Source organism: Sphaeramia orbicularis, chromosome 6 (assembly GCF_902148855.1).
Source record: "Sphaeramia orbicularis chromosome 6, fSphaOr1.1, whole genome shotgun sequence".
Classification (NCBI taxonomy): domain Eukaryota; kingdom Metazoa; phylum Chordata; class Actinopteri; order Kurtiformes; family Apogonidae; genus Sphaeramia; species Sphaeramia orbicularis.
In genome coordinates this window covers 33406128-33509287 of record NC_043962.1, presented here as the reverse complement: position 1 = coordinate 33509287, position 103160 = coordinate 33406128, and the positions used below count along the sequence as shown (strand labels likewise).

Genomic DNA, 103160 nt, shown 5'->3' with positions numbered 1-103160 from the left:
CTTTGCATCAGGAAGAGCCCAGATGGGATGAGAAGTACTAAGAACCAATTTTTTTCATCAAAGAAAGTGACAAATGATGAAAACACGATGATAAATGGTTAGTAGGTAGGCTAATATGACGGGAGCAGGTACTGTTTCTGAAAATGTGGGGTTTGTCTCCATAATCAATGGCAGATTACATAAACTATGTATGTATGATAATGATATGTTTTAATAACTAACCCGTATTAAACAGAATAATGATTTTTTTTGCAAACATGATCTAAACAGATTCCAATAATAGTAAAAAAAAAAAAAAAACATGAGGAGGGATAACATGTAGATTATCGTATAAACTCTTTATTTCATATTAACCCATAAAGACCCAGTGCTACTTTTATGGTAGTTCCCAAATGATTTTTTTCTCTATATTTAACATTTCTCAAGTAATTTCTCACCATTTATTATGAAATACTCCTCTGTATTTCTCAGTTTTTCAGTAAAAATCAGGTATTTTCCTATATTTAATTCACTGATTATGTAGATGTTCATAAAAACTCAGATTAAACTTGAGGGTTATTATACCAAGAAACAAAGGCTGACTTTTTCAGTAAAATATATCATTAACTGAACATAAAACAAGTGTCTACGACTGCTGTTACTGATCCAACTCCATGGGATTTACTGATGAATCAATGTTATAAAACAGGGGTGTCAAACTCATTTTAGTTCAGGGGCTACATTCAACTGAATTTGATCTGAAGTGGGCCAAACCAGTAAAATAATAACATAATAATATATAAATAATGTCAACTCCAAACTATTCTCCATGTTTTATAGCGGAAAAAAAGTAAATTTATATTATGAATAGGTTTACATCTACAAACTATCCTTTCAAACGATGTGAATAACATGAACTGAAAAAAATAAGTGTCATTATTCAACAATATTATACCTCAGTTTATCATTTACACATGTTCATTAGAATGTACAGATCACAGTGGATCTACAAATACACAAAATATTTAGTAACAGGCAGAATCTTGTTAAAATTGTACTTACTTCTCTTAAGACATTTCAGGTTGTTCATATTTGTTCAGGTTATTCACATTTTTTTGGCGAAATTATATTTTGTTTTAATGTAAATACATGAAAATATTCACATTTACAAACAGAAAAATTTGGAGTTGTCATTATTTATGTGTTATTATGATAGTATTTTACTGAATCCTGCCCATTTGAGAGTGAATTGGTCTGAACGTGGAACCTGAACTAAAATGATTGTTAATATCAGTGTAATTTTTGCATTTCACAAATTCATCCCAAGGGCCGGATTGGACCCTTTGGCGGGCCGGATGTTTGACACCTGTGCTGTAAAAGATGATGGTATTTCCATAGTAACTATGGAGCCTCTGAAGATCCAAATGGGTCATATCTGATGACCATGAAAAGATGACAAACTGCATTTTACACCAATTAGTTACATGTATTAATAGAATTAGTGGATCCACAGGTATTAAACAGTTTAGATCAGTAGATGGTTTTGGTCACTGGTGGATGTTTGGGTCTTTGTGGGTTAAATTTACAAATATACAAATACATCAGTCATAAAATGGCAAATGCAGCTAAAACATATTTTCAAATTATTAATCAACATAAAAAACAGAATTGAACTGATTTACATGAATGAAAATGTTGCATTTAATGTGGTTCACAAACTTACAATATCATTGCCTGTTCTCTATAAATTCAACAAAAAGCTGTGGTCATCTCATTGAACTCCCAAAACCTTTTATATCAAGACAGAGGATAGCAGTACAAACAATAAATAAGTCAATGAAGTCTTTTATCACTTTTAAGCCCCTGTACTTGTGATACACTAATCCACACACTTCCCTCCCTTTGGCCTTTTGAGTTGCAGTGAGTAATGCAGGTGGCATGTGCACACAAAAACACACTACACACAATCAAAAGGCAGATTATGGTAAACAGACACAGACAGGGGAGAATTAAATGAACACACACATATACATAATGATATCTGTGTTTTACGTTGCATAATAGTGTTTTCGCACTGAACTCATATGATCTTTGAACTGCAGCCTCTATGTGGTGTAGGTACTGAATGGTTGGCAGAGGCATAGGCCATGACTCTGCCAACCATTCAGAACAAATCTGAATGTCTCATATATGTATTAACACTGCCATTATAACAGACTGCCTAGGTGTCTTCATGTCTTCTTTGCAATAAAGTGTCTGAAAATATCTTTTTTGCCAAGTCTTTTGTACCTTTGTTTTTAGAAAGAACTTAACTTTCAATATCTGGCCATTAATTATTATTATAATTATATGAAACAAATGCTTAAAACAGTGTGTTTCAGTAAAAAAGGAAAAAAAAAAAAAAGGCCTGAAGTTTTTAGCATATTTATTATCAGAAACAGCTGTAAATGTCCATAACAAAACTTTTTGAGATTGTAGAAATAAATGTTCAACTATTTTACTTCTGCTCAAACATGCTTTTTGGTCTTGAACATTTCGTATCCATATTATGGCTTCATAGTTTTTATTTCCAGGCGTTTTTTTTAGCCTATGTGGAAGTCTCTGAAACAGTTCCTTTCTACTTGTAAAAAAGTCCCACATTGCTGCCTTAAAGTGTTATATAGTGTTGGAAAGCTCAGGATCTCAGCTTTCTGATCCCATTTGAATTTTGTGCATAACACAAACGGTTCATGAGTTACAGAAATTTAAATGCTGTGAAGTGCAAAGTGCAGCACCAGTGAGATTGTTGTTGTTAAAGGGTTAAATCTACAACATACTGTTTACTAAGTGTCAGCAAACCCAAAGGTAAAATGAATAAAATATATTTCATACAGAAATTCTTACGTTAGATCAATTCCCCACTCAGGGTGGTGCACGTTCGTCCTTTCTGTATCTTTTAGGTGCATGTGTGCAGAGTTTAGGAGTCTGCCTGCAGGAATTTTCAATTATAATATTGAAATTCACATAATTTTGGAACATTATTGTTCTTACAATAAAAATTATCACCATAATTATGGACCAAGATTTGAAAAACTTAAAGCAGATATTAAATAAACGACAGTGAAAATCTTTAAAACAACATGTGGGAAATGACTAATGTGGGGAATTTATTTGAGTTGTTTTAGATATTCAGCACATTGATTTTACATTCAGTTGACTTAACCCACAGGTGTCAAACATGTGGCCTGGGGGCCAAAACCAGCCCGCCAAAGGTTCCAATCCGACCCATGGGATGAATCTGCAAAATGCAAGTTAGGGCATTAAATTCAAAAATAATATTATAATACCCTGTAAATAATGACAACACCAATTTTTTCTCTTTGATTTAGTGCAAAAACCATTAAACTATGAAAATATTTACATTAACAAACTATCCTTTAACAATAAAATGTGAATAACCTGAACTAATATGAACAACCTGAAATGTCTAAAGAAAATTAAGTGCAATTTTAACAAGATTCTGCCTGTTACTGAATGTTTTTTTTCCTTTGTAGATCTGATCTGTAATGCATATGTATGAATGAAAAGTCGAGGCAAAATATTGGTAAGACTGTACTTATATTTCTTAACAAATTTCATTTTTTTCAGGTTCTTCACATCCTTTTTGTATGGATAGTTTGTAAACGTAAATACTGGCATATTTGAATGTCATTTTTTGCGCTAAAATAATTTGGAGTTGTCATTATTTATTGGCTATCATGCTATTATTTTACTGGTCCGGCTCACTTCAGATTAAATTGGGCTGAATGTGCCCCCTGGAGGAAAATGAGTTTGACATCCCTGACTTAACCCTTCAACAGTACGGGCATCCTGTGGGTGTGTGTCTGTGTGAGAACTAGTTAACAACAGTAATGTGATGACTGGACCTATAAGACCAAGACATTTTGGGCAGTCCTCACTTTTCAATGGGCCTTCTGGCTGTTGTTAGGGTTAGATGTGTGCACATACTGCCACACTGTGGTACCACACACACACACACACGGGTTTATGTGGTTTAGCCAGACAATTTCTCCAAACAGGCCCAGTGGTGGTTTAGGTGGACTACCCTTTCCCAGGGTCCTAGAGCTATAGGAGTTGCATTGAAACACATTAAAAATTCTGAAAAAAGGTGCGACCAAGGTGCCACGGCACCTCGGGGCCAACGCTAGGTGCCGTGGCACTGCAGTACTACGGCTCAGTGCCAGGTGCCGTGGCACTGCATTACCAGGGCTCGGTGCCGGGTGCCGTTGCACTGCAGTGCCACTGCTCGGTGTCAGGTGCCATGGCACCGCGGTGCCACAACTGGGTGCCACCGGTGCCACGGCACCACCAGCACCTCGAGCCGAGGCACCACCGCGGTGCCACGGCACCTGGCACCGAGCCATGGTACGGCGGTGCGCCGCGGCACCAAGCCGTGGTACCGGTAAAATCGCTGTATAAGCCGCGTCAGAGTATAAGCCGCAGTGTTTAAAGTGAGGGAAAAAAGTAGCGGCTTATAGTCCGGAATTTATGGTATATATAAGCTAACATCTTCATTTCAGATGTCAAAAAGTGTTTGCGGCTCCCAGTGTTGTCTTTTCCGTGGAAACCGGGTCGAAATGGCTCTTTGAGTGTTAAAGGTTGCCGACCCCTGTCCTAGAAGATATGCAAAATAGAAAAATAAATAACACACAAACCAAAAAAAACTGTGTTAGTTAGTTTGAGTCAATAAAGTTCAGTTAAACTATTGCTAAGGCTGACAAGAAATTGTCTCCTTGAGGAAACAATAATTCAGTTAAGGTTTCCAACTGATTGCTCACTTGATGTGATTCCAACAACTAGACAGGTTTGTTTTTTTTTTGCATTACATCAAAAATCTCCAATAACACAGTAGTAGTAGTGCTAAATTACTGATATGCATCACATTAATTATCGTTGCTTATTCATAGACAAGGAAATTTAAGCTTGAGAGTTTTGTGCATCACTGCTCTTATCTGTCCTGGGTTCACCAACACTGGTCTGAACCTGGGATACTGATAAGTAACTGCAACACCCAGGCTTGAAAGTTACAACACCAGCAAGATAAACAAGATGAACTCAGAATGCCTGATTCGTATAAAAAGAAAAAAAGTTAGTGTATAGTGATGTGTGTCAAACCTGTGGTCGTGATCTATCTGTAGTAGTGAACCAAACTGAAGCAAAGTGAAGACAACGTACAAATACCAAAAACTGAAATTCCTTGAATGACACTTCAGCTTGTCTCCAAAAGAGAACAAACCCCCATAATAGCCAATGCTAAAATGCCCCACTTTACAACAGAAATAAAAATGTTCACAGCCTGGAAAAAAAAAATTTGTTTTGACCTCTATAGCTAATTTCCCTGCCCATGACAACAATACGGCGTTTAATTTTCACAAAAAATTTCACATTTCCCTTTTTGCTTTATAGTCAACTTGGCTTACCTTCAGAGGGAGGAGCAGTCTCAGTTACTGTAGATGACACTGACAATACAGACCCTGCTGAACAGATAATTTGACAAGAGTATTTTTTTTGCACGGAAAATAACAAATTTTATTGACAGAAACAAATATAATGTGAGGTAGCTTACCAAAATCTTCCATGTCATGAACTTGCTCTTTGATTGTAGCGTCAGTATCCATAGGCTCCACAGTTCCACATTCTGTTGCTGTGACTGCCGTGCTGCAGTCATCAGATTCGCTTGCACTGGCTTCAGCGTCACTGAACACAATCTCATCTGGCAAGAGGCGTAAGTGAAACTCATATGAATAGATGGACATAAAAACAACTGAAAATGTGCAAAATAAATGAATTAACACAGCCACAGTAAAGTAAAAATGTTAAACTAGCCTGCTCTGAGATGCAGCAGTGATGTTTATATCAGGGGTGTAACGATACACATATTTGTATTGAACTGTTTGGTACATCGCTTTCAGTTTGGTACACATTACAAACCAAATGTTACATTAAACAAATCTTATAATATATGGAAAACAAAATATATAGCTCAAAGTCTATTTAAAATGAAGTTCTCACTGCACTCAACCTGCCAAACCACAACCAAAACACTATACCATGTTACTCCAGTAAGACACACTGGGATGCAGCTTTGCTAAGCTACTGCCAGCTAGCCGCAAGATAGTTAGTAACACTATTACCAGGCCAGAACAAGATCCTCTGATAACCTACAGATCTGGTGTTTGGTGCCACATCAGTGTCAGTTTTGTTGTAAATTAAGAGGCCGATGGTGAGAGACTGGTGGATAAAAACATTCCGAACTGAAGAACGAACCACTGCAAGGCTACAGACTTTCCTTAGTGGCTAACCTAGTATGAGCTGCTGCATGGTGAACGACTCATGTCAGGAGTCGGACCTAGAGCACACACGCATCCTGAACCAGGAAATGAAACCCACTTTGGGTGACAGCTTCTCGTTCAGCAGCTGACAGCAGTGAACATTATCCCAAAGCAGCAGTGTGTAGTAAATGCCAGCGCACCAATTTGGCCAGAACGACAGAGAGGTACGTTAGTGATAGCTGTTCAGCTTGTGTTTATATGATTGTAGCATTAAACACAGATGTTAATTCATGTATTTATCAGACTAAAAAAGCTCAGAGAGCTCAGGGGACATGACAAATTCACTGCTGACACACGGTGGGCAATAGAAACGACAAAAAGAAAAAAGGAGGCCAAATTACATTTTTTAAATGTAAATAATAAAGTCAAAGACATTTCTGTTTGGCTGTACCGAAAACATACCAAACGGTGACACCACTGAATCATACTGAACCAGCCCGTGAACTGTGTGTACCGTTATACCCTAGATCAGGGCTCTCAAACTCATTTACTGTCAGGTGCCACGTTCAGCCCAATTTCATCTCAAGTGGGTCAGACCAGTAAAATAACTGCATAATAACTTATAAATAATGACACCTCAAAATTTTTGTCTTTGTTTTAGTGCAAAAAAACCCAATTCAATTGTGAAAATACTTTTATAAACTATCCAAACAAAAAAGAAGTAAAGAACCTGAAAAAACTGAAATTTCTTGAGAAAAGTAAGTGCAATTTTAACAATATTCTGCCTCAACTTATCATTTACACATGTGCATTGTGGATCGGATCTACAAAGACACTGTTGTTCATCCATCAGTCTTAATGATGACCTTGACTTCAGTTTTGTGGGTCCTGGAGTGGCTTGTCAGCCCTGTTTTTGCCCTGAAGTATCTGCCACAAAGACCTGTCGACTTTGAGATGAGGGAAACTGAAGTGTAAAAATGCAAACTAATTTCCTGGTTTTGGGATTTATTTCTGTGGCACTATCCTTCACAGACATGTTACACTCTCTGGTTTGATCTTTGTGGAGCAGGACTGATACTGCAGCACGATCACTTTGCCCTAAAATGAAACAATATCAATTATAAAACAATATAAAAGCAGTTGCTCTCTTTCTCACCACCCAGTGCAAATATGAATCACCTCAAAATAATACTCATAACAGAGACTTCAAAAGGACAGAAACGTTTAAATTGCCTTAACCACATGTAATAGGCTAAATGCCACTAAAGCGCAAAAGCAAACAAATTTACCCCTGTAACTTGCTGACAAAACCATTGCGTTACAGTAGACTTGTCCAGTTAATTGACATCGTTTATCATGGAAGTAGTGGCTAAACGTAATCGGGAGGAGTCAAATCACCTGCTCCTTTGAGTTGGCACAAGACTGCCTGGGATTAAGAGCCTCTTTATGGGTGAAAACATGACACCATTGTGTTGAATTTCATGGGTATATAGTCTTTATTGTAGAGCTCGGGCTGTTGATGTGGGAATATGCATAAACAGCTATAGATTAAAGATTTTTTGTCTTACCTCAATCATGCAGATAATTTGGAGATAAGTGTTTGATTATTAACTGTAATGTGATTATTGAATTTAAGAGCACTTAAGGCATTACACTACAGCATTACAGACAAATGTAATGTGATTACTTTAGTAAGTTTGTTTTTTAACCCCAACACTGTTTATCATTAGAGCATAACACATGCTATACATCCACTTACTGTCCTTTTACACACTGTATGAATTCACTAAATATCTCACCTCTGCATACATAGCCAAGCCACTTGTAGGAAGATATAAGTCCCAGACACTCAACACACTTGTCCACGGAGGATACTGTTGCGGATACCAAGCGATAGTTTTGACACTGCCCGACAAACATTGCAAAACCTTGAATGTAACACTTACATGTACCACAGATTTACAAGTTAATATCTACCAGTGAAGAAAAAAAAATTCAAGTTAAATGTGACATTTAATTTACCTTTGTGCTGACAGCTGAATCCATTTGACCTGGACAGGAGAGCTGATTGTAGTGATCAGTGGCCGCCTGAAAAAAAGAAAGAATGAGAGCAAATGGGTGCTCTTTGTGCATGAGTTGGTATTGTTACAAAATTTTAAACCATGAAAAAAGAACAAAAATTGAGTGGCAAATCAGCAGTCTGAAAAACAAGAATTGACATTAAAAATATTATGCTGTGTTTATGCATGCTTAATGATTACTGTATCGCACTGTACACTTTGAAGAGCATGTTTTGAGAATAGCTTAACACACCATTGTCAATATAAACCAGGGATTAAAGCAAAAATTTTTCATCTGACTGAAAATTTTCTTCTGGTCAAAATCATTGGCCACTATTAAAAATGAAGCAATATAATACTACTATAGCGTACAAGTTTATATAGTCAAATTTGGCAATACTGTAAAACACACTGAATGGGAGAGTGTACAGGTGTAGAAGATTAGTAACATGGATAGAAAAAATGTCATGAGTGGTATTGGTGGGGGGTCTGGGGGTCCTCCCCCAGAAAATTTTTAGAGCTTCAGGTCAATTTTGGTGCTCTTTGGTTAATTTTAAAGGGTATGAAAACCTTTGAAGCAAGTGAAAATAATAACTAGAAGAAAACCTTACTGCAAAAAATGAGTGAAAAACTTTTTATTTAACAATTTAGGAACTCCTAAAACATAACTCCAACTCCAACAGCACATGAATTTTGGGGAAAATGTCTGTGTAAATGTAACCCTAACCAACTCATACAGAATTTTCTTGTGGCAAACTCCGCACATGCACACACCAGGCTGCTTCATTTTTTTGCACCATGATCCAATTGGAGTTCCATCGTCTCCCTTCTCATCAAGCCACGCCCACCTCCATCTATTTTTCACGCATCTCTCAATAGTTACCACCTCAGCACCTTCCTCTACAAACGTGTCCATGATGTCGTATATGCTGGCCAAAATAATCTGTACGTCGTCAAACCTGTGTCCACAACCCCCTCCCGCCAATATCATGTTCTCTTCTGATTGGAAGAAATTACGTCAACTGAAACAGAAATTATACTGTATTCCATTCCAGGTACTCTCTGAGGGTATTTAAAATACAGTGGCTTTGCAAATACCAAGGGTGTTACTCATTCATTCAATTTTATCTTCGTACTGTACCACACAGATAGAAATAAGATGCTAAACAGGTCAAAATAAAGCACTTATGCAGTCGGGTGCATAACCACGTAAGGCCGCAGCACGCACAGCCGCACGCACGGGAAGGGCACATACACACAAACACAAACACTAGTCATATACCGGCAAGAGGAGATGAGCTATTAACCCAAACATGAAGGTCCATGCAGATCAGTTCTGTCTTCTTCCCTTTTCGCTGTGGTTCTTTCATAATGAAAGCTACTGTTAGCACTAAACTAAAGTTAGTGTCTGGAGGCTGAACTTCGGTAAAGCTGAACTTGTCCATGTGTTTCTGAGGCACAGAATGAGCAGCGTTTCCTTCCAAAAAGAAATAGTCATCAATCTCTCCTCCCGACATAAAAATAAAGAAGTCATCTTATTATCATCACTGTTAAACCTATCAGCCCCCTGTGCGTGGCGTGCCTGTGTTAAACACCTGCAGACCCAGGACAGGATTGCGGTGCCAACTGGACTCCGCGAACACGTGTGGAAGTTACTTCAATATGACTTTTTTTCCCCCCTCAATTTTCCATTTGACGGAAATCCGTCGTGGTGACGGAGAACTTTAATCCCTGTCTTAGACAGAAACCATCGATGGTATTCAACTGTGTATTCACTCATTTTTCCTAGAAGGGAAATTGGAGACAGTGGTCCCCTGAAGGTCAGCCTGAAAAGCTGTTGGTGAAATTGACCCATGGGTGTGACCAAGTGTCAAAGAGGGGATGGTTAAAGCACTAAAACCACACTGGTGCTCTGTAGGGTATGTGCATGTGAACCTGTGACAGACATAGCCTCAGCCCCTTTGACATTCGGTTTGCCACATCTCCTCGTTTGAGATTCTGCTCTGAATCTCCAAACCCTTTCCTACTTCTCATTTCAAACATGATATGCTCTCTTGTTGTGCTGCTTTCTCTCCCATCCTCAAACACATTTGTCAACAGGTAGCTGTGGACCTGTCCATTCCAGCCTCAGGTCCACTTCACAGCCTTCAACCAGGTGACTTCATGCTGGTCACAGACTTCAGAAGCCCCAACAAGCCACCAGGGTACACGTCAGTCACTGCAAAAAGGTCATCTCTGCATCAGCCACCTAAAAGGTGCATGACCCAAGTCAACACCCAACGAGGTAGACCAGGACGAGAAGTGGCTGACATCAGTGGTAAAGCCAAAACCACCAACGAACAGATGGTGAATTCAAACGCTCTGTTCCACCTATGAAGCTGATGACATTCCTACGTGGGAGCGACCCCCTGAACGAGATCAAGAACATAAACTTTTCTCTCACTTTCTGCTTTCACACATACAGCTAAAACAACCCTGAGTGCAAGCCTAGTGCTGCTCATGGGTCACATGGTTGACATCACACAACCACTGCACAGTACATGTTTAGGCCTGTGTCTGACTAGGTCAAACAGAGGTGAGAACACAAACCTCTGGTTCATGGAAACCCTACAGTGTCAACTAAAGCCAACCCTAGTAAGACATAGGGGTGGTTCACAAACGGACTGTGTTCATGAACTCTGACGGACACTTCAGAGACATCACTCCTTCTACGTCCTCGCCTGAAGAAAGGGCCTGGACTCAGCTGATGGTCATCATACACCAACCAACCATCTCAACCAGCGTCCCTGACTGTACTGATAATTTTCTTGTCTCTCCTTGTTGTTGTTGTAAAAGTTATCCTTGTATTCTGTAAGGCTCAACGCAAATATTAAGTGTTAATTATGATATAGACCTAGACCACGGCACCCGTTCAGGGGGCCTGGATTTAGTGACCTCAGAGCATCCTGTGGTGCCTTGTTCTCCTGTCTATTTTCATAGTCATTCCATCATTATTGTGCCCTTACTCCTACTTCTGAAAATGCCACTACAGTAGTGAAGACAACACATAGGAAGCCACAGTCAAAGAATTGGGTCAATATTCCTCAACGCAGGTCATCTGTCACTAACTCCTGTTGTAAAAAGGGTTTCCTCTACTAAAGTTCATCTTCTCAGATTTATTTAACAAAATACAAAAAATAGAGAATAAAATACAAATGAACTTAAGCACACAGTCCAAACACAGCCAGAAAAACTGTGAGCTCCTCTGGGCTCTAATGTCACATACCCCCTAGGCTCGTAGCACCCCCCAGCTCACCTGAGGATCTTAAAGCTACAAGGTCTTATATTTATCCTTAGCAACTTGTCTATACATTGACATGAAGTAACTAAAATGCCATGAGCATGCAAATTATAAAGCAAATATTATATTACAATCATTTAACACCTTTTAAAATGCAATTAAATGATGAACTTTCTAATCACTAATTAATAACAGAACTGAACTGAAAAATGAAAATCTGTGAAAATCTTTATATTACAGCACTGTAACTCTTAAACCTTTGCTCTGAACACACCATAAGGTCTAAGAAGGAAATAAAAAACAAAGATATTACTTTAACTTTCCATCCCGTTTAGACTTAAAATATTCCAATAACATTTGATCACGAAGGAATACATTTTACTGTTGAGGCTGAAGTCTGAAAATGAATTAACTTTACTATTCAAATAAAGTTATGAAATGAGCCTTTTTAACCGTTTTTAACAGTGACAATCTCCAGTAGAGTGCTATAATATGAGGCCTACAACATAACTCCCACAAAAATGTGCAAATTGTACATAAACTACAGGTTTGAAAGTTTTCGCTCACATTCAAATTTACTGCAGTTATTGCAAAAGAAATCTTACAGCTTAAACATGAATTTCCTCTATCTTACTTGCACCTCAGTTGGTCTGACAATGTGGCTAACCTACACATACAGGCCTACTTAAGACAAACTCTGCAGACTTCTAAAAGTAAATTCTAATGTGACTCAGTGTTGCACACAAATAACATAAACACTGAATATCCTTGTGCTTTTTCAACTAGGTGCAATGGGTAAAAGCAGAACTGGCTCTGACTTATATTTATTGCAGTGATTAAATATATTTTCTTTCCTTTAATGGGAACACTTATTGCACAACAATTTGAATTCTTACAGTTTGTTGAACAAAATATTCAATTCATTTTTCAAAATTCAAAACATATTGCAGCAGCAATGACATTTTTTCCCCCTTTCCTCATACAGCCCCAGACAACCAGTGACCAGAACCATCTACTGATCTAACCTGTTTAACACCTGCTGATCCACTAATCCTATCAGTAATAAAATACAGTTCTTCATCTTTACATGGTCATCAGATATCAGACCATATCTGGATGTTCGGATACTCCGTAGTTACTGTGGAAACATTTTCATCTTCTACACCATTAAGTTACCAGTAAAACCCATTGAGTTGGATCAACGACAGTAGATGGGAACACTGGGTTTATGTTCAGTTATTTATATCTTTTTCTTCTGTTTTCTGTTTAGATTCAATAACCTTTGAATCTACTGTGAATATTCATAAAGATTTATATTAAAAATGGGGAATTAAATATAGGAAAATACATGATTTATGGTGAAATTGCAAAATATAGAGGATAATATGACAGTTAAAGCTGCTACATCACTTGAGGAAGGTTAAATGGAGAGAAACATTTATTTGGGAGCTTGGGCAATAATACTACCGGGTCTTTATGGGTTAAACAAAAGTGCATTTTGTGATTAACAATTACAGAGTCTGACAAAGTTTAAACACACAACTAAATACTCAAGAGTTACATAACTTTCCTTTATACGAAAGTGTATAACATCACTAGAGACCTGTCGATAGACATATTAATTTTGATTATTTATGTTATTTGTCAGTTAGTCCTTTCAGCCCTAATTATTTTTCTTGATATACAGAACTTCAAGCCACTCCTTTGAACTAGATCAGACTACACTTGTCAAGATCTGTTTGTTTTTTTATTGGCGGTCACAAAGGTTTAGTTGAAAAACCATCCTGAGTCTGAAATGCCACCTAATGATTTTCTTTTAACTCTTACAGAATGGACTTTGAACAATAATATATTCATTTTTATGGATAAGGTTTTCAGACAGAAAAAAGGATGTGCAATGGGTGCTTGCTATTCCCCATCTTATGCAGGACTCTACCTAGGTAAATGGGAAGAAGATTTTGTGTTTAATCAGGAAAAGAACAGCTTTTTAAAGCACATTGTCTGGTGGGGACGTTACATTGATGATGTATGCTTGTTTTGGTCAGGGTCAGAGGCAGAACTTAAAGCTTTCCATGGCTTCCTTAATAACATTAACCCAAACATTAAGTTGTCATTGGACTACAGTAAAGATAGCATTCATTTTCTGGACCTCACTATTTATGAAGACAATTTAGTGATGTTACACACATCCATTTTCAGAAAACCCACTGACAGAAACACTGTTCTACATGCCAATAGCTTTCATCCCAAATGGTTTAAAGAAAACATCCCTTATGGCCAGTTTCAGAGGGTGCGACCAAGATGCAGATTTTGTGAGTAAATCAGGGGAGATGTTTGCACGGTTTCAGGCAAGGGGCTACAAGAATGCCACATTACAAGAAGCTTACACAAGAGCTAAACATCTGGACAGACACACCTTACTAGAAAGGAATCCCCCTAAACAAACACAAAACAGAAAAGTATTTGTCACTACGTATAGTACAGAAGTGGACCAAGTCAAAAGAATAATTAATAAAAACTGGGACATCATTCAGAGTGACAAACAACTCAGACGAATTTTTCCACAGCCTCCACTCATCACCTTTAGGAGATGTCCTACACTGCAGGACAAACTGGTCCACAGCCATCTCCAACCTAGCACTCCATCATGGCTGGGTCAGAAACCTAAAGGGAGCTACAAATGTGGCCACTGTAATCACTGTACAAATGTCATACAGAACAAAACTTTCATGGACTCTACATCACATAAACAATACACAATCAATCATTTTATTAACTGTAAAACAACATTCATCATTTGCAGACTGGAATGTCCGACCTGCAAAGTGTTCTACATCGGCTGGACAAAAAGACGTTTACAGGACAGACACAAATATGCAATAAGAACTGGAAACACAAACTACCCGATGGCAAAACTCTACCTGGAACTCCACAACAGCAACCCATCTACACTACAAGCTATTGGCATCGACCACATTCCATCCTCCTTAAGAAAGGGGGACAGGCAAAAGACATTAAACCAATGGGAAGCTTTCTGGATTTTTAAACTCCAAGCCACTGTACCCCCTGGACTGAATGAAGAGTTGAACTTTTCTGTTTTCTTATAATGTATTATCTGTTTCTTGTTTTAACGACTTTACACTGGTTTCATCTTAATATGTAAATTTTGCACTGTTTTTTATTCACATATACTTGTAAATATTTCTATTTGACCTGCAGTGGCACCATCTGCTGGCCTTTTCCATGTGGACACCCTCTGCAGGCCATTCCCTACATAACAAATAAACAAAATGACATACTCATTTCTGTCCATATGTGCAAATATAATATAAGAGAATCACACCTCCAACATGTAATATGAATCAGAAAATATCTGAAAGCTTAAGGTAAAAATACAAAACTAAGATTATACAAATAAAATATAAATAGATAAAAAAAAAAAAAAAAAAAAAAAAAGTACAAGGGGTTCAGCACAGTTGAAGATTTTCTATTAGTGTATATAATTTTTTAGCTTGGGCATTATCAATTATTTTCAAACACTTTTTAAACAAAAGGAGTTCGTTTTTAAGTGCAGACCATGAGGGGGAAGTTTTAGCACATCTGCATTTATGTATGTAATATTTTGTTACTATAATTATATTATTCATCAAAAACTCATCTTTTTTATTTTTGAGGATTACACCCGTCTGAATGTCATTATAAGAGAAGAAGTCCATTTCTATAGAACTAGAAGACAGCAAATCATGAACACATCTCCATATATTTTGGACAATTTCACAAGCATAAAATAGATGTTCTGTCGTTTCCACATTATTATCACACATTTGACAATTTTCTACTTCAAATTTGAATCTTTTTTTAATGAATTCATTTGATGGATATATGTTATTAATAGTTTTGAAATGTATCTCCTTATATTTTGGAGGAAGTGGAAATTTTAAATATTTTGTTCTTATCATCGATCTATCATATTTGCGGTTATTTTGGAGGAAGAAAGTGCTCCTAGTTTTTCCCGGGTAAATAGAGTCAACAAGGTGTTTTCTAATAAATTTATTATTACATTTGTTATTCAAAAAATCTACACACCCGATTTTAATTTTGGGCAATCTGGGGGTTGTTATGGTCGACAAGCTATTTTTCACTAGCTGAATAAGGGCACTTGGGATGTTTTGAATTACCTTTTTATAATCTGCCATGGAGCATTCAACATTATATTTATTAATAAATTCTTTCAGTTCAAAAAATTGACCATGATTGTCCATTAAATGTACAATAGACCATATATCTTTCTCCATCCAGTTTTCCATAAAAACAGACTTCCTCCTATTCAGTATGACTCTGTTATTCCATAAAGGAACATTATGAGGACTGAAATTGTGTTTGAAGACCATTTTCCATTGTAACAATATCTGCTGATGGAAAGTGGATAGTTTAATGGGCAATTTTGTAATTTCAAAATCACATGTTAGTAAAAATTGAATACCCCCCACTTTACTGAATATAAATGACGGGAGTGAAAACCATATGTCCTTTCCATTCTTTAAAAAAGACTGGAGCCATTTAACTTTTAACACTCCATTCATAATTTCAAAATCAATTGCCTTAAGTCCACCATCTTTATAGTCTTTCAACAAATCCTTCTTTTTGATGTAGTGATGTTTATTTTTCCAAATAAAATTGAAGTTTATTCTATTAATCTCCTTAATTTGTCTTTGAGAAATGGCTAAAGAATACGCAGGATAAATTAATCTAGAGAGTGATTCAAATTTAGTTAACATTGTTCTACCAAATAATGTTAAATCTCTTTGTAGCCAATTGTTTAATGTTCTTCTGCATTTATCAATATTGTTCTGAATATTATTTTTAATACTAGTGTCTGAGTCTTTAGAAATCCAAATACCTAGATATTTTACATCTGTCTTTACTGGTATACTACATATTGAGGAGTCAGGGCAGTTATGAATACTCATAAGTTCGCATTTACTCAGATTCAATCTTAGACCAGATGCTTGGGAAAATGTCTCTGTTATTTCTGAAGCTAATGGTATTTGTTCTTCATTTTTTAGGAATATGGTCGTATCATCAGCTAGCTGACTTATAATCAATTTGTTACTATTAATATCCTTCAATATTTGAATTTGTAACAGCTATAGTTAATAATTCTGTGACTGTAATGAATAGAAGAGGTGAGATGCTGCATCCTTGTCTAATTCCCCGTTCCACATTAAATCTAGGACATGTGCCTTCTGGAAGAGAAACACAACTGTTGATACCTGTATATAGCATTGTTATTATATCAATAAATTTATCTCCAAAACCAAACTGTTTTAAAGTATTAATAATAAATGTATGTTCCACTGAATCAAAAGCTTTATGGAAGTCTAAAAATAATATAAGAGCATCCTCCTCAATTAAGTGATTATATTCAATAAGATCCAGAACCAGGCGGATGTTGTTATGTATAGATCTACTTTTGAGAAAGCCAGATTGTGTTGGGCTAATGAACTTAGATAAACCTGTTTTTAATCTTGTTGCCAAAACTGTTGTCAGAATCTTGTAATCGGTGTTTAATAGTGTAATAGGTCTTAAATTACTTAAAATCTTCTTGTCTTTTCCAGGTTTTGGTATTAGTTTAATTACACCTTGTTTCATTGTTTCCATTAGTTCTTTTTTGTTAATACATTCATTAATAGCTTGGAGCAGCATTAGTTTTAAATCTTCCCAAAAGTGTTTAAAAAAAATTAGTAGTTAAACCATCTGGTCCTGGGGAGCGATCGGATGCCATTCTTTTAATTGCACAATCAAGTTCTGTAATTCTTAATTCCTCATCACATGTTTCTTTAAATTCTTTATCAATCATAGGAATCAGATTTTTTATTTTATTTAGGAAGGATGAAGCATTTTGTTCTGAATATGAGGACTTATACAGATTGCTATAAAAGTTGAAAACTTCTTTCGCTATTCTTTTAGAATCCGTGCACTCTGCACCTTCAATCATTAGACTATCAATTGAATTATATTCCTGTCTGCGTTTTTCCAAATTACAAAATAGGCCGTGTTCTTTTCTCCCTCTTCAATCCAACGGGCTCTGGATCTTATATATGCTCCTTTAGCCTTAGTAATATACATCTCATCTAGTTTAGTCTGCAGTTTGTTTATATTTTCTTTATCTTCTTCATTCCAATTAAGTTTACTATAGAGTAACATAAGTTCCTTGACCACAGATGTTTCCTTTTCTCTCTTTTCCATGTTTAATTTTTTACTAAATGTAATTGAATATTTTCTTATGCTGAATTTAATGTATTCCCATTTTTGGATCGGTGTGTCAATAGTATGATCATTTTTTATATCCAGAATCAATTTTTTTATTCCATCACAAAATTCTGTGTTCTTTAACAACTGGGAGTTAAATTTCCAGTAGTCTTTTGGTTTTTTATTATATTTTCTTTTTTCTAATTTAAGATTAATAATACAATGATCACTTAAAGGGCAATTAGCAATTGATGTTTCTGTTACATGTTCTGAGATTGAATCCGAGACAAGCCAGTAATCAATACGTGATCTACTTTGGCCGTTTGGTTTAAACCAGGTAAATTGTTTGACATCATTGTGTAGAAGTCTCCAGATATCAACTAATTTGTTATTGCTTCTAAATTCTTCTAAAATTGGATTTTTATATTCACTCGATAATTTCGAAGGCCATCTGTCTTTCCACTCGTCAGGAGTTATATTGAAGTCACCCCCAACCACTAAGTGATTAGTGTGATATTTTGCAATAAATTCTGCTATGACAGTTGATATCTGATGTAATAACATTCTATTTTTTTTTATCATTGTTATATCCGTAAATGTTGAACATTATTATAAGGTTATTATCAATTTCCAATACACAGGCTACCCAATGACCATCTTTATCCACTTTTTCACACAGAATCTTACCAGGACATCTATTGAAACATATTGCAGTTCCAGCCGAATGATTTGTTCCATGGCTAAAGAGGATTTTATCCCCCCATTGTTGTGACCAGAATTTACTCCTTTGACCCCCTAAGGCCATTTGAGCTGTAATGTAAATGTACAGAAGGATGTTTACCCACAACCATCATGTTAGCTCTGCTCTGCCCCACTAAACTAAGCCCAGTTGTCAACAGCCCTCTTGAAAGCACACACTTTAGACTTAAGTCGACACAAAACATAAGCTGTGTGTACATTTCAATAAATATGACCACATATAAAACACTACTCGCCAACAGTCGTGTAGCTAACGTAAATGGTAGCTTAAGCTAACCTTAGCATTGACACTGACAGGTTCATGTAGCTCGGTGCTAATAGCATAGAACAGCTCGGCTCTGTGAAAACAGTGCATAAAGTCATTCTGAATAACGTTGTATAAAATTGAATTCATCCTTACCTTGTACAGAGTGGTCCAAAGCAGCATTATTCTGAGTCCCAGCGAAAAACTGTCCGAGTGCAGCTGAGCTTTTCCTCCTAAAGCAGGAGTGTTTCAGAAGTCAACCTGACCGACATATGTTAGGAGGAAGAACACAATTAAACTGTTGTATATGTTATGAATTAAACTGTGCTGTATATGCCAAGTACATATTTGAAAAGTGAAGCACCCTCCCTTTGCCCTTTTTTCAGTGTGTTTCCATTTGTTTCCTTCCTCCTGGAGGTTCAACTGACGGAAAACCCGTCCGTTAACAGAAGACCAAATCACTCTATTCTAAAACTAATTCACTGGAACTGAATACTCAGTCCTGTTCCTAACAGAAGTTCAAAAACTCACAGTTGGAGTGAAAAAAGCAGAGTTGGGTCAGGCCGTCTTCAGCAGCTTTTCCATGGGTACACACAGTAAACACACGGGCTGTTCTCCACAAGAGCCCACAAGCTTCTACACCCTTTTCCGTCCTTCTAGAAGGTTCGGCCTGTTTTTCCACCGGCAGAAATTATCTACTTATTTCTATCCCCTTCAGAAGCTCTTGTTTTCTTATTAAATGCTCTGTGGTCAGGCACATCTGTGTTGTTGACCTACTTCCACACACACTGGCTCATTTGGGGTCTTCTTCTCCCTTCTTCTGTTTCTTCTCAGTTCGGTAGTTCTCAGCTGTGCGGACACCTGCCCAGACTGTGTGTGCCAACGGTCACATAAGCAGGGCCCGCTCCAGGAAGAAAACAAACAGAGGATCCCTCTACAAAACATGTACAAATGACTGAATATGGGAATCCCTGTGGCGGTGCATCCAGGAAGGCTAAAACTAGAGCTGCACAATTAATCAAAACTTAAACTTACAAGAAATACTGCTTTGATATTTACCCTTAAAAATTATTGACAACTTGGCATTTATGTCAGTCACAATATGTCAAATAACAAAATGTCAAGTTCTACAAGCTGTAGATGTGTCCTGATATTTTTATATGTCTATTTAAAAAAAAGGAAAAAGATAGAAAAGAATTATTTAATATAATTATAAATTTAATATAATATAATTATAAATTTAATATAATATAATTATAAATTTAATATAATTTTAAATTTGATATAACATAATTACAAATTTAATATAATCTTAAATTTAATAATATAATTATGAATGTAATATAATTATAAATTTAATATAATATAATTACAAATTTAATATAATTTATTTGGTTTAAACACACAAAACATACCTCCCATGCATTTATCCATTCACCCCTATTAAGTATACATTATGTACTATTATGTATAAAAAAAAAAGCATTAAAACAAGAAAAAGAAAAAAAAAAAAGCATTCTCTATTTCTATTCTAGAATGTGGATGACGTAATTTTGACGCACACCCAAAAGGACAGCACGCCAGCGCAGCGACCCTCACCCACGCTCACCCACACACGCACGCAGGCACGCACGCACGCACAACCCCTACTTGGAGTCGACACGCCTCCAGGGGCGGGTGAGTTTTGTTTTCCTACCAACCAAGCCTCAACAGAACCCATTGGCCCCGCCCCCTTCGGCGTATGCCCCTGGGGACGTACTGACACGCAACCGCCCGTGGCCCCCCCTACGCCTTGCCAGCCCAGCCCGCACAGCACTGGACCAGGGATGATTACGTTCTTCCAGACGTGGGCGGAGCCTATCACCCAACCACCCCCTCGATAGGACCGTTGGCCCCACGCCCTTCCGCTCGCACCCTGAGCACCATGCCGACCAGGTAACGCAGCGTAGTGCCACATTGCTAATGCCAGTACGCCTGACCATAGGGGTTCCCACCTGGACTCGTACCCACAACATTTGCTTCGCGAGACATGAGCTTAGACCACTGAACCAACGCGCTGCCCCACCCATTGGAAGCTCGGTACTGTATTTAACCCTTATACAAATTACGTCACGCCTCACCCCTCCCACCCCCAAAATGCGTTCTAAAAGAACGTTCTAAAAAAAAAAAAAAAAAAAAAAAAAAAAAAAAAAAATATTGACAGCCCGCCTTGGAAATGAGTAAACGCCTCAAATCAAGTCAAATAAAGATAATAATAAATAAAAATAAATAAAATAAATAAAGATTGACGTAGCCAATCGCGGAAGAGCCTTTCTAGCCAGAGGCAAGGGTACGTGCAAATTCATGTCTTTGCAAACGGGAGGAAATACCGGATTTAGACCAAAGAAACTTTCTCATTTTCATCAACACTTACTATTATGTTGGTCCTCCATAACTTTTCCCCTCACAAATCTTATACAGGGTGTCCCATAAGTCTCCATACATAGGAAAAATAAACGTTTCTTGACATAAACCATTTTGATTTCTAGAATATGCTCTATATGACTGCCATTTTGTCGGGAACACATTTCAATGTGTGTCCTCCACTGCTGAAGAAATAAAAAGAAATACATGTTAGAACTATGGAATGGATTACGTCTCCTATGTATGGAGACTTATGGGACACCGTGTGTAAGGAAAAACCGGAACATATGTTTCAAACGTAAGTCGTTGTTTTTAAAGAATTGGGTTGATTACTGAACACTGCTTGTCTGTCGGTTGTTTAACAGGGAAGGTCACTTATTTACTTAGAATGAATTTTGGTTGGAATATAAAACTCCGGTACTCCCTACTGAATATGCAGTCGTGTTTGATTCTATCCCTTCAGGTTTAAAACCTTTGCTACCTTCTACTATTAGTCCTTCAACCATTAGCCCTCAAACTGCACAATCAGAATTATACACAGGAAATTTACAAAAAAAAAAAAAAAAAACTAACAATAAATGCATTAGAGAAGTGATTGAAAGGGATACAATTTGTAAGCCAGCTTCCATCTTTTTTTGGAGTAATTCATATTCTGATGTGGAATGGGAAAAGGTATGGTTATTACCAAGGAAGTGTTTCATTTCCAATAAAGTGACAGAGGCGTCTTTAAAACTGTTCCATAGGTGTTATCCAACTAATTCAGCTCTGATTAAGTAGAAGATCAGTGTCGACCCTTTTTGCTCATTTTGTCATAATTCAGATGAAACATTAACTCATTTGTTTTGGGAATGTGCCTTTTGTTCAACTTTTTGTTGTGATATCAATCTTTTTTTTTTTTTTTAAATAGAAAGCTGGATATTTCTTTTAACTTCAAAATTGAAGATATTTTATTTGGTTTCTTTATTACTGATTTGCCTGTTTGGAAATCGTTTATTCTTAATCTCATTTCCTTCTTAGCTAAATTTCATATACATACAAGCAGGTCTGCCAATCAGAAACCCAGCTCTGTGGTCTTTAAATCTTATTTGAAATCCTATCTAGACACACTTAACTTTTGCACTAACCCCAAAGCTGTGAAGACTAAAGCCTTATGTGAAGAGTTTAAGTTGTAATCTATTTTTTTCTTTTTATTCCTTTACTTTTATTTAATTTACTTACCTATTTATGTAATTGTATTTAATTTCTTCCTGCCTCACTTCAAGCATATTTTTTTTTCTCCATGCCATGTTCTGGCCTATGTGTATATGGTATTTTATAAGTAAAGTATGAAAAAAAGGAGAAAAATGAAAAAAATAAAGAAATAAACATTTAAAAATTCAAAAAAAAAAAAAAAAAAAAAAAAAAAAAATATATATATATATATATATATATATATATATATATATATATATATACACACACACACACAAAAGTGTCTTTCATTTTGAGGTCAACAGTCAACTAATAACCCTACACCAAACCTAATGCCACTGGAATAAACCTACTTTTCACATGACTGTAACCGAATATTTCATATTAGTTTGGGCTTTGATCCAAGTTTATGACCAGTGCGGTGCTTCTGTTTGGCTACAATAATGGTTTACGAGGGCCTTAAGCTCTCATTGCTGGCTCAAAGGAGTCACAACATCAACTCAACATTTTCAGTATAAAAAAAAATGGAAAAACACATTTACAACAGCCTTGAACTAAATAATTCAGGCTTTTATGTACATGACAATAAACAGCATTAGATTTAAGTCCAAATTAGAAATATTGCATCTTTTTAAAACAAACATCTGTTTGGGTTTGAATTCATGTTTTGACACTTAAATCTAATGGTATGATTGTTCATTTCCATATTTTGAAGTTTAACATGAGACTGAACTCCAAAATAATTAGTTTACTATTTCAACAAAAACTTCCAAAGGCAATAATTAAATCAGTGGTATCTGGTGGCAAATATTTGATCCACAAGCACCAGGCTCATTGATTCCAAAGTAATTAACTATACAATAAATATACAATAGATGTAAACAATGTGAAAAACCAAAAAAGTAGGACATACCTCTGCAGAAAGTTATTTAATTCAATCAAAATCTTGCAATGAGAAAAAAAATAACAAATAAAAAAATGTAGTATCCAATTTGTACATGTCTGCTCCAGAAACTACTGGGTTCATCCATGGCCGACGCTCTACGCTTCATCCAGGTTTCATGAATATATGTGCAGTGGATATTCAGAGAAATAAATTAACAAGCAAATGGAGAGAAAATAACATCTTCATAGGACTTAAAAATATGGCAGACAAAAACAGATTTAACATGAACAAAACATTATGATGAGCAACTCGGCGGTGCAGTGGTTAGCACTGGTGCCTCACAGACAGAAGGTCCTGGGTTGGATTCCAACACCGTTGATGGGGGGTGGGACCTTTCTGTGTGGAGTTTACCTGTTCTCCCCGTGTCTGCGTGGGTTCTCTCCAGGTACTCCGGCTTCCTCCCACCATCCAAAGACATGCACCGATAGGTTAACTGGTTAATCTAAATTGCCCACAGGTGTGAATGTGACAGTGATTGTTTGTCTCTATATGTTCAGCCCTGAGATGAACTGGAGACTTGTCCAGGGTGTACCCCGCCTTCGCCCCTGTGTAGCTGGGATAGACTCCAGCGACCCTAGTGAGGATAAAGCAGGTTCAGAAAATGAATGAATGAAAACATTATGATGGGCAATGAAGGCCACAATTTCATCTCATTTATATTCAGGAATGAATGTCATTTTAGCAAAATTGTGTAAAAGTTATTCTTAAAGCAGCGAGCTAATAATTAAAAACCATTTCACGATACAGTCTGAAACCACAGACGTCAACAGGGTAACTGCTGATCCAACTAAATAATCTGTTACAGTGCTGTGTAAAAAGTTGGGCATTAAATCGTATCACCAACAGATATGACACAATTAAAGAAAAGCAGTTTCTGTGAATTACAGGCTTGTTATTTTAACCAGAATAAAAGCCAGGGATTGTAGTTTTGTCCTCCGTGAAGCTGTGGCAGCAGCTCAGTCAATGTGAAACCGCAGAGAAGTTGTTCATCTGTTTGACTTTTCCTTCAGTTCATCAGCATGAGCTTCTCCTCGCAGACAGATGGGAAAGCACCACATTCCTCTTTATCCGCCTTCAAGCGACTTTTAAAAACTCACTTTTATAAACAAGCATTTCATTAAATCAGGACAGTGTAGTGTGTGTGTGCATATTTGTGTATGGAGGTTTGTTTCCATCTATATTGTCTGTGCGTTGCTGTATTCAGTGTTGGTTGTGGGTCTGTCTTAGGGGTTGTTTGTGACATATGTGACCATGGTGTTCGTTCCGTGTGTGTTGTGCCAGAAAGTTTGTATCTGTATGTTGAAACTGTTTTCTTATTCTTGTCTTTCCTATTTGTTCTTATCTATGTCTCCTTTATGTGAAGCACTTTGTAACATGTTGTTTTAAAAAGTGCTATATAAATAAAGCTTGACCTACTTACTTACTACAGTGTTGACCATTCAAACAAAACGGACACTATTGTGGTTGCATGTCATGTCAGTTTAGCCAGTCCAGAGAATGCCCCTTCAAGCTTTGAACACAAACAAGAGAGAAAAAAGAAATCAAATATGAGTGATGTATGAGGAAAGATCTGGTACAACGCTGTCTGACTGAACACATAAGACGGAACACAAGGCAGGGGTCGGGGTTTCAAACAGTGTTTCCCACCAAATCTGAGAGCTCAGTCTGGACTGTACAGATGGTTTCTGACCAGTTCCTCCTTCTCTTCCTACTTGCTGGCCGGCGCAGGGGGTTTGGCAGGAGTTGTGGTCTGGAAAAATGGCCCCTCTCCATTTTCCTCACCCATTCCCCTAGTCAGACTGAGAGAATAGTAAAAGAAGAAGGGATGACAGAGACAGAGACATGAAGCGAAGGAGGGGGGTTAGACAGGCAGTTAGAAACACATGCAGAGAACAGAGCGGAGGGAGAAGATTCAACATTCCTTTTATTGTCACTGTATACACAGAGCATACACAATGAAATTCTGATGTGCTTGTTAAAAACCAGTCAGTGTATCTTTTGGTAATTGGATTTTCTTTTCAGAAACAAAAGGAAAACTAGTGGGTAACTGATTTTCATTTTAAAACAGACAAATTAAAATGGAATTTCAAGGTGTTTTTCTTTTTCAGTGTCAAAACAGAGAAACCAAATTTAAAAAACAGATTGATTTTCATTTTCTTTCAAGTAACAAAAAAGAAAGTCCAGAAGTGTCTAACAATATTAATTTTCCTAATTTCATTGTACACACAATGACAATAAAGGCTACTCTATTCTATTCTATTCTATTCTATTCTATTTGTTCATCTGGCTGTTTCTAATCTGTCTGTACATTTCAAAACCAGCAAAACATCAGTTTCACATCAGTTGCTCCTTTACTGTACTGTATCTTGGTTGCTTCCCAGACAAACTGGATTCAGACAATGTTTATCTCCTAAAGATTCTGTTGACATCAGCTAAAAGAGTCACAGCAAAATGCTGGCTACAGAAAGAGCCACCCGCAACAGGCTTTTTTATTTCTATCGCAGAAAACATTTGACTGATGGAACAGCTGACTTTTACCCTGCGGCTCCAGGAGGAGCCCTGAAAAAGGCGCTGGAGAAAATGGACAGACTTTACAAACAGTGACAGTACTAGTTAATAAAAGCATTTGATGTTGTATGCATGTTTGATGTTATAATCGCCATATCTAGACCTCAATTTCATGTTCTTGTTTTGTAAAACTAAAATGTTTATAAAAGTGTCAAAAAAAAACCCCACAAAAACAAACAAACAAAAAAAACCATTTTTGGGTGGGTTTGTGCTCACCGTTAACATAAAGCCTGGATGGATCTTGGCAGTGGTCACTTGTTTCTGATGACTCGGATACAGAAGCAGTTTGTACTGAAGAAAAGAAGAGATGCATTATTCACATAAATCACAAGTTAATGTCAAACAAGTGACGGTCTGGCAAAGCTCCCACCTCACCTCTTTTGTTGTGTGGCTTCCCAGTCCGGCTGCTCCCAGCTTCCCTTGGTTCACATACTGACGGTTAATGCTGCACCAGACATGACAATCTTTTAACTGGACTTCATTATAAGATGATTTGGTGGATTGTGACTTGATTGAAGTTAGAAAAAAGTGACATCAAAGCTCCTGACTGAAATGTAAAGTGGAGTACTCACTACCTGAAGGCTTGAACTTCTGTGGCAAACAATAGAGGGTCTGCACGTGACGTCAGCGCTAGCGGAAGTCACCGCAGTTCCACCCACTGAGTGGCAAAGAGAGGGAGATGAGTGACAGCGTTGGCTTCAATCCTGTCTAAACTGAAGAACAATATTTAATTAAAAATGGAGAAAGAGCTGTTGTGTGATTGATTGTATGAACAGGTTCTTAAAGCAGTCGGAGCTATCGTTTTACAGACACCCAAAGACAAAGAAAAGAGAAGGAGATGGATCCACAAATCCAGGAAACCAAACCTAGATCTGTGGATCCTGTTTGCTGTCAGCTAACATTCATTGATGCTGTATTTCTGGGTAAAATTACACCTTAAATGACCTATTGTTTTGGCTAACGTTCCTCCTTAGTGCAGCTCTTGGTTTCATGATCATATCTTTCATGGTTTTTGTCTTCATTTTGTGATTGTGAACCTTGTGCTCCTACATGATTAGTAAACTAACTGAAACTGAGGCCAACCTAGTTTTACAAATACAGGGGAACTGGAGAATAAAGCTACGATGGAGTATTAGGACCACAGAAGAAAAGAAAAACACTTGTGACTACGAGTATAAAGTCATAAAACATCGATATAAAACCCGTAATTTTATGAGAATAAAGTCGAATACAAAAAGAATCACAATGTTATGAGAATAAAGTTGTAGTTACAAAAAGAACTCAGAAAAATGTCATTCGTTTATGAGATTAAAGTCATATTCCAACAATAAAACCACAATATTACAAGAATAATGTCGCAATTTAAAAACAGGTGGTGTAAATCTGCTAATTTCCCAGAATCCAGTGGTGCCCTGCTGGTCCACAGCAGTAGTATCTGTGTTGGATAAAGGACTGGATCTGAACTAGACTCAGTAAATCTGGGCCCTAGTTTTGGAGCCTTTGGATCAGCTGGTTCTGGGCCCTAGTTTTGGACCCTGGTTGTCAGTCATGATGAAACCATGTATATTTGCTTCATGTAAAAATAGCGCTGATCCCCTCCACCCTGGATGTCCGGATACTCCATTTCTGTCCACATGTCAGTGTTCATGGACCACTTGTTCTTTGGCCGCTCGTACAGATCCATGTCCAGTCCAGTTGTCCTTCATTTAATTTCAGATTTCACATTTTCCCGCTCTGGCTGTGTTTACTGCTATACTCCGTCATGTTGAGCAGGTTGGTTTAAGACACTCAGTCTGACTGAGAGGGGCGTGGCCTGGGGGAGAAGTGATGTATGTGCAGACCCTCTATACTGTAGGAGCTCCAGGTGGTGGCGCTGGTGTCGTTGCTACAAAGAACCATAATGCTGTTCATTTATTGTTACTTCTCTGATGTTCGTTTTCTCTTTCTAGTAACAAAAAAGAAAGTTATTACCTGACAGAAATGGAAAAATGGACCAAAAATGCCTGTCTTTTTCATTTTCTGAGACCGGATGTTGTCATTTTCAAGGAAAGAGCACGAATACCTAGGTCACAAAGATTCTTAAAAACGATGGGTTTGTACAAAATCTGGACATCGTAGACATGCCCCCTCCACTAACGTCTACAAACTCCAGATTTCATATGACCTGGAAAATTTGTACATTGTGTAGCTGTGTTTACTCTCATTTTTGTACAGTGGAATGACTTTTACTATTTTCATTTTATTTGGGAAATGACCTGAATGGAATGATAAGTTACAGATATGGGTTAGAGGTTTTGCAAAGTGATTTATGACTCTTTTAACAATCATGTCAATATCATGACAGTCAGTGGATAGCTTACTTTTGCACTTTAGAACAGTGTTTATCACCTCCTGCTCATTTGTTGCACACAGAAAAATTGAATATGGATTCCTTTTAATGGTTTCATTACACTGGTCATCACCTTGGTTGGGAATATCTGCAGCCAACTCCAGGCACACATTTACAAAAAAAACACTTAAAACGGTTGACTATGTTATTCATGCTGTGATTTACACTATTTTTATCAATAAAGTAGTCAGAATATGTTGCTTTAGTCGGTCCTTGTTTAATTAAGTTGTTCAATATATTCCAAGTTCCTTTTATATTATTCTTACTTTCATATAATAATTTATTATAATATTGCTTTTTGGTAGTTCTGATTATGTTTGTTAATTTATTTCAGTAAGTCATATCTTTGTTCTACTTCTTTAGTTTTTAACTTAATGAACGATTTATAGAGATTATTTTTCTTTTTACAAGCATTTGTTATTTCTTTAATAAGCCATGGGTGTTTTTACTTTCTTTTTCTTTATGCAGAGTTCTTTGGCAGGGCAGTGTGTGTTATACAGAGAAATAAATACATCTAAGAAATTACCATATGCACTCTCCACGTCTGATTCCCAGTAGACTGTACTCCAATCCTGGAGCATTAGACTGTTGTTAAAGGCATTGATCGTTTCTTCGGTTCTTATTGGTTTACAGATAATTTTCATGTCTTCTTTCCTTTTCTTTATGTCACAGTCAAACAGAGTGAAAACAGGGAAGTGATCAGTGATGTCACATATAAGCAGGCCACGGGTGGTTTGATTTCCCATGATGTTAGTGTAGATATTGTCTAGAAATCGTGGCACCGTGTGATGTTATTCTGTTTGGTTTAGTTATTGATGGATAAAGGGACATACTGTACATTATGTCCAAGAAGTCAGCTATAGTTTTTAGTTTAGTTTCTTTTACAAGAGAAAATTGTTTCTCCATCCATTCACTGAAAAGTTCAATACTTGAACCAGGTGATCGATATACGAAGCTTAGAATTACATTTTTCTTCATTTCATTGTGGATCTCTACAGTCACACATTCCATCGTTTCATCTATTTCTAATGTCATCTCTGTTAAGACCATACATTTTACTGATTTATGAATATATAGTGCACCCCTACCCCCCATTTTCTTTCTTCTGTTCATATATCTCGATTCATAATCCTCCAGACAAAAGTCAATACCTTTATCAATGTCAAACCAGGTTTCTGAAAAGACAATGAAACTGAATGGATGAGTGTTGTTGAAATATACTTTGATGGAATTAAAATTTTTATACATACTTCTGCTATTAAAATATATGATTGACAACTTACCTACTGATTTAATATCATTTTCATACTGCTCTTGGGTGAAATAATTGCAATCCGTTGCTATGGTAGAAAGAAAGTTATTATCAGGATCTATCTCTGGATGTGGATCCATTGTAGTTTCAATGTAGTCCAGTGTTTTTTTGACTTTGGCATTAGTTCTCTTCTTTTTATCTAAACAGCATCTGTGTGGTCCTCGTTAATATAGATTTTCGTACCTCAGAGGCATTTGGCTCTCTGTAGTATCTCGGATTTATCCTTGAACTTCTGAAGCCGGACTACAATGGGCCTTGGTCTGTCTCCTTTAGGTTTTCCAGCACGGTGAGCCCTCTCCATCTCAACATCCTTCTGGAACTGGAACTTCTCACTTCAAAGCTTTTTCACTTTTAGCTCTGTGTCCATCCAGCTTTCTCCAGGCGACTCTGCAACGCCATCTATCATCAGGTTGTTTCTCCTGGACTGAGACTCCAGATACTCTATTTTATCAGACACGACCAGCATACTGTCACATACCTTGAACCAGTCTGCCTGGGTGGTGTTACTCTGTTGTTTTGGATTGCCCAACTGTCTCTTTGTATCATCCACATCCTTCTGTGTAAATTGCAGACTGATTTTTAGCTTACCGGCCGACAGGCCATAAGCTATTGTCGTCATGTGGCGTCTGTCATCTGTTACAAAAATTTCAGTCGTCTTCTCCGAAACTACTGTAGCGCCCCTTTGCTCTTCATTGCTTTGACAGGGGTAGCTAACCTGGGTTCTTGTTAAGTATGTAATCTCTTACAATATTAATGATTATTTAAACTATGGTTCTATTTTCTTTTTTATACTATTTATAGTGCAATGTAATTTAATATACTTTTTAAAAACATTTACCCTTGAAATGAACCCTTTTCTAAACACTGTGAGCCAAGCCCGGATTAACCATATGGGCAACTGGGCAATTGCCCAGGGGCCCGCGACCTCTGAAGGGCCCTGGGTAGCTCGGGCATAACGAAAATATCTGGTTATCTTTTGCTTATAAATGAAACTGTCCGCTGCCCGGAGCCATTGCACTGCACAGAAACCCTGCTCCTGCTGTCTGTGACCGTGAGCTGAGACCCTCTCCTCATTGGTCAGTCCAAAAAGCGAATCAGCGGTGACGCAAATCAACGTGCGTGCACTGAGCGGGATGTGAGACGTCAAGAACTACGCGACATACGCGAACCAAACATTGCAAACATGGAGAAGCAGCTAAGTGGGAAGTTTAGTATTGGTCAGATAAGTATTTCTTTGAGAGAAATTGACGGTTTTCCAGATGTTTATAGCAGTGGCGATTTCTCATAGACTGCAAGGGAAGCCCGGCTTCCCCTAAAATTATGAAAATTAAATGGTTAAATATGTTCGGTTGTGTTGACATTTTATTGACTACAAATGTGTTAAAACACGTTCATCTCAAAGATGAGTTCGTTCAAATCAGCTTTATCACAAACCAACGGACGCGATGTTGGTCACTTCTCATACATTCCCGTTGCGCTGTTTACTCCTCCATCTCTGCTCAGTGCATGTGTCTGCAGACTGTGTCCGTCTCTGGGCTTCAACGGGACTGAATGGAACAGTTTTTTTTCATTGCGTCAAAACTGGACGGTAATTGGATAAATGCCACGATGTTGTCCCGCCCCCGGACACCGGGTGTCTCTGCGGGTGAATGGAGCTGTGGGCGGAGCTCGAACGGGTATGCCAGAATCCCACGTGCTGATTGGAGGATCGGTCGAAAGGCTGAATCCCGTTTGACTGACAGCTGTTTTCAGATCTACTCCTTCACTGACACAGTTCATTTTAATACCGTCACACATTCTGCTGGGAAATCAAGAGAGAAAGTACTACGAAATTACTCGTTCATTTTTTGCACTGTAAATAAAACACACTCATTGGACTTCCTTGTTTCAATTGAACATAGTTTCAGTGTTTTCTTGTTTCAGTTCCATAATTTAATCATTTCTTGTTCAAGTTTAATATCGTTTTGTAGATAGTTAAATCAATCAAACTGTCGGCTAGGTCGGAGTGAAAGGAGCATCTGTTTAAAAAGGCTGAAGTCTGACACCCACAACACACTGGGCCAAGGCAATCTAAGCAGCCTAGCTCTGCTGGATATTGAGAGGACACTGGTCCAGTCCCTGAAAAAGACGCCTACTTGGTACGATAAGGTTACTGAGCATTTTCTTAATTCTTTTTTTTTTTTTTTATGTAAGCAGACAGTGAGCTTCCCCTGTCTAAAAGACGAGCAGCCGGCACTGGTTTATAGTATTTAGTATATGTAGTATTTAGTATTAAAATGTTTAACCCTTGCCTTGACATGCCTTGAATTGTGATGTGTTTTCTGTTTAAAAGTTAAACTGGGACCAAAATGTTTATTTTAGCAGATTATACTGCATTATATTTATTTTTTCCTTGTGGTGGCTCCATGAAAATGTTGAGATATGTTTATTGTTGAGAGAAAGCAGATTTCAAGATGTTTACATTGCACTTACTTTAACTCTCTTGTTGAATTCTGAGGTGACAAGGGGATTTCTGTTTAAAATTCATATCTGATTCTATCAGATTATGTTTGTGTTTTGTCTGTGGGCTTTTTCTGACGATTCAATACATTTGTGTTGGCAAAAAGTGTTGTTAAATAAATACTGGATACTTTGGAAATGGTTTATTTATTTTTTGTGAAAATGGAGGACACTTCCCTCTCTTTCTAATGTAGTGGATCAATTTTAGATTATACTGATGATGATGTGTTTTGTTTTCATGTCATCATATGCAAGTGAGTGGCCTTGACAAGAGGCTATAGTAGTGCACTTATAGTTCTACGAGCATTTACACATTTGTACATCAAAATGCAATTGATAATAGTTAGATATTGGAGTATGGGGTATGTTTACATATATTCCTGGAATTTATTCTGTATTTTGCCAGATTATAGGGATCCTGGGGTTGTGATGATGGGGCCCTTGAATATTGTTGCCCAGGGTACAATGAAGTGTTAATCTGGCCCTGCTGTGAGCACTTTAACCACACTGTATGCACTTGAAATCTTCCCTTTACAATGCAAAAACACACACACAGTTTATAAGGGCTGTGCAGGCCTGTGCGCTGCAGCCTAAAACCAAATGGCCTCTTTACCTCATCGGGCAATAAAAAAACAAAAAGGTACCTGTATCACCAGCTCCCGAGAAATGTTAATCCCTACGTCCAGGGAAAAGGAAATCCAGAATCCGGTAATCGGCAGTCCTCCTGTCCGTCAGCTCCATTGTTGCTGTGGGCTCAGTCTGGGTCCTCCGTATATTCTGCAGTTAGCGGTTAGCTAACCTGCTAGCTTAGTCCGTCCATAGCTAGCCACATGCAGCTAACTTACTGAGGTCGCAGTCTGTGTTTTTTAACGTTGGACTTCTAGTCGAAGTGCTGTTACAACACAGTCTCTCACCATTAAAGTCACGTTTGTGATCTGTCCGACCACTTTCCCGAACTAAACTGGTGTTCTTTTCTTCCTGAATACACTGTCTGTGTTATTCCATATTCTCATACACGCACGCGGCCGTCGTCTTCACCAGGTTTTCTCTCTTCTACTTCCTGTTTCCTGTTCCCCTTGACCCCGAACTATTCTCCAAGCTCATAATACACATAACATAAAATATACATTTTCATTACTTTTTAACAAAACATAAAATATTTGCGCAACTTTCCCATATTATTATTATTTTTAATTAAGTATTTTAACAAACACTTTGCATTTAACATCCTGTAAACAATACAATGCATGAACTCAACAAAGTTACATACCTTTTCACAAATACATGATCTTTTTAATACTCCCACACTGAAATAGTTTTAATTTTTAACCCTTTGTATTCCACTTATGAACTTAGGTATTTATGTATTTATGCTTTTTTTTTTTTTTTTTTTTTACTTTTTAACACACACCCATCCCCTTATTTCCATCGGGCTACACTACAATTCCAATTGACTTCAAACTTGGTATACAGCTTCTTTATGATGATGTCAACAAAAGTTAGTGAAATTATTTGGACCTGGATCTGATTCTGGATTTGGTGCCACTTTGAAAAATGTCCCCATTATCAGAGATAGGAACTGGATGGATGCAGTAACTCAGTAAATCTAAATGATATCCAGTGTAAATTTCTCCAGTCCAGCCCTGATGGGGAGATGACCCAAACATAATGTCCACATGCTGATCAGGATCTTCTTCTGGATCTGGAACTGACACAAAATTTAACATGGGCTCTTATGGGGAAAACATTTCAATCGTCTTTTTCTCTGAAACTCCAGTTCTGATTGACTTCAAACTTGGTATACAGCTTCTGTATGATGATGTCAAAACAAGGGATTGAAATTATTTTGATCCGGATCTGATTCTGGATTTGGTGCCACTTTGAAAAATGTTCCCATTATAACAGACAGGAAGTGGATTGATCCAATAAATCAGTATCAATGATATCAAATTGGAATTTGAATTTTTTACAGATCTGATTGGAATATGACCAAAACATGGGCTATTTCTGCAATAGAATAAACACACAGAACTGGATGAGAATAAATGGATCTGGATACATTTCCCAAAGCTTTGAGTAAAAAAAAACACAAAAAAACAGTCCAATTCTGTAAAAATGAAAATGTTTACATGTACAAGCTGTACTTGAACAGAACATGAACAAATATGAACGACCTCAACATTCTACAGAACGGTCAGTGCAATGTTACCAATATCCTGCCAGTTTATCATTTACACATGCATGTTCTAACTCACAGATCACAGTGGATCCACAAACACAAAACATGTAATAACAGACAGAATATTATTCAGATTCCACATCCTTCTCTAAAGACATTTCAGTTTGTTCATATTTGCTCTGGTTCACAGTTTTTGTAAAAGGGTTAGTCTAAATGTAAACATTGTGTAATTTGGCTTTTTTTTTTTTTACACTAAATGAAAAGAGGAAAATGAGTGTTTTTCATTATTTATAGGTTCTTATAATAGTATTTTACTGGTCTGACCCACTTTAGATTGAACTGACTTAAAACGACTTTAACATCATTGATTGTTCATATCTTCAGTATAATTTTTGCATTTCACACATTGATCCCAGAGGCCGGACTGGACCCTTCAGCGGGCCAGGTTTGGCCCCCGGGCCGCATGTTTGACACCTGTGCACTAATCTATCAATACATGTAGAGGAACTGAAGTAGTTGGATCAGTGACAGTGGATGGAGACATTTGGTTTATGTTCAGTTCATGATATATTTTGCTGGAAAAGTCACATTTTCCTTTTTTTTTTTTTCCTGATTTCATCTAATAAGGTTTGACTTTACTTTTATGAACATCTACATGAATTAAATGTAGGAAAATACTTGCTTTACACTGAAAAATGCAGAGGATAATGTTTTAATAAATGGTGATGAATCACTGAGGAAAGGTTAAATGTAAATGAAATTGATGACAGAATTACTTTCTTTGTGTTCCTTTTAAATTTAAGGCTGAGATAATTAATATATAATTAATATTCTCTAGTGGGAAAGTGATTGTTTTGAAGTGATCGTGGGTCCTGGTCTGTGGACCTGGTTCTGGCCTTTGATTCTGATCTGTAGTCCTGTTGTGGGGTTCCAGTCTGTGCTCTGTGACCTGGTCCTGGTCCTGATCCTCTGTGGTTTCTCCTACAGATTGAGGCTCTGAAACTCTTCTCTCAGGCTGAACTGGTTTCCTGGTTCCTGGAACACAGAAACAGCAGCAGAAAACTCAGCGTCCACGTAAGTAAAAGAAACTAAGCCGGCCAAAACCAAAGACACATTCATACAGTTACACAAAAGATGACTGACTGCAGGGTTAGTGGTAGCTCACAGGAACACACTGTTTATCCCACCCCCTTTAATACAACACTAATTAGATCAATACAAGAAGTCTACACACAAATATGTGTATGTGTGTGTGTGTGTGTGTGTGTGTGTATATATATATATATATATATATATATATATATATATATATATATATATATATATATATATATATATATATATATATATATAGTACAGGCCAAAAGTTTGGACACACCTTCTCATTCTTCGCATTTTCTTTATTTTCATGACTATTTACATTGTAGATTCTCACTGAAGGCATCAAAACTATGAATGAACACATGTGGAATTATGTACTTAACAAAAAAGTGTGAAATAACTGAAAACATCTCTTATATTCTAGTTTCTTCAAAGTAGCCACCCTTAGCTCTGATGACTGCCTTGCACACCCTTGGCATTCTCTTGATGAGCATCAAGAGGTAGTCACCTGAAATGGTTTTCACTTCATAGCTGTGCCTTGTCAGGGTTACTTAGTGGAATTTCTTGCCTTATTGATGGGGTTGGGACCATCAGTTGTGTTGTGCAGAAGTCAGGTTGATGCACAGCTGACAGCCCTATTGGACAACTGTTCGAATGCATATTATGGCGAGAACCAATCAGCTAAGTAAAGACAAACGAGTGGCCATCATTACTTTAAGAAATGAAGGTCAGTCAGTCTAGAAAATTTCAAAAACTTTGAATGTGTCCCCAAGTGCAGTCGCAAAAACCATCAAGCGCTCCAACGAAACTGGCTCACATGAGGACCGCCCCAGGAAAGGAAGACCAAGAGTCACCTCTGATGCTGAAGATAAGTTCATCTGAGTCACCAGCCTCAGAAATCGCAAATTAACAGCAGCTCAGATCAGAGACCAGATGAATACCACACAGAGCTCTAGCAGCAGACACATCTCTACAACAACTGTTAAGAGGAGACTGCGTGAATCAGGCCTTCATGGTCAAATAGCTGCTAGGAAACCACTGCTCAGGAGAGGCAACAAACAGAAGAGATTTATTTGGGCCAAGAAACCCAAGGAATGGACATTAGACCAGTGGAAATCTGTGCTTTGGTCTGATGAGTCCAAATTTCAGATCTTTGGATCCAACCGCCGTGTCTTTGTGCGACGCAGAAAAGGTGAACGGATGGATGCTACATGCCTGGTTCCCACCGTGAAGCATGGAGGGGGAGGTGTGATGATGTGGGGGTGCTTTGCTGTAGAGGTAAGATCTTAAGCCCAAGCCCGAGTCCGACCCGACCCGAATTTCGGGCCGGGTCGGGCCTAAAATGTCAATCATTACGTTCGGGTCGGGCCGGGCTTCTCTCTCGCTGACTTTTTTTTTGCCAACCCAGTTCAATGACGGGCCGTCATTGTTCTTCTTTGTCTCTCTGCCTCTCTCTCTCTCTTAAAGTGCCGCGCTAGATTCTTAAGGACGTACTGCTGCTGTGGTTTATGGCCCAATTTTCAACCCGTCAAAATGACGGACGGCCTTAAATTTTTCCCGTCAACTCTTAAAAAAATCCGTCAATGATGGAAAATTGTCGGTTAATGTAACCTCTGCAGACACAGAAATATAAAAGATGTAAATGTTTATACAGTCTTGTTTAACTTTGATTTCATTACAAAAGACAGGCTTTAATTTGTTATCATAAATCACCCCTCTTCCTCCCGAGTCCTCACAAATAAAATATGAAATTTCGGGTTTGCTTCGGGCTCGGGCCTGCAAATCAAGTTAACTGGTCGGGCTCGGGCTGGGTCGGGCTTTAATACCCGTGGGCCTGGGTCGGGTCGGGCTGGATTTTTTAGGCCCGATCTTACCTCTACTTTGCTGGTGACGCTGTTAGGGGTTTATTCAAGATTGAAGGCAACCTGAATCAGCATGGCTACCACAGTATCCTGAAGTGACATGCCATTCCATCCGGTTTGCGTTTAGTTGGACCATCATTTATGTTTCAACAGGACAATGACCCCAAACACACCTCCAGGCTGTGTGAGGGATATTTGACCAAGAAGGAGAGTGATGGAGTGCTGTGCCAGATGACCTGGCCTCCACAGTCACCGGACCTGAACCCAATCGAGATGGTTTGGGGTGAGCTGGACCGCAGAGTGAAGGCAAAAGGGCCAACAAGTGCTAAGCATCTCTGGGAACTTCTTCAAGACTGTTAGGAAACCATTTCAGGTGACTACCTCTTGAAGCTCATCAAGAGAATGCCAAGAGTGTGCAAAACAGTCATCAGAGCTAAGGGTGGCTACTTTGAAGAAACTAGAATATAAGATATGTTTTCAGTTATTTCACACTTTTTTGTTAAGTACATAATTCCACAGGTGTTCATTCATAGTTTTGATGCCTTCAGTGAGAATCTACAATGTAAATAGTCATGAAAATAAAGAAAATGCAAAGAATGAGAAGGTGTGTCCAAACTTTTGGCCTGTACTGTATATACACACATACATACATACTTACACACACATAATTTTTTTATGCTTAATTCAAGCAAAAAAATCTGCCAATGGACCAAGTGAAAATTATCTTGTTCAGATTTCTTGAAGTCTGATTTTCCAGATCTATTGTCTATAAATCAGTTCTTCTATCTGACTGAAAAGTTCCTCTTCAGGTGATTCTGCCTGATTTTTTGTGGGATCAGATATTTGAACTAGAAATGAGACAAATACATGTGGACAGATGTAGATTTTTGCAGTGCACTACATAGAAACCCATATAAATACAGTTGGCTATAATCCATAATAATATGCATTGTTCCTTCTAATTTTCACTATATATGACTATTTCAATGATCTTTTTATATATCCCACAACTCTATTAGTTTATATAAAATATGATCTATACTACAACACTTCCATGTTCTGCTGTAATATTCACCGGTGTCATTAGATTTAACGTTAGTCTTTGTTTCACCCATGTCTCAACGCGCTGGTTTTCTGGCCCTCGTCAGGTGGTTGGTTTCGGCGTGGAGGAGAACGACCCTTCAGACCAGAGCGTCCTCTGCCCCTCAGACGGCGCCGACAACCCCCCGTCGTCCGCGTACGGCGAGGTCAGCGAGCTGAGCTTCCTGCCGGCCTGGACGCCGCAGCTGCAGGACGCTGCGCTCATCACCGACATCAGAGCCTTCACAGCATCACTGCCGCTCCACCCCTACCACCAGATCCTGCACTAGGTCGGCGTCAGCGGAGCCCCGCCTCCGTCTGGGATGATGCTGTAACTGTGGCGACCGCTGGCAACAACATCCACACTGTGTGATCAGAGAAGAGGCAATGTTTGTTTTGGTGTTTTTTTTTGTGATGCTGCGTTCACAACCTGCGGGAAAAAACTGGAAAAGACATGAAGATGAGGCTTCGATTCGGTTTTCTGCCCCTTTAACAAAATACTTGTGCATTTACGGTCGTATTTACAAAAAAAGAGAGAAAAAAAAATCTTCTCTGATTTCTCATTTTCTTTAACCTAACAGCCAAGCACTTAAAGAAGAAAAAGTCAGCAAAAAAGATTAAAATAAGTATAATAAACAAAAGTAACATTAAATCAGATTGTAAAAGCATGAAAAGAGACAGGATTGAAGCAGCGCTCTGACCTTAGGCCTAAAGCTGCAGGTTCCAGTTCAACTCCACAGGTAACATCTGGAGAGGATGCTGCATAAAAACACATCTGCTAAAATCCTAGTTTTATACAGAAACTGATCGTAAAGTTACAGATTACAACTGAAGCTTTGGATCATCATCATCAAATCCTTCTGAAAACCACCGTCACGACAGTTTGATCAGACTTTAACACGTAAAACCATATGTTCTGCATCTGTTGAATCTTATTTTGTGTATTAACAGTAAACTGATTCCTGCATAAAAAAAGGTACAAACATACAGTTTTACAACACAAATACATACCAGATGAGGTTTCTCTAGACAGGGATTTTTTTTCCCAGGCGCAGTGAATGCAGCGTGCTGACTCAGGGCTCCAGTGTGTTCAAATAGAAACCTGCGGAAAGGCAGAAAAATCATCTGTTCCTTCAGTTCCTTCTGTGACATATCCATGTTCATACTGTAATATTTGTGAAATATGAATGTATAGACTAACGGCGTCCGTTGGCCAGTGATGTGACCAGTGACTTTTAATGACAATAAATATAAACCTTTTAACTTTAGTGAGCGTATTCTTATTTCTAGCAGTCAGTTTTCTACATGGTCCAGGTCAGCGTTGGTTCTCCTGCTCCATTTATCGTCTGTTTTATTTTTTAACAAATCCCATCTAACAGATGGTTCTCACTTTGTTAGCATTAATAATGAATCCTCTCAGTGCGCTATAGTTAGTTATGGAGTACCTCAAGGCTCGGTTCTTGGACCAATACTGTTTATCATATACATGCTTCCTTTAGGTAACTTAATAAGAAAACATTCCATCAACTTTCATTGCTATGCTGATGATACCCAATTACATTTATCCATTAAACCTGATGAAGCCAATCAGCTAGCCAAACTACAGGTGTGCATTAAAGAGATTAAAGATTGGATGAACAACTGTCTGCTGTTAAACTCAAACTAAACTGAAGTCATTGTGTTTGGACCAAAAACTGTTAGGAATGTGGTGTCCAGCCAAGTAGTCACTGTGGATGGTGTTACCATGGAGACCAAAACCACTGTGAGGAATCTAGGCCTTATTTTCCGTCAGGATCTATCGTTTAACTCTCACATAAAACAGATTTCTAGAACTGCTTTCTTTCATCTGTGTAATATTACTAAAATTAGACAGATTTGAACACAGAGCGATGTAGAAAAATTAGTCCACGCTTTTATTCCATCCAGACTAGATTATTGTAACTCACTTCTCTCAGGCTGTCCCAAAAAGTCCTTAAAGACCCATCAGCTAATCCAAAAGTCCTTACAGACCCTTCAGCTAATCCAAAATGCTGCTGCCCGTGTACTCACTAGAACCAGTATCACAGACCATTTTTGTCCTGTGTTGGCTTCTCTGCACTGGCTCCTGTTAAAGCTAGGATAGACTTTTTTTTAAAGAATATATTTATTCAATTTTCATTTTTTCAAAACAACACAAAACAAACCCAAACAGCTCAGCACCACAGTCAAAACTGAAACAGGGATTCATAGTCAGCATGGAGACAGATACTCCTCACATTCATATCTATACAACAAAAAGTTCATTCAAGAGCAGATGAAAACTCGAGATAGAATTGAGGACACATTTCCCTCAGTATAGTCCAGGAAGGGTTTCCAAATGTGATTGAATATGTCGATCCTAGAGTGTGTCAGGCATGTCAAAAAGTTAAGTGGAATGTGCTTCAGTATCAGCTTCCTCCTTCCAGAAACAGAAAGGGTTTATCAGAAGTCCAGTGTAGTAGTATGTTCTTTTGGGCACAAAAAGTTAAAATATTATATAGTTTCCTGTTATGTTTGTTACTGATCCACCTATTTGGTAAGCCAAGGAGAAGAGATAGAGGATCAAAATCAATGTGAGTTTTGAGAATTTTTCTAATTTCCAGTAGGACAGACTCCCAGTCTCCTTGAATGTTAGGGCAGGACCACAGACAGTGTGTGAGGCTGCCTTCATATATTCTACATTTGAAACACTGTGGAGAAGAGCCCGGTTTACATTTAGATATACGGTTTGGCGCCAAGTGGGCTCTATGTAGCAGTTTAAGATGTAAAGCCCAAGAACGATTGCAGATAGTAATTTTTTTGGCCACATTCCAAATTTCCCTCCACACGTCTTCTGTGATATCAATATCCAGTTGTCTTCCCCAGGACTGAGTCAAACTAGGAGAATCAAGCTTACAATGACCTTTCAGAGTTTTATAGCACAGACTAAGTGACACCTTCCTAGTTCCAAAGAACAACTTTTCAATGTCCGAAACCTCATTGTCTTTCATTAACGATGTTTCTTTTTTAACAAAGTCTCTTATCTGAAAAAAGCGAAAAAGATTGTTTTTCCCTATTCCAAAGACTTCAACAACTTGGTCAAATGACATGAAAATTCCTTCCTTAAAAAGACAACCGAAAGTGGAAATGCCTTTAGTTACCCAGTCCTCAAAACCTGAATCTAGCACACCTGGAAGAAAGTCCGGATTATTGACAATAGGGGTGAAGGGGGAGGTTTTCCCAGTTCTCCCTTCAATGTGACGAGCCATTCGCCAAGCCCTGACTGTATTAGTGATTATTGGGTTATTACTAAATTTATTTACCATTTTCATGTTTTTCAAAAAAAGCAAGCTTTTAAGAGGGCATTCACATACTGAGGCTTCTATGTCCAGCCACACTGCAGATGAGTGTTCACAGATCTACTCAGGTATATAATAAAAGTGAACTCACCTGATATTTTTTCAGATCTGGCAGATCCAGGCCTCCCATATGATTTGGAAGCTGTAATGTTGACATTTTTATAAGAACCCTATTTTTTTTGCTCCAAATAAAGGAACTGAACCAGCCTTTTATTTTTTGGATCAGCTTGTGTGGAAACAGAATAGGAATCATTCTCATCGGGTAAAGCAGGCGAGGAAGAATGTTCATTTTAAGGAGTGAGATCCTGCCTATGGGAAGGCTGGTCCAACGTTCAAGGTCTTGTTTGATTTTGTCAAGTAATGGGACAAAGTTAGCCTTAAACATCTGATCAAAACAGGGAGTGACAAAAATACCCAGGTATACAAATCCTGCAGGTGACCACTTAAAGGGAGAATTGGGAAGGTGGTGTTTCCCCAAAGGCATAGCCTCAGATTTTGAGAGGTTGATTTTATCGCCAGAAAACAAACTAAACTCACTGATAATTGTAATGACCCTATGAACTGACACAGCAGGCTTGGAAAGAAACAACAAAACATCATTGGCATAAAGAGAAATTTTATGGACTCCTTGCTCAGTGTTGACTCCAAATACATTAGAATCACCTCAAATTAGCTCAGCTAGCGGTTCAATTACAAGAGTAAACAGAAGAGGGGAGAGAGGACAGCCCTGTCTGTTTCCTCTCCCAACCTCAAAGTTTTTAGACCTAAGTCCATTTGGAATAACTGCAGCCAGAGGACCATTATAAAGGATTTTAATCCAGTTGATAAAATTAGAACCCAACCCAAATTGTTGTACAGTGTAAATCAAGTAGGACCACTCAACACGGTCAAACGTTTTTTCTGCGTCGAGGGAAACCACCAGACCATTCACAGCGTGCTGCTGACAGAAGTGAATTATGTTTAGAAGACGTCTGAGGTTGTTACACAAATTGTGACCCTTAATAAAGCCTGTTTGATCAGTATTTATTACATAGGGCAAGATACTTTCCAAACGTGTTGCAAGAATTTTAGACAGAATTTTTTAATCAACATTAAGCAATGAGATGGGTCTGTAAGAGCCACAATCTTCTGGAGGTTTTGTTTTTTTGAGAATCAAGGATATATTGGCTTCCCTACGAGAAGGGGGGAGGACATCAGTGCCCAGCATCGCGGAACGTCTGCCAACGAGAGCGCAGCGTCACGAACGCCAGCCAACGAAGAGCGCAGCGTCGCAGAACGTCAGCCAATGAGAGCGCAGTGTCACAGAACACCAGCCAATCAGAGTGTAGCGTCACAGAACGTCAGCCAATGAGAGCACAGCATCACAGAACGTCAGCCAACGAGAGCACAGCATCACAGAACGTCAGCCAATGAGAGCGCAGTGTCACAAAACGTCAGCCAATGAGAGCGCAGCGTCACGGAACGCCAGCCAATGACAGTGCAGCGTCACGGAACGTCAGCCAATCAGTGCGCAGCGTCATGGAATGCCAGCCAATCAGAGCGCAGCGTCACGGAACGCACGCCAATCACAGCAGAGCGCCACAGAACACGAGCCAATGACAGCAGAGCGTCACAGAACGTCAGCCAACTTAGACCGAAGCATCGCAGAACGTCAGCCAATGAGAGCACAGCGTCATAGAACGTCAGCCAATGAGAGTGCAGCGTCACAGAACGTCAGCCAATGAGAGCACAGCGTCACAGAACGCCAGCCAATCAGAGCGTAGCATCACAGAACGTCAGCCAATGAGAGCGCAGCATCACAGAACGCCAGCCAATGAGAGCGCAGTGTCACAGAACGCCAGCCAATGAGAGCGCAGCGTCACAGAACATCAACCAATCAGTGCGCAGCGTCACAGAACGCCAGCCAATCAGAGTGCAGCGTCACAGAATGCAAGCCAATCAGAGCGGCGCGTCACAGAACGTCAGCTAATGAGAGCATAGTGTCACAGAACATCAGCCAATCAGAGCGAAGCGTCACAGAACATCAGCCAGTCAGAGCGAAGCATCACAGAATGTCAACCAATCAGAGTGCAGCGTCACAGAACGTCAGCCAATGAGAGCGCAGAATCATAGAACATCAGCTAATGCGAGCACAGGATCACAAAACACCAGCCAATGAGAGCATAAGGTCACACAACATGAGAGCCTGATCCTTAGTTTTTCTCTTTCCTGATATGCTCTTACACAGTTATTGTCAACTTTTTTTTTTTTTTTTTGCCATAAATAACTTCTATATACAAATGCAATGGAGAACAACATCACTTTCATCCAAACATGCAGTCCCTTATGCCTTGTGGCCCTCCCCGCCCTCTCCACCCCTGGTCAGTAGGTGGCAGTACTGGGTCCATCTGCTGGTATGTCAACCATAAATAAAGCACAAACTAGAAGCTGCTCCTTCCGTGTTTAGTCACATCCACTTATCTAACAGTTGAACAGCTGATTTCCACGTCTCACATCAACATGGGGGACTGGAACCGAGGTATTTGTTTTTGACACGTATTCACTGTTAAAAACCCAGGTTTGAACTGTCAGTAGCACACAGTTAAAGTTCCGTTCTGTTATTGACATGTAAAGGGCTGTATGTAGGATGTAGATAGTCAGATCATGTACAAGTAAAAGCCTTTAGCCTCATTAGCTGGCTAACATACTGAAGAATACTGTTAGGGATCACACTAAAACACTCAAGTAATACACATTACGAGACATTTTACTGTTTTTATTTCTTTTTCAGTTACTGTTTCTATCATTCAGTTCTTTCAAGGATATCTTGAGATTCTTATTCGCATTTATACATTACGCGTTTCAGATTTGTAAATGTCTTTTTAGCTCATAGAATTATAATAATATATTTTCCTAACATTATCAAACAGGTCACAGTTCTGTGGAGGACATGTTGGATTCTGAAAACAAACGAATGGCTGAAAATCTGGCATCCAAAGTGTCCAGACTGAAATCCGTGAGTTGCCAAGTTCTCTATTGAGCTAAGTGAACATCTGGGTCATTTATTTTTGGCTAAAACAATACTTATGATTACGCAGCATGAAAGACATATATGTCTAGTTTAATAAACTGTGTTCATTCAATTTGTGCTTGAATTACAACTGGATATATAAGAAAATATATGAAAATACAGTGTAAATTAAGAACGGTAAAATTTGTAAATGAATGTATTCAGCATAAATTCAGAATGTAAATAGCAATATGGAAATAAATATGTTCTAAATATATGCCTGTGTCTAATCTTATATTTCATAATAATCAAATACTATAATGATTTTGAATGTTATTTAATTTATTTATTTATTTATTTTTTTAAAGCATAAAGATGTGTATTAAATATAGTAATGAAACATGTGGCCAAAGACTGATCATTTTATCAGGATCTTAATAAAATCTTTGATTATTATTTCTGGTGCATCACACTGAACAAACACCTCACTCTGTTACTTTTTTGGATTCTCACTCTGTTACCATGAATTATTGTCTTTTAAAACTAAAACAAAAATGATATCAGTTTCATTTCTGGATATAATGTACTCTCATATATTAAGAAAAGTGTGGTACACTAAATATTTGCACTTTCCTTGAGGAACAGCACTTTTTGGTATTTTCTCCAAACCTTGAATAACTGCTGTATATTTTTCCTCACTCCGTTACAGTACTTTGTCAGGGATGATAAATTCACATTTTTATTAAATATTTGGTTATTATTCTTTAATGGCATGTTAAAGTACTTGCTTAGACCTACAATTTGAGCTATTATGGTTACTGCCAAATTAATTGTTAAAAACAGATATGGAATGATTAGTATTACTGCACAGTGCTTTGTCACTTCGTTACTCGCTTGGCCAGGCCCTAATCTTATAATTTCAAGTTCATTCATACATGATGATGAAAAAACTAAACATGGTAGTGAAAACAGTGACATAATCACGGGAGGAACTGGTGTATGTTTTCAATCTGTCACAGTGTTCCCTTTATGTCTGTAGTCTGATGCTAAGAGGATGTATAAATACCTTTTAATGTGTCATAATGACATTAATCTGCTGTGTGTCTTATAGTTGGCATATGACATTGACAGAGAAGTAGATGATCAGAATGACTATCTGGACGGCATGGTGAGTCTGATGTGTATGTTAGTTATAATTCATCACCAGTTTAACACATGTTTTTTGATCAGCATCATTAGACAGTCTCTCTTAGATATTTTTATTTTGCTACATATCAGACCTTGTGAACCACTCAGATGAACAGATTTTATACTTGTTTGACTCACAATTGTTAAGGAATATTAATTAAAAGCTAATTTGGTAAAACCAGTTTCAGCGTCTGCAGTATCTACAGAGAAATTAAATAAATGCTGACTTTATCAAGCTCTCTTTGTTTAACTTGTACTATTGTAATGATAACAGCATTTCACACAGTATAAAACACCTAAAATTTCTTATTTGAAAAGAAAATTTGATTGGTGTAATAGCTAACTAAAGTACAGCCACCCTTATAAGTTACATTTAATCATCACAAGCATGAGTGGTTGAAAAGTTTTCACATGCAAAGAGATGTGTATGTATAGTATACACAGATATCAGATCCATATTTTACAATCCTGATTACTGAAACGATTAATCGATTAATTGTTTGTTAGACATGTCTTTTCCACACTTTTTAGCATTTTTTCACTTATTTGAATAATCATTTAATCAAATCGAATCATATAAAATAATTGATAGATTAATTGATAGGTGTCGCTCTATTCCTGATCATGTCTGGGAATCATTTCAATGAGATTGCTTAGATTAACTCCACATAATACTAATAATAATCATCTGTCTTGTTCTTCCTATCAGGACTCAAACTTCCTGAGTGCAACAGGCCTACTGACCGGCAGTGTCAAGCGCTTCTCCACTATGGTTCGGTCTGGTAGAGACAACCGCCGCCTCCTTTGCTATGTCTCCGTTGGCTTGGTTCTTGTCTTCTTCTTGCTCTACTTCCTGGTCTCCCGGATCCAGCGCTGACAGCATATGGAGCCAGATGTGAAGCTCAGACTGATCTCACATCTGGTTTATTGAACTCCTTCTATAGACTTTGTAATGAGCCACAGAGAGGAAAGAAAAAAATTAGTGAGATAACATCCAGGTGAGTGTCTTATCTGGCCAGCAGGGGGTGTCGGCACACCTTGCATGAACCCTAGGCGTGTCGGTGGGTTGGGGTTAGAAAACTGGACTCTTAGACATTTTAGAAAGAAAGCTCTGGTATGGAGCCTGAATTTAGTACAGGTGGGAGCTGGCCTCCAACACTGCTGAGTGTGACATTACATCACATCAATACAAAGCCCCCTCCTCCAAAGATAAACTGGACAGCATCATTAAAGTCTGTCTGACCTAGACATCCCATCAGACTGTCCATACCTGCCTCCTAATCTAAGACTTTACACCATCACGTCTGAGGCTGTACATCTGCAGTGAAGAAATGTAACCAGTCAGTGATATTTTATACCCATTAGAGCTGTACTGGAGCAGTATGAATACTAAAGGACTGTCATGTAGTTTATGTTTGAAAAGTAATGTCATTCCTTATCAGGTCACCCAGGCCTCCCCAGGTTATGGAACTTCACAGAGTCCTAAAGCTATTCTACAAATGCCTTTATAATTTAAAATTATTGTTTTTTACACTCAGTCTTTCTATCACTGTGTATTCTAGAACTGCAATGATTTATCAATTAGTTGTCTACAACTAAATTAATAGTTAGCTATTTTATTTTGAACATCCTTAACAGATTCCAGTATTTTTCAAGTAGGGAAAAAAGTCCAAGTTGTCTGATTTCAGCTCTTTAAATGTGAGTATTTTCTGGTTTCTTGATCTTCTTTATGTTGATCAATAATATACCTTTGGCTTGGCAAATGAGACATTTGAGAAAGTCCTCTTATTTTTTTAGGAAATATGTTTCACCATTTTATGACATTTTAGACACCAAACTGTTAATTGATTAATTAAGAGAATAATAACAAGGTTTATCAACAATGAAAGTTGCAGTTCTAGTGTATTCCAAACTTTACCAGGTTTTTTTTCCCATGTGTTTGGGTTGAAATATGTGGAGAAGACCCAAGAAACCCTATAGATAATTTTGTGTTTCTGTTGCTCAAATCAAACTAATAAATTATATATTACCTGAAGCAAGAATCTTTGATTTACAAATTTAGACTCGTCACTTACTTTTATTTTTTACATCCATATTTTGACAGAGTATTGGTTGACTGTCTTGGTAAATACACTGTACCTTCAGAACTAAAACATCGACATCTTAACAATATCATTGTTAGTAACTTTGAAAAATGTCAAGATGTTTTATTACTCCAACAGGTGACTTTGAATACACGCACTTAAAAAAATTAATTTAACTTTGATGCCTTAACTTAAAAAAATTAGAAGTATAAAGATTTTGGAGAAGAGCGTCAGGGTTTGTGAGGTCCCATTAACTTAAAGTAACATCAGTCCCACTGATAAGAGCACAGAAATTTACTGACCTCTAAACTCACAACTGAGGACCAAAGTTTACACAGATGACACAGCATATTGTGACTCTTTTTTTTTTTTCTTTTTTTTAACCCTTTATTGGGCAAGTGACTATTTTTGGTAATTTCCACAAACATTAAATATGGGGCCAATCCAGTGCCTCAGTGAGGTCAAGAAGCATGTTGGTTTTTATAACGCTATAGAGTGATTCAGAGAGATTTTATAGACATTTTGAAGCTTTAAATAGTGAAAATGAGTGATTTTTATCAGTTTATGACCTTATAACAGTTATTTTATTGCATGAGTTTAGTGCTGTTCAGCTGTTTTATGTCAAGATGAAGGAGACTGTTGTCACAGCAACCGACGAGGAGATAGATGGCGATGTCCAATAACACACTAAGGTTGAAATTTTGAATTTCAGAGTATTTCAATTATGTAGTGCCCTATAAAGGGTTAAAGAATGACAAGCTGATGTTCAAACAGGTGTGTCTGGTTGCTTCACATCCTTTCAGTTCCCTTTTAGTATTTTGGATTTAATGATGGGACCTGTCATCTGTGTGTATTTCACGGACAGCAATAGTTTATCAGTCAATGAGTGGATCCTGATTAAGTGACACTGATACCAGACACATGCATACATATTTACTTAAATGAAGAAAACAGATTTGAAGAAATGAAAGTGAAATCATTCAAAGGAAAAACACAACTGTATGTGTTTAGAATAAAGTTCAATTTTTGTGTAATTTGACATGATGTTTCTGTTCTGATTTTGCCCATCTTCTCTTTAACTGGAAGTGACAGTTTATAAGTCAAAATGTAAAATACTTGATGTTACTTGTGATGTTTTGGAGGTTTTCATCATCAGAGGTGTAGTTTGCCACCTGTAAACACTGCAGGTTGAGATTGAATACATTAACATTTTTTTTGTTCTGTTCATTTTAACAGTGTTTACAGATCTGATCACTGTGTCACATCCTCAACATGTTTATTCATTGTATTTTTTTATTTTTTTTTTACCTAGATTACTGTTAATGATGTAACATAAACTTAACTGATTGTTTGAACTGCGTGGTTGCTTGGGCATAACTCACATTATGAACTTTTTTTTTTTTTGCTTATGGAGGATCTGAAACAACAAATAACATTACAGTGGTTTATTTTCCTAGGGTAATACATGGTACTACAATTAAACTTGTTATTCACTTTCACTTTGATTTATTAGAAAACGACATTGTAGTTCACTGTTTTTCACTTAGTTTCTGCTAATTTTCTGATAAATACAAGTGAATAACATATTTAATAGCAGCGCCATGTATTACCTAAGGTACAAACAAATTAGACCACCAATATTGTGCAATGTTTCATGTCCACTTGAAGGTTGGAGATTATGTGAGGTATGCAATATTTCAAGTATTTTTCTAAGACATCATGTAATATTTATTTTCATAATCAGAATGAATTTTAGAGATTGAGGATGCATCTATGGGAATAAATAAATCTATCAATTTGGCTTGTTTCCCTTTGATTTTTTGTGTGTAACTTACTGCTATTCTGTCTGTGCTGTCTATTTTATGTAATTTAACCCTTTTGTACATACTGGTCACTACAGTGGACATTTATTCTACAGCTGTTCTCTTGTATATTCATGGATTTTATTGTTTTAGTTCCGTATCAGCCAACACAGTGGACACTTAAATGCATCATCCCATACACTGCAATTCATACCATTACTGTAACTTTGCTGTTCTTGATAAACTTGATCTGCAGGAACACGTTTGTGTGTAAATCAATTCCTTGTTATTGCTATGAGACTAATTAACAGGTTTTTTTTAAACAATTTTTTTGTGTGCATATTATCTCCATAAAGTGAGTAATAACTTATATTAGAATATGTTAAAATGTGACAAAACATCAGATTAGCAGCATTTTAAAATATTGTAGTCATAGTTTTCACACAGTATATCAGTAAATACATGTTTATTTGCTTCAAAAATTAAACATAGTGTCCAGCTGAGTGGATATTTTTGCAATTCCATGAAAAATAGGTTCATAAAAAAATTCAATCGCAATGTGTTTTTTTTTTTCATGCCTTAAGAGGAATAAAAACACTAAAAAAAAATCTTGATTTATGCATGAAAGGGTTAATTTAATTTAATTTAATTTAATTAGTGGAGTCTGGCATGAGAATGTGGAAAGTGTTGTTTGTGAGTCTGAATTAGTGTGTGATATCTGCTTGTAGTTAAACCCTACCAAAGCATTGAAAGGGGCGGGGTCATTTCTCTAGAGTTGGCAAGTGGCGTGTACCGTTCTAAACGATCCGACTAGAATGTTTTCCCAGACATTGGTTCCGCCCCACACATCACCGCCTTATAATCACAAGAAATTAATAATGTTGTTATTATTAAAGATCATTTGTTTGGAGGGATGAAACAGAGGTAGGGAAATCAATCTCGATTTTAGGAGCACCCCCCACAACAAATGTCTATACAGCCAATAACGGTGGAGTGGCGCGTCCATGTGCATGATCCATTCCAGCCTAAACCCTTTTGTAAGGCTCAGCGGCTGTTCAGACACACAGCGGAACCGTTAGACTGGGTTTCTCCTATCAGAGGCAGTCCACAATGATTCAGCAGGAGTGTCATGCTGCCATAGTGGAGGACGGAGAGGTCATAGATGGATTGAAGGCGCTCGGGCTGGAACCGCCCATCGGCGTAAACTCGGAAACCGAGTCGGAGGCCGAAGTCACCACGATGGAACCGGGAAACATCGACATGGGAGCCGAGTCCTTGCCGAACACGGACGAGGCCGAGGCAGCAGGCAAGGCGGGCAAAGAGTGTGAAAGCAAAGAGGCGAATACTGTAGCAGTGTTTACGACGACGGGTTTTTTTTTAGACTAATATGGCGGAGACATAGCTGTGTAGCCGAGCACTGATATTGCTATGGATGAAAAAAAAAAAAAGCTTTTAATGCGTATGAATATAAGTTCTTCGACAGTAGGTGCTTTAGACAAAGAAAATAGAGGGAAAAAAACGAAAGTGTGCTTTTTGAGAACCGCTTTCATTTCAAGATGGCGGAGAAGTCTATCTTGCTGCTTGATTTATTTGCAACAAAACGACTATTATCGACAGTATAAGTTCTTTGATTGGGAATGTATTAGCTCAACAATATGCACGATATAAGAATGATGAAAAAGTTTAGGAGTTTATCCTATTTAATCAAGTTAATTTACTTTAACCTCATTGTCAAAACTATGACAAGTATTGCTGCTTTTAAAATATTTGTTTTGATAAACCTTGGCTAATTAAAATAACTGTTACACTTAAATCACTGTTTCACTTTATGTCACTGTTTCACTTTATATCATTGCCCTGAAATGTGAAAATACAATCAGAAGTCTTTATTTGCAGTATTGTAAAGGAAGCCCTTTTAGAGTAGTTTCTTTGTCAAGTGTCTTTTAGAGTATATATACTAACCTTAATGTCAACCTGGTACTAACCCACTATTGTGTTGTGTTTTGGTCTGTTTGTTTTTTGTCTTCTTGTGCTGTATGTAAGCTGCTGAACACTTGAATTTCCCCCGGGATCAATAAAGTATCTATCTATCTATCTATCTATCTATCTATCTATCTATCTATCTATCTATCTATCTATCTATCTATCTATCTATCTATCTATCTATCTATCTATCTATCTATCTATCTATCTATCTATCTATCTCAGTTCAAGTATTTTGTTAGATTTAAGGTTTTGTAATAAATCATTAACCAAACTCACATTACTGCACATCCTCCTATTTTGATTAAAGTAGTATTCTCAAGTAATAGTGGTTATAAGTCAGGGTTCAATAATATGTCAAGGCCTTTCATTGTTTTCCACACTGATTTTTTTTTTTTTAACCATTTAGTGGTTTCACCGATACTAACTTACATCTGTTGAAATTTCTGATATTAGTTTAACTCTTAACTTCTCTATAGTGTCTAAAGTGCTCACAGACAATTTAAAAATGACAAATTAGTAAAGAGGTTGATGAGAGCTCTTTACTGTAACTTTAACCAAGTTTAACCAGTGATTTTCATTGTTGAATGACACTTTGCTTTGTGGCCCAGCAAACTTGTGTTAAAATGTTTATAAAATTCCCACCTTTTGCAACACCATATAGATACATGAAATAATAAATGACACATTTATTTCAAACACGTAGGACAAAACAATAAATAAATAGATGCATTTATATGATTTCTGTAATGTGTTTGAAATGGAGTAAGCTAAAGCAAGAGCTTATTCATTCCTACCCCAAAATGACTCATTACAATATGACACACAAACTGTATTAACTTATATTAATGCAATATTTATATATTTTTAAAGCAGCCAATATAATGATTATCATATATGTAATTCTACATCATAATCCACTACATATATACTAAATATCAACCAATATAAATATACAATCTGACATAATTTATAGTCATGGTCACTAAAGTATTACTGCATCTGTTTCATGTCCCCATACCTTTAATCCAGTCTGTCAATACCAACTGTAAAAGTCTCTTTCATAGGGAAATGGTGTCTCTTAACATTTCTCTTGCATCTGACACTGAAGCTTTCTCTTTTTGGTCATTATTAAGCCTAACAATTGTTGCAAGATTTTTTTCTTTGCCAAATTAAGAGATAAAGGAACCAAACTCTGAGCGGAATTCAGATGAAATTGCCATGCTTTGCTGAACATTGCTAACATCCACCACTCAATTTAGCAATAATAATTTAAAAAAAATATTTTGCAATTTGTTATTCCCTTTTATTCATGTGTAGCATGGATCCTGGTGTGGGTAAAACACTGTAGAAGTTGAAGTTTCAGGTTATTTTACACTATCATATACCTAACATTATCTGATGTCTGTTTTTATCAGAGGTGACGGTGGGTGGTGTTCAGGCTGCAGACGACAACGTTTTCACCACAACAGTTGCCACATCAGGAAGCCTACCTGAGCACGTACTGGTAGGTTAGCACACCCTCCTTATCAGCGCTCATGCTCAGCATCATTTTGTCCATACCATCAGATGAAAGGATGAGTTCACAGTCATTAGTCCAAACAGTTAAACAGGTCTTTCCATATTTATATTTCCATGGTTCCTCTTTGATTTTGTTTTCTCCAAATGTTCAGAGTAAATGTGCAGCATTCAAGAGTATCCACGAATCTCTCTATTAAGTAGTTATGTGACTGGTAAAGGGAAACTTTTAGCCTCAATCAAAAAACAACATTGTTGGTTGTGTTTCTGGTGGCGCACATGTTGATCAGATTGAGATAAACTGCAGATTTCGGGCGCTGTGGCTCTGTTGGTAGAGCAGGTTGTCCACAAACTGGATTGATGGTGGTTTGATCCATGAAACTCCAATCTCAGAATTTCCTCAAGACAACAGAGAGTAAGGTTTTTCCTCACCTTTAACTATGTTCCTTCTGTGTGTTTCACAGAGTGGGAGGACCACTTTGCAGCTGGCTGAAGGTCTCAGTACCCAGAAGGCCACTCTAATTGTGGTTCACACTGATAGCAGCATCGTGGAAGCTGCTGGCCTCAAGTCTGCTGCTGCCATTGCTCCAGGTACCACTGTTTGTGTGTGTGTGTGTGTGTGTGTGTGTGTGTGTGTGTGGTATTGTCAGTCTTCACTTTGAAACTTTGTTAAAAATATAAAAATCTGCCCTTGAATGACACAGTCCCATCACTCTGTCGGGGACTGGTGGTGTGTTTGTTTTGTCCTTCAGTGTGTCCCTCAGGATCACAGACCCCGCCCACACCTCTGACCCCTCCCCAGGACAAAGACTCCTGCTCTAAGTATAACTGGGACCCCTCTGTGTACAACAATGAGCTGCCAGTCCGCTGTCGGGACACCAGTGGTATCCTGTACAAAAACCGGCTAGGATCAGGTGAGTAAATAGGCTAATTCAAGGAGAATGGGTAAACAACGTATTGACAGTGAACAGAGAGTTACTGATTATTGCACTTATAGGTTCAGTGTGTGAGATTTTGTGATGTCTGATGATGAAGTTTCTAATCACAACTACCCAAATACCTACCTCTCCCTCCTCTGTGCCACAAAAAACACCCCTTGTGTCAAGATTTCCACCCACATGCATTGCAAATTTTCCGAAAATTAGCACATAAACATGCATTTCAATTCACTTCTGTTATAGGAATATATGTAATATCCCTATATAGTGTTATATCACCATTGTAAAGGTAAAAGTTTGCCAGGTGCAGGTAGTATTTCATAGACGTTAGGAGTATTTTGTCAAAAACTCTAAAGCTGGTGTCAGACTTTGCTCCCTGAACCAAACATCTAGTCTGGATCATATAACCTTTCTTCACTTTTCCAAACTCTTCCAGAATTTGCCAGAGTTTGTTACAGCTTTTGTCTAACATTTGTTTTTTGCAGTTCCGAACAAATGGTGTTGTGTTGTTGCTGTTTCCATCTAATGTGGCATTTCTATTTCTAAATCAGTGAATGTTATATATGACGTTTTAGATCACACATTCAGACATATGAATTATGCACTAAATCTGTTTTCATTGTACTTATTTGAATTTACCTTTATTCAATGTAATAATTTTTCCTCCACATTCAAGTGTAAAAACATTTCTAATATTTAATATTTTTAATGGAATTTTTGGTATTTCCACTGTTTTTATATGCAAATTAAAAATGGCTCATGCACCTTTATATATAGCTATATTAAAAGTGTGTGTGTGTGTCCAGGGATTCACACAAAATCCAGAAAGAGCTGACTGCTGCAGTTTGGCATACTTATGTATTTTTGGTCAAGGAATAGACTAGCGAAAACGGCAAGTTGATATGACCAATATTTTGGGAGATATTAATAATTTTGGAACACAAAAGCCTTATAATCCCATTGGTATAGCCAGAATGCTTTGGTGGTGATTGCTGGACAAATGTGGTACAGCATACACGAATATACAACAGCGTTAAAATGACAACATCTAGAACCTGTGGATCCACACAGGTCAGCACGCTAGTTTGGTTTATCTGTTCAGAGCTTTTTAGATAAAGCAGAAATTAACCCTGGTCAACACTCCAGCAGAGATGTCTTTAATGTACCCTAAAGCTGGACCATACCTCCTTTAATTTCTGTAAAATAGAAAAAAGCAGAAGAGGAAACTTGTTCTGAACTGCCATAGAAACATAACAGATTCTTTGGAGGAGACCTACTTCCTGAAATTCATAGATTCACCTCAACTCTTGGTGATTTTTTTTCTAAAATAGAGAACATAACATAGTGATCGGAGGACATAAGTTGAGTATAAATTGAAAATGTGCTAAACAATGACTCTTGTTTTCAGGAGGCAAAGGTCGGTGCATCAAACACAATCAGCAGTGGTTCACTCCCACTGAGTTTGAAGGTCTGGCAGGAAGAGCAAGTAGTAAAGACTGGAAGAGGAGCATCAGATACGCAGGGAGACCACTGCTCTGCCTCATACAGGTAACACACAGGTGACAGGCACCTCAGTAAGACAATATGAACATTATTCAGTAGAATCTTTGGTAAATACAAACCACATAGCACATTAAAGCAGAAGCATACAGGTACATGCTTCCTTATAAACAGATACTCTTACCCCTTAATGATGGAGCCAATGATTAAACAGGTGTGTTGCTCATTTAAACCATCACTATGTTGGTAAAAAGAAATTTACTGAAACAGATCTAAACCCAAACCCATCTTTCTTAATCATGTATAACACATCCAAACATTTGACCCTACCTGTCTGTGTAGGAGCGGATCCTGAATCCTCATGCTGCCTCCTGTACCTGTGCAGCCTGCTGTGATGACCTAGCAGCGGTGAGTCAGTTTTCTCTGCAGACACCTTAAACACCAGCAGAACCTTGTCCTGATGTTCCTGGTCTTGGTTTCTCAGTAAACCTATGTTGAAATAGACATTTTTCATGTTATTCTCCATATCACATTTTTTCATCTGTTGATAAAATCCTTCTTAAGATAAATACACTCTTGAAAATCCACCTTTAACTAAATGCCAAATGCTTTATCATATAGGGCTTATGAAAGTTTATTTAAACTAAATGGTTCTCACAGATAGTGACATTGCAATGATATCTAATAATATCTTCATGTCATTTATGCAACAGATATCTCCTGTAAGTAAAGCCTCTGTATATTCCTCCACTGGTCATAGAAGTAGAGTTAACCTGGCTCAAACAGACTGTGTTATTATCTTTGTATTTCTGTGCAGTGTTCAAAGGAGGGAGAGGCTCTGGCTGCAGAAAACATCAATATGGTGAGTTTATGTATTTTTGTGTGTCTCAATTTCATGATATACTGTGAGCAGTAAATTAATTCACTCTGTCTGTTTGTTCATGATTTAATAGAAGAAAAACTAAAAAGGCTTAATGAAAATCACTGTCCTAAGTCACACCTTACATAAATACACTTACTTGCTATATATCCCTTGGGTCACACATTTTTTAAAATCAATGTCTGGTTTAGTTGTCAAATACACCCTGCCACACTTAAAAACAACTGGTGCCAGGCACAACAAACCCCGCTCCTCGCACGTATCATAGCTTATTTTGGCATCGATCCAGCTAATGTCATCGTGTATATGCATGTGCTGATGTCAGCTTATCAATTTGTCACTAAATATGCACCAAGTTTGAAGTAAATTGAAACAAAATTGATGTTTTTACAAACATTTCAAATTTTGGTCATTATGAGTAAATGGGAGACAAAAAAAGATTTAACTAGAAAAGCACTCGGAGAGCGCAGACCAGATCAGTGCCCCCCCCCCCCCCCCCCCCCCCAATCACCTCCAAAATTTAATCATTTGTTCCTTGTGCCAGTATCAACATTTCCTGAAATTTTCATCCAAATCCGTCCATAGCTTTTTGAATTATCTTGCACACAGACAGACAGACAAACCAACGGTGGCAAAAACATAACCTCCTTGGCAGAGGTAAAAAAATTCATAAAAAATTTAAACTTTGACCTACTGTTCCCAAAATATATTGACATCTATTCTGGGTCACTGACAATGTATAAACCCAATATGGTATGAATTCAACCAATAACTTTGCTGCTAGAGATTTAACAAGCAAAGAAACAAACCAACCGAACCAAAAACAATACCCCTTGCCTCCTCTTTGGGGGCGGGATAATGAATATTTTCAGACAGATTGATATGATAAGTTTTACCACAAGTCTTGGATGTTATGTAGTATCATCACAGTCCTGTTTCTGATCTGTTTCAGACTGGTCCGGTCCGCCTCTTTGTCCCATATAAGAGGAGGAAAAAAGACATAGATCCTCCTGTTGTTCCTGCCAAGAAAGAACATCCTCCCACCAAAAACATCACCCTGACCCCTGGGACAACATGTAAGTCATGCCATCTCGGTGTGATGTCTTACAAAAATGATGCAAAAAAACTATGTCATGGCAGTAAATTTTATGTGTTCAAGCAAAAACAGTCAAAGTTCACAGGCTGCAGCTTCTGATGTTTGAAGATTTGCTTCCATTTATATCATATCCAGTATTGGGGAGTAATAGAATAAATTTAACATTTGAATATGTGTAACAGGATTGTGTATTTACAACAACAAAAAGTGTGTAGTTACAGTTATATTTGAATCCAGTTGCAGCCTTAAAATCAGATTTTATTAAGCAGATTATGTGCATTATAAACTCTGAAATTTAAATGCCATCATTAATTTCCTATTGAGCTATTGGCATTTAAAGTAAAAGCATATTTCCAGTGTATCAGTGAAGTGTATCCTGATCCTGCCTACAAACATCATGTGAGGGTAGAGTTAATGAGCAATCATGTAGCTGTGTACTTTAAACAGTACATTTTAGATTATTGTTATTTATGTTGTATTTTGTCACCCATTTCATGTTGTAGTTTTGATGCTGATGTTTTATTGTGGATTAGCTGCTACAAAATGCCCATCACAAACAGTGTTCTACAATTACACTGTAAATTCACTGTACATTGTTACCTCCGCCAAGGAGGTTATGTTTTTGCCAGGGTTTGTTTGTTTGTTTGTCTGTCTGTCTGTCTGTCTGTCTGTTTGTTTGTCTGTCCGTTAGTGTGCAACATAACTCAAAAAGTTATGGACAGATTTGGATGAAATTTTCAGGGTTTGTTGGAAATGGGATGAGGAAGAAATGATTAAATTTTGGTGGTGATCGGGGGGGGGGGGGGGGGCGCACTGATCAGCCTTGGCGGAGGTCTCCGCTCTCCGAGTGCTTCTAGTTAAATATTGTCATCTTCCTTTACTAGTTTTCACTCTTAATTTGATGCTGTGGAAAATAAAAGGTAAAAGAAATGTTGTCTTAATCCCATTTGCCAGACAAAGCACCACACTTTTTAATGTCCATATAGTTAATAATGATATCTATGTAGCAAGTGTTAATATACATTCATAATGTTACATGCAATAATAATGTAAGGCAATGTTAAAGACATACATACTTACTTCGTGTCATTTAATGGACTTTGTTATATTTATATCTAAGGGCATTGTTTTCTACCATCCATTTAAAAGGCATAAGAAGTTAAAACAGGCATTTCTGGCATATTAGAGACAACACCATTAAAGGTTATTTAAGCAGTAATAAGGTGTGGGGTGTTTTAACTCATCAGTCCTGTCCATCAGTTACAGTGTCCCCGTCAGGACAGATTACCACCTCAGGTACCTTGACCTTTGACCGGGCCCCAGCTGGAGATGCTGCTGCCATCATCTCAGACGGACCCACGCAGAACGAAGTGTTCACCAGCACTGCAGGTACATTCACCTCTGCCGCTTTCACAGACTAGCTAAGTAACTCTTTACTCTGATCATCAAACTGCCTGATGATAATTGGGTGGATATGCAATTCTAAACCATCCCATTAAAACTGATTTTCATCCAAACTAGACAGGGTTTATCCTTTATGCACAGGTCCAGGTCCAGTCTGGTTTGATATGGTGTCGGTTTGTGACCTGCGATTCTCCAAGTCAAGTATTGTTTTTTTCCATATAGTCCATATATCCATATAGGAAACCCCACTACCATCCTACTGAGTCCCACTATCCTTTGAGTCCAGTATTATACTGTAATCGGATTTAATCTAATATATGAGACCCTCCTATGTGTATAGATAGACAGACAGATGGACAGACTTTACTGATCGCAATCTGGGAAATTGCAGTAAAGACATAGTGTGTATGTTTATTACCCCACCCCCTGAAGGGGAGGCAAGGGGCATTGTTTTTGGTTTGGTTTGTTTGTTTCTTTAACACTCTAGCAGCAAAACTATTGGTTGAATTCATACCAAATTGGGTTTATAGATCGCCAGTGACCCAGAATAGATTTGCTTATATTTTAGGAAAAGTAAATCAAAGTTAAATTTTTTTATGAATACTTTTTTTTTTTTCCCATTTACGTGTAATGGGCGAAATTTCACGTTTGTAGCAGCAAAACTGTTGGTTGAATTCATACCAAATAGGATTTATAGATTGCCAGTGAGCCGAAATAAATGTGGTTATGTTTTGGGAAAAGTAGGTCAAAGTTAAATTGTTTTATGAATTTTTAAAATCTTTTTTTTTTCTCCCATTTACTTATAATGGGTGCAATTTCAAATGTCTATAAAAACATCAATTTTGTTTCAATTTACTTCAAACTTGGCATATATATAGAGGCAACTGATATGCTGACATCAGCACACGCATAGACATGATGACATCAGCTGGATAGATGCCAGAATAAACTACAATACGTGCGAGGGGTGGGGTTTGTTGTGCCTGGCACCACTTGTTACCCTTATAAACCTTATCATTTTCATCTACATGTTTCTTTCAGACCACACATACTCTGCTCCATTTAGTTCATTTAGCCATCAGATACAGCTGCATTAGGATTTTTAAATAACAAAAAATATGTTCTCATCATTCTGTCGCATTTAATGTATGTAATGCAGGAGTAGCTGGAACAGCAATAATACTTTCAATAAAAAATGAGAAAGCAACTGCCTTCAAAACCTTGACTGACAAGAAAAATTATGTAGCTGAAAAAATTACCGTTGGAAATGAACATTTTTGACATCAGAAAATACTGAAAGCTCAAAGTAATTAACATCATACTATCCGGACAAAAAATCTAGATGGGTCCAGCATCCTTTTTTTGAGCTGTTTTTTTTCTTCAAAGTTGATAATTCTATTGGAAAAGACTAACATCAGCTATTGGCCACTATTTAAGCCAAGATCTGCTGATAATTTAGTTCAGTTCTATTTTGTTTATATATCACAATATCACAAGTCAATGATCTGCCACAAAGGGATTTAAAAATCTCAGGAAAAGCCACACAGGAAGACAGTGCAAAAGGTTATGTGTTGTTACGTTTACAGACACGTGGATAATTGATAATCTGTTAAACAGTGATGATTTATTGGTGTCGATCTTGAAGTAATGAAGTGAAAAAGACGTATAAAAACAAAATAAATCAGTGAACTGATCATTCAGCCTGGCATTTACCGTGTCCTTCTCCTTAATGAGCTGTCCCGGGGTTTTCCCACGTCCCCTTTGGTGCTGCTGACACCTACAACATCCATCATCCTGTGAGCCTCCTTCTGACGGCTGTGTTCTGATTGGCTGCCATGCTTTTGATATAAGCTGTTGGTGGGTGTGAAAGCTCGGACTAATGAGGCACCAAAGACCAATCAGAGCTTGCGTCATTGACAGAAACATTGTTAGAGGCGTTAATCTAACCCTAACACTTTCACATACATTGATCTGACTCACTTGTGATTATTTTTGAAAATAATTGGCTGTTTAAAGCTGCAGTGTTTGATAGTTCGTAACGTCTCTGAGCAAAAACTGCATAATTACCTTTCACCATATTGTCATTCCAGCGGTCTAAGAGGACACACTGTTTTCATACTGTATGTGTTTTGGCCAATCATATCTGTTTTCTGTACATATGAGACTGACAGTGAAAATGATCGCTGCTTCTGGGTGTGACTCTGCTGATCTGCTCCACATCACAACACAGAAGCTTTTAGAGGTGGCTGCACTTTTTCACAAACAGCACAAAACAACGTCAGGTCATCTATCTATATCTTCAATGTTTTGATTTGGACCAAGAAGAGGAGGAAACTGTGTGTATTTTCAGATTCTGACACTTTAAAACCAACCATCTGATGTTTAAAAGCTGTTGCTGAGACTCAGCTGAAGCTGATGCGAATTAGTTGTTTTATTATTTTGAAAATATTTTTTCACAGATCATTTACATTACAAAGTAAACATGCACATTTAAATAAGTAAATCTGAAAAATAATCTTTAAACATATTAATTTAACAGAAGTTTGTATAGTACTTACAGTAATAGCACAGAAACTGTTGTTCAACAAATCTGTTGAATAGTCTTCAGTGCTGTGATTCAGATTAAATGTCAAACTCTGAAATAGAGAATGACCTGGTAATAGTCCAGGTCAGATGCTAAGCATGTCAGTAGGACAAGGTACCATCCCATTTATTACTAAATGTCATTCTTTATAGTACATATTACCTCACATGTGGTGAGTTGTACAGGTTTTGATTGTTAAAAGCACAGTAAAAAATGTGCAGTTGAGTAAAGAAATGGAGGTTATTAATGTGACCTTATCTCCAGCTCCAGCCTGCAGCAGTGAAGGAAGCAGCTGCCTGTTACAGAAGCTTTTCTTAAAATATTATGGAACATCTGCCTTTTGGAAAAAAAAAAAAGTCTGTGCTATTTGAAGCCAATACTTACAGTAAAACTAAGAATCAGCATTTTAATAGTCAAAAAATGTGTCATAAAGGCTGTTTAAAGGTGCAGTGCTTGATAGTTTATAGTGTCACTAGGCAAACACTCCTTAATTACCAATTCAGCATGTTGTTATGTAAGTGATCTGACAAGACATGAGATTTACTTCTAAAAGAAAAGGTGTTTTCAGACAGGTCAGTGGTTAGATAATTGATTAACAGTTATAACACCTGATCGCAGATGACACCGTTGCCAGACGAAACATGGACACGACTCTTGCTCTACTACATCAGCAACACATGTGAAAAGTGGCTTTGCTTTTCCATAACAGCAGGAAATTATGTCAGTTTACTTTTTTGTATTTAGTCTTTTGATTTGGGCTGAGAGGAGAGAGCAGCAGAAGGAAAGTGTGTATGAGCAAATTCTGGCAATTCATTTTTTTCTCCAGATTTAAATTCCTGCAGCTTTAGCTCTGTTTTAAAGGTTAACGCTAACTCTACTTGGACAAACTGCCTGAAATGTGTTGCCAGAGATGTTCAGAGTCATTCTGGACTGTGAATGGCTTAATTGTGTTAAAATTTTTAATCAGATTAATCATGATGGATTAATCTACGTTAATGCGTTAATTTTGACAGCCATATATATATACATACATATATATATATATATATATATATATATATATATATATATATATATATATATATATATATATATATATATATATGGTCTTATGACTCAATTGATACGCAGAGGTAACACTGCATGAAACAAGTAAAAATTTCTTGAGGGCAAACAATTACTGTGTCCGTCATACTAATCCCCCAATGATGTAGCTTGTTTTGTTATAAGTATTGCTTAAAATTAGTTGTAATGTCTAAGTGACAACAAGATTAAGTCTCAATAAGTTAATAAATTAAAAAAAAAAAAGATCTTGCAATATAAATATTCCAAATTCAAGTCAGTTTATCTAAGTAAGATATTCCTTTTTTGCAGTGTGTTAATTTTTGTGAATCTAAGGTCTTAAATTTGACCAAAAACACCTTGAAAAATATCTTAAAAAGTCATAAATTTGGCTCCTTCCAACCTCCAGATACCTTGAGTTAGGACATGTGGGATGTATCAACACTGCCCTGGTCTTGGGAGATTTTATCGGACATGTTTGCATGTTAGGTTTTTAGTAGAGTTTACAACTCAGTGTTATAAAGAAACCAACGAACCAGCAGTTTTTCTAGGCTGTTGTAGAGACATATGACCAAAAGAAAAGTCCACATGTGTAGATGAGGACAAACACACCTACTTTTAAAACCCGGTCTGTGTTGATATTAACTGGTTTCTGGATATGAGAATGGTTGGGAGAGTCAGTGTAGGTGTGATATTGAACGTCTCCCACCAGTGGGAAATAATGTTTTGTGTGTGTGTTAATCACAGTTTGCATCTCTTCAACAGTGGAGTATTTATTTTCCATCAGCCATGGGAGGAGCTTAGTGGGAATATTATCACAAAAGAGAGTATTTTGTGAATGTTCACATACTTACAGGTGCTTACAGTATTTCCATGGGGGAAACTGGTATTTATGATATGTCTGAAATTGACATGAAAGGAGCACAAATGGTGATTAGTGTTTGCACATCTCAGTTTATTCACTGTGTGTGTGTGTGTGTGTTACTAGAGAAAAAATGGATGTAGGACAAAGCCTCAGAGATCAGACACACAAACAGACACACACAGACACACCTGTTCCCTGTGGTTCCTGTTATAATAGACCGTCTGATGGATGTTGTGTTATTTTTGGACTCTGTCACACTTTCCTCTGTATGTGGGTCATAGTGGACATATGGAGGACACTCTGACATCACCTGCTCCGTGATTGGTTCTCATATTAAACGCAGCTGCGTATTGTGAAGCTGTGGGAAACCTCAAAGTGTCATAGCAGGCATCCAATCACACACTGAGATGTCTTCATAGGTGCCCCAAGTGGCAGACAATGACGATGTAGTAGGTGTGGCGGGGAACCGCTGCTGTTGTGGCATTCGGGGATTTAATTTATTTAAATGAATTCAGCTAAGATACTCCTGGGTTGCAGCACGTCAGTGTTTTTCAGACAGCACCTAAAATCAGCAGAAATGTCGGAACAGGCTGAAAATTAATATAGCCAGAATAGATAATGTTTTTTGTCTGGAAATTTGGCTCTTAAAAGTAGTAAGCCATCTATTATTCAGAAAATCAGAATGATATAATGCTTCGTCAATGAGCAGATTTGTTTTTGAACGCTGCAAAAATCTGAATATTACCAAGAGTATTTTTCTCATTTCTAGTCTCATTCATATCTCATCACACTTAAAATAAGACATAATCACCTAAAGAGTAACTTTTCAGTGAGATATAAGAACTTATTTTTAGACAATAGATCTTGAAAATCTTATCTCAAGAAATCTTACCAAGATAATTTTCACTTGTTCCATTGGCAGATTTTTTTTTGCTTGTTTCAAGATTTTTTTTGCTTAATTCAAGCAAAAAAAAAAAAAATCTGCCAATGGAACAAGTGAAAATTATCTTGGTAAGATTTCTTGAAATAAGATTTTCAAGATCTATTGTCTAAAAATAAGTTCTTATTTCTCACTTACAAGTTATTCTTTAGGTGGTTATGTCTTATTTTAAGTGTGATGAGATATTTTGACTAGAAATGACAAGATAAGATTTAAATTGGTAAGATTTAGATTTTTGCAGTGAAGTATTTTGTAATAATATTGGTCAAAATTTTGTGAAAACGCAAGAAGACGTCATACACCAAGGCCTTTGATAAACAGTTAATTCAATGAATTATAATTTCTGACACAAATCTGTCAAATTCCAAATAACAAGCACCTGTTACATAATGTAATAGGTGAACAAATAAAGATAATGTTGGCCAGTGGTATGATGGTGCAGTGCTGGGCTTTTTATGTGGATTTTACATGTTCTGTCTGGGTGGGTTCTGTCCACCATCCAAGGACATGCTCTTAGTATGTTAACTGGTTACTGTAAATCCCTCGGCCTACCCCACCTTTGCCCAATGGTAGCCAGGATAGGCTCCTCCACCCCCACTACCCTCATGAAGAGCAAGTGGTTTGGAAAATAAATAAATGGATAAATTAAAACATTGGGACCTTTCTGAATCTCAAAGATCATTCCTTTTCCTTCAAAGACAAGGCCACAGTCCTTCCTTGTAATCAATTCCCTCATGAATGGAACAGTCTAACAAGAGCAGAAAAGGTCATTCCCTCAAATCAGTGGATCAGTAACACGTTAACACACACATGACAGTAAGATTTAATAGAAGACTAGAAAATGCATTGACTTGCCTGAAGGTAGTCAGCATGGGCTCCAGCACCCCCATGACCCTCATGAGGACCAGGTGGTTCAGAACATGGATGGAAAACACATTTACAAGGGCAGTAATAAAGGTGAAGCAGCATCTAGGCCTGTGTGTTGATATTTTTAAATCCAAGAAAAACATTTTACTTCTCATATTTCTATGATTGAACTCTAAGTTAATTCTTATTTCACTGCATGCATTACTGTTGGTAAATTTAAGACTGCTCCTTCTACTAGTCATATTAAACATTCTTTAATTATATTGGGTGGGATGGTGTAGAGTATGTTGGTATAAACTGATTATCCTCGATGTTTCAGTGAATATTTGCCAAATCAAATCTCTTAACCCATAAAGACTCAGTGTTACTTTTGTGGCAACTCCAAAATATGTTTTTCTCTATATTTAACTTTTCTTTAGTGATTTATCACCACTTATTATGATCTATTGTCATCTGTATTTTGCGTTTTTTCAGTGAACATCAGGTATTTTCCAATATTTAATTTTCTGATCATGTGGATGTTCATAAAAGCTCAGAATCAAAAACAGAAAAAACTGAAGAAAAAGTGACTCTTTCAGCAAAATCTATCATTAATTGAACATAAAAATAAGTGTCCCCATGCACTGTCACTGATCAACCTCCATGGATTTTACTGGTGAATCAGTGTTGTAGGAGATGATGGTGTTTCCACGTTCACTACGGATCCTCTGATCGTCCAAATGGGTCATATCTGATGACTGTGAAAAGACGACAAACTGCATTTTACACCAGTTATTTACATGAACTGATAGGATTACTGATTCAGAATTTATTAAACATTTTAGATCATTAGATGCTTTTGGTCGTCGATGGCTGTTTGGGTCTCTATGGGTTAATATATCATTGGCTGGACCATGTGCTCCTGTATAAAGCAGTTACACTCACTACCATTAACTATTGTAGCTCATGTACAATTAACATAGATTACCCACATGGAAAATCAAATCAAAACCTAAGGAGGAAACAAAGAAAAAGGCAGTCCACTTGTTTTGGATACACAATGACCTACAGATAAGGGAAGGCAATAGAGGACAGACAGAAGGAGGAAGAAGAGGAAGGAGAGAAGTTCTTGATGAGATTCAGGTGACTCTCATTGCTCTTGTTCATGGGATGTGAATGAGAGAAGCTGGAGAAAGAATGTGGTTAAGTCTGACCTGCTTCACAGTCTCTATCATTTAGATGTTCAGAGGAAAACTACTAGACTAATTTACATTCCAAGCTCTACTGTAACTGTGCAGTGCATGTGATGTTGATGAGGTTCTCTGCATTGACCCAGATCACATGCTGAAACAGAATAACTTAACGTACACATGGTATCTCTCCTTTATATTGCACAGTCTCTACAGGTTCTCCAAAAGTTCTTAAATTCATTTGTATAAATGTTATGCCTTGGAAGTCATTAAATAGTGTTGGAAACTGTGTTGTCTTCATGGCCATAAATATTTAATCAAATTAATTTGTCCAGCTTTTATTTATCCAGTTTTTATTTATATTCTATTTATTTTATTTATCCATTTATCCAGCCTTTGTGTTAGTATAAATTAAGCTCTTGTGTATAAAAATCCACATGTGTTGTTACTGGAGCCTATAACTGTTTATGCACTATATGGACTATTTTGGTTGGTTTTAGTTTATACTTGCTCTCAGGCTGCATTGTGACTGTCCTAGTTTTGTCTGTTAATCGTGAATCATATCCCTACATAAAATTACTTCTATATGTGACCACATACTGCAGTACTTCAGTCTTAAAATAGATGAAAATGATCTTGAAAAAGTCTTACATTTAAAAGATTAATCTTGTATTGGTACATAGAGAATGGTTTGTATTTTTATACAGTATTAATAATTTTTTGTTGCTTCAGTATTTGGTTCAGTAGAAAGTCTCATACCAGAACACACCTAAAGCGGGGTACACATGTAAAGATTTTCTAAATCTGAAAAGATTTTCTATCTGTTCCAGACCCCACACATGAAGATAAAAAATCAGGCATTGAACAGTTTTGATCATACTGTGTGTGGTGTGCTCCGATAATTTCAACACAACACACCACACACATATTGATTCTGTCCCACCACCGATCTAGAATCTTGTCCTCCAAGACAGAAATCTCACGTGATCAAATGTGATCTAACAAAAATGAAGAAGAAACAACATAGCAACAACCAGGAAACACAACATGCAACATGTAGTTTTGGTTGCGGTATGACTTGGCGGAGACGTTGAATAGACATTCTCAGGCTTCCACCAGCTCCACAAGCTGGTCCTCCATTTCTGAGGTCCACAGAACTTCATGTTTTAGGTCGGCCATGCTTGTTTTTATTTACGCCTGCTTCCTTGTTATTCAGTCAGCTCGCTTCTTGATTGGCTACATTCCATTCCATGTCACAATTCATGGAGTTCATGACTCAGGAGTCGTCGGCTTTCCCCAAACACATGAAGATTTTTGGTCGTAAATATTGAACAGGTTTAATATTTACATTTTGGACCCGATTATTGGGACAAATTCACTCTTAACACACCTCAGACGACAGGATAATCTTATAGGATAATCTTATAAGACATAAAATAATCTGGCATTTGGTCGGGAAGGGGGAAAATCAGGACAAAAACAGCCCGATTATCTTTATGTGAGCACCCCGGTTAAGATGAACAAAACCACCAATGACTCAAAGCTATGTCTCCACAGACTATATCAAAGTATAAAGCTCATTGTTTACACACATCTGTATTATGGTATCATCAAGTTTTCTTCTTCAAATTAAAACTCATGGCCAGTTATTTTGACAGTAGGTTAAACATAAGAATCATTTATGGCATGTGTTATTCCAACTGTTGTGCTTCAAGATGAGAGATTTTAGTATTTGTGTTCATGTATTTTCTCATTTGTGTATCAGTCTTGACAGCGTTACCAGCGTTGGCCGTGTCTCCTCAGCCTGTTCCCACAAAGATGACGATAGGGTCGGGTTCTCCGTCAGCAACGGCACTTGTGAGCGGCCTGGAGGTGGGACCTGTTGGAGGAGTGGGTCCTGCGTTGAATGAGGGACAGAAGAACACCTGGCTTTACCTGGAGGACCTCGCCAACACACTGATGAACAACGTACAACAGCTGAAGAGTCTGATTGAACAGGCCAAACAGAGCACAGGGGACATGGCAGGGGTTAAAGATCAGGGAGGCAGGAAGGAGGTGAGCACACACACACACACACACACACACACACACACACACACTTCAATCCAGCACAATAATTCTACTCACTGTAATAGAGCAGGGCAAACATGACAGGCTTTTCCAGTAGTCACCATATGTCATCTCGTATAAAATATATGCGAATTACCACCACTTACTACCACTTCAGCTGCGGTGTGGTGACTTTTTGTTGTTTATTGACTAAAAACTTAGACAGATTCCATGCCAGATACCATTTATGGATGAAACAAACATTTTTCCACATTGTTTTAACTGTACACACACCAATGTCAGCTGCAGTGTTTCCCATTAGTCCTCCAGCCCTTATGCATCCCTCTTATTTACTACCTTCTGGGGATCCTCAAGCCAAAAATTTATATGCACAAAAAAACGACTATAAAATCATCATACATCAGTATTTTCTGTTTTTTCTTGTATTGACATCTCAAATCACTTAAGCTCTACTCAAAAAATAGGATTAAAAAAAAGGATTTTAAGCCTTTAAATGTCAGTTTGAATACATGATGTGATTGTTATTGTTAATAATGGAAAAAACACAAAATGTGACATATTTTTAATATAATGAACAGTGGATTTAATGATCTGAAAAGTCCCTCTGAAAAGCAGATAGTAAGACAAAGATCCATCATGAGTTTATGAGATTGTCAAACACTATCACATGGATTTTAGAGATGAAAATGTTGATGACGGTGTGTGTTTATTTCTGTGTGTGTGTGTGTGTGTGTGTGTGTGTGCGTGTATGTGTGTGCGTACAGTGTGCTCTCAGTCCGTCGTTTCAGGGTCAGATATCATTTCAGCAGACAGACGACTCGGAGACAAAGAGGAACTCTGAAATCACGGAGCTCATCATCAATGTATTAGACATACACACACACACACACACCCACACACACACACATACACACTTGTCTATCTATACTGGTTGTTCAGTTACATCTATTCCCTATTGTCTAAACCTGACTACAAATCATCTACACTGGTCCTACCAACAATGGATAGATATAACACACCTACTGAAGGTGTCTCTGTCCACCCAACATTTATAGATAAACAACTTGTAGTTTCTACCTTGATTTGGTGTCTTTTCACAAAGCAAAAACCAAGAAAACCAAAATGCATCCCCTACACCGTCAATCATCTACGAACCATGTGAGAACGCTTACTCTTCTTTTTGTTCAGGTACACCTTGAACAGAAGCGAGAAAATGAACACAGTGGAATGTCTCATTCCAGAATGCAAAACCCACAATGTATGTCTGGGTGATATGGCTAAAAAAACTCTCATACTTCAATATGAATAAAGAGAAATGGTAATATACGCTCACTGGCCACTTTATTAGATACACCTTGCATGGACTCTCTTTTTCCCTTAAAAATGCTTTAATTTTGTGACACAGATTCAACAAAGTGCTAGAAACATTCTGCAGAAGTTTTAGGACATATTTATATGATATTGTCATAGTTGGTGCAGATTTGTCTTGTTCCACCACATCCTAAAGGTTGAATTGAAGTCTGGTGACTGTGGAGCCCATCTGAAGGGGATGGTGCCCCAGTGACACCAGGTTTTAATACTGTTTACACCAAATTCTGATTCTTCCTTGTAGATGTACCAGCATAAACCTAGTCTCACCAGACCAGGCAGGTTTTTCCAAACTACTTTGGTCCAGTATTGATGAGCCCATGTGAAATGCCGCCTTAGTTTTCTGTTCTTAGCAGACAGGAGTGGTCCTTTACTGTGGTGTTGTGCCCTCACAGATGCTCTGCTGCAGGTCTGTTTTTTAACTAGTGGATATTTGAGATACTGCTGTCGTTCTGTCTGTTCAAACCAGTCTGACCATTCACCTTTGACCTCTGGCAGCAACAACGCATTTTCACCCAGTGAACTGCCACTGGATGTTTTCTTTGTTTGGGCCTATTTTCTCTAACTCTAGAGATGATTGTGTGTAAAAATACCAGTAGATCAGCCGATTTGTCTGGCACCGACAAATGTATAATGTTCAAAGTCACTTAAATCACATTTTTTTCCCCATTTTATTGATTGGTTTGAACGTCATTAGATCATCGTCACCATGTCTAAATGCACTGAGTTGCTGCCATGTGACTGGCCTGTTAGAGGTTTGTGTTAATGTACAGGTGAACACATGTACCTAATAAAGTGACAAGTGAGTGGATGATACAATACAATATTTATGTGATATTTCAAACATCAATACAGCAACCAATGCACTGATAGAAGATATCTAATACAAAAAAAATAGAATATGCTTTATCAAGTGTAACCTCAGTCATTGGATTTTTAGCTAATTAAGTTGTGCAATAATATTTTACAACTTTTAGATAATTATTGCATCATTAATCATTTAAATATTAGTTATAATGCATTATTATGACAGTACACTAGTTTGTTTACTGTCCCGTCGAAAATAACTTTGGTTTGTTTTTCCATTCTTCATGTGTCACAAATATGACAGTGACATTCTCTGGATAATGAGCTGTCAGTGAGATCTGCTGTTTTTCTCTTGTCTTGTTGTTTGATAAAAAATAAACTGAAGCTCTGATCATTCACAGCCCAGAGAAACTGAATGAAGCGATATAACATGACCAACCAAGACATCAGGGTTACAACAGCAAATATCAGAAGCATGTGTTCCTGTTCAGATGAATTGTATTGACTTTATAAACTTCACCAGGTGATGTTTGAGTGGCTGAAATGACTTAGTTGATGCTATCTTCAGTTGTGATATTTACAGGTATAATATGGAGAAAAAAAACTATTCATGGATGAGCATCATCTCCAGAAAAAGAGTCAGTTAAACACAGTTGATCCATTCACATAATTTTAAGAATGAAATCTTTGTTGGTTTCTTTTTCCTCTGAACATGATGATTGTTGCAAGTGTTTATCATTCTGTGCACGCACCCCAATTAATGAAATCGAAAAGAGAGTTCAGCTGCACCGTGCACTCCTGTTTAAATGTTTGTTCAAAATGCACTTAGATGATAGTAAACATTATGCATACTTGATATATTGAATATGGCCATTTCTTATATCCTACACCAAACCGTATCAGATGTATGGATGTTGTAGGTAACTCCAGCCTGACCTGTTGGTGGAGTTGGATCATTTTACCACCACAAACAAATATGAACTGAAGGACAGTTAGTGGACCTACACCATCATCTACTACATTATCAGGATTGTGATGATCTAATCTAATGTTAATATCATATGAATCAGACAGGCTAAAGTTGGATCTTTTTACCTGGACACTGGGTAATTCTGCAAATCAGGAAAGTCACAGTTTGTGGTGAAACTGTAAAAATACCTAAATACAAAGACTACATACCAGAAAGTCACTGAAGTAGCCTTCTGTCTCCACAATCTGTTCAAAGTGGTTTAAGATGTTGCTACAGCTTCTGATTTTCACCTCTTTTAATACTGTTTGACCTCACTCTTGAGGATGGAGGTGAAATATACAAAAGTAACCATATTAGCAATGGTGACGTATATCACATGTGGTGAGAGATGTAGACCGTGTAGCTGTTTAACACAAAACTAAGTGTGTCTTTATTGTCTGTACTACACACTGCAACTGCTTTGGCTTATGAAATTCTATTTTAAGTTGACAAACATCATATGTGTAAATGGTGGCACAATCCAAATGAAATGAAAAAAATAATTTGTCTCTCACCATTAACTGACTGATTCATATTAGACATGCTCCCTGCTTTTCTCTATATGGCATTTAATTTGTCTCTGTTAATTGGGCAATTCTTATTGTTGAGCCCTGAATTAGTTTAACACAGTTATTCTCAACTGGTGGGTCGTGACCCAAAAGTGGGTGGTAAACTTCTTTTTAGTGAGTTGCAAGCTTTTGTCTGGGTAAAAAATTATGTTAAGAAACAAATATTGTGTTTTATTTTTTATGGAGCTGAGTGCTGTTCACTCACACTCCCCAACAATAGGTGGCAGTAATGCACTGTGATGCTAAATAACACAAGGCATTTTACAGCATAAAAGAAGGTCCAAAAGTTTCTATTCAAATCATGGCAAATGACTACGACTACATCAGATATGGTTTTACATACAATGAGGACAAAAACCTCAGTGTTTAATTCTTGAATAAGTAACTAAATGCATTTTTAATTTTTAACTGAGTGCACTTTTTAGTTTTGGTTGAAATTGACCTAATTTAGTGTTAAACGGAATATTTCCCTCTTTAGCATCACCACCTGCTGGTCAGTTTGGTTTAGCATTAAACTTGTCTTCTGCGTTATCTCAAGTTCAAAACACACCATCTTTTCATTAAACTTTAAACAGTGCAATAAACCGTATCTCTTGCCAACCTGTGGCATGATCAGTATGTGCACAGCTGTAAATAATATATATAGCTTTTTGATTTGTCTGTATTTTAGATTTTGCACTTATTTTGCTCTTATGTGCTTTTGTGCTTTGTTGCTGTAAATCTGGAATTTCCCCTTGCAGGACTAATAAAGGCTTATCTTATCTTATCTTATCTTAAACTTGAAGAGTTTAATTTAACTATCAGTTTGGGTTGCAGCTTGTCACTGAGGGGTGACAGTGGATCCTGAAGCCAGACCAGTTGAGAATCACTAACATATTATCAGTTAGGTATAGTTATTACGGATAAGCATGTAGGCTATGTTCAGACTGCAGGTAAATGCAGCCCAAATCTGTTTTTTTTTTTGCCCATATGTGACCTGTATCCAATCTGTTAAAGACAGTTTGAACAACACAAATCCAATTTTTTTCAAATTCGACCCAGTTCACTTTCATATGTGGTCCTAAATCCAATACGAATCTGATATTTTGCAATGCCGCTTCAGTCTGAATGGCCTGGTCGCATTTATCCGACCTTTATGTCATTAAAATGCGACAAACATCCCAATTCTGCGTCCCAGGAGGAAGAGCAGCAGGTAAAACATATTTCTTCCATAAAAACAGTGCGTGCCTGTGTGGTCATGTGTTACGTCAAGACCTCTTTTGTGCATGCAGGTGACGTCAGAGTCTCATTCAGTTCATACTCAAAACTGATAGAAGTCACATTTAATGTGTAATATGAACAAGCACACCAAAGAATCGGATTTCACCAGAAAATCCTAATTGTGCATTAAGACCTGCTGTCTGAACATAGCCTTAGTTACAAGGGCTTCTATAAAACCGCTCTGACATCATCTGTTTTCACCAGTTGTCTTCTGTTTTTTGTTTCCTCTCTGTTTTCCTCTGTTCACCTGTTCTTTTGTTTTTTCAGCAAATGTGTGTGAACTGCGGTCGGATGGCCATCAGTGAGTGCACCGGCTGCCACAAAGTCAACTACTGCTCCACATTTTGCCAGAGGAAGGTGAGGATGACCTCAGGCTGCTAGCAGCCAACGGATAAACATTCATCTCATGTTCACAATAAACGGCCGTCGGTCACCAGCTAAGCTAACATGTCTGGTCTCTGCAGGACTGGAAGGATCATCAGCTGACCTGCTGTCAATCAGCAGGGGGCGTGGCCGTACAGGAAGAGGAGCACATCACAGCCATGAACATGGATAAAGTCAAGTGAGAGCACAGCAGGCCCCGCCCACAGAGCAGCATCTCAGTGAGGTCAGCTGCTGCAGACAGGAAGTCCTTCTGTTGAAGATACTGTTATGGTGAAAGTCTTGGCCAATGAAGAAGTTCACAGACTGAAAACAGAAACCTCAGTTGGACGTCAGAGGAGATGCAGCTCAAACAGAAACTATTTACCTGAGTATCCAGTCAAACGTGAAACATTCAGAACACTTGTGTTTCCATTTTGTGAATTAATTTAAAAATGTTAATTTAAAGTTTGAACATTTCCAGAGGCCTGTTTAACTAAAGGCCACAAACGTGAATAAAATGTAACAATATTCAAATACAACCTGGTCTTCTCCAGTTCTCAGAGGTATTATCTGTCGTCTGCTCTGTCGTTGGTCCTTTTTATCAGTGACTGAAGAACAAGTATGGAAATATGACGTGCTGGGGGGGGGGATCATTTATGTCTTACACTGTGAGGACGTACAGTACATTTATTTGTGTAAGATTTAAGGGAATCTAGGAGGCTATATTTACAAAAATGGAATAGAATTTTCATGACTATGTTGTCAGTAGGGTATGACTATTTGCATTTTAGTTACAGCACAATGAGCTGTTTATATCTACAGAGGGAGTTAGTCGCACCAATAAGGCCAACATTTTTTGATAGAAGGTCCTTTTTTTCGTTTTCCAGTTATATATGGAGTCCAATCCAGTGGTAAGGTGTTACTGCCACCTGTGATGTGACCTAAAAAGCCCAGAGTGAAAAAAAAAAAAAACAGACGCTGGCAGTGACAATAAGGGGGTAGTGGTGGGAGACGTTACTAAAAAAAATTACAAACTGAACCTTTCAGAGTTTTATGGTGGTGTTCGTGTAACGGTTAGGCACTTATGATGGTTAAAGTGTCAGTGTGTTAGATTTAGGAGATCTAGTTGAAGAAATAGGTTCATAGTTATATTTTCATTCGTGTATAGTTACTTTTTTCTACAGTTTCAAATGAGCTCTTTATGTTCACATAGAGGACATGCCTTCCACCATGTACATTAAGATGTGCTGCCATGTTTCTACATTTGTTTAAAATACAATCATGTGTTTTAATGTTGAATTCACAGCAACTGTGAGCCCTGGTTGGGTGTAGTCTATAACATTACTGATAGATAGGGGTGTGTACTGCTAAAAATCTAGCAATGATACAAATCACAATACTAGGATCACAATATGATATATCGCAATGTTATCACGATACTGTTAACAAGGTGGCATTTTTTTGTTTTGCCTCTTTTTTCAAAAAATTATTTCTTGGAAAATAACATCTGCCTCTTTTAGACTGTAAAAAGTGCTTTTAGGATTCCTGAAATAACCATTATTTAACAAAACAGTGTTATCAGTTTTAAAAAACTACATGTATGACCTGCAGGATCACAATACTACTTTTGTCGTGTACAAACAACAGAGCAAAATAGCCATGTGAACATATTAATAATAGAGCTCGCAGGATTCCCAAAAATCTAAACAAAAAAACAAAAAAAACCCTCCACCATGTCTGCATTTGAATAAATACCTAAAAATATTGATACACCTTTTTTAATATCGATACAGTATCGTGACATGGATTAATGTGATATATTGTGGAACAAATATTTTCTTACACCCCTACTGGTAGATGCCAGTAAATCGCATCATTATCTCCTACAAAGGCAACTAAAAATGTGAAAAGCCACTATATAGAATATATGGCAATATGAGACTTAAATTCATCTTTATTAAACCAAAATGAAAGTGTTCTCTCGAAATGTTAATGAATGTTAAACTCAGTAAAGCCACATGAAATGGAGGCACCAAAATGAAAATAACAAAAGAAGATGAGCATGGTGTTAAAGCTATCACAAGATAAAAAAAAAAAAAAAAAAATCAAAGACTTACTTCATTAAATTGACAAAAATAATGTAACAAGATGCAAAAAATAAAGAGGAAAAATAAACTTTCAGAGCATGTTTTGATAGAAGAGTCAATAAAAATTTAGACCCAAGCGGATACCAAATTTCTCTTGAGTCTCATGGTGAAAATTTTGTGAACCTTTAACAAATGATTGGTTACATTTAGTAAAAAGAAAAAGTTATTACCATTTATTTTTGACTCTTGGCCACAACACTGATGAGAATGAAAAATGTTTATTCTGAAAAGATTAGCATGAACATATAAAATCGGTCAGTTTTCAGAATAACACAAACATTGCTGTCGTCACATTTAGAAAATAAAAGTTCATAAACACCAAACTGTGAGTGTCTCTCGGAGGTGGCGTATGTCCAGAAACTGTCCGTTTACTATGAACAGCAGCGTTGAAAGACCTTTTTAAAGAAGTTCCTAAACTCTGTGTTGAAGACGGTGTAGATGACAGGGTTGAGGGCGCTGTTTACGTAGCCGAGCCATGTGACTACGCTCATCAAGGCTGGGGGGACGTGGCAGCCCTGACACCGGGCTCGCATTGTGTGGAGGACGAAGAACGGAGTCCAGCAGAAAAGGAAGGCACCTGTGGAAAGATTGGAAAAGTTTACCTGAGGCACAGGGAAAAAATGGACCTAACCTTTTTTTCCCACAAGTTTCACACCTGCGTAGATACAATGTACCCATTCATGGAAATATTCATTCATCATTTTAATGTAAATATCATCCAGACAAGTCTGAATGTGTCCTCACTGTTTTAAATGTGTCAGGGTTCGTACACAGTTTTCAAGACCAAATTCAAGCATTTTTAAGGATCATTTTCAAAATTTTCCAACACTGCACCTCTGGGGCACTGCTAGTAATTGTGGGCCCCCTGAAAGCTAAATGTTGTGGGCCCTTGCTACAAGAAAGTGTTTGTTGGTGCATGGGGGGGGGGGGGGGGTTCTACATTTATTTAACCTTTATTTAACCAGGAAAAAAGATCCCATTGAGATTAAGAACCTCTTTTCCAAGGGAGTCCTGGCCAAGACGCAGCACAAACTACAACACATAGTTACAATAATTTACAGGACAAGTGAAACAATGAAAAACAAGTGTAAGTCATTGAGTTATTCTCTGGCACTTTGAGTTTGGATTTAAAAGCATTCAAGGAGATCAATTCAGTCAGTTTCCACTCTTTTAGCAACATATTCCGTGTGCAAGGAGCAGAGTAGACAAACTGTAACTTCCGTAACTACTGTAACCAGTGTAAACCGAAAGTGAAACTTAACCTGCTTTGACTGTCCGACTCCTGGCTTCTATCCCTCTGTTGTACGTCGGAGCTTATACAAAATTTTCACAGCTTCTAACCTATATCCACTGGGACCCCTCCATTACTCTGTTGGCCCCCCTGGGAATTCTGGGCCCCATGAATTTGCAATGTTTACCCCCCTTTACAGCACCCTAGCAGCACCTTATCACTGGGATAAAATACATAACTACATATACTCATGTTTTGTTTTTTTTTTCACTTTTTATCATAATGATGTACATTGTATTATGCTATAAACATATAAAATTATGTTTCATAAATGCAACAAGTTTAAAAATTAAAGCAGAACACAAACTTTCATCCAAAAAAAGGGAAGTCACTTGGCATTTTTCAGACACACTGGCACCAAGACAAAGATTGAGATAAAAATGTACCTGGAGTCCTTTTTTTGACATAAAGTTTTATTTTTCAAAATGTACCACCTCTCTTTAAGTAGCTTTGACTTGACATTGAACCTGGTAGAGTTAGAATTGGACACACTTAAACTAAAATTCAAGCACTTCTAAGACCCTGAAAGCACAACATTGAAATTCAAGCATTTTCAAGGATTTCAAGCACCCCTATGAACCCTGATGTGTGTAGGTCTACCCTTATACTGGACATCCCATAATAGAACCTGACCGATATGAGATTTTTGGGGCCGATGCCAATGCTGATGCTGATATTGAGGGCTAAAAAAGCCAATATCTGATATATCAGCCACTAAATGAAATAAGAACATCAATATACACAGGATATAATAGTCTTATATTAGATAATGGTGGGCATGTGATTGTTGGAGAAGGGGTTAGTGGTCCGTGAAAAGCGAAAATGAAACCGAACATGCTTTACTATTCCTCTAACTCTCTGGGCAGCACAGACACAGGAGCAGAGCGACACAATCTCTGCGCAGCAAAAAAGTTAATACATTGGTTCCATATTGACCGATGTTGATTAATCGTGATACGCTATAATCAAACAGCGATTAATCAGTCGGGCTCTACCCCCTTCCCAAAACTGCATCCAACATAATGACACAATCTACATTTAACACAAACTGATCCACTCCTAAAGCCGACATGGGCTTAGGCCCTGAGAAAACGGACTTGAAACCACTCCACATTTCCAGACCTGAATTTCATTGAAAAACTCTGCAACGTCATCAAGAAAGTGATGATCATGAACTGCTGAGCAAAGCTGAGCTGCTGTGTTTTCGCAGCAGGAGTGGAACGAAGCACCAACAGCAACGTGAAAGACCAATGAAGATCATGCCAGGACTCATCAATTCAGCGTTATTTCAGTCAGGTTCGGAGCTCCTCCTAAGGTCAAACATTAATACGAACTCTGCTGTTTGGAAATAAGTATGAGCCGAGACCATTTTGACGATTTTCTGCACTTAAGCACAATCATTTTATTTGCAATTTGGGAGGAATTTTAGAAGTTTCTACATTAAACATAAATATTAATTTACTTCACACACCTACAAGTAGTATTTTTTACAACTGTATTTATTTTCTTCCCCCGTGACAAACTGTCTGTGATAACTGAACCTCATTGTCCTCAGCTCAGTTTAATTCATCTTCAGCCTGTATTTAGACTAACTCAGTCATTCCCCTCACTACATTTTACACTGTTCTCAGATCAGTGCTTGACCTACTGCTGCAAGTGCTGATGGGAATATTATCTGCGTGCTGACGTCATAATTGGATTTCAGATTAAGAGCAGCAGATTAGCTGTGGTGTGCTAAAGGGAAGCACTTCTCTGCATTAGGACCAGCACTGTTACTAAATATAGACCAACCTGTTCAAACTGACCTGGGGTCAGAGGTTGTGAGGCGTTCAGGGACATGTAGTCTTTGCTCATCCGGCTGTCGCTGTCAGGTGTCAAGTAACAAGCATGTCAACAAAGGTTTGTTAGACCTTTCACTGACTTGACGACACATGTCTGCAGCTGAGTCTCTGCCGGCAGTTTGATTCACTGTGGAGACTTTAATTTCATTATGGATTATACGCTTTTTATTATGTGAATCTTCATCGGCTTCATGATTTGATCGAGATTCAACTAATAATGATTCTTGATTCCTCTCAATGCATCACATCTTGGATATTCTGTGTCTGCACATGCCTACTTTATCATCAGTGAATACAAGCACCTAGATAAGAGAACTATCAACAGACTAGATCAGACCATACCAGTCTGGGAGTGTGACCCACCTGAGTATGTAAGCATTAAAAAACAAAGACACAAATATTTGGTAAAAATAAACTTCATCATGATGTATCCCAAATTGAGACCCCAGACTATTAAAATCAGCATAAATCATCTGATCCATACAGAAACAGACTGATGACTTATGATATGACTTATATCACCTTATAATAAAATGAATGTTACTTATACGGTGACATGTTATTACTACATACAATCAAATGAAACAACCACAGTAAAACAAAAGAGTACACGGGCTGGACATGTAGGTTATGTCAGTACATGAGACCGCTCCAATTTGTGGGTTTCATTGAAAGCTTGTACATAATCTTGTCACTTCAGATTTGGAAATTCAGTATATTTACAGTGGTAGACAAAATCATTAAAAACTAGTGGTTTTACAACATTTAAAGCCTAGCCATTAGAACACCTGACATATTTTTTACCTCCAAAATGTGCCTCTTTTTCCTAATGCTAATGAAACATGCAGGTGGTTGGTCTGAGCACAATAAACACCAGATGAAGTGAGTCCTACGGTTTTTAACCACTTTTAACTTTAACATTTACTGAAATGAGCAGGATAGGCCTTGTACTTTGAGCAGAATCGCACACACTGTGCCATCTCTCAGTCAAAAACCTAGGTGTGTTTTTAGACAACTCCTTTAAACTGGACCGACAAATCAGTTCAGTAGTTAAATCTTCTTTTTATCAGTCACGTCTCCTCAGTAAGGTTAAACCATATCTAAACGCGTCATTCATTTGAATGCATCATTCATGGTGGTTGGACTACTGCAACTCTTTGTACTGCAGGTTGGACCAGGCCTCCGTCCGCCACCTACACTAAGTCCAAAACTCTGCAGCATGACTACCATAGGCACCAGGAGGTATGAGCGTATACCTCCTGTTTTGGCCTCCGTGCACTGGCCTCCTGTCAGCTACAGAACTCACTTTAAAATGTTACTATTGGTTTTAAATGTCTTAATGGGCTGGCTCCTTCTTATCTTTCTGAACTTGTGTCACTCCACGTTCCTGCCAGAACAATGAGGTCCACTGACCAGCTGACCGTAGAGGTTCCAAGATCCTGGTTAAAAACCAAAGGAGACCAGGCTTTTTCTGTGGTGGTCACAGTCTCCCTTTGGACATCAGAAAAGCCCAGTCTATTAATATTTTTTAAAATCTTCATTAAAAACTGATTTGCTTACACTAACGTTTAACACAAGCTGAGCAGGACATTCTATTGGTTTGTATTTGTTTGTGTTTGCCTGCTGTATTTACTTTTACTGTTTTAGTGTTGTTCTTAACTTCTGTATTGGCACTTTAAATATGGTCACAAAGCACTTTGGGCATCATTGGTTGTTGTAAATGTGCTTTACAAATAAATTTGACCTTGACTTTGATAAGATTCCTCACCATTAGTTTAACTATGATCACATTTGGCCTCTTCTGTGGTGGAACATGATTGTGTGACACAGACAGTGAGATAAATCTCCTTTTGATGGCTCTATTCTATGCTTTATAGAACAATAATGACTTTGGATTTACTTAATTTGTTTTATGGGTATTTTAATGACCAATTAAAAAACAGATGAAACCTCTTCAGTATACAATGTGTTTTAATTTTTTTGGCCACCACCCTATAACGCGTGCATGTTGGGCCTATGTGACATCACTGCACCTCTGCGTCATACTACAGAGTTTTTTGAGGCGCAATTTCTGGTCCAAAATTGAAAAATATATCATATCTAAAAGTAATAATAAGATAACTATAACATCCCAAAATGTAATTATATATTTAATATAGAGTTAAAGCAATGTCCAAGCATGAAACAATTTAAAAGGAGGTACAAAGACACAATTTTTCAGAGGTACAGGGATGAGGGAGGACTTGGGGATCACTGGGTGATATAAAGATGAACAAGTATGTGGTAAGTGTGTGTATATGTGTACAGGTGTGTATGTGTGTGTGTGTGTGTGTGTAGGTGTACATGTGTGTGTATAGATCTATGTATGAATATGTATTTACATATATGTGTTATTGTATTATGTGTTTATGTAAATCATATTATATTTGTTCATAATAATATAAAGCCAGAAACCTAATTATTAAATAGTAAGTAACAGTCATATTATGTCATAGTGTATAGATATGATTAGACTAGGAAGGTTATTATTGTTATTAATTATATAAGGAGAAGGGGTGGGAGTTTATAAGTTGTACTTCTTCTCACTCCTTTTTGAATATGTATTATATGTCTTATGTTTTAATGTTTTGTTTATTTATTTTCTTCTGTTTGACATTCATGTTCGAAATAAATACATCAATCAATCAAATTTTTTTAAACATGATATTCACAATTTAGATTTTGTTTAAATTTGTTCATCTTATTTGGAAAATTTCACATACATAAAAACAAATATACTAAAACACACCCAAATTTTAAAATCTTCCTATTGGAATTTGAAAATTATATTAAATCTTTAGAATGTATCTATAGTAAAAAAAAAAAAAAAAAAAAAAAAAAAAAAAAGCTCTAACACCTTGGCTATTTATAAAAATTTATTTTATATTGTCTGAACTCTCTGTTGCATTTATTTATTTATATTTGTCAGATTTGTTATTTTTATTCATTTATTAACTTTTTTATACTATTATTTGTATATTATGCTTTATATCTTTAAATGTATGCATTATTTTCTTAAACTTATATGTTCAAATGCTTTTTCCCTTTTGACATCTTATTCGTTTAAATTTTTGTACTGTATACTTAAATGTTTTCAATAAAGTTGGGGGGAAAAAAAGAGTTTTTTGATGCGCTGCTGTTTAACCCGTTCCTTCCCGGACTAACACCAGGACCTGCAGGACTCACCCACGACCACGGGCAGGACCTTCATGGCCTTCCGCTCCCGGCTGTTGATCTTCGCCCTCTTCTTGCGCCGGGGGTCCGGGTTGAACTTGATTTCCGCCAGGCTGACGGTCCTCAGGTGCGTGTCCCGGTACTCGGACGGAGCCGGGGGCAGGTCCGGGGCCGGGAAGGCGGGCAGCTCGTCCGGGGTGTCGGTGGGCTCCCGCTCTATGATGGGCGGCAGCAGCGGCGGCAGGGAGGCCAGCGGCGGCAGCCCCGCGGCGGCCTCCTGCAGTTTGCGGCAGGCCTGGATGCTGTTCCGCAGCTTGGCTTTGCGCGCCTCCTCCCAGCGGCGCAGACCGCGGAACATGGCGCAGTACAGCAGCAGCATGATGGGGCAGGGGATGAAGAAGGAGCACACCGAAGAATACAACACGTAGTCGTCGTTCTCCAGTTTACACTCGGTGGGGTCGCGGCCCGGCACGTTGTTGAGTCCGAACATGATGGGGGAGGCCACGGCCAGGGCCAGGACCCAGGTGGCCGACAGCAGCACGGCCTGGCGCAGGTCCACGTGCTTCCGGTTGTAGTTCAGAGGGATGGACACAGCAATGAACCTGCAACAGGTGAACACATGCATCTGTGAGGGGGTGTGTATCTGCAACAGGTGAACACATGCATCTGTGAGGGGGTGTGTGTCTGCAACTGGTGAACACATGCATCTGTGAAGGGGTGTGTGTCTGCAACAGGTGAACACATGCATCTGTGAGGGGGTGTGTATCTGCAACAGGTGAACACATGCATCTGTGAGGGGGTGTGTATCTGCAACAGGTGAACACATGCATCTGTGAGGGGGTGTGTGTCTGCAACTGGTGAACACATGCATCTGTGAAGGGGTGTGTGTCTGCAACAGGTGAACACATGCATCTGTGAGGGTGTGTGTGTCTGCAACAGGTGAACACATGCATCTGTGAGGGTGTGTGTGTCTGCAACAGGTGAACACATGCATCTGTGAGGGTGTGTGTGTCTGCAACAGGTGAACACATGCATCTGTGAGGGGGTGTGTATCTGCAACAGGTGAACACATGCATCTGTGAGGGGGTGTGTGTCTGCAACAGGTGAACACATGCATCTGTGAGGGGGTGTGTATCTGCAACAGGTGAACACATGCATCTGTGAGGGGGTGTGTATCTGCAACAGGTGAACACATGCATCTGTGAGGGGGTGTGTATCTGCAACAGGTGAACACATGCATCTGTGAGGGGGTGTGTGTCTGCAACAGGTGAACACATGCATCTGTGAGGGGGTGTGTATCTGCAACAGGTGAACACATGCATCTGTGAGGGGGTGTGTATCTGCAACAGGTGAACACATGCATCTGTGAGGGGGTGTGTGTCTGCAACAGGTGAACACATGCATCTGTGAGGGGGTGTGTGTCTGCAACAGGTGAACACATGCATCTGTGAGGGGGTGTGTATCTGCAACAGGTGAACACATGCATCTGTGAGGGGGTGTGTATCTGCAACAGGTGAACACATGCATCTGTGAGGGGGTGTGTATCTGCAACAGGTGAACACATGCATCTGTGAAGGGGTGTGTGTCTGCAACAGGTGAACACATGCATCTGTCTAGGGCAGGGGTCAGCAACCCTGGTCCTCGAGAGCCACTATCCTGCATGTTTTAGATGTTTCCCTCTTCCAACACTCCTGATAGTCGTTATCAGGGTTCTGCAGAGCTTGATGATAGGCTTATCATTTGAATCAGGTGTGTTGGAAGAGGGACATATCTAAAACATGCAGGATAGAGGCTCTTGAGGACCAGGGTTGCTGAGCCCTGGTCTAGGAGTGTGTATCGGCAAGAACATGGCAATACCATTCAAATTACAATACTAGGATCATGATACGATATATTGTGATATATCATGATACTGTTAACAAGGCAATGATTTTTTTGTTTGTTTTGTTTCTTTTTTAAAAAAGATTATTTCCTGGAAAAATGTAATTACGCCAGAAATATCCACAAATATCAATCACGATTTTATTTGATCAGAACAGGATCTAATGCTTTGGAAGCGTATTGCATTTACATGAGTAAACTAGAAGCACTCGGAGAGCGCAGACCTCCGCCAAGGCAGATCAGTGCCCTGGATTTGGATGAAATTTTCAGGAAATGCTGATACTGGCACAAGGAACAAATGATTAAATTTTGGTGGTGGTGGTGGTGGTGGTGGGGGGGGGTGGCGGCACTGATCTGCCTTGGCGGAGGTCTGCACTGTGTTTTCTAGAAAAGCACTTGTAGAGCACAGACCTCCGCCAAGGCAGCTCAGTGGGCCCCTGTGGCACCCCCACCCCCAATCACCACCAAAATGTAATCATTTGTTCCTTGTGCCAGTATCAACATTTCCTTAAATTTTCATCCAAATCCATCTATAACTTTTTGAGTTATCTTGCACACAAACAGACAAACCAACGCTGACAAAAACATAACCTCCTTGGGGGGAAGTAGTGTCTGTAAGTAGTGTTGATGGTCTTGTTATTAGTTTGTCACCACGTAAGCTGCCTGAATGCATTTCAGATGCATCATCCTATATCCATGAAGCATGTCATATCTGCCCAGTTGTTCCTGGTGAAACACTACAACATCCAACAGATCCAAGCGATGTTTACATCTAAACAGCTGCAGAGTCCTGAGGTGCCTGTTACAAAGTCGACAAAAGTCGACAGTGTTATATTTTTAGGGTGTGCATGATTTGTAGCATTTAAGTGGTGGGGCCCAAAGTGATCTTATGGGCCCCATGTCCTGGTGGTAGCCTCCCCCTGTCTCTAATCTCTGGATGCAGCATGAAATAATGTTTAGGGGCCACATACAGTCCAGTGGGCTCTATGCACAGCCCCACTACTTCCTGAACTTCAGGTGGCTCCTTTATCTCCTGTCTTTCATTATTGGACACACTGATTAATCCAGGTGTGCCTAATTAATCAGTAGTCAGAGACACACCTGGATTAATCAGTGTGTCCAATAATGAAAGACAGGAGATAAAGGAGCCACCTGAAGTTCAGGAAGTAGTGGGGCTGTGCATAGAGTCAAGTAGACCTAAACGAGCAGGATAACTAAAGTAATGGCATAATAACATATAAATAATGACAACTTTGTTTTAGTGCAAAAACAGTCAAATTAAATTATGAAAATGTTTACAATAACAAACTATTGTTTCATGAAAAATACCAATAACCTGAACAACCATGAACAAGCTGAAATTTCTTCAGAAAAATAAGTGTGATTTTAACCAGGGTTCCTGTGGGGTCTGAAAAGTCTTGAATTTACAAATCTGTATTTAATACCTTAAAAATGTCTTTAACAGGTAATAAATCGGATGTAGTAGGTCTAAACTTACGTTGCCTAAACTTTTTGGCTGTATTGTATTTAAAGTGTCGAAGCTGCAAAGAAAGTAATGTTAGTCATCTCAGTTCCACCCATTCCAACCCAACAATTTATATCAAAATTATGAACCAGTTACAGTTGGAGTAAATAAATACATTTGACTAAATTCTAGGTGTCACAGCTTTTTGCCAGTATGGCTGTGAAACGGGTATTAAGTTATGTTCTAAGTAGTCTTAAACAGGTCTGAAAAAGTCTTAAATTTAACTTGTAGAAACCTGTAGGAACCTTGTTAACTATATTATGCCTCAACTTATCATTTCTAAATCTACATTTCAGGTCACAGTGGATTTACAAAAGGCACAAAACATTTAGTAACCGCCATAATATAGATTGGAATTTGGAATTGTCATTATTTGTAGGTTATTATTTTACTGGTCTGATCCACTTGAGATCACATTGGGCTGAATGTGGCCCTTGACCATTGATGTCTTCAGTGTAATTGTTACGCTTCACAGAAGCATCCCATTGGCCTGATTGGAACCTGGTGGGCTGGTTTTCCTGGTGGGCCATATGTTTAATACCCCTGGTCTCCATGAATCATGTAGACCAGACAATAGTGGCTTTTACACAGAGATCCTGGAAAAAAGGTGAGATGGTGATCCCACCTTTGGATTCATGCCAGTGCCTCCATATGCACCAGCTGTTTCTCAGGCGTGGGTGTCGCAGTCATCAAAATGTCACACCTTGGTTACGGAACGAGAGATGTTCCTTTTACAAAGCGTTCTGGAACCATGATTCCACCTTTATCACGGCTCAGATACTACCTCCAAAGGTGTTACAAAGCCGCGATAAAGGTGGGACCAAACTATCCCACCATTTCGTTTGCACAGACGTAACAGATAGGGGTGTAAGAAAATATCGGTTCTGCAATATATCACGATATTTCATTTCACAATACTGTATCGATATTAAAAAGTACTATATCGATATTTTTAGGTATTTATTCAAATGCAAATATTGTGGAGGTTCATTTTTGTTTTGTTTTTTTTAATTTTCTTTTTTGTTTATATTTTATTTATTATTTAACACTCTTTTATTAAATAATGTTAGTTCCTTTGTTGGGATTGCACAACAATAATGTTCTGATGTTTGTTCTGAACTAATAGAATATGAACATTTGAACAGGATCTTAAACTGTTATGTCTGTAAAACATAATTTAAGTTATAACACAGGAACATTTTGTGACGTAGCATTAGATCCTGTTCTGATCAAATAAAAATGTGTTGAGTATTTGTGCATATTTCTGATGTAATTCAGTTCTTCAAGGAAATCGTCATTTAAAAAAAAGAAAAATAGCCTTTTTAACAGTATCGTGATATATCGTGATATATCATATCGTGATCCTTGTATTGTAATTTGTATTGTATTGCCAGATTCTTGCCAATACACACCTCTAGTAACAGAAGTGCTGTGTAAAAGGGGCTACTGGGGTGGGGGGCTCAGCAAACTGAAACTGGTGAACAACTGCCTGAGATCAATGATGTCCCAGGATAGACTCGACAGCCTAGCGCGTGTCTCCATTGAAGTCAATTATCAAAATAAAAAAAGGACTTTAAAGACCTCATCAGTGATTTTGCAAACATGATGACCCATCAGGGAGCATTTACTGGAGGATACATTCCAACACCTTTTTTTTCCCCTGCCATTTTTTCAACAGCACATTTGTCAGAACACATTTCCAACAATAGCTAGTGATCTTTTTCTGCAAATAAAAATAAAGTGAAGCTTGGCCATTTGACTTTATAATAATATAAGCACTTTCTCAACATATTTTTGTCTTATTCCATGGAGAAAAATGTGCACCACAGATATTAATCATGTGAGTATTTAGCCCCTCTGACATGGTTTATACATAGGGCCCAGAATTCTGTGCCTCATACTGTAGGCTTAGATTTTGCAATTCTTGTTTTTTGTTCTTATTGTTTTAACCTGAATCTTAGGAGGTGAGTAATAGGTAGGGCTGCATGATTTGCAAAAAAGGTCACGATGAGTCACCACTTTAGAGAGGATGGCAATGTTTGTTTTTCACTTTCAGAGGAAAAAAAAATACAAATACTGATGGTGTGATTTTTGCTGGAATCTGTAGAAAGAGAAAAACATGATTTGTTGGCAGGGGCATCTCTGTAGCACCACACTGTTTCATTTTCGACCACTACTACTTTCAGCTGCTCCTTTCAGGGGTCACCGCAACAAATCATCTGCTTCCATCTGACCCTATCACCTGCATGTCGTTCTTCACCACATCCATAAATCTCCTTCTTTCCTCCATCTTCATCCTTCTACCAGTATATCCACTATCCCTCCTCTGCACATGTCTGAAGTGTCTCAACCAATCTCAATCAGTTAAACATCTAACCTGAGCTGTCCTTCTGATGTGGTCATTCCTAATCCTGTTCATTCTTGTCGCCCCTAAAGAACATCTCAACATCTTCAGCTTTACCTCCTGTCCTTTCGTCAGTGCAACCATCTCCAATTGTTGTTTTCACTACTGTCTTGACAATGCAGAGGATTCATTATTTTAAGTAATTTTCAGTGTTGGTTAATGTAGGATACTTTATACAGAAAAGTAGTTCCAGATTCTGTCCTGCAACCAAACAAACATATCTGAAGAGTGTGCAGGTAAAGCCACACAAAGCAATAAGTTGTAATATTTCTTGCGTATAAATGTAAAGTTCATGCTGATGGTGGTGGTTAAGGTCAAAGGGCCGTCGTCTGGTTCCAGTCTGAGTGCATCGTCAAAAAGCTTCGAACTATCAGCATCAGTCCTCGTTAGTATCTGTGTAATCAGGTTTCCCGCAGATCTTTCCATCCTTCACCATCAGACGGTGGATCACATAATCTAATGAGCGTAAAACGTCGCTGCATCCCCAATCTGCAGCCACTTTCATTTTTCTTCTCTGAAATGTTTTACTGGAAGCAGAGTAAAAAGGTCCATATTTTATAGAGCGAAAACTGAGACTCCTCAGTCTAGTTCTGGACTCCGATGGCTTTGACTTCATCACATGACGTGTCTCTGGAGGTGAAGCTGACTTTTCACCGCTGTCTTTTGATCAGCAGGCTGCTTATTAGATTTTGTGCAACTGGATGAAGCTTAACTTCAGATTTGTTTTCTGACCTGCATGGTGTCAAACGTCTGTCATAATCCTGCAGCTCCACAATCTGTTCCCGCTACGTCAGGGCTGTCAAACTCATTTTAGTTCAGGCCAGGCCAGACCAGTACAATAATAATATAACACAAGGTGCTTGCTCTTTATCCAAATAAAAATTCCAGACTTTTTTAAAACTGCAATTTTTTCCCCCCAAACCTTGACTTTATGTACTTTTATACTTGCATGCCTACTTTTTTGGTTGAGATTGTACCTGTTGTGTGTAGTAGAAAAGCTCAGTTTAATAAATGTATGAATGAAAGCATAATTAACAAATTGTTTTGCTGACAGAAATGTTTTCAAAACATATGAAAAATCATAAAAGTGCATGAAAATCACACAAAAAAGTTTCACTAGAATCATTCCAGTACCGACCAGTTACTGAAATCATATCAAGTTTTTTATCTGCTTTCCTCATGTATTTCTTATCTTACAAGATTATGTGCCTTTGTTCATACTCTAAAATTCGACTATGAGAGAGACTTTTTTCCATACTTTATTAAGACTTTCACACAAAATTCCAGACTTTTCAAGGTCTGGAAGACAGCGTTTCAAAATTCCATACTTTTTAAGACTTTCAAGACCTGCATAAGCACCCTGTAATGACCTATAAATAATGACACCTTCAAGTACATGAAAATGTTTACAACTACAGACTGTCCTTTAAAAAAATGTAATATTCTGCCTTAGTGTATCATTTGTAAATGTTGATTATAACTTACAGAATCTTGCTAACATTACTTGTTTCTCATTTGATGTTGTTTATATTTGTTCAGATGAAAGTATAGTTTGTAAATCTAAACATTTTCATGGAATTTTACAGTAAAACCAAGAGAAAAATTTGGAAATGTCATTATTTATAGGTTATTATGATAGTATTTTACTGGTCATATCCACTTGAGATTGAACTGGTCTGTGTGTGGAACCTGAACTGAAATGATTTTGACACCCTTGATTGTTCATATCTTCAGTGTAAATTCTGGTTGGGCTGGACTGGACTCTGGAGGGCCGGTTTTGGCCCGCGGGCCGTATGTTTAACACCCCTGCTCTAGGTAATCACTGCTACACCTGACGTCAGGTGTGAAAAAGTCAATAATATTGACAAGGAAGCAGCAGAAATCCACTTTTTAGTTTATCCGTGTGCTGGTGGGTACTAACCTGTCGATGCTGATGGCACAGAGGTTAAAAATGGAGGCGGTGCACAGCATTACATCCATTGTCATCAGACCGTCACAGAGGGAAGTGCTGAGGGTCCACACACCATCCTGGAACTGACACACACAAACGAAGCACTGATCAGAGGCTCTGGAGACCCCAGTAGACCTTCTGTAGATGGTAGCTGACTGAAGACAGTCACTCCTGGATTCAGTGGTTATTTTTATTTACTTACAATAAGTGGATTTTAAACTGTTTTGTTTAATGTTTACTTAAATATTTGCTTTGAATCAAGGACTCAGTAATATTGAATATATTACATTATTATATCTTCATAACCACCACCTCACAAACAGAATGCTTATGTTCTACTGAACTGGGATAAGTGGATGTTTTCTCTTCTTAATCACCCCTAAAAAATCTAAACACCCACCAGTGACCAAAAGCATCCACTGATCTAAAATGTTTAATAACTCTTCAACCACTAACCCTGGCAATACATGTAAATAATTCAGGTAAAATGCAGTTTCTCAGCTTTTCAGCAACATCACATGAATCTTATTTGGACGTTCATGGAAACGCCGTCATTTTCTGCAACATCATTGAACCCATGTAATTTGTCAAATGACAGTGCTTTTACAGCAGACGCTTGTTTTACACTCAGTTAAAGATACATTTTGCTGAAAAAATTGTGATCAGTGAATAAAATATAAGAAAATACCTGCTTTTCACTGTGAAAAATCCAAAATCTAGAGGAGGATTTCTCAACCTTTTTTGAACCACGCCCCACTAACGGCATCATCAGCCCACTGGTACCCCCCTCTGCCTGGTGGGGGTGGTATGTAATTCTAAAAGTAACGTAACAGACCTGTATGTGGAGGACGTGGTGGGTTATATAGCTCTGTAGACAAAGCTGTGCCAAATGAGCTCCTCTCACCTCATCACTGACTACCTGCTGCCACCCCAAAAACAAATTTGCAACCGGGGGGGGATGGGTGATGTGCATCCGTGAGCACACCCGAACATACGCATGACAATGTCACTTGCGACCCCCCCATGTGCTCACCCTCCCTTGGTAGAGTGTCTGCGCCCCCCGGCTGAAAACCTCTGATCTAGAGGATAACATCATAATAAATCACAGGAAAGGTTAAATGTAGACAAAAAATCATTTGGAACTTGCCACAAAAATAGTTCTAGGTCCTTAAGGGTTAAAAGAAAAGGCATCTATTTTTAATATATTTGACAGAATACATAATTGAAAAAAAAAAAAAAATCTGAATCATCTCTCACAGTGTATTATCAGTGACTCACATTTATTTATAAATACACACTGCATGTACATACAGAAACCCTTCATATGTGAACCTGCCCTCAATCCAAACCTACAGTAAATGCAGTATTCTTTAATAAAGACACAGACACCATCTAAAAAGACCAACATAAATATAGCAGACAAACTGATTTTACAAACAAATGTAATAGAAAATGATCTTTAGTGAGAAGGTTGTGAAATGTGAGAGTTTAAAGAGGAGAAAATGTGATCTGCTAACCGGCTGAGCGTCATCTTGTTTGTTGTTTGTGTTTTTGGAAAGAAAAGGAATGATAAACTTCAGCCTTGGAAAGTAGATCTAGCTGTCAGATAAATTAGTGGCAAAGTTTACTGCAAGGAAGAAATTTTCCAGTTAAGTGAGAGCAGGATGATGAGGCCAGAGAAGCAAATCTAGATTTTTTTTCAGTGTTATGGACACCTTTTTTCCAATTATTTTTTTCTGGCAATATGACTTGAACTACTCTTTTGTTACTAAAACTATATGGTATCAATATGACTAGATACAAACACAACAGGCAAACATGGCATTTTTAATTATTCTTAGGATGGAAATGTCTCTAGTGGATTAATCTTGATTTGGTGATTCAGGCGATTTCAATAATTTTCAGAAAGCAAAAAATTGGTGAATCAAAGTAATTGGGTACTTCTATGAAACTGGTCCTAAAAACAGGATAGAGGGGCTAAAAATTCAAACCAGATGTAGACTAATGTTATGAAGCAAGTTTGGAAGCACTTTGGGTCTATTTAAAAATAAATATTTACTGAGATAAAAGAGAAACTTTTTTTTAGACAAAATACATTTTTATATTATTTTTTAATTCAAAAATCTGCATGTAACATGGTAAAAAGGACACGAAAATTACACGCTACTATTTTTTTGAATATCTCTTTATTCTCTCACAGGTACATCTTGGCAATCAAAGTAATTATTCAAGGCAGAGTGTTTCACAAAAAATGACCGCTGTTGCAAAATCACTTGCGATTTATATGTGTTTAAATGGGCAGGTTCTGCATGTAACGCAAGTGAAACCTGGAATGAGACTGTCGATTCATGAAAAAACCTGCATGTCTGGATTAGAAAAATGACTAGGATCGTCAAATTTATTGCAGTGTCTTTATTTATAGTGGTATATAAGACCATTTCAAGTGATGTTTTCCAGATCAAATGCACTGACACCTATAGGTAGCTTTTCATGGTCCAATTTTGGTCCTATTTTTGGCCCCAATATTTTATTAGAAATGTATTAATTTTGGGATGGCTCAGAGCAAGAGTATCATTTTTTTTTTTTTTGCATTTATTTGAGGTCATCATTAGGTACATCCTGGGGGGAAATATGTCTAAATTTGTCTTTTATTATTGGATCTAAAAAAGCTAGTAAAGTGCCAGGTACCAAAATGAACCCAGTTTCATAAAAGCACCTAATTCCGTAAATTAAGTAAAGTGCAGGTACTTCAAAGATGTGCTTAAATGGAAGTATTCATTCCACTAGTTGTACAAGCTGACATAATACTGTAAACACCAGTTTGAGTTTTGTAAACACAAGAAACTGAAAATATAAACATGACGGCTGAACTATGAAGCTAAAAACATCTATCTGACGTCGAACCAGTGAAAATGAATACAGCGTCATTGTTGAAGGATAAACAAAAACAGAAATTATGAGAAACTGTGACAAACACTGGGTGAAAAACAACCTTTCATTGTTTTGATTGTTTCTTGAATCCTCTGATGGGCCCCCCAGACGACCTTAGACCCCTGGCACAGAGGCGAGTTGACAGGAAATGTCATTGTTCTTTGTACAGGACAAACATTTAGTTAATTTAAATATGCACCCATCCGTGCATGAATTATCTGAAAACACTTTTCCTTGGCAGTGCTGCGGTGGGGGCTGGAGCTGGTCCCAGACATTGTGTGAGAGGCCCAGTACACATTGGGCAGGTCACCAGTTCATCACCAGGCAGACAGACCATTCATACTCACATCTACACCTACGGGAGTCACTGGTTCATGTAGAAATAACTGCATGTCTTTGCACATACTACAGGGTAAACTCCACACAGAGAGGCCCGGTGGGTTCCAGCAGGAACACACTGGTTCACACCAAGTGGGAAATAACACAGTACACATCCTCCACTATTGTACTTCAGTGAACTGTATTTGTTCTAACTTACTCCTTTTACTCTCTAAATTAAAAAAAACAAAACAAAAAAAAACATGTACATCTACAGATACAGATGCACCCTAATTGATCCAAAGGGGAAATTAAATTAGTTAATTATTAGAAATGGACTAATCTGTACTTTGTACTCCTTACATTTTCAATATGAGTGTGGTACTTAAGAGGGGAATTATCTTTTATTTCTGTTTTGTATCACTATGTGTCTTCAGTGTTCAACATAGATGGATGGAACAGTAGCATATTGGTTCAAAACAACCTTTGAGCCTTGGAGTATCTGTTAAAATCTTTATGCTCTGGAAAAAAAAAAAAAAAAAAACTCATTGATTATAGTGCCTTTCAGACAAAATGACAAAACATGTTATTCAAAACATTAATTAGAATGTATGTAAAAAGAAATCAAATAGATTTCAATAAAAAAGTGCTTTAGTAGATATAAAATCTAAACATCTACATTCACTTTTGTGAAATATTGAGCAGATCTATAAAGTTAATCCAAAACAAAGTTAATATTTCTGACAAATATTAAAAAGTTTACTTTGCAGTAAATCCATACATTTCACAAAAGTCCGTTTAGACTATTATGTTGATGTTAAGATTTCAGATAAACTAAATCTTTTATTACTTTTTATCATCTCTGAAGGCATTAAATCTATAACATTGTATTTCGACCACTTATGTATTTCCACATCTCTATGTTCACAAGAATTTAGGAGTTAGATTTTTTTTTCTGAGTTGGACTAACTTATTATTTGTCAAAACTACTTTTTAGTCAAATTTATTAGAGCTGCAGGAGCTGAAATCAGTAGAAAACCGAACATAATACATGCAGTCCCTCGGCAGCTTTCTCATTTCAGTCCAAATCAAAAGACTGAGTAGAAACATAGATGAACCTGATGCTGTTTAATGCCGTTATGGAAAAATTAAGCCACTTTCTCCATGTTGAGACACAATCTGATCAGCGATCGATAATAATCCCTGAATGAATAGGAGAATGATGACCTGGGCAAATGAGAACCGACACAGATGTTTTTGGACAATATTATCAGAATTTTGGAGGGCATCTTAAACCATAAGGTCCCCAGGGACCCCCAGATCTTGTTTCTGTGTTTGATTCCTGAAGGGTTAATTATGAAAGAAAACATGTATCTCTTAAAAAGAATGATTGTGGCCATTTGGAAGGCCATTACAAGAAACTCAGTTAATAAGTGATGCTACAAACCAAAGGCAATGGATGGAAATTATGGAAGAGATCTACAGTATGGAGAACATGACTTTCTACCTGTGAGTCAAAGCAGGTGACTTTGAACAAAACTGAAGGAAATGGACACTATTCAAAGACATGGACAGAGACTCAAAGACTCAACTGCATGATTATTTCAACCCTCTGTTTCTCCCCCCCCCCCCCCCCCTTTTTTTTTTTGGTTGGTTTTCCGTTCATTTAGGATAATATTTCTTGTACATGTTATACAAAACTAAATAAAGAGTAAAAAACAAACAAGAAGTGCCAGGCACAACAAATCCCACCTCTCGCACATATTTCGCCCGTTATAAGTAAATGGGAAGATTTTAAAAATTCATAAGAAATTTGAACTTTGACCTACAGTTCTCAAAATGTAATGAGATCTATTCTGGGTCACTGGCAATCTATAAACCAAATTTGGTATGAATTCACCCAATAGTTTTGCTGCTACAGACATTTGAAATTTCACCAATTGTAAGTAAATGGGGAAAAAAAAAGATTTTAAAAATTCATAAGAAATTTTAACTTTGACCTACTTTTCCCAAAATGTAATGAGATCTATTCTGGATTACTGGAAGTATATAAATAAAATTTGGTTTGAATTCATCCAATAGTTTTGCTGCTACCTACATTTGAAATTTCGCCCATTATAAGTAAATTGGAGAAAAAAGATTTTAAAAATTCATAAAAAATTTTAACTTTGACCTAATTTTTCCAAAATGTAATGAGATCTATTCTGGGTTACTGGAAATATATAAGCCAAATTTGGTATGAATTCAACCAATAGTTTTGCTGCTAGAGTGTTAACAAACAAAGAAACAAACAAACTGAACCAAAAATAATACCCCTTGCCTCCCATTTTGGGGGGGGGGTAACAAAAAAAACCTTCCTACCCGTCTGAAAACACCTGTGATCAGACAAAGCCTGAGCGTGACGGGGTAAATTTTCTACAACTTGAACACACAAGCAAGGAGAAGACCCTGGAGTCTCACGTCCTCTCAGACAACGTAAAGTTTGATAAAAGGTATTTATGAAAGTTTGTCCCAGTGAGACAAAAAAACTATTAAACACTGCAGCTCTGAGTAAACCCTCAGTGTATTTACAGACTAGAGTGCTCATTCATCTTAGTCAGACTTTTCACAACACAGTATTTTGCTCTGAAATGTTGTCCTGTTTGCTTTGGTCTTTTGTTTCAGTGACTGTAGCGTTCATAGTGTCCACTGTGAGCCCTGAATATAACGGCCAGAATTTAACCATAGAATGGACATGAATGGGGAAATTAAATTAGTTAATTATTGGAAATGGACTAATCTGTACTTTGTACTCCTTACATTTTCAATATGAGCGTAGCACTTAAGAGGGGAATTATCTTTTATTTCTGTTTTGCATCACTATGTGTCTTCAACATTCAACACAGATGCACAGTATGATGAACAGTAGCATAGTGGTTCAAAACCTTTGAGCCTTAGAATATCCATTAAAATCTTTGTTCTCTGGAAAAAAAACAAAACAAAACATTGATTATAGCGCCTTGTCCCAGTGAGACAAAAAAACTATTAAACACTGCAGCTCTGAGTAAACCCTCAGTGTATTTACAGACTAGAGTGCTCAGAAATGGACAGAATTTAACCATAGAATGGACAGTTACATTTTACATGGAAAAAAATGTGTCTTCTAAAACTTATCTTATGTTCTATTCATGGACAAGGCTTTGTACATGCACACGTTTATGCTAAAGATAGGCTAATATTTAACATTTTGTACATTTAAAGCTATTGGTGCTCTACAGTGCTCTCTATAGTTGAGTGTTACGCTTAAAATAAGACCGAAAATCTAACTAAACGTGTTTTACATTATTCTTGTTTGGTGCAGGAAAACACAATGAATGTGAACAACTCCATTAAAGGACTAAAGCGCACCATTAACCCTTTCAGACCTAGAACTATTTTTGAGGTGACTGTCACCTTTATATCATTTTATCCTCTGTATTTTTCAGGGAAAATCTGTTTGTTTTCCTCCATTTAATTCACTGGTGAAGTAGATGTCCATAAAAGCACAGAGGAAATTCATATGTTGTTATATTGACCCTTTCATGCATAGTGGTCACTACAGTGGACTGCTGTTCTACAGTTGGTCACTTGTTTATTCATGGATTTTGTTGTTTTTATTGTATATCAGCCAACACAGTGAACGCTTATTGGTCAAAGCACAGTAATGTTCCGTCAGAAAGCAAACTTTAATTGATTGCCATCCCAACATTTATTTCAATATAAAGTAGCTCCTTGTTTTGGATAATCGCTTATGGTCCAACTAAAGCAAAAATTAATTTAAAAATAAAAATGTGGGTCATTCAGCAACACTGATCTGTCAAATTGTCTCTAAAATGTCCTGTCAGAGAGATTTTGAATACTGTGTTTTGACTGTTACGCACCATCCCATAATACACTGTAATTCATAGCATTACTGTAACTTTCCTGTTCTTGAGAAACCTGATCTGCAGTAAAATATTTGAGTGTAAATAAATTGCTAATTGTTACTAGACTGTAATTAACACATTTTTAAAAAACAAAAAGTTGTTTTTTTGTTTCATATTATCTGAGTGAGTAATAAGTAGTATTATAGTATGTTAAAAATGTGAGAAAATATCAGATTAGCAGCATTAAAAAAATTAATTTCATAGTTTCAGTCGGTAAATGCATGTTTCTTTGCTTCAAAAATTAAACGCATGGTGTCCAGCTGAGTGGACATTTTTGTAACTCCATGAAAAACAGATTCATTAAAAAAAATTTCATTTACATTGTTTTTTATGCCTAAAGAGGAATAAAAACACTGGAAAAAAAAATCTTGAATAAGGTTGTCATAATTCATGTATGAAAGGGTGAATGCAGAGAACTGAACTGAAGAAGAAGTCCTTTTTTCAGTTACAAACAAGCATCTAAAACCACTAGAATCTGAAAACCTTCATAGTTTTCACAGTGAATCGATGTTGCAGAAGATAATGGTGTTTCCACATTCACTGTGGAGCCTCTGAACATCCAAATGGGTCATATCTGCTGGTGATGAAAAGATGAGAAAGTGCATTTTACCTGAATTATTTATATGTATTGATAGGATTAGTGGATCAAAAGTATTAAACATTTTAGATCAGTAGATGCTGATGGTCAGTGGTGGTTGTTTAAGTCTTTGAGGGTCAAAATATGAATGAGCTAATCACAATCTGGGTTTTTTTGTCATTGCATAAAGACCAGAGACAGAGGAAATAACTCCCTTCACAAATCCCACCCACTAACTCCTCTGAAATGCAGCAAAGTGCATGTGGGTTTACTCTCCAAGAAGTGCTGAATAGAAGTCTGAAACAGTTATTCATGTATTAGACTGAAATAGTCCAGTACATCCCAGTTTTGAGGCTGAAACAGTCAGAAGCTCCGGAGCTGCATGTGGACCCTGAATGACGCCTGGAGGGAAAACATGGAGCAGCTCTGATATGTTCTGAACATCTGCCCCCCAGAGTTTATGAAAGGCTCTAACAGACAGACAAAACAACAAGAAACCACAATGATTCACTATCAGTCATTAAAAAGTGTAGATAGATATCACTTTATGGTTTATCTTTGAAAAACAGACCACCCACCCTGCAGTCGGTGGTGGAGGAAGCATGTAGATCCAAGTAAACATATTCTAAAAGTAAATACACTATTAACGGTGCTTCTAATAATAAACAGTCCAGAATGAGGTTCTGTGCTTTCAGGAAGAAGGAGTTTAACCCATAAAGACTCAGTGCTACTTTTGTGGCAGTTCCCATATGGATTTTTAACCTTTCCTAAGTGATTTATCACCATTTATTCTATTATTATGCTCTGTACTTTGCATTTTTAAAAAACTCAGATTAAAGTTGAGGGTTATAATATCAAAAACAGAGAAAACTGAATAAAAAGTGACTTTTTCAGTCAAATATATCATTAACTGAAAATAAACCAAGTGTCCATCCACTGTCATTGATCCAATAGTTTTACTGGTGAGTCAATGTTATAGAAGATGATGGTGTTTCCACGTTCACTATGCAGCCTCTGAACGTCCACATGGATCATATCTGATGACCATGATAAGATGAATAACTGCATTTTACACCAATTATTTACATACGATTAGTGGATCAACAGTTATTAAACAGTTTATGCCAGTAAATGTGCTTTGGTCACCGGCGGATGTTTGTGTATTTATGGGTTAAATCATGTCAGAGTGGAGATCAGGACATTTTCCAGTTTCTCTAATTAAAAATAACAGTGAGTTTGTGAAAAACAGGCCACCCACTCTGATCGGTGGTGGAGGAAATAAGTAGATATGCAAAGTAAATACACTGCATTCCAAAATGTTGATTTAAGTGCAATTATTTACACAAAAAGGGAATTTGCAGAAGCAGAATAGTATATATTATTGGATAGAGGTTGGATCTAGTTTCTTTGTTTTTTATAGAGCTAATTGTGCTCAATGAAGATAATCTGTATTAATTTGACAGAAGGTTATGACATGAGTCCTGTTTATGGTCAGATGATGAAAAGACAAAGGTGGTCCAAAAAAAAAAAAAAAAAAAAATTCACATATCTGGTCTAAACAAGAAACAGTGTCTGTTAAACATTATGATGACATTATACTTGTTTGATCCTGTTTCGGATGGATGTAGATAGATAGATAGATAGATAGATAGATAGATAGATAGATAGATAGATAGATAGATAGATAGATAGATAGATAGATAATCTTTATTACAGACTCATGCTCCACATTAAAAGACAAAGGACTGTAGTTATTGGTGCATTAATATGCCATCTTTAATGATTACCTGATAGTGATGAGCTATCATAATGTGTTCACACTTCATCAACCTGCAGATTCAAGTTGAGTAGAAGTCTATGGGAAAAAGTATCTCAAAATTGAAACTAGTGCAGCAGTCCTGGAGTAAATGTGTTGAGTTACATCCCACCAGTCCTGACAGAACTACAGCAGTGGAAGAACTACTGATGATGCAGGTTTGATTTTGGACATTTGTTTCATTGGTGACACACGTGCGTAAACGCGTCAAATGAGCAGAAGGTTCCGTGGAATAGCTGATTGGATGTGTTTTATCCGCCCTGTGGACTCTGATCTCCCCTCACCTGAACCTGACCCCTCCCCACTTAATTCACCCTAATGGCCTCAGGTGCGTCTTACCTCAGAGTACACGAAGAGCGGCAGCACGAGCACTGCGAGCATCAGATCCGCCACCGCCAGACTCACTATGAAGTAGTTGGTGGTGGTCTTCAGCGCCTTCTCTGTGAACACGCTCAGACACACCAGCAGGTTCCCGCAGATGATCACAATGATCAGCAGAACCCCGAAGATCAGGGCCGGCAGGTTGTGCGCGGTCTCCTCCGCCTCTCCCTCCCCCGCCGCCGCGCTCCCGTTGGCCGCCATCTGCGCCGCTGCTCCTCCGCTCCGTGCCACAGCAGCGCGGCCAGCGGGCTCTCATGAAGGCCGGGCCGGGCTCCGGTCCCAACACGGGGGTCTCGTCATGGTGTCACAGAGACTCAGACTGCCAGACTCCGCTTCGGAGCTCCACTGTGCCGGGGGCGCACCGGGCGCAAACAAACTCTTGCGTAAAACAGATTTGGATCCAGGCGCAGACTGGAGTGACTCACAGAGTGGAGCACAGACTAACACTCATCATTCCAACACAAAGAACCTGAGAAGAAACCACACTTAGAGACGTTAAAAACTTTAAATACCGCAGTCCTTCAAAGGAACAGACCAATAAAGTCCATTTGTGCGCGGACGGAGCGCAGGGTTTCGGGTGGTTCCAGTTTCTTCCCGGTGTTTACCTGCAGCCCGTTAAAGGCCAACGGATCCAAATTAACCGATTAAAGCAGCTTATCAGCTGCGCTTTACGGTGTCCTTCAGTCCTTGAGCTCCAACAGGAGACGGTGTGTGTCCATCTGTCTGCCTGTCTGTCCATATGTGTGTTTAGGAGTGTGCGTGAGAAAGACGCACAGCCGCTGCAAAAAATATCTACAACTTAATTTATTAAATTAAACAGCGAGGAACAGTCACTGCCTCTCACTCTTATTAGTTTAGTCTTTAGTTGTAATTAAATCAAGTGTTTTAACAGGAAGTCTTTCATTACTGGATAAATTAATCACCGTCAGCCTTGGATTAAGGGATGTCTTTATTTACAGTCTTTCAACAACTGAAGATTAGATCTTAATTTCTGTGTATTTTCACAATAATCTCATTATCTGTCAATAGACCACATTAATCCATTCATTCATGCATTGATTCTATAACATTATAGGGCTGTTCAATGACTTCGAGTTTTCTGAACAATCCTTTAAAACTAAATTACATGCAAACAAAATCACTCAAACCTTGAAACTAGTCAAACAGAGTCTATTAAATTACCATCTGATCCTGGATATTTGTTACACATTTGTACATGACTTTTACAAAGATCTGCATTTATATTAAATAATCATCTCAGGACCCTTAGAATAATTTAATAGGGTGGTTTGGCCTAGAGCAAGGGTGTCAAACGCATTTGAGTTCAGGGGCCACATACAGACCAATATGTTATAAAGTGGGCTGGACCAGTAAAATAATATAAAGAATAGGACAAGAACTTATAAATAATGTCAACTCCAGTGTTTTCTCTTATGTTTTTGAGGGAAAAAAGTCAAATTCCGTAATGAAAATGTTTACATCTACAAATTGTACTTGAACATAACATGAACAAATATGAACAACCTGAAAATTCTTAAGAAAATAAGTGCAATTTTAAAAATAGTACACCTTAGTTTATCATTTATACATGTACATTACAGCTTACAGATCACAGTGGATCTACAAATACACAAAAAATGTAGTAACAGGCAGAATATTGGTACAATTCTACATACTTCACTTAAGACATGTCAGGTTATTGACATTTTTTGTAAAAGGCTAGTCTGTAAATGTAAACATTTTTGTGTAATTTTACATTTTTTACACCAAAAGAAAGAGAGAAATTTGTGGTTTTCTTTATTTATAGGTTATTATGATAGTGTTTTACCGGTCTGACCCACTTTAGATTGAATTGACCTGAAATGATTTTAACACCATTGTTTGTTAATATCTTCAGTGTAATTTTTGCATTTCACAAATTCATCCCAGGGGCCGGATTTGACCCATGTTTGACACCTGTGGACAAGAGTGTTTGAGCTGGTGGAGGGAGCAGATACATTTAGAGCCGTAAAGCTGTTCACTTTTTGCAGTGTAGAGAATCACAGGGATTCCCTCTCAGTGATCACTGCAGGAATCCTCTGCATTCATCAACCCGGGACAGCAGAGGGGTAACACATCTGAGACACACTCACTGAGCATGTGTTGTTCAAGAGTTATTAACACAAGACGTCATACCCACAGATGGTAAATGTAAGGAGGAACCTGATGTGAGTGGTTCATAGAGGACAGAATGCCCCCATCCATGGTTTATCAGAGCTCACTGGAGGATGTGATGAGACTGAAAATGATGAGATGCATAGTAGAGCTTTCAGATCAGAAGACAGTTATCCCACAGGAGACATGTTGGACAGCGCTCTCAGACTCCATCGCCATACCACCATGAATATAGAGGAAAAATGTAGTTCAGAAAAGACTATAATTTCACAGTTAATGTAACCAAGTGATGTTTGAGAACTTCACAAAACGTCTGTAAAATATCTTAAAACATACAGAAACAAGAAAATCATGGTTTTATGCAACTATATCCTTCCACTTCACTGCATATTGAGACAAATACTGTACTTTTTCCCCACTAGTTTTCCTGAAGTAACTGAAGGATAAAGAAATCCTTCTGGTATAAACTCTTTAAAAACTCTCAAATTGGCAGAAAAATGTATAATAAAAAAAAACTGAAAAATGCCTTTGCAGACACACTTTTCACAGAGCAGCTACGCCACAAACAAATTGTTAGTTTCATAGCATAATTGTCATATTTTTGGCCAAATTGTGATATCAGCATTACTTTACTCTCCTAAAACTGCTGCTTCCTTTTATGCAGACATCACAGTTTGCCCAAAAATATGATTTAGGCAAT

At 37.7% G+C, this 103160-nt stretch overlaps 3 protein-coding genes across 4 annotated transcripts; 2 read left to right on the top strand and 1 right to left on the bottom strand.

Annotated features, from left to right (window-relative positions):
* The first annotated feature begins 44199 nt into the window (after positions 1-44199).
* Positions 44200-49833, top strand: bet1l (Bet1 golgi vesicular membrane trafficking protein-like). The gene is made up of 4 exons (XM_030135935.1): positions 44200-44289; positions 44681-44766; positions 45872-45928; positions 46658-49833. The coding sequence occupies exons 1-4, from the start codon at positions 44271-44273 to the stop codon at positions 46823-46825; spliced, it is 330 nt and encodes a 109-aa protein (XP_029991795.1). The 5' UTR covers positions 44200-44270; the 3' UTR covers positions 46826-49833.
* A 985-nt stretch (positions 49834-50818) lies between these two features.
* deaf1 (DEAF1 transcription factor) lies at positions 50819-74653 on the top strand. 2 transcript variants are annotated; one of them, XM_030135932.1, is made up of 14 exons: positions 50819-51140; positions 53236-53324; positions 53800-53926; positions 54088-54249; positions 55682-55821; positions 56116-56181; positions 56487-56495; positions 56591-56635; positions 57606-57729; positions 59010-59138; positions 68406-68695; positions 69475-69573; positions 73991-74080; positions 74188-74653. In XM_030135932.1, the coding sequence occupies exons 1-14, from the start codon at positions 50945-50947 to the stop codon at positions 74287-74289; spliced, it is 1668 nt and encodes a 555-aa protein (XP_029991792.1). In that variant the 5' UTR covers positions 50819-50944; the 3' UTR covers positions 74290-74653. The 2 variants fall into 2 exon arrangements, with proteins under 2 accessions (XP_029991792.1, XP_029991793.1); XM_030135933.1 differs by lacking the exon at positions 56487-56495.
* Positions 74654-76022: 1369 nt separating this feature from the next.
* LOC115420580 (D(4) dopamine receptor) lies at positions 76023-101020 on the bottom strand. Its single transcript, XM_030135934.1, has 4 exons — positions 100265-101020; positions 90310-90422; positions 82591-83180; positions 76023-76810 (listed from the first exon to the last, which is right to left on the bottom strand). Exons 1-4 carry the CDS (start codon positions 100505-100507, stop codon positions 76605-76607), a joined length of 1152 nt encoding a protein of 383 aa, XP_029991794.1. The 5' UTR covers positions 100508-101020; the 3' UTR covers positions 76023-76604.
* Between the last annotated feature and the right edge of the window lie 2140 nt (positions 101021-103160).

Excerpts from the sequence above, each read along its gene's own strand:
- bet1l (XM_030135935.1), top strand. Across the intron at positions 44,767-45,871 it reads AAGTGTCCAGACTGAAATCC|TTGGCATATGACATTGACAG; the intron begins GTGAGTTGCCAA and ends TGTGTCTTATAG. Across the intron at positions 45,929-46,657 it reads ATGACTATCTGGACGGCATG|GACTCAAACTTCCTGAGTGC; the intron begins GTGAGTCTGATG and ends TCTTCCTATCAG.
- deaf1 (XM_030135932.1), top strand. The coding sequence starts at position 50,945 with ATGATTCAGCAGGAGTGTCATGCTGCCATAGTGGAGGACGGAGAGGTC. Across the intron at positions 68,696-69,474 it reads ATCAGGGAGGCAGGAAGGAG|TGTGCTCTCAGTCCGTCGTT; the intron begins GTGAGCACACAC and ends GTGTGCGTACAG. Across the intron at positions 74,081-74,187 it reads CCACATTTTGCCAGAGGAAG|GACTGGAAGGATCATCAGCT; the intron begins GTGAGGATGACC and ends TGGTCTCTGCAG.
- LOC115420580 (XM_030135934.1), bottom strand. The coding sequence starts at position 100,507 with ATGGCGGCCAACGGGAGCGCGGCGGCGGGGGAGGGAGAGGCGGAGGAG. Across the intron at positions 90,423-100,264 it reads CGCTCTTCGTGTACTCTGAG|TTCCAGGATGGTGTGTGGAC; the intron begins GTAAGACGCACC and ends TGTGTGTGTCAG. Across the intron at positions 83,181-90,309 it reads TGTGCCATCAGCATCGACAG|GTTCATTGCTGTGTCCATCC; the intron begins GTTAGTACCCAC and ends CACCTGTTGCAG.